The sequence below is a fragment of the Homo sapiens genome, chromosome 21 (genome assembly GCF_000001405.40).
Source record: "Homo sapiens chromosome 21, GRCh38.p14 Primary Assembly".
Classification (NCBI taxonomy): domain Eukaryota; kingdom Metazoa; phylum Chordata; class Mammalia; order Primates; family Hominidae; genus Homo; species Homo sapiens.
This window is the reverse complement of record NC_000021.9, coordinates 33,009,183-33,150,112: the sequence shown is the minus strand read 5'-3', so window position 1 is coordinate 33,150,112 and position 140,930 is coordinate 33,009,183. Positions and strand designations below refer to the sequence as shown.

General features: G+C 47.6%; 2 protein-coding genes and 2 long non-coding RNA genes across 5 annotated transcripts, besides 9 other annotated features; 1 reads left to right on the top strand and 3 right to left on the bottom strand.

The window, feature by feature from the left end:
- Positions 1 to 26,412: 26,412 nt before the first annotated feature.
- On the top strand, positions 26,413 to 38,409 carry LOC101928107 (uncharacterized). Its single transcript, NR_109961.1, has 3 exons — positions 26,413 to 26,501; positions 35,490 to 35,727; positions 37,384 to 38,409. It is a non-coding gene; the product is annotated as an uncharacterized LOC101928107 (long non-coding RNA).
- Positions 34,207 to 34,741: an enhancer, noted in NCBI's record as "H3K4me1 hESC enhancer chr21:34487678-34488212 (GRCh37/hg19 assembly coordinates)". NCBI's record gives its function as "activates a minimal SCP1, AML or CMV promoter by ChIP-STARR-seq in primed H9 embryonic stem cells {active_cell/tissue: H9 hESC(primed)}" and the evidence as "EXISTENCE:reporter gene assay evidence [ECO:0000049][PMID:30033119]".
- Positions 44,642 to 45,168: an enhancer, noted in NCBI's record as "OCT4-NANOG hESC enhancer chr21:34477251-34477777 (GRCh37/hg19 assembly coordinates)". NCBI's record gives its function as "activates a minimal SCP1, AML or CMV promoter by ChIP-STARR-seq in naive and primed H9 embryonic stem cells {active_cell/tissue: H9 hESC(naive and primed)}" and the evidence as "EXISTENCE:reporter gene assay evidence [ECO:0000049][PMID:30033119]".
- Positions 53,353 to 56,460: an enhancer, noted in NCBI's record as "VISTA enhancer hs1346". NCBI's record gives its function as "enhancer in: midbrain (mesencephalon)[7/8] | forebrain[8/8]" and the evidence as "EXISTENCE:transgenic organism evidence [ECO:0001131][PMID:17130149]".
- Positions 77,700 to 79,972, bottom strand: OLIG1 (oligodendrocyte transcription factor 1). The gene has a single exon (NM_138983.3). It carries the CDS (start codon positions 79,864 to 79,866, stop codon positions 79,051 to 79,053), a length of 816 nt encoding a protein of 271 aa, NP_620450.2. The 5' UTR covers positions 79,867 to 79,972; the 3' UTR covers positions 77,700 to 79,050.
- Positions 79,973 to 85,033: 5,061 nt separating this feature from the next.
- LINC00945 (long intergenic non-protein coding RNA 945) lies at positions 85,034 to 92,284 on the bottom strand. Its single transcript, NR_104056.1, has 5 exons — positions 92,215 to 92,284; positions 91,909 to 92,012; positions 87,297 to 87,321; positions 85,665 to 85,837; positions 85,034 to 85,510 (listed from the first exon to the last, which is right to left on the bottom strand). It is a non-coding gene; the product is annotated as a long intergenic non-protein coding RNA 945 (long non-coding RNA).
- Positions 106,916 to 108,115: an enhancer, noted in NCBI's record as "CDK7 strongly-dependent group 2 enhancer chr21:34414306-34415505 (GRCh37/hg19 assembly coordinates)". NCBI's record gives its function as "activates an origin of replication core promoter dependent on BRD2, BRD4, P300/CBP, MED14 and CDK7 cofactors, with strong dependence on CDK7, by STARR-seq in HCT116 cells {active_cell/tissue: HCT116}" and the evidence as "EXISTENCE:reporter gene assay evidence [ECO:0000049][PMID:35650434]".
- Positions 113,042 to 113,594: an enhancer, noted in NCBI's record as "H3K4me1 hESC enhancer chr21:34408827-34409379 (GRCh37/hg19 assembly coordinates)". NCBI's record gives its function as "activates a minimal SCP1, AML or CMV promoter by ChIP-STARR-seq in naive H9 embryonic stem cells {active_cell/tissue: H9 hESC(naive)}" and the evidence as "EXISTENCE:reporter gene assay evidence [ECO:0000049][PMID:30033119]".
- Positions 113,595 to 114,148: an enhancer, noted in NCBI's record as "H3K4me1 hESC enhancer chr21:34408273-34408826 (GRCh37/hg19 assembly coordinates)". NCBI's record gives its function as "activates a minimal SCP1, AML or CMV promoter by ChIP-STARR-seq in naive H9 embryonic stem cells {active_cell/tissue: H9 hESC(naive)}" and the evidence as "EXISTENCE:reporter gene assay evidence [ECO:0000049][PMID:30033119]".
- Positions 115,747 to 116,414: an enhancer, noted in NCBI's record as "H3K27ac-H3K4me1 hESC enhancer chr21:34406007-34406674 (GRCh37/hg19 assembly coordinates)". NCBI's record gives its function as "activates a minimal SCP1, AML or CMV promoter by ChIP-STARR-seq in primed H9 embryonic stem cells {active_cell/tissue: H9 hESC(primed)}" and the evidence as "EXISTENCE:reporter gene assay evidence [ECO:0000049][PMID:30033119]".
- Positions 116,415 to 117,083: an enhancer, noted in NCBI's record as "H3K27ac-H3K4me1 hESC enhancer chr21:34405338-34406006 (GRCh37/hg19 assembly coordinates)". NCBI's record gives its function as "activates a minimal SCP1, AML or CMV promoter by ChIP-STARR-seq in naive H9 embryonic stem cells {active_cell/tissue: H9 hESC(naive)}" and the evidence as "EXISTENCE:reporter gene assay evidence [ECO:0000049][PMID:30033119]".
- Positions 120,928 to 124,178, bottom strand: OLIG2 (oligodendrocyte transcription factor 2). Of its 2 annotated transcripts, none has more exons than NM_005806.4 (2): positions 124,087 to 124,178; positions 120,928 to 123,312 (listed from the first exon to the last, which is right to left on the bottom strand). In NM_005806.4, the coding sequence occupies exon 2, from the start codon at positions 123,248 to 123,250 to the stop codon at positions 122,279 to 122,281; it is 972 nt and encodes a 323-aa protein (NP_005797.1). In that variant the 5' UTR covers positions 123,251 to 123,312; positions 124,087 to 124,178; the 3' UTR covers positions 120,928 to 122,278. The 2 variants fall into 2 exon arrangements, with proteins under 2 accessions (NP_005797.1, XP_005260965.1); XM_005260908.2 differs by lacking the exon at positions 124,087 to 124,178 and adding an exon at positions 123,853 to 124,077.
- Positions 123,447 to 124,349: an enhancer, noted in NCBI's record as "H3K27ac-H3K4me1 hESC enhancer chr21:34398072-34398974 (GRCh37/hg19 assembly coordinates)". NCBI's record gives its function as "activates a minimal SCP1, AML or CMV promoter by ChIP-STARR-seq in naive H9 embryonic stem cells {active_cell/tissue: H9 hESC(naive)}" and the evidence as "EXISTENCE:reporter gene assay evidence [ECO:0000049][PMID:30033119]".

Sequence of the window (140,930 nt, the reverse complement as noted above, 5' to 3'; positions counted from 1 at the left end):
TATTCTGTACCTACGCCAAAGCCCCTTCCGACTCTTCCACTGGATGGTACATTTTCCCTCCGTCTCTTTTCCCTTCAGGTCTCTGAGTGTGTTTGACTTTCTCCTTCTGTGTCATCCTGTGTCTCCTCCCCGACTCCCCTCTCCAACCTCAAGGGGCTGATCAGCTTTTGGCACTCACCTCTGCACCTTTTTCTACTCAAACTCTTTCAAAACAGGGTGTGGGGGTACGCTCTGATATCCTAAACACATTCCGACTTCTCAATAGGAGAAGTTAAGCCAATGCGCCGGCTCCAGTTGTGCGTGGATAAGCCGCACCATTTCTGCGTGATGTGCAGTCTGCGACGCTGAGCCATTTGTTCTCCATTGAGTTGGTTTCTGTACAGATGAAGCCTTTTATTCATCCTAGCTATAAAGTGGCACCGGGGAGTATAATAAATGAGAAACTTTCACACTGATGTTGATGCAAAGTGCCTTTCTTTTCCAAACATCTGGCCCCTTGCTAAATCGTCACAGTGCCCGATGCTCCCTGAGCCTCAGCTCCCTGGACCGTCGTGGAGCCTGCACGGGCTGCTCGGGATCTGTTCTCAAGTTGTTGCGGGGATCCTGCCGTATGATGACAATTAGAAGCAGTTAGTGTGCAGATGAGGCCTGCGAGTGGCAGGTGGCAGGAACGGGCCTCAATTAACTAACAGGCACCAAATCCCTTCCTAATGAGGCTGGGCCACCCAGATGAGCCAGGAAGCATGTGTCACTGACAGCAGCAGAGGATATGAACTGGAGAGGGGGAAAGGGTGGTCAACAGGTACCTGGCTCAGCCACAGAGACAACCCTTTCGGTTTCATGGCTCGGAAAGGCAAATGGGTGTGGCCAGCAAAGGATGGCGTGAGGCAGAGAGCAGGGGCTTTGTCAGACTCAGTTTTGCACAGCATTTTATCTCTTTGGGTGGTTCCCTTTGGTCAGTTCACCTTCTTAACGTGTTTGGGTGAAGAGTTAGAATGCCTCCCAGGATAAGTGGTCAGTGAGAAATGGCCCAGCCAGCAGGCAAGGTATGAATGTCAGAAACTTAATAAAGGACCATTGTCTTGAGTGGAATTTGAATTCCAAATCAGACACGCTGCAAGTGTCGCATTGGGCTCTGTAGTTAAGGGCCGGTGGCCATTTCCATTGCAAATCTTCCGGAGCTTTGTGTGGATTCATCATCTGAATTTATATGGGATTGAAACTTGTCTGGCTCAGTGTGAACTTTTAAGAATTAAAAAAGAAAATAACTTTAAAAAACGCATAAAGTGTTAGCAGGGTGGTGTCGACGGGTGCATTCCCTGCTTCTTGTTCCCTCTAATCCTTCCGTCCTAAACAACTTGCTGGAAAAGTTTTGGACTTATAGAAGAAAGATCCATTGCCCTGGAGTGTGAATCTCTCCAGTTTTTCTTTTTTTTTTTCTTTCTTTCTTTCTTTTTTTTTTTTTTTGAGATGGAGCCTCAATCCCTCACCCAGGCTGGAGTGCAGTGGTGCAATCTCCGCTCACTGCAACCTCCGCCTCCTGGGTTCAAGCGATTCTCCTGCCTCAGCCTCCTGAATAGATGGGACTACAGGTGCACACCACCTTGCCAGGCCAATCTTTGTAATTTTTATTTTTAGTAGAGACAGGGTTTTGCCATGTTGGCCAGCCTGGTCTCAAACTCCTGACCTCGGGTGATCCGCCCGCCTTGGCCTCCCAAAGTGCTGGGATTATAGGCCTGAGCCACCACACCCAGCCTGAATCGCTCCAGTTTTTCTAGAAGTTGAGGCAAGTGGGGTGTCTCACCAGCTGTGCACTCATCGTTCTGCTGCGGTATGAACGGGGGTACCCATAACGTCTGCACTTTCCTGGGGCCACAGCTTTGTGCTGTGCAGTCCTCTCATTAGAAAGCCATATTTTGGCGTGTGAGTTAGGGGCATGTTTGAAACTGGTTATTTTCAATTCTTTTCCCATCCCCCTGCCCCTTCATTCTTCCCTTACAGCGCAAAAATAATGTTGAAAAAGCCCCAAAGCTTTAAAAATAAGGCACAGAGCCGGGACTGGGGATGTGGCTGTCCCTTTGGGCACATGCGTGTGATGCTGTTTGGATAATATTACGCACCGTATGTGTCAGGCTGCAGAGCTCAGAAACAATGAGGTAAACCAGGAACACACTTGGGACTGCCACACGTTTCTCTCCGTGGTTTTCTGATCCAAAGAGTATTTAATTGAACGTTTAGGTCCTTTCCCTAATTTGTTGATATGAGAACAAATGTTGACAAAGAGAATTCTCTTTTTTAAAGGGGGAAGTTTGCTAACATTTATATATCCTGTCAGTTTTATCTGTACATGTTTGTAGCTCTGTGACTTGGAAAATTAAAGACTCTATTTCAATTTTTCAGCATAAGTTATTTTAATTTTCTTGAGGATCATGTCGTTACACATTCTCCAAACCTTTTTTTTTTTTTTTCTGAAAGAGTCTTGCTCTGTCACCTATGCTGGAGTGCAGTGGTGTGATCTTGGCTCACTGCAACCTCTGCCTCCCGGGTTCAAGCCATTCTCCTGCCTCAGCCTCCTGAGTAACTGGGATTACAGGCTCCTGCCACTACACCTGGCTAATTTTTATATTTTTAGTAGAGATGGGGTTTCACCATGTTGGCCAGGCTGATCTTGAACTCCTGGCCTCAGGTGATCTGCCCGTCTCGGCCTTTCATAGTGCTGGGATTAGTGCATGAGCCACTGTGCCCAGCCTTCATTCTCCAAATCTTTTAAGGACAGTCCCCAAATGCCAGTGACTCTGTTGGGTTGTAAAATGAGAAAATCATACAAATTTCATTTTTCTATTTTCTTTCTTTCTTTCCTCCCTCCCTCCGTTCCTTCTTGTCTGCCTTCCTGCCTTTCTCTCATTCTCTCTATTTTGGGGTAAGATCCAGTTCCAAAACCACTTTAGGTCAAATATGTCTTTACCCTCTCAGAAGCTCTCCGGGGAATAAAGTCTGTCTTTCTCTGAGACATCTAACATCTTCCAAACCAGCATAAGATGTCCCCACCGTGGGTGCTGTGGCTTCTCCCAGGCCCTGTCGCACCTCTTGCCTCATGCCACCTTGCCTCCTCTCTGTGAGAGGGGTAAGGGACAGACAGTCTTATGGGAACCCACTTTATGGAAGAGGAAAGCAAGTTTCAGAGAAGTCCAGCAGTTTTCTGAAGCTTCCCAGCCCACTGTTAGACTCCCGCTGTTTTCATTTGGATTCCTCCAGAAGCCCACTCTGAGACAAAGATTCTAATGCAAATTATTTATTTGGGAGCTGATAGCAGGAAACATTGGTAGGGGAGTGGGGAAGGGGAGAGAGCCAGTAAAAAATGGGTTATCAAGCTAGTTACTGCTGTGGGAAATGAGCTCAGCTCTCTGGGGACTCTGGGGGACAGTGAAGAACAACCAGGGCTGGGCTCCTCAGTTCCCATCGTCACTGCCTGAAGCTGCTTCCAGGGGCGTGAACACTGTACCACCTCCATGGTTCACTGTGCACGCAGGCCAAATGTGGCCTCAAGGCCAGAAAAAGACCTCAGCGAAAGAAGCATCTTGAAGGGCTTTTTGCAGAGCAGGGGATATTGATGGGACATTGACAGCATCTGCTACACCTGACTTCCAGATTTCTCATCTGGTTTTGTTCTGCTTTCCCATACCCTCTGGTGTGCAATCCAGATGTTGGAGGTACCGTGCAGGAGAGAGGAGAGGTAGGGATGGTGGGTAGGGAGTGAGCTTTGGCAAATTTTCTTAATATCATACACAATGCTTAGGAAGAGAGATGCTGTATCACAGCAAGTCTCAAAAATAATTCGAATTTGACAAATGAATTGACGAATGAATAAATCCACCTCATTTTATGTTACCCATGCTTGTGGACAGGACCAGTGGTGTGGCTTGTGGGTTTCCTTCCATATTGCTAGTTAAATTTCTATGTACAGATATACATAGTTAAACTTATACGTGTTAGCATTAGAAGGGAACTCAAAAAATTGCCTGGTCCTGCAATAAAACAAGCCCTGTGGGCTAGAAAAGTGACCTGCTTAAGAACTCATTGCACATAAACGGCCTCAGCCTCTTATGTCCATATGTCCTCCCCTCCTGGGTTCTGGAGATAGACCCGACAGGAATTTCCAGCCAAATGCTCACTCTCTGTAGCTTTGCCTTCCTTCCTGCAGCTTCAGTTCTATGTCAGCTCCCTTCCTTTGCTTCTGAACCCTCACTTGATTGGCCTGGAGCTCATCAATTAAGGATTTCCAAGCTAAAAGTTCCTTCCAGCCAGTGGTGTGATATAAAAGTCTAACAACAGGCTCTCCTGAGGTGGAGATAAAAGAGAGCCCTGATTTTTGGCTTTTACTGATTTCCATGGTGTAAATACTCCCACCGTGGCTGATTTTGAGCCCCTGACAGAATGTCACTAAGCAGAGTTGAGATGTGTACATTTGGCACCTGGGCAAACCTGCTCCACTGTACCACCGCCCCCAGTCCTGCAAACCTCCAGAACTCCAAAGCTCATGGAGTTTAGGAGCTGAACTGCCCACCAAACTGAGACACCTCTTAGCAGCAAACACCTACAATTCCAGAACTTTCTATCACCCAGATCTCCTTCCTTGCAACTTCACCGTTCCCAATCCCTCTCCCCTCCAGCCCTTCCAGATGGGGGCTTGGTCCTTTCAACGCATCCACTGATGGCAGCTGCCCCTGGGGAGGGGAGAAGAGGCGAGGAGAGTTCTATCTCCCTCCTACCATGTGGCGATCAGTGGATCTGCCTGTCAGCTTTGTCTCCTCCAGCCCATTTGGTGTCTGCTGAGGCACCTAGACCCCACCCCCCAAAAATCTTCCTGCAAGGTATGTCTTTGTTCACTGGAACAGCACTGAGATGTGGTGGAGGCGATGCTGACCCTGCTCCTACTTTCTATTTAACTCTAGGGGCTCCTTGCGTTTACAGCCAGGCCCGGGCCCAGAACACCTCCTCAAGGAAGCCTTGTATGACTTCCCCAGGGTTTGCTGTTGCTGTCACAGACTCATGTTCTTTTCCACCAGAGCCTCTTCCTCATTCGTTAATGTAATAATTTAATTGACTGTTTCCTGCACTAAGCTCTGGGAGAGAAGAGTCTGTGTCCATTTGGGCTCACCGGGGTGTCACCAAGCCCTAGCACATATAGCCGTAGGCCTTGAATAATCTTTGTGTCATGAATAAAAGAACTGAACTGGGGTGTTATGGCTCTCAAGTAACCATTGTTCTCAAGCCTGCCTGAATGTTAGAATAGTCAGGGATCCTTTTTTTTTTTTTTTTTTTTTTTTTTTTTTTGAGACAGAGTCTCCCTCTGCGGCCCAGGCTGGAGTGCAGTGGTGCGGTCTCAGCTCACTGCAACCTCTGCCTCCTGGGTGCAAGCGATTCTCCTGTCTCAGCTTCCCGAGCAGCTGGGATTACAGGCGTGCACCACCATGCCTGGTTGATTTTTGTATTTTTAGTAGAGACAGAATTTTGCCATGTTGGCCAGGCTGGAGTGATCTGCCTCAAGTGATCTGCCCACCTTGGCCTCCCAAAGTGCTGGGATTACAGGTGTGAGCCACCATACCCAGCCGGAATGCTTAAAAAAAAAATAACATGCTGGTCTGGGGCAGGTCTCCAGCATGTGTAGTTTGTAAAAGCTCCCGAGGTGATTCTGATGCGCAGTTAGGGGTGAGATGACTGCTCTTGAGGAAGGGCTCTGGGAAATCTTTAGAGTGGTTTTCATACTTGACTTCCATGTCAGGACCACACCCTAGCTCAGAATCTTTGAGGTTGGACCCATGCATAGGTATTTAAAAAACATCTCTAGGTAGCTTTAATATGCAAAGTTGAGAACCACTGCAAAACATCTTATTTCTCTTAAGCTTTCCCTCTCTCTCTCTCACGCTGGGAAGATTAGATGACCGTTCAGAAATATTTGCCCCTTTCCCCTCCCCCATAGCTGCCCTGCCATTCGGCTTTGGGTGCGCCTATGGAATTTGGGTGACTTTGTGGCTTTGGCTAACGGGCTATTAGTGGACCCAACTCAGTCAAGGACCTTGGAAAGTACTTGTGGGGTCGGGCTCTCTCCCTTGTGCTTCTGCCAATGCCATGATAGGAACATATCCAGTCAGCCAGTGGGTCCAGGAGGATGAGAGACACCAGGATCAGAGGCGCCAAGTCCAGATCAGCCAAGACCAAGCCAGCCCTGTAAACATGCAAATACGTGGGTGATGATAAATGACTAGTGTTTTATGCCACTGAGGTTTTGGTTCATTACACAGCAATAGCAAATGGAAAAATCAACTTTTCCACAGTGGTTTAAATATTCACCTGGACTAATTAGGTGGTCAGTTCACTTTTGCAGAGCTTTTATAACATTAATTTCTTCACTATTTCTCCAAGAAAATAAAGATTACAAGAGGAGAGAATTTCAACTAGTTTATCTCCAAGTCACACTTTTGTGCATCCCATAAGTCATATTGGATAACGCTCTCCAGTTGAGTTCACTGGTTGGGGGGCTGTGTGACCTTGGGCAAAGAGGATCACAGGATTACAGAACTGGCACTATCTAAGCGAGATGTCATTGTTATCACACTGGTACCTTATTTATTTAATGATTGTTAAAATTATTATTATAACTTATTCATTTTTAATTGTTTTAGAAATAGGGTCTTGCTATGTTGCCCAGGCTGGCCTTGAACTCCTGGCCTGAAGCAATCCTCCTGCGTCAGCCTCCCATGTAGCTGGGATTGCAGGTACAGGTCGCAATGCCTAGCCACGCTGGTACTTTACATAGTCATAGCTCTACAGTGGCATCAATATGGCCCTAATGTGTTTAAACAGTAAGGCCCCTCTTCCTTGTATGAGCACCAATCACTCATATATTTGTATTTTACCCCCGTCCCAAATTAAAGGGCATGGTTAATCAGGACCTTCGTTAATTTTGCTGGAGTACGTTTATCTGGAGATTGTTGACAAAATGATTTAACTTTCACTTTATTGTGTCAGATACTATTGACAATTCCTTCTCCCCAAATATGAGTAGAATGAAATAAAGACTCCAAGTCACATACAGACACTTTTATCTTTTACCTCCCTGATGAACTCGATGTACAAAGTCCTTTCCACCCAGACTGAGGGAGGGTGTCTGATGGGGGCCTGGGTTGGGTCTTTGCAGCTGTCATTTGGCTTGATGTAGCATCTCCTGGACAAACTGGATAGCTGTATCTCAGCTCCCAAATGGGCTAATCACAACTTGGTGCCCAGACAGGGGTGCAAGGGTAGGCTCTGGGGTGGCGTCCTATGAACTCCCTGAGCTTGAAGGCAAAAACATGTGCATGAGTGTGCACTCACACATACATGTATGTGCTATTCTGGGAAGAAGGTTTGTAGTTTTCATTAGCGTCTCAAAGAGATCAGTGACCTCCTAACCACCACTCTTGTGGAAAGTGCAATGCAAAGGGGACGCCTACCCTCTAAGCAATACTACACTTCCCACTCCTGTAAGTCCAGAGGCTCTGAAGATGAGGCATAACATCAGTAGTGACATTTACTGAGCACTGACTGTGCTAGGCATGTGAGGTGATCTATGTGCATCACCTCTGTATGAATGCCATTTTATAGATGGACACTCTGATGTTTGGAAACCGGGACCATCTGACCCTCAGCTCAAGCTCTTAACCATTATGCATAGAGCCTCTTTATTAGTGTGTTTTCATGCTGTGGATAGAGACACACCCAGACTGGGTAATTTATAAAGAAAAAGAGGTTCAGTGGACTCACAGTTCCACATGGTTGGGGAGGCCTCACAGTCATAGCGGAAGGCTAAAGGCACTTCTTACATGGTGGCAGCAAGAGAGAAAATGGGAGCCAAGTGAAAGGGGAAACCCCTTCTAAAAACAACAGATCTTGTGAGACTTATTCACTACCATGAGAACAGTATGGGGGAAACCGCCCCCATGATTCAATTATCTCCCACTGGGTCCCTCCCACAACACACGGGAATTATGAGAGCAACACTTCGAGATGAGATTTGGGTGCGGGCACAGCCAAACCATATTAGCCTCCAACAGAAGAGCCCCAGAACACACAATACTGGCCCCCAAATAGATCATACACCAATTGAAATATGACGGCAGCTTGCAATCTAAATACCAGTCTGCCATATTCAATTGCATTCCCCCAAATTAAAGGGGGAGGAAACGTAACAAAAGGACATGACAGATCCAAAGTTGTCTGTTCTGAGGACACCAGTGCCAGGTCTATTTATGAACCTAGAGTTTGGGAGTAATATTTCCCATTGTGGAACTCATGTGTCAAAACCATGCTTGGGCTCAGCAATTAGGTGCAATATCTCTTTTTTGGTGCCAATAATTTTACAACTCCCTCACAGATGATTTTTAGAAACTGTGGTAAGGGCTGAGCGCCGTGGCTCACGCCTGTAATCCCAGCACTTTGGGAGGCCAAGGCGGGCAGATCACGAGGTCAGGAGATCGAGACCATTCAGGCTAACACGGTGAAACCTTGTCTCTACTAAAAATACAAAAAATTGCTGGGCATGGTGGCGGGCGCCTGTAATCCCAGCTATTCCGGAGGCTGAGGCAGGAGAATGGCGTGAAACCAGGAGGTGGAGCTTGCAGTGAGCCAAGATTGTGCCACTGCACTCCAGCCTGGGCGACAGAGCAAGACTCCATCTCAAATAAATAAATAAATAAATATAAAAATCGTGGTGAGCACGGGCTTCCTATGAATCCACTGCGTATCTAATGATAAGTTTAGGATGGGAGGAAAGAGACTTTGGTGATGCACTCAGACACTCCGCTGCAAAAGATCCTGCTCTGTAGGGAAATATCCACCACCATGCAGTCACCTCTTTTCCTGGAAGAGGCCATCTGAATTGCACCTGTCTGTTCTGGCAGGAAGTGAGTCTCAGGTTACCACCTGCCGGGTCCCACCCCAGGTTCCAGCCTCTTAATTGACTACCTCTTCCTTTCCTTTTTCTGCATCTCCAGTGATTTTTCTCTTTCTTTCTTGATGTACCCTTTCTGATTTCTCTCTTGGCTCGAGCCCAGCTTCCACTTGCTCTGATGAGTTGAGAACTCCATGCAGAACCCAGACCTTTGCCAAGCAAACCTCCTGCCCTGGAACTTCCGGTGGATTCTGTCCCCCTGTCTTATTTTGTACTCCTCTGACTGCGGCAGGCACTCATTTCAAAGTCATTTTTGGAAAGAAGTAAGTATCAATACATTCTGTAAATAAATAAAAGCAGCCCCCACAGGGGTCCAGGACTCCGGGCTCTGGGCTGTCCTTCTGCCTCTGTGGAGGCCTCTGCTCATGCTGTTGGTTTCCTTGGGTCTCGTCAGTCCCCAAGCCCTGCAGAAGGTTTCCCATTTTTCCCACTTCTAGCAACTAGAAAACACCTCTGAGAAAGTCTTTGGGGATCTGGAGTGTGGAGTGGGGTATAGAGCACTTTCTGAGAATGCCTCTTAAGCTATGACCTCAAGAAACCAAATTTGGTTTATTCACAAACTCATTCATTCAAAATTCTTAAATCATTGAATTCATAAATTCAATAATTCAACAAATATTAATTGAGCACCTACTATATGCCAAATCTATAGCAGGCACCAGAGTAAAGAGGTGTCCAAGGGGGCAATCTCTGCCTCAAAGTACTCCCAGTCTGGTTGTTTCGCTGGGGGGGTGCCAGCCTCCCTGAGGCTGACACCCCCTGAACTGGGTGAAAAGTGTGTGTCTTAGTGACACACAGAGCTGGCTCCATTGCTTGGCTCCGAGGCTTATTTGTTGAGTTAATTTGGGTGAGTCACTTCATCTCTCTGAACCCCAGCTTCTCATCTGTGAAGTGAGGGGCTTAGAACCTACCTCGGAGACAAATGGATCCCATGTGTGCAAGGCTTTTGCCCCACAGAGTGCGTGACTGAGGATCACCACGTCCCACGAACCTCTCCTCTCCCCAGGGTCCGTTTTCATAGCTTCCATGCCCACTGCCTTCACAAACCTCCCCTTCCTCCACCTCTCCTTTTCTTGACACAGCCATGGAGGGGCATTCTTTCCACACACCTGGCCTCGGAGGTACATTTGCATAGAACCTCAAGTGCCTTCCTACCCTTTTCTTTCTCTTTCAAACAACTTTGGTGTTCAGTGACTCAGTCCTAGGCTCTTGGGACACAAGGGGTCCCATCCTCCTCGGGGGTGGGCCGGGTGTGGTCTTGTGGCTTGTGCCCTCCCTGGCTGAAACGTTGGCTCCACACAACTCCACGGCAAAGCAGGCCACATACATTTGCTGCAGAGCAATGGGGATTCTCTTTGTTCCTCTCTGACCTGCCAGGAGGGCCTGTTTTTCTGAGCCTCCACAAAGTCAACTCCTCATGAGTCCTCAAAGTGCTCTTTTTCTGTGACAATGACCAATGCTTACTATAGAATGACTCTGCTTAAATCGAAGCCACTAATTTAGGTGCATGTGAACAACTGCTCCCACCCCTAAGATTAAAATACCCCACTAACTACCGTAGCCACTCTGCCTGGGTTTCAAGTATGTATTTTCAGCTTCCGTTACAACCCTAGTTCTTCCTCCCTCCCTCCTCGCCTCTCTCCTTATTCCCAGCCTCTCTCCAAATCCTCTCTGTTCCTTTTAGGCAGTGCCTTCCCACATGCTTTCCAGAGGCCAGGTTGAAGGCCGAGAGAAAGGCAGTTAATTAATTACAAAACCTAAATACCAACGCCTCTGCCGTCATGCGAGGGCACGCGGGGTTAGAACGCCGGCGCTGCCTGATGCTCCGTGGTTCTGGGAGCGTGCTGGGTGCGAAGCTCCGCACAGTGGCTGTGGTTTGCCGCGCTCTCTGCTGTTGCTTTCTTCTGCGGGTGTGCATCTTCCCAGCGCTGGCAACACATCCTGCATTTCTGCCAGTGCTTACATGTATAGTGGTGACTTCTACGCTTGTTCTCATTAGGAAAGGAAGCACTGCTCTCATGTAGACTAACTTAGGGGACAGGACAGTGCATTGATTGAACGAGCCTGAGTAGGGGAGACTGAGGAGTATCTGGGCTCAGCCTCCCCTTCCTCCCAAGAAGTCAGAGTGCACCTCAGATCTCAAAGTGCGAGGTCCCACCGAGGTCAGGGCTATGTCCTGCTTATGCTTAAAAGGTGCTTTGCTGTCTTCTGCAAGACACCCAAACGCACATGCACTCACAATTTCCATGTGGATTTCTGGCTCTGCCAGCCAGCAACTACTAAATAATATGGCAGCTACAGAGCCTCACTGTTAAATGTGGCAGCTCCAGAGCCGAAGCCCTGCCCCTGTTCCGTTTGGTGTGGTGAAGCCTCCGAACTACTCCTCAGAATAACATTTTTAAATGCATAAAATAAAATACTCATGAATAAAAGGAAACCAATTATATGGAAATATAATGCTGAAAATATTTTACAGATACAGATCTGTGATGCAGAATTATGCAGTTATTTGAAAGCACATTAAATAACAAGATTGAGTGGCAAGTCTAGCAGATAAAGTAAGAGTGCAAACAGTATTTCAGGAGGTCTCCAACAATTGTAACACAACTTGAAAATGTCAGCGATTTGGACTGGTGAGGAAGGTGTAGGAACTGCAAATACCATGGTGGTTTGTGCCCTACGTTCGTAATCAAATTCAAATGTTCAGTTAGTGGGTAATGCAAATGAGGATGTAATTTCTCCCCATGTAAGTTCAGGGACCCCATTTTCAGCAATGCTTGCTGAAGAGGGAGGCATTAGCCTACTGGGAGCCATGGTTTCAACGTCAGAGTCACAAAAGCTGGCTTTCTTCTTTTCCTTTTTTTTTTTTTTGAGACAGAGTTTCGCTCCTGTTGCCCAGGCTGGAGTGCAATGGCACAATCTCGGCTCACTGCAACCTCCACCTCCTGGGTTCAAGGGATTCTCCTGCCTCAGCCTCCTGAGTAGCTGGGATTACAGGCATGCACCACCATGCCTGGCTAATTTTTTGTATTTTTAGTAGAGACGGGATTTCACCATATTGGACAGGCTGCTCTCAAACTCCTGACCTCAGATGATCCACCCACCTCGGCCTCCCATAGTGCTGGGATTATAGGCGTGAGCCACCACGCCCAGCCAAGCTGGCTTTCTTTTATTTAATTTTATTTTTTGAGACAGGGTCTCACTGTGTCATCCAGGCTGGAGTGCAGTGGCACAAACACAGCTCACTGCAGCCTCTACCATCTGGGCTCAAGCCATTTCCCGCCTCAGCCTCCCGAGAAGCTGGGATGACAGGTGCACACAACCACACCTGGGTAATTATTATTATTATTATCTTTTGTAGAGACAGGGTTTCACTATGTTGCTTAGGCTGGTCCAGAACTCCTGGGTTTAAGCAATCCTCCCATCTCGGCCTCCCAATGTGTTGGGATTACATGCATGAGCCACTATGCCCAGCCTTAAAATACTAGTCTTAAATTCCATTCCCACCACTGGCTGCTACATGAGTCTGGGAAAGTAATAGCCTCTCTGGGTCTCAGTTTACCTGTTAGTAAAATGGAGACAGTAATAGCAACTACCTAATAGGGTTGCTGGGAGGCATGAATGTGTGGCAAAGCCCTCTGTAAGCAGTAGAACCTCTCTGTGAATGTTCTTTTAATTGCAAAGTAGAGTTTGAGCCTTTCATGTTGAGAAGGGCTAAAAATTGAATCAACACTTTTAAGTGCATTGCTCCCATATTTTCTGCCAAAGAGTTTTGAGCTCCGATGTTTTCTTTCCTTCCACCCCAAACCTATCATTTATGTACACAATGGATTCCTAGGAAGCCGGCCCTCACCACAATTTTTAAAAAACACCCATGAGGGAGTTGTAAAATTCTTGGCACCAAAAAAAAAACACATTGCCCTTAATTGCTGGGCTCAGGCATGGTTTTGACAGTTACAATACCTGGTTCAACATTGCTGCTAGCCAAAAGTCACCCGTTAAACATGTTTTCTTAAACAGTGACTGATAAGTTGTTATCTTCCAGCTTCTCCTGCTAATTAGACATCATGAGTCAAAGTTAATTTGGTGGAAAATGTTTCTTGACTTAATGACATTTATGGGCAATTAGGCACGTTGTGGAAGGGAACACACATTTACATTTCAGCCTATTTCCAGGCCTTAACAAGAATCTCCTCTTTCCCGGTTGGAGATTTCTCATTCTCTGAGGAATATGTTCGATACAGACACCACGGGCCTCCTTGTTATGCTAGAAACCAGCAATTGTTTGCACGAAACAAGCTACCACAGAGTAATGAGGTGCAGACGGAGATAAAATTAGGCTCAGTGAAGGCCTTTGTGTTGTTTAGACCTGTGTCTCCAGGCAAGAAGTCCTGGGCTGTGCGCACAGTAAAAATCACAGCCAGACTCACAGCATCGATAAATGTGCCAATCACATAGTTCTCAGACTGTTGTCAGAAATGGTTTCTATTTTCAAAGTCAAAAAACAGCTAACCGGCCGGGCACGGTGGCTCACGCCTGTAATCCCACCACTTTGGGAGGCCGAGGGGGGTGGATGACAAGGTCAGAAGATCGAGACCATCCTGGCTAACACGGTGAAACCCCGTCTCTACTAAAAATACAAAAAAATTAGCCGGGCGTGGTGGCGGACGTCTGTAGTCCCAGCTACTCGGGAGGCTGAGGCAGGAGAATGGCGTGAACTCGGGAGGCGGAGCTTGCAGTGAGCCGAGATCAGCCACTGCACTCCAGCCTGGGCGACAGAGCAAGACTCCGTCTCAAAACAAACAAACAAACAAAACAGCTAACCCTCTAAAAGACAGCATTCTTAACTTATAAGATAATGCATATCTGCTGTTGGGCATCTTTCGCAGGCCAGCAAAACCTTTTTGATATGTCATTTTGTCATAATGAATCGGCACGGCCCCTCGCCTGCACCACCACATGGAAATCCAGCTGGAGGTTCAGTGGAGCAGCAACGGACACGCTGCGTGCTTCAGCCCAGCTCAGCTTCTTGGAAACGAACCATCCACCTGCTCCTGATTTTAACCAGTCTCCCATTCTTCACAGTCACCTGACTTCTGTTTGCTCACTGTCCTTGAACTAAATGTGCATGATCTTCCCAGATATATTCTTTTGAAAGAGGAGAGTTTGTATTTATGTATTCTGTGTGGTGCCTCACACACAGAGATAATAAATGGTGGTGAATCGACCCTCTGCCTTGCTGCCAGGATGGTTTCTGGGCATAGAGAATTGAGGGTGAAGTAGAATGTTTTATTCCAGAAATTCCAAAGCAATTCAGTGGGCTAAGGTGCTGAATCAGGACTTCTTACAATGAGCCAAATGCCCACCTTGAACTTGGGTGCCAGGAATTCACGGTTTTGTAAAACCAGGGTGATAAGCCATGTCTGGATGTCTCCAGATTTGTGAAATTTTTATATACTGCCTAAATATTTTAAAAATTTATTTTTACACATTTGCATTACATGTAAAAAAATTTATCATTTTCTGTGTGGTTGAATGGTAGAAGAAAACTTCACATAACAAATAATAAGTTTGGAGAATATTCTATAATTTAAGTGTTATGAGCAAGTTTCCTAAGGAAAAACAAACAAAATGAAACTGTCTAAATATTTTAACAACCATTCGTTATATGTAAATATTATAAATAATATACACATATTGAAATAAGAGAAATGTAAACAATAAAATAATTGATGAGATAAAAGCTCCTAAAATCAGCAAAATAAATAATGCTTTTTTTTTTTTTAAGACAGGGTCTCGCTGTGTCGCCCAGGCTGGAGTGCAGTGGCACTATCTCAGCTCACTGCAACCCCCACCTCCCGAGTTCAAGCAAATCTCCTGCCTCAGTCTCCCAAGTAGCTGGGACTACACCTGTAGTCCCACCACCACACCTGGCTAATTTTTTGTATTGTTAGTAGAGACGGGGTTTCACTGTGTTAGCCAGGATGGTCTCAATCTCCTGACCTCGTGATCCTCTCGCCTCGGCCTCCCAAAATGCTGGGATTACAGGCGTGAGCCACCGTGCTTGGACATAATACTCCGTTTTAATAAAACTTCCCAGGAGACAAATATGATTTTTGTGATTGCTTGAATAGCAATGGAGAAGATTACAATGAAATTAGACCCCTGTCCCCCAAAACCAATGCAATGATGGATTGGCCCCATCTCAAAGGAAAAGTCCACCTAGAAGACCCAGAGCAGGCTGGGGACCTGTTCTCAGTGACCCTGGGGGCCGGGTGTTGGTGGGCAGCTGTGCCACTGAGGAGTGAGAAACGGTGGGCTTGGCCTTTAGCTGACCACTGGGGTGACCACTGTGGTAACTGCACGGGGCTGCCAGAAAAATGACGTTTTGAGTGGTGTCTCATCTAGACTGCAGGTGCTCACTTACACCTTGCTGGCTGTGTGGTTTGGGGCAAGTTACTAATCCTTTCTGTGTCCCCTCTGTCTCTGTATCTGTCAAATAAATATAATGATTGTACCTAGGTAGTATGTTATGAAGATCAAGTGAGCTTATATTTGTAAACTTCTTGCAGCAGTACCTGGCATATCTCAGGCAGCAGTCGCTGTGATAACAGTGACGGCTAGCCCTTCCAGCAGCATAGTCTGCAGATACCAGTTGTGCTACATACACCTAACAGGGAAACAAGAAGATCTGGCATTGAGTCCTGGCTCACCACTTGATGTTCAGCAAAAGCCTTTAGCTGCCTTGAGCCTCATCCTCCTGCCAGGAGAATGGAGCTAATGACACCTCCCTTACAAAGTTATTGTTAAGATTCAACCAGACCTGCATCCTGTGAGCTGTGGCGCACTCTCTGTGGGTGGCATTGGAGCAGGTGGGCAAGAGGGAAGCATGGCTTTGACTTGGGCTTTGCCTTTGACTGGGGAGCTGACTGCAGCCTCCATCTGGGTATGGCCTCTGGACCACATGCTGTTCTCTCGCCTTTCCCACCCCTCTCCCCCGCGACAATATGCTAACTGGTGTCCTTCTCTACAGGATCCCGCTTCCTGCCAGGTGACAGCAAGATAATCCAGCCACACACTCCTTGCTAATGGGGATTAGGGTGCTAATGGATTCTCCCTCTAGGTTAACATATGCACTTTTACAGAGGGGCCTTCTGGAGATGATGCTGATGCCAGAGAAATGACTCTAATGGGCCAAGTTTGGACGCAGTGGGAGGGACCCTTGCAATGGGCCGCCACGTGCTGTCAGTCAACCCCATTCGCCTCTACATAAAAAGCCTGCCAAACTCTTCCGATGAAGCCACCCCTTCACTCCATTCTCTGTCATATCAATGAAGAAAGTTTTCCTTGGAGGAGAAACAATATATCTCTTAGTCCATTAATCAGTTAATCTGTTATTTACTGACCACTTTGTAAAACCATAATGATAATCATCATTTATTAAGCACCTACTACACACCAAACTTTGTAGTGTTTTATGTATTTCACTTCATCTGGTTTTCACAACCATCACCTCCCCACCTTACAGATGAGCAGACAAGCTTTTTGATTTTTTAAAAATTATGACAAAATACATGTAACATAACATTTACCATCTTTCTTTATTTTTTATTTTTTTAATTTGAGACCAAGTCTCACTCTGTCACCCAGGCTGGAGTGGAGTGGCACAATCTCAGCTCACTGCAACCTCTGACTCCCTAGTTCAAGTGATTCTCCTGCCTCAGGGTCCCGAGTAGCTGGGATTACAGGTGCACACCACCATGCCCAGCTAATTTTTGTATTTTTAGTAGGGACGGGGTTTCACCATGTTGACCAGGATGGTCTCGATCTCCTGACCTTGTGATCCGCCAGCCTTGGCCTCCCAAAGTGCTGGGATTACAGGCGTAAGCCACCACGCCCAGCCAAAATTTACCATCTTAACCATTTTTTAAGTGTATAGTTCAGTGGCATTAAGAACATTCACAGCCAGGCGCAGTGGCTCATGCCTGTAATCCCAGCACTTTGGGAGGCTGAGGCGGGTGGATCACCTGAGGTCAGGATCTCGAGACCAGCCTGACCCACAGGGCGAAACCCCATCTCTACTGAAACAAAAATTAGCTGGGCGTGGTGGCACTTGCCTGTAATCCCAACTACTCGGGATGCTGAGGCAGGAGAATTGCTTGAACCAGGGAGGTGGAGGTTGCAGTGAGCCGAGATTGTGCCTCTGCACTCCAGCCTGGGCGACAGAGCGAGATTTGGTTTCAAAAAAAAACAAACAAATAAACAAAACGTTCACATTGCTGTGCAACCATCACCACCATCCAGCCATACAAAACTCCTCTGGTCTTGTAAAACTGAAACTGTGTACCCATTAAACAGTAACTCCCCACTGCCTGCTCCCTTCAAACCCTGGCAATCACCATTCTACTTTCTGTCTAGGAATTCGACTCATCTAGATACCTGATGTAAGTGGAATCATATAGTATTTGTCCTTTCGTGTCTGGCTTATTTCACTAAGCATAATGCCCACAAGGTTCATCCATGTTGTTGTATGTGTTGGAATTTTCTTCCTTTAAACGTATATCTATGCTACCTTTTTTTTTTTTTTTTTTTTTTTTGAGATGGAGTCTTACTCTATTGCCTAGGCTGGAGTGCAGTGGTACTGTCTCAGCTCACTGCAACTTCCACCTCCAAGGTTAAAACGATTCTTGTACCTCAGCCTCCCAAGTAGCTGGGGCTACAGGTGTAAGCCACCCCACCTGGCTAATTTTTGTATTTTTAGTAGAGACAGTGTTTCACCATGTTGACCAGGTGGTCTCAAACTCCTGACCTCAGGTGATCAGCACCTGGCCTACATTTTGTTTTGATGGACACTTGGGTTACTGCCACCTTTTGGCTATTGTGAATAGTGCTGCTCTGAACATGGGTGTGCAAATATCTCTTCAAATCCTTGCTTTCTATTCTTTTGGGTATTTACCCAGAAGTGGAATTGTTGAATTATATGGTATTTCCATTTTCAATTATTTGAGAAACGGCCATACTGCTTTCCCTAGCGGCTGTACCATTTTACATTCTCACCTATGGTGCCCAGCGGTTCCAGTTTCTCCCTATCCTCACCAACACTTGTCATTTTCTGGTTGTTTTGTTTTGTTTCTTATTGTAGCCCTTTTAATGAGTATGGAGGAGACGAGCTTCTGATTGGATGCTAAGGGGCTGTAGTCAAGCTTCTGATTGGATGCTAAGGGGCTGTAAAGTAGTCAAGCTTCTGATTGGATGCTAAGGGGCTGTAAAGTAGTCGTGTCCTCGCGCCCTTGTGAAATAGTTACAGAGCCTGCTACACTATTCCTTTGATACAGAGAACAGTAAGTCACAGCATATAAGCAAGGGTTAGATGGAGCATCCAGAGGACGATGGCAGGGAACAAAAGAGAAGTCCTGAGAAGGATCGTGGGACCAGACCAGGCTTTGTGGAAAGCATGGGGCTGAACTGTGCCCCAAGGGTGCAGAGAAGGTGGGGAGTGTGTTCCAGGAGAGGGGGCCACCGGAACAATGGTGTGCAGATGGAAACTGGTCCAGCTACTAAACTGAGAGGGACAAAAAGAACAATAGCGTTGACAGGGATACGTGGCAAGACAAGCCTATTTCACCTGGACTTTCCTGCTGAACTCCAGACCTTATGAAAGCTCTGATAACAGCTGGGACATCTGGTCGTGCAATCCGTGGTGAGGAAGGAGAATCCAGGCATTCTTTTAGCCCAGTAGTGAATTCGAGCGATGCCAGAGGGGAGTCATCTTGGCAGTGTGATACTCCCAGGGAGTAGGAGTAGGAGGATGTGGCGTGGCGGGGGCTGTGAGAGTGCCTGTGCAGGCTGCGAGGGGTGCCAGGGTGGCACTGTATACACACTGAAGGACAGGTCCAATAACCAATACGGGGTGTCTGTAGATTCTGAATGCATAGAAAACAACATTATGATTATTACTTTACAGACTGGAGATGGCTTTAATAATATTATATATATTTAACTGTTTCTGGACCTTATGAACATCATGTATGTTAAGGTCGATGAGGGAACCAGGTTTCTCATCAATGAAGAAGGGAGTTACACATGTGGAAGGGAAAAATCCTAGAATAAGCCCTTTGGTGTTGGACTGGAATTGGAAGTGTCAGTGTCAACTCGTATATAAATGTAGCCTAGTTCCGTTCACTGGGAGGGCCTGGGAACAGTGCCACCCGGGAGCAGACAATACATCAGTGCTCAGATCTTGGTTCCTAAAGTCCCCACTTAAAGGAACCCAAACTCCTTGGAGAAATGGTCAATTCCAAGGCTGGATGAGGAGTCAGGGAAAGTACAAGATGAAGCTAGAACGTCTTGTGCCAGGAAGTAAAGAAGGGCTCAAAGAATTATAGGCACATGTCCGGAGAACCCAGAAGCCAGAGTGAAGGAGCTCCTACCGGCCAGAACTGGGATAATTGAGGCATAAAAATGAATAACGATAGGAGCAGAGTATCACCTGATAAGTAAAATAAGTACGCTTGAGTTCCTACCGATATAAACAAACAGATGAATGTATAAGTGGAAAAAGCAGAATTCTAACTAATATGGCGGGGCACAGTGGCTCACAACTGAATCCCAACACTTTGGGAGGCTGAGGTGGGAGGGTTGCTTGAGCCTAGGAGTTTGAGACCAGGCTGGGCAACATAGTGAGACCCTATCTCTACACAAAAATTACTAATTCCAACTAATAAATATTAGGAAAGTGATGGAATTAGAAAATCATTTATTGGCAACCATCATAATCATCCAACGAAGAAACACTGGTGGATATTAAAAACAGTGAGTGAAGTCTGATGAGGAATGGGATATTTGCAAAGGCTCACGTACCTCCCCACAAGATCCTTGTATGTTACAAAGGGGGAAAAAAGTAACTTTACAGCGGAGGCACATGGACAACATCACCTTCATTATTTCGTTTACATGTAAGTCACCAGGACTGGGGTAAATTAAAATTGTGTGCCACTTGGCCAGATACAAGATGAACCCAGCATCACTTCTATGATGATGTTTCTGCCAAAGACATCCCTGACCCTCATAATAAGGCATCACCTGAAAAACCTACACTAAGGAACATCTACGGAATAATTGGCCTATTATTGTCAAAAGTGTCAAGGTCATGAGAGATAGAAACTGTTCTAGATTGAAGGAGACTAAAGAGATGGGACAACTCTGTGTGATGAGCAATCCTGGATTGGGTCCCTTGCCTATAAAAGTTTAGTGAGATTGAAACAACTAGAGAAGTGTGGATGGCATTTGAGAATGAGATGATAGTATGTACCGATGTTAATTTCTTCATTTTGGTGGTTGTATTTAGATCATGAAAGTGGGTGACTTTCACAATCATAGGAGATACACATTAAAGTATTTTAGGGTGATGGGCATCATGTCAGCAACTTATTACTCAAGTGAATTAGGAAAAACAGGTCTTTGCATTATTCTTGCAACATTTCTAAAATTTTAAAATTATTTAGAAATCAAAAGGGAGGCCGGGCACGGTGGCTTACACTTGTAATCCCAGCACTTTGGGAGGCTGAGGCGGGCGGATCATGAGGTCAAGAGATCGAGATGAGCCTGGCCAACATGGTGAAACCCCGTCTCTACTAAAAATACAAAAATTAGCTGGGCGTGGTGGGATGTGCCTGTAGTCCCAGCTACTCAGGAGGCTAAGGCAGGAGAATCTCTTGAACCCGGGAGGCAGAGGTTGCAGTGAGCCGAGATCACACCACTGCACTCCAGCCCGGGCGACAGAGTGAGACTCCATCTCAAAAATAATAATAATAATAATAATAATAATAATAATAAAATAAATAAGAAAAATAAAAAAGAAAAAGGGAAATTATTTTGTAAAAATCTACAAGTTAACATGTAACATCAGAATCTGGGCCCAATAATGAATGGGTCAAGCAAAGGCATATCCCCTGGGGAATGTGATGACCCTGAGTGCTCCAGGCTGGCACTGAAGGGCAGTCCTCCCTTGCTTTATTTCCAAGTGTCAGGCATGTTTTTATAACAGGGTAGAGTTGTCTCTTCTTTTCACATGGATGACCAGATGGTGCTCCCCGAGAGTCGAGAGCTGAGGTTATGTCCATACCTACTGGGGTAGCGGGAACAAGTTGCCTAGAAAAGCCACTGAGAGATCTCTATCTACCTGCAGACTCTGTGTATAGTGAAGACTCGGTATGTCCCCCAAAGTTGAAGAAAAGGCAATGGGTATATTCTGTGGGGTGCAATGTGTCTTACTGGGCAATAGCAACATGGATTATGAACAATAGCTCCCACCTCACCCAGGACACTCGACTCACTGCCATGGGGATTCTACATTTGTTTGGAGAAGTAGAGGTGCAGCTGGAAGAAGAGGAAGTGGGAGCATTATAAAGAGGGTTATAAAAGGTTTTTTGAGCAAGGCAGAGGAAATGAGACTTGATGGAGCAGGCACGGAAAGTCATTGCTGATTCCTGAATAGGGTTCAATATATTGACAATGGCATTGAAAGGGATTAAGAAGCCTGACCCTGAGCAGTCTGCTAGGCTAACCCTTATTTTCCAAGGGAGAGGGGGTGGGCATTGTCAAATTCTCTTGATTAAACAAGTTGATTCAGAATGAATGAATTAACGCATTTTGGTTGTTGTGAGAATTAAATGAATGAACACATGGAAAATCAGCACAGTGCTGAGAACAATACATGTTAGACACAAAAACACATGGGAAGCCCCCAAACTAGAGCTGGGCATATAAGAAGCCACTTCCCAAACGTGCCGAAAAACTCTACCCAACCCAAAACCCAAGCATCTAAAGATACGGCATTGGCCACTTTCTCCACCATCACTAGTGCTGTGGCCTCTTTATTTGCAATGGTGCTTTCTCTCCAAGGAATTCCAAGGTTCTTACAAACTTTAAATTACCCAGGGGAAATGAATCCTCACAAGCAAGAAAGCAAAATAAAGTGCCTCAACCAAAATAAACTCCCTCCACCTCTCTGTCTCCCTCTGCGCCCACCTCCTCACCTAAAATAACCCAGGTCAACTCTGCTCGCCTGCTCTGTCGTCGCCCGTGCCAGCCTTGGCTTCACTCCTGTCATCAGCTGACCCAAGATGATTGCTAATGAACCCTGTGCCCTCTCATCAGCAGGGTTTCTTTGGAGAAGTCCAGAAAGGTGCTTGAAAAAGGCCAGTGCCTCTTTGTTATTTTAATGACCGCTCTGTGACTTCAACCACTTAGAATCCAAATCCATCCTGTTTGCAGGGAACAGGATTCTCCTGTCGCAATGTCTGATCTTGATGAAGGCTTCTCGAAGCTTTGGATCTGCTAAGATCACACACAGTATTGGTGGTTATTGGTTTCTTGGGAGAAGCAGCTCCCCTGATGATAAAACTCCCACAGAGAGACCTGACTTCGCCAAGACCAAGTTCAAGACAGAGGGATGGCCGTGAGACTTGAGCTGGGATTGCAACAGCTGCTCTCGATAGTGTGTTCAAAATTCTATAACTGGAGATGGATGATACAGATATGTCCATTTCCAGGTTGCCAGCGGTTATCTGAGACACCCCAGTACCCTCTGGGTTTGCAACCCTCTGGCCAGTAAGGGGCGCTGTTGATTGAGGGACTGTGGCTGGAAGCTACGAGGGGGAAAAGAAGTGACCAGCAGATGTGGTCTGTGTTCCTGGTTCCTTAGAGACTTCCCTCTTTGGAGGACGATCTGATTAGAGCTGGAAAACTCAAACAAGCGGCTTCAACCCCAGCAGCCTCACTCTGCTATGTACTCTCGGAACAGAAACCGATCCCCACGGCAGTCTTTTCTCCGGACTGTGCAGAGGGCTCCAGGCCACCACAAGAGGCATCACTGTGATTGGTCCAGGCTGCAAACTGCTGCGTGCTTGTCCCATTTTCCTTCACTATTTCGTGTTTATTTATCTCTGACAACGATCGTGGCTGCATCTGATCCTTTCTTGCGGCCACTGTCACTACTCCCCCATACTGAAATCTACCAGGCACTTGGTTTGATAGACTACTAAAATAGTTAACGAAAGTCCTCAAATTTTGTGTGTTGGGGAGGCAGGAGACAGAAAAAATAGAGAAAGAAAATAATCTGAAGATATTGCATTCCATATTTATCCTGCGTGTCATGGGACCTATATTTGTAATTGCGTAATGTATACATATATATATATATATATAAAACATATATCCAAAAAAAAAAAAAAACCAAAAAACAAAAAAAACCTCTCCCAGGCCCCATTTTGCTGGAGTTTTAAAGACAAAGTGCCTCTGTGCTGAGACAGGAGCTGGGAGGCACTGTGCCCAAAGGCAGGAGGTTCATTCCTGTGTCGAGCTCTTCCCCTGCAAGCGAGGCCTGTGTTCGTGGGAGGGCACTTAGAGACACCCTCAAGAAAGGGCTATAGAAGTGCAAATTATTAATAGACATTATTCCAGTGATGCTCACTTAAAACCTCATTGGCAGCAGATGAAACAGTGGAGGCCTCTTGCCATTTGCTCGGATTTCTCCTGCTGTTCTCCCTCGAACGAGGACTGCAGCAAACATGAGATGTTTGAAAACTCAGCATATCTGCATTTTTTCTGGTTTTATGGGTCAAGGGAGGGAACGCTGGTTTTGAGGGAAAGGTGCATTTTCTTGAGTTGGCGGTGAACAAGTTAAATGAATACTGTCCCCCCTTCTTTTTTTGAGGTTATATTTAAAGATAAAAGTGTCCCTATTAACATGCAGATTTGGATATCCATTTGCAAAGAACAGAGTTATTTCAGATGCTGTATGGGAATCCTTTTTGTGCTTGTATCTTTGGGGGCGGAAAGTCCAGCTGCCTCTTCTAAGATTGCCCATAACTCTTCAGATGTCAACAAATCATTGAAAGGTGTCAGAATGGGGGAAATGAAAGATAATTATTCCAGCCGTGGAGAGCTACTTTGAAAGTGAATAGAATCTGTCAGATCGTCTTTTGAAAACGGCAGTTGGCTGCTTGTCTTGGCCATATTAAATGGATATATCTGGAGCCCAGTGAGGTTGTTTGAGATGGCAGTAATCAGCTTAAGTTGGTTTTGGTGGAGAAAAAAAAAAAGCACTAGAAACGGGGCAATTACTGAGTTGGCGTGGAACAGACGCCCTGATATGGTGATGCCGGGGATTTCTATTCAGTTCTTAAAAAAATGGAATCTTACATTCTTTGTGAATGAATAAAGAGCAAAGTCCATAAGGACTTGGTAATTTCCAGATGGGGTGGGTGTGGGGCAGCAGGGGAGCCTTCAAGGGGATCCTGTGGCCTGGATGAGTGCATGGGCCACACTTGGAAGAGAGGATAATTCAGTTTCTTCCCAGGGACTGAACTGGGAACCGGAGGACAGACAGACCTTGGCTGAATGAGATGGATGTGGGGTGTTGATGCCAAAATGAAGCCTCATCTGACTTGGTTCATGTCCCCAAGTGGCACAGCAACAAGGAAGCAATTTTGGACAAATGTCCAGCTTTATATAAAAGTAGAGTTGTTCCTGCTTCCCCTTATCCAAAGCCAGATTCTGGGGAACCTGAACTTCCCAGTTTGTGGAAGAAACATCAGATCCAACGTAGAGAGGGTCAGGAGAGGGATTGCCTGGGCCTTACTTCCCCCAGACCTCAGACCTAGACTTTAGGTGCTCTCCCGGAGTGCAGCTGCGCATAAGGTCTCTAGAAACATAGTCCATTGCTTGCACTGGGCTCACACGCCAGGTCACGCTGACATGCATGATGAAAGAGGGTTTTTTTTGTAAGCCCTGTAGTTGTTCTGTGGATAATATAGCTGGATTTTCATTGTGTTTCTATGTTAGAAGTAAATCTTTAAAATAGATGACAATTTGCCTATTCCTGTTAAAGCATTTCTTCATTTGCTAACATAATGCAAGCCCCCTGTGGTCTGCGCTGCTGGCTCTGGGGGAACAGGGCAAAACAAGCTCTTCCGGTCACAGGAGCTTGGGCCAGATGGCTGGGTGGCTTCGCAGTCCGTGGCACGAGTCTCCATGGCTCCTGACCACAGACACTTGCCTGCCACCAAAACAAGGAAGAGCTTTCCTGCCCCACCTCTCTTTTCATATTTGGGGCCAGTTGGGTGGGGAGAAACCTTACCACATGCGGCCTGTGTACTGCAGTCTGGTGGGGTAGCAAGGTCCTGCTGTGCACAGGTCAGGCCCCAGGTGTCCTCCTGCCCTCCACCCGGCCACTGACATTTTAATATTTAGAAAACCTGCCCCAAACAGGCAGCTCTTCCAGCGGGGGACCCTGCTTGCTACCAGGAAGGAGGGTGCATTTGGGGTACCTGACCCTCTGCTGCGTTTCTGCAGAAACATGCCACCCCCTTCGGAGTTTTGGCCAGGGATTGTCAACCTCTTGCCGTACCAGTGACCGCTATCACAGGAGAAGCACCTTCTCAGAATTCCAGGGGCTTGGCAAGCGATATAGCCTGTTTTCTCTGCTTTGCCAATAGATTCTTCATTGTCCTGTCCTCCTTTGCTAAAGGGAGGTAGGGCAGTACAAAATTTTTCTGATTCAACATGTGTGGATTCCACATTAATTCTTTTTTTTTTTTTTTTTTGAAACAGAGTCTCACTCTGTTGCCTAGGCTGGAGTGCAGTGGCACAATCTCAGCTTACTGCAGCAACCTCTGCCTCCCAGGTTCAAGCAATTCTCCTGCCTCAGCCTCCCAAGTAGCTGGGATTAATTAATAGGCCTGCACCACCACACCTGGCTAATTTTTGTATTTTTAGTAGAGATGGGGTTTCCCCCATGTAGGGCAGGGGGGTCTTGAACTCCTGGCTTCAAGTGATCTGCCCACTTCGGCCTCCCAAAGTGCTGGGATTACAGGCCTGAGCCACCAAGCCCAGCATGATTCCACATTAATTCTTACCCACACATTTTTGAGCCCATGGCCAGCCCTGACACACTGGCTTTATCCCATCGGATGTAAGATGTGATTGGTCGGCTCACTGACCTGTTTATATTTGTTTATATATTTTTTACTCATCGAGGGTCTCCCTGCAGGGGTCGGTCTTCAAAAGAAGATCCAATGAGGACTCAGAGTGTTGGTACCCAGGCTTGGAAAGGTAAGGCCCCTCTGACAGTTTCTCTACCTCAGCTTTTGTTTTCATTGGTCAATGCCGACATCATTTGGGATGAGTCACTCCTTTGATGGCAGCTTCCTCAGGGTACTGGGCTCTGCACCCAGTGCCCAGGGACCCTGGTTCTGGTTGGCTGGCCTCTGTCAGCAGTTTCCTGATTGCCCTTGGGTGAGTTGTTTGCCTTGAATGGCTTCTGGGTGATTTTGTATAAGAAAAAATCTCTTTCCCCTTTAAGGCATATAAGAACTTTGGTCACAGGGCAAAACAAAGGAAAGCTCTATTTGTCAGTGGCTGGGTGGAGGGCAGGAGGACACCCGGGGCCTGACCTGTGCACAGCAGGACCTTGCTATCCCACCAGACCGGAGTACACAGGCTGCATGTGGTAAGAAGTTTTCTCCCCACCCGACTGGCCCCAAATATGAGAAGAGAGGTGGGGCAGGAAAGCTCTTCCTTGTTTTAGTGTGAACTTTGTTCACAGGGCCAGGGTCACCTGGGAGCTGGCTCTGGGCATGGCGGGGACCCCATGACCCCGTTCTCCTCATTCTCTGGCAAACTGCCACACAGTGATAAGTTTCAGAACCATAAAAATGTGGCCAGAAGCAAGGATGTGGGCCCAGAGTGTCCCCAGAGCCACCACATTCAAGATGCAGGAGGGTTTTTACCTAGTTCTGATACCCCAGAGGAGGACAGAGTCCAAAGCCAGCTTATCCTTTTGGGTCACTCATCTCTTCTCAGAGGCCAGAGAGGACAGACACAGCCGTCTGCATTGCACAGAGGCTGGGGAGGGGTGAGAGGCTCTGTCTATGGGGCACCAACTCTGCGTGCGGTTAGACATTCAGCACGAGGCATAAAGCCTGTGTCTATGACCCCCTCTGCTGTAATGATGGGGCATTCCTTCAACAGTGAGAATTTATGTGGGACACTTTTACTTCTTGCCAGGCCCATCTTATAAGTTATTGTTTCATCAGTGTATTCATATTATCTGTCCTGAATCTTTTCCTATTTATTAAGAAATTTTACTTCTGCACTTGTGGAAAGTTTATTTTTTAAAAAACTTTATCTACTATCTTGACCCTTAAACTGTAAAGATTTCCAAAATGGAAAACATGAGAGAGAGGGGAAAGTGAGATCTCATTTATTCGGGAAATATTTTTCTGAATACTCCATAAAACGTTCAAAAACATGTAAGGAGGGCTGACTTAAGAGTCCAAAAAATTGGGTTCTAATCCCGGTCTCACTTTTCTAGCTGTGTGACCTTGGGCAAATTACTCAACCTCTCTGAGCTTCATTTCTTTCTCTATGGAAAGGAGAGAATAAGATACGCTTCATTTCGTATATTATCCAAATTAGCATGTGTGAAAGAATTTGTCAAAGGTAAGAGACTGTATGTAGGTAAAGCACTGGTATTAGTAATAAAAACAAGATAAACGTACAAAAATGACTTGGGTCATGGTTGCTATGACTTACAGCTGATAATAAAGTAGCTATGGGAAAAAAAGTCATGTACTTTCTAGATCACAGACAAATACAATTATATTTTAGTCGCAGAAAATAGAGCCAAACATTCCACTGGCCCCAGGGTCCCTCTCCACCTGCGAGGTGGGAGGACAGCGTCTGGTCAGCTCAGGGCCTTTAAGAGCAGTGCTGACCAATTGGAAGGCAGAAGAGTCTCTTTCCTCAATCTCATTGGTTGCTAGAGGTGTCAGTCATGGCCTGCCCACCCACCGCCCCATAATAGGCTTAAATGGCTGCTGTCTATACCACCTGCTGATAATTTTTGACTGGTTTTCCTAACTTGAAAAGATGAGTGGGACCCTCTAAATTCTTCTTGTGGGGATTGGAATTGGAAGAGTGAGAGAATCAGTCAAGTGAAGGCAGGTGATACTGCAAAAGGACATGTAGGGTGCAGGGTACGGTGGCCCATGAGGGCCATGTGCGAATTGCAGGAGTGGAGCCAAGAGGATGGAAGAGGAACCCAGAAAGAAATGGAAACACTATCCGGTGAAAGCAGTGGGGGAGGGAGGGGTGTCTCAACACTGAAACCAGCTCCAGCTTTGCCACAAACTGCCCCGGGGAGGGGAGCCCTGTGTCCTTGGCAGGAGACGCCATCCCATGGGCCAGGGTCACCTGGGAGCTGGCTCTGGGCATGGCGGGGATTTTTTTTGTAGATTTAATGCCGTCTTGTTTAAATAACTGCCTGTTCCTGCCTCAGCATTTACAAGCGAACCTGCCTTTGTTCCATGGCCATAGATCCTACCCCAGTCTGCCGTGTTGAAAATGCAGATCGGGGTGTGGGCCGAGAGTGTGGCTGCTGAAGCACAAACCCTCCTGTTGCGGGGGTAACTCAAAACCCGAGCCTACCTGGGTGGGTCCCTGAATCCTCAGAAATACAGACTACACCATGCTGTCCCTTCTGCGTGAAGGGCAGTGGATAAATAAATTAGTTGTATAATAATAATATAAATATTATTATAGCAACAATAACAAAACAATAGCTAGATTCGTTGTGCCTAGTATGCAGTAGACACCAGGCTCTGTGTTGTTTTACATCAGCCCTGTGAGGTAGATAATCCAAGAATTTTACAGAGAAGGAAACTGAAGCCCAGAGATACTAAGTGGCAAAGTTCCCCAGCCAGTAAGTGTAGAGCTGGCCATAGTCGAACCCCAGAGCTCAGCTCTTGAGCACTACATTAGATGGCTTGTATTGTTGCAGAACCAACAAATCATAAACAATTAAAACCCCACAGATCGGGTAAGTCAAATCACTCAGCACTTCCACATTATATTTATTTTAGCCACAGACTTCTTATGCCATGGTAAGTCCCTTAAGGGAAGGAATTAGTTTTTCTCTTTGGCTGTAACTCCCTCAGCCTTTGGCGTCAACACCTTCTCACAGTGGGCATCCAGGAAGTTTTGCTGGCCAGCTCTTCTTTCCTGCTCCCTTGTAAAGTTCATGTCCCCTATGCCAAGGAATATCAGCAGCCTGACAATGAACAGTGACCAGGAAATGTATTTTTTAACTTGTGGTACCCATGGTACTTTAAAGTCCAAAAGGATTATGACTTTTTGGTTTTAAAAAACACAAATGCCACCAAAGGGAATTCTATAAAAACGAAATCCTCCTCTTTTCATCTTCTGGATGGCATGGCATGCATTCTTCTAGATAATTCTATTTTTATTTTTACTTTTTTGACACAGGTTCTCACTCCATTGTCCAGGCTAGACTGCAGTGGCACAATCATGGTTCACTGCAGCCTCGACCTCCTGGGCTCAGGTGATCCTCCCACCTCAGCCTCCCAAGTAGCTGGGACTACAGGCATGCTCCACCGTGCCTGGCTAATTTTTGTATTTTTTGTAGAGATGGGGTTTTACCACGTTGCCCAGGCTGGTCTGGAACTCCTGGGCTCCAATGATCTGACCACTTTGGCCTCCCAAAGTGCTGTGATTATAGGTGTGAGCCACTGTGCCCAGCCTCTTCTAGACAATTTTATATAGAAACATACAGATATAGATGTAGTTATAGGGCATGTTATACATATGGCTCCCATCATTCTTTTTAACCGATGCACTGTAAGTTATTCAAACAGTGCTCTATTGATGGAAACTTAGGTTATCATGTTTCATTTTTGGGAATAATATAATCAACCCCCTTGTACATATGTTCTTGCACACTTTGAAGGAATAGCTCAGTAGCATATGGTCCCAGAAGTAGAATTCCTGGATCAGAGGGTGTAAACATTTTACATGTTGGTAGAGACTATCAAATTACTCTCTACAAAGGTTATTTTAACTTGCTTTGCCACCAACAATATATGAGAGGATTTGACCTTGCCCTCACATCCAAAATGTGTATTTCTAAGTTTAATTGGATTCGCATATGTCCTTAGCTGGACTTCTTATAGGTCCCAGATTCCCAGGGCTGCATTTGTTTGCATGGTTGACTGTCACCCTGGGAGCAGTTTTCCTGCTGAAATTAACCAGGATTGATGGAAATAATACAATATCTGCAACAGCTTCCACATTTAAGCATTAAGGCAAAACCAAAATGAAACAAGCTAACAAAACAGAGGTGGAGATTTGTGAGTAAACAGTGAGTGTTTTGCATTGTTCCAAAAATATAAAGTCTAGAAGGTTTTCCATATGGAAATTTCCACTAGCTTTGATATCCTGGGAATACTTTAAATTTCTACTGAAAATGTCTGGAGGAGTTATATAGATGGTAACTGAAGCCATATCGTCATGTCCTGTTAAATTGATTTACATACCTATCACAAAGTTTGGACTGCCAAGGGCCCATAACTCAGTTTACAGTTGGTTAAATATGGCATTTGTGATTTTTTTTTTTTGAAGACAGAATCTCGTTTTGTCACCCACGCTGGAGTGCAGTGGCAGGATCTTGGCTCACTGCAACCTCCACCTCCTGGGTACAAGCGAGTCTCCTGCCTCAGCCTCCCGAGTAGCTTAGATTATAGGCACACATCACCACGTCCGGCTAATTTTTGTATTTTTAGTAGAGATGGGGTTTCACCATGTTGGCCAGGCTGGTCTCGGACTCCTGACCTCAAGTGATCTGCCTGCCTTGGTCTCCCAAAGTGCTGGGATTACAGGTGTGAGCCACCATGCCCAGCTGGCATTTGTGACAATTTTATAAAGAGTTGTTTCCTAGGCTCTGGGTCCAGTTTGTGTTCTCTCAACTAACTGGAAAAAATCAGCTTTCATAATTTCAACCAAACAGCTTCATTTCTAGAAACCCACCAGTGTAAGTGCAAAGATTACTCCTAAATTATTTGCAAGCAATTAAAATCTTGGGATTAATTGGAACTGAAGCAAAAGGAAAGAAATCATTTTAAGATATCAAGCCATCCCTATGACTTTATACTTAAGATACAGCAACTGTGCATTCTCATTTTTTAAAAACAAATGACTATGACTGCTACAGAAATAACAATAGACAATTTTGGCCATTTTCATGCCTCATGAAGAAAGCTCTACCTCAGAAATAGGAAGAGGATAAGCCCACTAGCAGTGCAGTTTCTGATCCAACTTTGCCAAATAATTTGGCAAGGGTGAATGCTAAATGGTAATAATGATAAAAATGTTACTTTTTTTTTTTTTTTTTGAGACAGAGACTTACTCTGTCACCCAGGCTGGAGTACAGTGGCTCAATGTCTGCTCACTGCAACCTCCGCCTCCTGGGTTCAAGCGATTCTCCTGCCTCAGTCTCCTGAGTAGCTGGGATTATAGGCATCTGCCACCAAACCTGGCTAATTTTTGTATTTTTAGTAGAGACAGGGTTTCACCATGTTGACCAGGCTGGTCTCGAACTCTTGACCTCAAGTGTTCCACCCGCCTCGGCCTCCCTAAGTGCTGGGATTACAGGCATAAGCCACTGTACCCGGCCAATAAATGTTACTATTATCAAGGGTCAATTTTTATTTAAATGAGTGACTGGTATTCTGGAAGCTGTTTTCCCACTGAAATTCCAGGAGTCATAGAAACAATGTTACCATTATCTGTTATCATTATGGTAAAAGCTTCCATTTATTAAACCCTCACTATATATAAGGCATTATGATAAGCATTTCTCATCTATTTTCCAAATTTAGTTTCTGTGAAGAAGGAAATGTTATCCCTTTTTTACACCTGAGGATGGGTGCTGAGCAGTTAAGTAGTTTGTGTGAGATGACAGGGCTGGCAAAGTTCACGTAGGAATTCACCCTCCCCTGTCCATCTCCAACAAGGTGCTGCGTGTGTCATATCTCAGGTGGCTCTGGCCGCAAAATGGTCCAATACCTGCTTGCACGGGGAAATCACTGAGGGATCGTATTTTATAAAGCATCCTGTGTGCAAAATGTTTTATGCATAGGGGTGGGTTAGGGTTTCTCGCTCTGAAAAACAAAACAAACAGGAATTGGAACAGGTGGAAGGCTTAAGCCGAGCCAGCTTTTTGGTCTGTTCTTCATCATGTCTCAATTTCTGTAATGAAATTTTCCCACCAAACAGCCACACAAATGCCTTGGTCGTGGAGACTGAATTGGGTCTTTTCCGGAGAATGACACTTCTTCCATTGAAATGGCCCCTTTCTTGGACAGGGTGCTGGAGTGTGTGTGTGTGTCTGTGTGTGTATGTCTGTGTGTGTGTGTGTATACTTGTTTGCCTCGTGAAGCGGGCATTCAGGTGGCGCAAGGCTGAGAGTGACTTGTTTGGCTATTTGTGAAGAAGCTGGCAAACTTGGGCCTTCTCCCTGGCAGGGAGGAGAAAGGGCCGCTTGTTTCTGAAATATCAGCAAAAAGGCTGGTGCAGGTGGGGCCCCCATCAGTGAAAAGTTGTTGGAAGCAAAGGCTGCAGGTGCTGCCTCGGGAACACGGACGTGTGCTTCCTGGGTAGGGCGCGGGAGAAAGAGGACTGCCAATCGCCAAATAGAACCACACTGTTGTCCCAGGGGTGAATGAAAAAGATGTTTCAGTGCTGTGGACGGATCTGGATGGTTTGCCACGGAGGACAAAAAGTCTCCTATAAAATTCCATTTACATAGTCCTATCTCACTTGGGCTTTTGGTGACCAGATTCAATTGTGCTGGTGTCCCCTGTGCAGTGTGATATCATAGCTTCAGAGGAAGGCTTTATTTAGAGGTCACACTAGTTTGTCCTGGGGATGTAGTCATTTTTTGTGTCACGGACAATGTTTTACTGTGGAGATATGAGCCAGATGGCTCAGCCACTTGCAGTCCGGAGCTAAACAGTGTCTGTATTGTTGGCGAATAAACAGAATCTATTGTTTGCTGCTCATGAAACTCTAGTGCCCACCACTGTTTAGAGATGAAGTATTTAATAAATTGTTAGGTCTCGCTTAAAGAATCTGTAAAACAACATCTCAGAAGGACACAGGCCTCCAAAAATATAAATCTCATGTGTTCTTAAAAACAGCAAGAACAACAACAACCTTTCTCTTTGGCTTTCTTCCTTCCCCGCCCCCTCCATCTCTTGAGGCCATTCACTCTTACAGTAGTGAAGGCTCTGATTTTGTTTCTTTCCCATGGCAATCCATATGCTAATATGAGCTGTAACCCTTGTGCGGGGTGGTGGGGGGACAACGTGACGCTTGTGCTCGGCCCCCTCCAATTTTCTCACCCCCTCCAAGCCATGGCTACCTATTTGCCAACACTGAACAGAACAGTGGAGCCTTATGGGGTAGCACGTGTGTCACGGAAATGCGGTTTGGGGATGAGCTTCCTCCCTGCTTCCTGAGATGATACTCTGAAGATAAAAGGTGTAGTGTCTGGCAAGCTCCTCTCACATGCTGAATTGGCCTCACTCAGTGGGGAAATCTGCTCACTCACCCCAAACAACAACAAAACAACAACAACAAATAACACCACAGCACAGCAACCTGGAAGGACTGAAAAATATTTGTTTCCTTTTGCAGAATGAGTGTAGAGTGTCACTTTCTGAGCATTTACCACTCTTGGCCTTCCCCATCTTTTTTTTTCCAGCATGCATCTTGTCTTTCTAAATAAAGCACACTTTTCCATTTAACTTCGCCCAGCTGTGGCTGGGTATATTGCAATGTCAGAAGTATTCGTTTCCTGCCTTAATTGCAGCCACAGCCAACCTTGACTGGCAAGGAGAAAGCCACTGACAGGTTTGGGCTGTGTCCAGACCTCCTCAGACTTTCTGTCAGCCAACTGTTTGACAGTATATGCAAATGCATGCAAATGCAGGGACACTGGCCGAACACCTGCAGAAAGTGACCATCTCCACTCAGGCTTGGCCTCCCCTGTAACTGGGGGTTTTGAAATGCTGCTTGGTCGCTTTCTGTCAGTTTATTATGCATTTGTCAGCAGAACGTTGGGCTGATAAAAACACTCCTCTTTGTCCTGAAGAGCCGCAGAGCTCCATGTGGAGCTGCAAGTGCCAGGGCTAGTGGGATGGCTCCTGGCCAGCCCTTGTGAATCCTCCCCTCTGTCTGCAGGACCCGAGCGGCAGCATCCGAACTCTTGTGGGCTTGCCCGCATGGAGGAAGGCCTTCTGTTTCCCTGGGTGTAAAGATGTAGGCTCGATGGTGGGGCAACAGAGCGAAAGGCTGGCTCTCTCTAGCAGCTGGAACTTGGCGACTTTGAGGAATAATATGTCCTGGATTTTCAAAAGCCAAAGGAAAATCTGCCCGGGCTGTCAGGGAATTGGAAAGGGGGAGAGGGCCCGCCACCTCAAGCAGGAATGGAACTGCCAGCCACACACACCCCCTCCAGACTGTGGGAAGACAGCCAGGTGGCACGACTCCGGCAGCCACTTGCCGCCCGGCCATCTCGGCTCCCATCTGCTTAGGCCTTCTCTCACTTCCCACAACTTCTCTCTTTAAGAGGTGCTAAGACCAGCCCGTCAGCTGCGATTTAAAAGTGTATGTGAGACTTGTGTGTAGTTTTGAGTTTGGCCTTTTTGAAAGTAAGGCAGGTGACCTAAGTATCGTGGCTCTAAGACCGTGAAGATCGGTGGACCGGACCCAGATTCTGGGGTCTTCCTCGAGCCATCAGTGAGGGAGAAGTAAGATAGGGACACTGCAGACTGGTGTCCTGTGTGGTCCTTAAACATCGACCACCAGAACCGGGGGAAGCATTTTGCATTTCTTTGTGCAGCCAGGCGTTGGTTCTTCAGAGTAATAAGTCATCTGGGAATGGTTGTGCAAAACAGGTCTTCGAAATCTCCCCATCCTCTCTACTTAGAGGTTGGAAGCGCCTTGAAATCTGGGCAACTTCTTGTGTATTTTTGGGAACCTGAATATACACAACCTAAATATAGGAGCTTGGTGTCTTGAGTATAAATCTATAATCAACTCTGGCAAAATCTGAGGAGTAAGCAGGTATTGCTTGTAATGAAAAACCGGGCTGGGCATGGTGGCCTGTAATCCCAGCACTTTGGAAGGCCGAGGTGGGAGGATCGATTGAGCCTAGGAGTCAAGACCAACCTGGGCAACCATTTAGCAAGACCACATCTCTATAAAAAGTAAAAAACTTTAGCCAGGTGTGGTGGTGAATGCCTGTAGTAGTCCCAGCTACTAAGGAGGCTGAGGTGGGAGGATGGCTTGAGTCCAGGAGATCGAGGCTGCAGTGAGCCATGATCATGCCGTTGCACTCCAGCCTGGGTGACATAGTGAGACTTTAAAAAACAAACAAACAGCTGATATCAGTGTAGACTGCTGATCCAAGTCATTTATACTCCAAAATGGATTGTTCTTTGGCCTGAGAATCATTTTGCCATTCATGCAACTAACATCAGTCAAATAATTGCCTACTGTTTCTTGTATATTAAGAGAAGTGAAAAATCATGGTGAAGTCTCTTGAAATGTTTGACCCTGCAGTCTTTTCTCTCTCTAGAAGGAAGAGGCTGATCTTTGGGCTTTCCAAAAGCTGCAGTTCTGGGACCTGGGGGAAAATTGGAGTGCCTGGCTTCCAAACAGGCATAATGGCTCTCTGCAAGACCAAGTATGTACAAACATCCCTTGAGCAGCCCTGCAAGCCTGATGCTTCACCAATGGGCACCCGGGCTTCATAACTGCTGAAAATCATGGTGTTGATTATCAGCACAGTGACGGTGCCAGGTGCTGCGGAATCAGTGAGTTTTCTAATTATTGCTTTATTGCCAAGGGAGAAAGGGGCAGCTTAAACTCAGAAATGTATGTATTAGGTGCCTGTTAAGTACCCACAATGAGCATCTGCTGTTATGGATAAACTGAGGCACAGTGGCATCAATAGAAACAACTCAGGGCATACAGTAGACCAAGGCCATTCATTGTTAGCACTAGGATCCCAAAGCCCAGGTGCCAGTGCCTCCACCTGCCTCCGGTTAAATATATCACACAGTACGTGCAATGAGAAAAACTCTTGCTGGGACCAAATATCCACAGAAAATCGGGGGGATCTGCATATCAATGATAAAGGTGATTTGAATTAGAAATATAGGAGGCTTCAAAAAGGGACAGAGACGTGATGGAGGAGGCCTCCAATCAGGCCCTCAGTTCCTTTGAGAATCCATGAGACTGATACTGTGTGTGGTTGTCATAATATCACCAAGGAACGAAAGCGGGAATTTCATCAATGGAGATTTTAGACATTTTCCTAACCCCAATGTCTGGCATAAGGGTGATTAGATCCCACTCCTCTGTTCAGAAGGCCAGTGCAATTTCTATGGGTATGGTACCAGTTTTGTTTTACTGATTGGAAAGAGAGTTTGATCATACTAGCAGTAATTCATAATGTATGGGCATCTCTTATGCAAATGAGCCCACTCTTTGCCTTAAAAAAAAAAAAAAAGTCCGGAAAGAAATAAAATGCTACATAAATGGGACCGCTTCGTTTCTCTCCTGCTTGTTCTTTCCCTCTTTCTCTCTCTCTCTCTTTTAAAAAGTAAACCGAAGGTAGTTGTATTTAAGCAGCTTTAATGTCCTTTCAGGGCTGCGCACAGGGTTGTGGTCACTCAGGCAGCAGTAACTTTGAAAAAATGACCCGTCTACACCCAAACAATAACAGAATCCCCCTTTTTATGTTGGAAACGCCCACGGCTTTCTGTGCATCTCCAGACTCCCCACGTAGATGCAACTGTTTGACCAGCCTTCTACTGAACAACTTAATTAAGCAAAAGAAAACGTGTCAGTTTCTGCCAACCTCACAAAAACAGAGCTGTGGGGGTAAAAAGGGTCGGCGAATTAACCCACATTCCTGAACGGGTTCACTAAAGCGAGGCCTGGCTTTGCAGCAATGCCAAGGGGAACCGTGCGCTGGGTTGCCATTCAGATTTATCAAGACATATTGTTCTGTAGATCATACTGAACACAATTAAAGCTGCAGTACCTCGGGGGGCTACAGCTCGGGTGTGAGCTTAGCTTAACTTAAAAAAAAAAAATCTTGTCACGACACGGTGCCTACCATTGACATTCTGCACAGTTACAAAGACAAAACAGTTCTATCCGACCATATGAAAACAGCAAGTTGTTTTTAGTTTTTTCCCCTCTTTAGTGTCCCTGCCCTCCCTCTTCCCCCGTTTTCCCTCTCCATGAAAGCACATGCAATATGCAAAGCAACTGTATACTCTGCATGCAATTTGTACTAGCCAGACCCAACCCGAATTTAATCCTTTTTTTTTTTCTTTTTGTCCTGAGGGCGGGGAAGTGTCCCAGCCTAAATCCTTCTCTGGAAGCTGGGAAAGCAGAGGCCCCAGGAATCCTGTTTCCTAGCCAATTAAATTTAGTTTTCTTTTTTTCTTTTTTTTCAGGCTTGGATTTTGATTTTGCTTCCTTTATGTGAAGCCAGGAGAGAGCTTAGCGCCCAGTACTCCGTGCCCCACCCCCACCACATCGCAGCCTCCCACAGTCACCAGGAAAAGTGGGGGCTTTCAGCGGCAGCCAGAAGGAATTCAGAAACATCACATTTCATTTCGGGAAGAATTGGATCAGCACCAGTTTGGTGTTGAGGCCATGAGATTGTGGCATTTTTATCCCAAATTTATCCTCCCTTGGTCTCTCTCAGTGTGTGTGTCTGTAGGAAGTCATCGTGTAGCATTATGCTATGAAGAAAGCATCCCACACTTATTCAATTGCATCGTCCCACATTCTGGATCGGGAGACACAGACTCAAGTCAACCTGCAGCTGCCTAATTTTGCAGGGAAGCAGCCATCCTGATGTTTGCAGGTTGGAGGCCTCCAAGTGACACACATCAGGAAGAAATGGGCTCTCCAATCCCAGATGAGCTGAAACACAAACGTTTTCTGAGGGAACAGTCAGGAGTCCTATCTTTCTGAGCCCTTTTCGATGCAAGCAACCATTGATGAAGAAGCATTTATGCTTGATACCTATGGCAGGTGTTCTTCGGTGTGGAGATGTTGTCAATGAAAGATTCAAAAGTGGTTCAATTATCAGAAGACCCTATTTGTTTGCTTTTGCCCAGCTTTTGTTTGCTCTGTCACTCAGGGAGAATATAAACAACTTTGGCGAGGTAAGATGGAAAAACAGCCGGTACGGAAATGTTCGATGGACAAATGAGAGGACTTGGCAGAAGTTTGGCTTAGAAGATGAATGATAGAGCCCCGGACAGAATGCAATAGTGGCAATAGGCATGCATTCTTTGCAGATGTGCACCGAAGGCTACAGGCTACTGTGTCTTTTTCTTCTGGCTTCTCTCTTGAGCTTCTGACACTGCACAGAAAGTGGGTCGGTCCTCTGACAGGCTTGAAAAATGCAAAAGTTTACCACCAACTGGTGGGAATACATGCAACACATGCATAAAACAGAGCATCAGTGGTGAAATGCAGCCTGCAGTTTCTCTCCGACAGTTATCCAGATAGTTCATCTCAAAATAATGATTTTGCCATAAACATACAGATATTGCAGGCAAAAGCCATCACAATTCAAAAGCCGTAACAAGAATGGCTTATTCTTTTAAGGGTTCCTTGTTAACTACAGAAAATGATCCACATGTCCCATTGAGGTGCTCTAAGATCTGGGACTGGCTTCTACGTTTATCTTTTTTGCCGAACAATTCAGGCTCCAGAGGGGATTTTTCTTTTTGGTCTGAAGGGTGAAGCTTGTCTGGTCGGCAGCTTTTGCAAACTACAGCCGCTCAGTTGAGCTCATTCCTCTGAGGTCTCTGTGCTGCCCCAAAATGGCTCTTCTGGGCCTGATGGAAAACCTGAGCCAAGCGCTTTAAGTAGACACAATGCCCCAGAGAGACATCCGATCCTCAGGCGGGTGCACCAGCCACCTGGGCCCCTTACTCTGCCTGTGGTCCCACTCCTGGCCTTTGCTCTGGGATTCCTGCTCTCTGGGATGCCTGGACTTGTCTCCCTCTGTCCCCGGGATAGGAAGCGTCGTCTTTGCCGAGGGCCCAGGGCTGCTCTTTGTGTTTTCAGGGGTTCGAGTCTCCTCTCTACTGCTTCCCTGTAGTATGATCTTAGGCAAATTATTTAACCCCCCGTACCTCAGTTTACCCACCTGTAAAAATGGGCTAATAGTATCCAACCTCAGGGAGCTGTTGGGAGGCTTAAGTGGGTTAATTTATGCAAAGGACTTAGAACCCTGCCTGGTGCATAGTAACAATTATTATCTCCCCTGTTAGTCTTTAAACTCCTTCAAGCCTCCAGCATTGCTTTATTTATTGCAGCAAAAGTTCCAGGGGTAAATAATCCCCAGACTGTCTCCCCTCTGTTGGGCACGGCAGAGGGCAGGTGTAGACTTGGCTTGCAAACCTTCCTTCTATTGATGTGGGCTCAATACCCTTGGCTTTCCAACCAAGTCAGAGTGCCAGTCCCTGGAAAGATTTCCCATGACAAATGGCAGCAGGACAAAGGCTGAATTCGATAAGACCCTTCTTTCACCTTGTTAGTACTGCAGGGAGAGGGAGGAGGGGCAAAGACCAGAGGCCGTTAGAGCCCAGGGGGACTTAGAGCTGCCTCACGCCCACCGACCCTCCAATTCCCTCACTCCGCGGCGGGAAATGGGGCTCAGAGACATACAGTGACTCACTCAGGGTCACACAGCAAGGGCTGGGTCTAGAACTCTGTCTTTAACCTCTTGCCTGTTTGTTTCTTCTGGGAACCACCATCACATTCAGATGGCAAGGTCATAAGGAACGCGGCATTCAACACAGCCTTAACTTACTCAAATGTTTCCTTTCATGAACTTCAGGCTTAAAATAACCCAGACGGGGTTTAACGTACCGCTGCAATGTAAAGAGACACTGACTACCCCCTTCTCCCAAATGTGCGTGGGTGTGTGTCTTATACACACAAGGACCGTTTGGACACATCTAAGGGTTGTGATACAGCCGGGCAATACCAGAGGGGCAGAGCGACAGCCACGCGCGCAAGGCACTGAACACCTGGACCCCAACAACCCTCTGCACCCGCAGCCCCAGGCCCTCATCCTTGCTCCCTGGCTGCCCCGTAGCCCACCCGCCCTGGAGCTGCCTAACCCTCGATTAGCGACTGGGAGGTTTCCTAACAAGCCCAAGCTTGATGGGAGCCTCTTGTTGGGTGAAATTTATGACCTGGCACTTCCTCCGAGAGACTTCCCACGTTGAATTGTTGAACGCTTCTGACCTTACCGCCCCAAACAAGGGAAGGGTGGTGAGGGGAGGCGGGGCCGGCGGAGGCTGCGGGGAGAGGGAGGCGCGGCTCAGCCAGATGTCCCGGAGCGGGAGGTGCAGAAGCCGGGAGCGAGGACCTGCGGGCGCCGGAGCGCAGGGACCGGGTCGCCGAGGGCGCACGGCTGTCTGCTGCGGAGGGCGCCACCCAAGTCACCACTGGCGGCAGATGGACCCAAGCCTGGAGTTGGGGTGGTGGGGTGAGAATCCGCCCGGGCCCAGCTTGTCCTATCAGAAACGCCCTCCGAGGAAGGAAAGAATTGCTGAACCTGAGAGAGATGGGATGGGTCTGTTGGTTTCTAGGTCCCTCGTGTGTTTTGTAGACGCTCCTTCGTCTGCAGATGGTATTTGGACAGGCTCCTCTTCCACTATCTACTCTCATCTTAAGCTAAAAGAAAGTCCCGAATCCGTTTCATGGATGGTCACTGCTACTCATTCCTTCCTCCTGCCTGGGGGAAGGAGAGACGCGAGGTGAAGAGACTCTTGGTTCACAGCTTCCCAAACTTGGCTGCACACTGGAATTACCTAAGGAGTTTAAGAAATATAGTGATCCTGGCTGGGCGCGGTGGCTCACGCCTGTAATCCCAGCACTTTGGGAGGGTGAGGCAGGTGGATCACGTGAGGTCAGGAGTTCGAGACCAGCCTGACCAACATGGAGAAAACCCGTCTCTACTAAAAATGCAAAATTAGCAGGGCGTGGTGGCACATGCCTGTAATCCCAGCTACTCGGGAGGCTGAGGCAGGAGAATCACTTGAACCCGGGAGGCGGAGTTTGCAGTGAGCCGAGGTTGTGCCACTGCCTCCAGCCCGGGAAGCAAGAGCGAAACTCCGTCTCAAAAAGAAAAGAAAAGAAAAGAAAAGAAATATATTGATGCCGGGTCCCACTCCCCCAGGAGTGTGATTTAATTGATCTAGGTTGAGGTCTGGGCATCCGAGTTTTAGAAGCCCTCCTGGTATCCTAATGAACCAGCTCTCCACAGCCAGCCTGGCATGACATTTAGGGTGTCACTCGACATTAAACATCTGAGAAGCAGGTTTAACTTTAGGCTTACACTTACAGATTAATAAAATGGAATTTTTTGACTAGTGGCTCATCTAAGCAGGGCAGCCATTTACTAAAATAACCTTGTGCTAGCTAGAATGTTCTTTATGGGGGAGGGGAGCAAGTTGCTGTTCCCATGACCAGTGTAGTCGGATGCATCAACTCATTGTGGGCCCCTAGGTATTGGGATAGAGGCACATCCTTAACTAGGTCCTGCACCCTGTGGCCTGGACTCCCTCACCAGCTTCTTCTAGAACTCCATGGGGTTCTAGCCACACCATGGGATGCATACACGCTTCATCTAACTGATAACATGCTCATTGTTTAGCATTTATGTTAGACAATGGTTCCCCCCCATGGCAGCAGCTCCAGACCTCCCAGACCACGTCAAATCTTCCTGTTATGTGCTCATCATTCTAGTCCTACTCCTACACAGCCATGATTGCATAGAAATCCAGTGAAACATGCCTTCTTTACTCATTGCTACAGCTCTTGGGCCATAGTAGGACCAAAATAAATATTGGTCAAACTATGAAGACGCGCCACTCTTATTGCCAAAACCAAAAACCATTTTTGGGATCTAGTGTTGCATTCACCTGGATTTTGTTGGCTCAGGCTTAGGGCTGGTGCATAGATATTCTGGCAAAGGAATTTGGCTCACTGGATTGCTTTGCTGCATGGTGGCTGTTCTGTTGTTAATGGTACTTTATGGGTTATTTTGTGCCTCGGTGAACTCAACTATAAAGCCAGCAGGGATTACAGAAAACCCATGGGACTTCAAGGAAGAGGAGTGTTACTGTTGTGAAATGCCGTGAACATGCAAAAGTTTCATACACATGATAGAAGTTTTCACGATTCTTTCATGATGGGCATTTCCTAGCAAAGTGTCAATAACATACTTAAAATGTTTAAGTACACTGTACCCAGAAAGCTGGGTGCAGTGGTGTATGCCTGCAATCCCTCAGGAGGCTGAGGTGGGAAGATCTCTTGAGCCCAGGAGTTCAAGACCAGCCTAGGCAACAGAATGAAACCCATCTCATTAAAAAAAAAGAGAAAAAAAAGTTTACAAAAAGGGTAATCATTAAAGTTCAAATACTATAATCAAAGTAAAATAAAAGGAAACTAAGGTTTCTTGAATATTGACACTATGTCGAGTACTTTTTGTATATGATGCCCTGTAATCCTAACAATATACCTATAATATAGGTTGATTATTACCATTTTACAGACACAAAACTGAAAATTCAGAGAGATTCAGTAACTTGCCCAACACATGGCTAGTAAGGGGTGAAAATGAAATTTGAAAACAATTATCCCAAACTTCCTACTCCATACCACTTCCCTTTTAAAAAGAAAGAATCTTGAGGTGATGGAACTCTAGATTGCCATTTGGGGTTGATACTTGCATGTTGGCTATTTCTGTGTTGTAGAGAGAAAATAATCCTGAAAAAATTCCAAGAGAGACACCAATGCTTGTAAAACAAAACAAAACAAAACAAAACACAAAACCTTGGCATAACACCCAAATCTTATTTTCTTTGAAATTCTTTTTTTTTTTTTTTTTTTTGAGACGGAGTCTCGCTCTGTCGCCCAGGCTGGAGTGCAGTGGCGCGATCTCAGCTCACTGCAACCTCCGCCTCCCGGGTTCAAGCCATTCTCCTGCCTCAGCCTCTCCAGTAGCTGGGACTATAGGCGCCTGCCACCACGCCCGGCTAATTTTTTGTATTTTTAGTACAGACGAGGTTTTACCGTGTTAGCCAGGATGGTCTCGATCTCCTGACCTCGTGATCCGCCCGCCTCGGCCTCCCAAAGTGCTGGGATTACAGGCCTGAGCCACCACGCCCGGCCTCCTTGAAATTCTTTGATCAACAGACTAAGGAACTCAGCACTTGCATCCAGATAGAACAGAGAGTGATCACAGTCTTTAGGCCAGAGCCACTTGAGATCAATAGACCCAATAAAGAACAACCTAGCACAGAATTGGACTATTACCATTATTTGGAAAAAGTAGACCAATATTTCTTTACTATGTGTAATGCATGAGACACAAAATTAGAAGTGTAAATTTTATTTTATTATCCCATTTAGAATTAAGCCAACATATACATTATTCTGTATCTATCTATAATCAGGCCTGATCATATCTTTTTCTTGCTCTTCTCTCTGGTGACACCTTTTCAGATAGATTTTTTTAAAAACCTATGACAATAACGCCAACATTTTCAGATCTATTTAAATCACAATTTTGAAATTGTATTCTTCCTTAGGAATTCAATTTCATGTATCTCTTTGTCATTTTCTCACCCCCCAAAACTCCTTTTTAAAATTTTGTAACCATTATGTGGTTTTATTTACAGCGGTTGTAAGTCAGTTGGTTATACCGTGAAAGGATGGCAGGCATTCTGAGTCTGACAGTGATTTAAGGGTTTTCCATGAATTATCTTTTCTTGTGAAATCAAGATCCAAGAAATATCATAAATCCTGGAGTTTCCAGCCACCAGGTAAATCAAGATAGATCGTTGGATAATGGCCCTAAAAGAATCCTAATCACAGAAATGGGAAACATTTTATTAAAAATTCAGACTCCATTCTCTACTGGATTTCTTAAGCCTCAAGATACCCATAGCATCATTTCTACTCTTCAAAACAAAGAAAAACAGAATGAGGCTTTCCTGCAATGGCAACATCATTTTGAATCTGATCCAATGGGAGTGAGAGGGAGATTGTGGCGATGACTTTCCTGGCTGGCTAGATGGGTGGTAGTTTGGTCCACAGAAACAGGGGAAGATGGAAAGGGCCCAGGTTTGTGGGATAAATGATCTTGAACTTTGTTTTGGATATTTTGAGTATAAGCTGCCTTTAAAACATCCAGCAGGTGTGGGCTAGGTTGTTGAATACCTGATCTCTGAAGGTGGAGATTAGCATTTGCAAGTGGTGGTCACATACACTGCAGTTTGAGCCCCAGCAGGGAGACTGCCCAGAAAGAACTAGAGTGAAAAAGGAGGGATCCTGAGCTCTAATATTTACATGCCCTGTGGAGAATCAACTTATGAACAAAAGCCTGAGAAGATGTAGCCAAAGAAGTAGGAAGAAAACCAGGAGAACGTGGAGTCACAGAATTCAAGACCATACAATATTACAGTTAGGCAGGGCGGGTTATTAATGGCCAGTTCTGCTGGGGAAGATGAAGGCTGGAAAGACCCTTGGATTTTGCGGCTTGGAAGCACGTGGGCCACTTAGGTGGAGGGGACTGTGTGGACAGGGAGGAAATGGAGGCAGGAAGTGCAGATAATACAAGGAGAAGCTCGCCTGGGAAGGATGGAAGCTGCTTGCTGGAAGTGGAAGTGAGGTGAAGGGAGAGCATTTGCTTTTTTATTTTTTTATTTTTTTTTCCGATTTTAAGGTGGAAGAAAATGCCTGTGTTTCAATGATGGGGGAGGGTTCCACAAAAGCAGGAGATGTTGAAGCCAGAGAAGACAGCTAGGATGATTTGCAGGTGACTCAGGAAATGGGAGGGCTGAGGACTCAACCAGGTGGCATCATTTGACCTGGGCTGGAGGAGAAAATTCCATTCTTATGGAAATGGAGGGACCCAGGAGAGGCTAGGGCAGAGGCAGGAAAGTACTGGGGGCTGGGGATGGGAAAATGAGGCCGTTGAGGCTGTTTTTCTCTGAAGCCTTCTATTTTCTCTACTAAGCAGCAGAAAGGTCATTTGCTGAGAGTGACAGGGAGGTAAGGGGCAGTGGTTTACAGAGAGCAGAGAAGGTCATGAAAGGTACCGCACAGAGTGAGAGTGCTCGCTAAGCAGTGAACCATTTTAGGGTTGCTGGCAGAGTTGAGGGGTGGGCAGATAATTGTAAATCAGAATCCCGATCAGATTCATGCTCAGCAGAGTGTACCTTCTTGGGAATAAACCCAGACAACTTGGTGCCTGGTTTTCGAACACTCCTTGTCCCCAGGCTATAATGGGTGAAATGGTGGCTTCCAGAAAGACATGTCCCTGTCTCAACCTCTGGAACCTGTGAATGCGCCCTCATTTGGAAAAAATAATGCAGAGATAAGCAAGTTAAACATCTCAAGATGAGATCCTCCCGGATCATCCAGTTGGGCTCTAAGTCCAGTGATAATTGTCTTCATAAGATATACACAGAAGAGAGACACAGGGAGAAGAGAAGAAAGCCCTGTGAAGGTGGAGGCAGAGATTGGAGTGATGTGGCCACAAGCCAAGGAATGCCAGGATCCACTTCCAGAAGCTGGAAGAGAAAAGGAAGCATCCTCCCCTAGAGCCTTCGGAGGGAAAGAGGCCCTGCCTTCTGCAATTTGCGCTTCTAGAACTGTGAGAGAATACATTTGTGTTGTGTAAGCTACCAAATTTATGGTACTTTGTTATGGCAGTCAAAGGAAACGGATACACAGCCCTTTCCATGGCACCCTCTCCTATAGCTTGTGGGGCAGCACCCTTCCTGCTCCCCACTTCCCTGCTTTTGGGGTGGTTCTTCAACCCTAAGCCATGCTTCCTTTGAGAGAGGCTGTGGCCTGTGGCCTGAAGTCCCTGCTGTCTCCTGGCTCCCGGTTTCCTAGCTATGTGACCTTGGGCAAATTCAGTTGCAACTGGAACAAAATAGCTACTGCCCGCTCCTGGAGATTTCCTGGAGGGATCAGTCAAAACTGCTCCCACATTGCTTCTCTGTAAAATTTGTTTGCGATTTCTGCTCTAAATTCCCAAGCTGCTCCTACCTCTTCATTGCCATTCTCCTTCATGGGGCGTCATTCATTTCAGAGGTGCTGAAAAGGCATTTCTTTGGACCACCCGGCTCTGGGTGCTCAGTGCAGCTTCCCGGGGACTCCATTATGTGTGCCTTTGGTGACAGCGTCCTTTTAGAAACCACAACACAGAGAATAGTACATTGCCAGGGTTTCCAAGGATGTTGCTTTGTCTTAAGAGCAAGGTTGATCTTCTATAGAAAGGACCAGGAATAGACTTGACTTCATTTCCTTTTTCTTTCCAACTCCAGTTCTCTCTCTCTCTCTCTCTTTTTTTTTTTTTTTTGAGAAGGGGATCTTGCTCTGTCTCCCAAACTGGTGTGCAGTGGCACAATCACAGCTCACTGCAGCCTCAACCTCCTGGGCTCAAGAGATCTTCCCACCTCAGCCTCCCAAGTACCTGGGACTAGAGGTGCACACCATCATGCCCTCCTAATTTTGATGTTTTTTTTTGTATAGAGAAGGTCTCATCATCTTGTCCAGGCTGGTCTCAAACTCCTGACCTCAAGTGATCCTCCTGCCTCAGCCTTCCAAAGTGTTGGTATTATAGGTGTGAGCCACCAGGCTGGCCTCCAACTCCAGTCCTCTTAAAACTCGTCCCTAGAGCACTGAGAGTGCTTCCTGCCTAGCTTTGTGGGTATGGTTTAAATCTTGGGCCGAAAAGCAAAAATTTTAGAGCTCCAGCTGGTGTGTCCCGGAGGGGTCACAGGTGTGCCTGAAAACCTGCTCCCTCAACTCCAGTGATCGACTTGCACTCAAAGTCCCACATCCAAGCCAACTGGGACAGTCAGTCACCCCGTCCTCAGCCTGAAGCCAGGTCTGTATGCTCTGCAAAAGTCATGTTTCTCTGTGTGCTAAGATGGGGGGAGAAAAAACCCCAACCTTCACCTCCACCTTTTTCTAGTTACAAAGAAGGCGAATTTCGGTTGGAGAGTGGCCCTTCCCTTTTGTGACTTCATCTCTCTGCTCTCTCTTCCCCCCGGGGTTGTGGAAGGCAGCATCAGGGCTGTTTTCTTTCTCTAAAAAAGTTCCATCTTTTCTCATTGTAATAATAATACATGATCATTGTAGATGCTTTAGGCAATAAAAAATGTAAAGAACTAAATTAAATTCACCAATAATTTCACCAGCCAGGGTGATGATAATGAGGATGAAGATGATGAAAATGATGATAATTAGCACTTATTGACTGTTTTATGTGGTGCTGTTCTAAGTTTTTATGGGTAGTAAAACACTTAATCTTCAAAAGAACCCCCTGCTTTTTTTTTTCTTTTTTCTTTTCTTTTCTTTTCTTTTTTTTTTTTTTGAGGTGGAGTCTCACTCTGTCGCCCAGGCTAGAGTGCAGTGGCATGATCTCGGCTCACTGCAACCTCCGCCTCCCGGGTTCCAGCATTCTCCTGCCTCAGCCTCCTGAGTAGCTGGGACTACAGGTGCATGTCACCACACCCAGCTAATTTTTCATATTTTTAGTAGAGACGGGACTTCACCGTGTTAGCCAGGATGGTCTTGATCTCCTGACCTCGTGATCTGCCCGCCTCGGCCTCCCAAAGTGCTGGGATTACAGGCTTGAGCTACCATGCCCAGCCAAGAACCCTTTTTTTACTGGTGGGAAACCAAGGCACTGAGAGTTTAAATAAATTGCCCAAGACCTCAAGATCGCTATTTGATTTTCAGACCCATATTTGAAACTGCACAGCATGCCTCAAGATAGCAGAGAACTGCGCTGGGGCTCTGTCTTCCGCAGTTCCTAAATTATGTCCTGCCAGAGCCCTGGCGTCCTTTGGGCCACACTCAAGTGTCCTAATGAAAAATGGATGGCTGTGGTCTTTGCCCCCAGCTCACTGAGACTGTTGAGGGCAAGGAAACAGCCCCCACCCCCCTGGCTTTTTTCTTGCTCAGTTTTACTTCCAAGCTCTGTTTTCTTAAATCTTTGTAGTCGTGGCCACATTTATAAACTCAAATGTGACATTAAACGGCATCTAATTTGACACTAAATAGTATGCTTAGTAGTTTTTGCTATCATTAAACTGTGTTTCTTGGGGTTCCACAAACAGCCTGCTGACCTCCCATCCCCCTAGCAGGAGGCTGGAGGATGGGGCCTCCCCGCAGAGCCTGGAGCGTCCCAGGGGCTTCTTCTGGGACCTGTCCTCCTGCTTCCCCGCTCCTTTCAGGCCGCCCTGCCACCTGCCCGGCCTGGGGGATGAATGGGAGCTGTCAGCCTCTGGGCAGAGTTATGGAGGCCCACGGGCCACTGGTTGCCTAAGGAACCGGCCCAGGCGCCTCTCATCCCTCCGGCGTCCTCGCTCCCAAGTCCCTTCAGCTCCCACTTGAGTCTTTGTCTCTCTCTCTGGACACCCCAGGCCACAGGCCGAGGTGAAGATCCTGCCCCTGGTTCTGTTGTTCTCAGTGGGCGCCGCCTTCTCGGCCCCCTCCCTGGCCCAGATGACAGCACTTAGTGACCTTTCACACGAGCACTTCAGGCCTTTGTGTGGGGCAATTGGGCTTCCTGCTCTTTCTGTGAGCGGACACGGATGACAGCATTACAACTGTCAGCCCGCCGGGGCGCAGCGGGAGCCATGGGCCGGCAGGGCAGCCCGGGTCCACGCGGCGGCAGTCACAGCCGCAGCAGGGGCGGATAGAGGAAGCTGGGACCATGGTTGGCCCCCTCACGCCCAGCTCGGGGTGACTCAGGCCTCAGGGGAGCGTGTGCATGGAGGCTCTGGAGAGCAGCACCCCCACCTCCAAGGAGGAGCTGTGCATATTCAGTGCCACCTGCCTGTTGCAGAGGAAGGCCACATGTCCCAAGGTGACTCCTGCCCACCTCTGTGGACACAGACTCGGGGCTGCTCCTGGTTATGACTTAGGTGTGCGACTCCACAAGGAAGTCATCTCATCTCTTTATGTATTTATTTTTCTCTCTATATATATTTTTGAGACAGTGTCTTGCTCTTTTGCCCAGACTGGAGTGCAGTGGCTGCGATCAGGGCCACTGCAGCCTCAACCTCTTGGGCTCAAGCGATCCTCCCACCTCAGCCTCCCAAGTAGCTGGGATTACTGGTGTGTGCCACTATGCCAGGCTAATTTTTGTTGTTGTTGTTATAGAGACAGGGTTTCACCATGTTGCCCAGGCTGGTCTCAAACTCCTAGGCTCAAGCAATCCTCCCTCCTTAGCCTCCTAGAGTGCTGGGATTATAGGCGTCAGCCACTGTGTCAGGCCCATCTCATCTCTTTTGACAGTTAGTCGCATAGTTTTCCTTGTTCCAGGTCTATTAGGAAGGAAATATAAAATACCTTCAGCTCCCTGGAGAAAAGCCCTATGTGGAATCCAGACTACAATAAATACAAACTAGAGTGCTACTACTGACTGCATTACTCCTACTATGATTATTACTATTCTCAGAATTCCTCAGAGCCTTGCATTTCCTGATGCTCTGATGGAATATTAAAACTAAGGGAAAGGAAATGGAATAATACAGCCCATATAATTCCAGCTACGTGAAAAATCGAGTTGTGTGTTCGATTATATATGTGTAGAATAAACAACGGGAAGGAAGCACTACTCACTGTTCACAGTCATTATCCCTGGGAGGTGGGTTATACATGACATAGAGTTTCTTTTTCTATTTCAGTATGTATTTGAATTTGATATGAACCTGCATGTCTTTTATAATCAGAAAGAAACAGTAAATGTTTTAAAAATATGCTCATTTGGGAGAGTAGGGAAGGGGGAATAGTTAATGGGTACAAATATTAGAATAAATAAGACCTAGTATTTGCTATCACATCAGGATGGCTACAGTAAAGAATAATTTAATTGTATGTTTTTAAATAAAAGAGTATAATTGGATTGTTTATAACACAAAGGATAAATGGATACCCTATTTACCCTGATGTAATTATTATGCATTGCAGGCCTGTATCAAAATATCTTATGTAATCCATATATACACCTATTATGTACCCACAAAAATTAGAAATAAAAGTTTTTAAAATGCTCATTTATATTTTGTGTGATTGTAAAAGACCCTAGGAATGTTCTGTATTTCTCTTCTGTTTGCTTGAAAATGAAGCAATTGCTGCCTTCCTAGAAGCCGAGGGTAGGTTGTTTAAGAGAGGAAGTCTGACCTGACGTACACATCCACCTTCAAGAAATAACTTCAAAAAGGGCTAAGAGGCTGGTGCGGTGGCTCACGCCTGTAATCCCAGCACGTTCAGAGGCCGAGGCGGGTGGATCACCTGAGGTCAGGAGTTCGACCAGCCTGGCCAACATGGTGAAACCCCGTCTCTACTAAAAATAGAAAAATTAGCTGGGCGTGGTGGCGAGCACCTGTAATCCCAGCTACTCAGGGAGGCTGAGAGGGGAAAAATCACTTGAACCTAGGAGGCGGAGGTTGCAGTGATCGGTGATCAGTGTGGGCAACAGAGCGAGACTCCGTCTAAAAAAAGGGCCAAGAAAGGAACTGGAGTTTGCTCTCCTCCTACCTAAGGTGATGAAAGGCAGACATGGCATATTTTCTGTGCCTTATCCTGCCTTGGAATAATCTAGCAAGTTGTTTTGCAGGGGGCAATCTTTTTCTTTCTAATTTGGTGCTAAGGGAATGGGCAGAATAAGTCCCCGTGTGAGTGCAGATGCCTCAACTTTGTGCAGTTGCCATTCGTGCCCCGAGAGTGTGGTCTCATTGCATCATCACCAGGAGGACCCCTCTGCCCAAGGGTGCCCCAAGAAGCACATACTGAAGGCACGTGTGGAACTCTGGTTAGCATCACTTCCATTTCTGGTAAATAAGAAACCTGGGCCCTTCTGCTGTTTCAGGCAACCCTTAGTGAACTCACGGGCATTTTTTCCTTTTTTTTTTGAGACAGAGTGTCACCCTGTCCCCCGGCTGGGGTACAGTGGCACGATCTCAGCTCATTGCAATCTCCACCTCCTGGGTTCAAGCGATTCTTGTGTCTCAGCCTCCCAAGTAGTTGGGATTACAGGCACATGCCACCATGCCTGGCTAATTTTTGTGTTTTTAGTAGAGACGGGTTTTCACCATGTTGGACATGCTGGTCTCGAACGCCTGATCTCAGGTGATCCGCCTGCCTCGGCCTCCCAAAGTGCTAGGATTACAGGCGTGAGCCACTGTGCCCGGCCAGAATTTTTTGCATTTTAGTAGAGATGGGGTTTCACCATGTTGTCCAGGCTGGTCTCGAATTCCTGAGGTCAGGCAATCCACACGCCTCGGCCTCCCAAACCGCTAGGATTACAGGAGTGAGCCATCGCACCCAGCTGCGTTTTTTAAATCTTCGTCTCATACATCCTCCTCAGTCTTCTAAGAACGTAGACGGGCAATTTGCAATCAACTGAAATCAAAAAGTCTCGTTTTAAGTGTCATAATGATACGGTGCAAACCTAGAAGGCTATCGTTGGGGAGTATTTTTCTTGGTCACACTGGATGTTGGGCAAGTTACCAAGGCCCCCAGACACTTCAGCTTGTCCGACCTTAGAGCCTGCATTTACATTGATTAGTGAATCGCTCAAAAGAAAGCCACAGGCCATTGCACATTAGCTTTGTCTGGTGACAGAGGAGTTGATCCATGCTCTACCTCTCCCTCACAAACTCACCTCTCCCAGCCTTTTTCCTCGATTGGATTGGTTTGACATCTGATTGCAACGTCTTTACAGATGATCAATCTATTCTTTTCAAGGGGCAAATCAAACTCAGAAAATCTCTGTCAACGCAAGAAGGCAATGACAAAAAAGGAAGAGAAATGCTTTAAACCCAAAAGTAGGACTTTGAGAAAAGGCAAGTTGCAGAAGCAAGTGGTCCCGGGACCCAGGCTCATCAGGACGGGGTGAGATGCCTGTCTTGCAGAGGCCCAAACACCAAAGATTTATGATACCTTTTCCTTCATTTTGGCCTCAGAAAAATCCCCTCTTCTCCCTTTAAAGTCATTTCCCAAATGCTCACCAAAGCCTCTCAAAAAATTTTTTTAAAAAAATAAAATAGAGATTTTATTGTAAAAGCAATTTGTGTTAATTGTAAAAAAAAAAAAAAAAAAAAAGTCAGTTAGTACCAAGGAAAAAATAAAAATCAACCAAGTCCCACCATTTGGAGAAAAATACTGTTAACATTTGGCTGACATTTTCTCAAACATTTCTCTTTTTACACATTGAATTCTACAAATTGCTATAGGCTTCTTTCTGTATCTGTCTCTCTAATCAACTAAAGCTCCAGATCATTATTTCAAATCATTTCAGATTATTTCAAATTCAGATCATTATAATGATTGCATAGTATTTCATTATAAGTTCATAGCAAAGTTTGTTAAGCTTATCCCATAAGGATAGTCATTTTAGCTAATTCCTATTTGGTTTTAACATTAAAAGAAACTGGCCAGGTACAGTGGCTGAAGCCTGTAATCCTAGCACTTTGGGAGGCCAAGGCAGGAGGATTGCTTGAGCCCAAGAGTTTGAGACCAGCCTGGGAAACAAAGCTAGACATTGTCTCTACAAAAATTTTTAAGAATTATCTGGGTGTGGCTGGGTGCGGTGGCTCATGCCTGTAATCCCAGCACTTTGGGAGGCCGAGGCGAGCGGATCATGAGGTCAGGAGATCGAGACCATCCTGGCTAACACGGTGAAACCCTGTCTCAACTAAAAATACAAAAATCAGCTGGGCATGGTGGTGGGTGCCTGTAGTCCCAGCTACTCGGGAGGCTGAGGCAGGAGAATGGCGTGAACCCAGGAGGTGGAGCTTGCAGTGAGCCGAGACTGCAGCCACTGCACTCTAGCCTGGGTGACAGAGCAAGACTCCATCTCAAAAAAAAAAAAAAAAAAAAAAGAATTATCTGGGTGTGGTGGGGCGCATCTGTAGTCCCAGTTGCTCAGGAGGCTTAGGCAGGAGGATCGCTTGATCCCAGGAGCTCCAGGCTGCAGTGAGCTATGATTGTGCCCTTGCACTTCAGCTGGGCCGCAGAGTGAGACTGTCTTGGGGAAAAAAGGAGAAACTTTGTGATGAATGTCCTGATACAAAGATCTTTAAGCTCTTTTGCTATGCCTACGAAGAATAAATTATTTGAAGAAAGATTGTAGGTTCAAAGGCTGGGCTCATTAATCATTTATATAATATATAATGTATATAATATATAATACATTATCTATTATAAACTAGAAATACATAAAATTTGCAAGGGACTTTTATGGACCCGAAAAGTTTAGATGTATTCAGTCCTTGGGCATTGGACAGAGGCCAGCATGTCTTTTAGTTACTATACTTAATTTTTACATTCAACCTGTGGGTACTGGAAATTCCCTGGGGACCCACTCTCAGTAAGTGCCTCAACCCCTCTAAACCCTGCAACAGGCTTCTATCCCCCAAACCTCTTAGGAGAACTGCCTTTTCGGTGGGGAGCAAAGAAGGAAACAAGCCTTCATTAACAAAGAAGGAAAGAGGAACTGGCTTGTATTGAAAAACAGCTCGGCTGGGCTCCATGATGGTGGCATAAATCTCCACCCGAGGAGGGGGAAAGCTGCCTTTCCCGGGAGCGAAGTTTAGACCTCAAGAGCTGAATTCTTAAGTTGAAGGGAGAGAAAGTTAGAAGACACTGTTCACTCTAGAAAGTTTTGTTTGTTTGTTTTGTTTAATTGCTTTTCTTCTTTTTCTTTTTTGGTGACAATCTGATTATAACTACTCTGTTCTTATTGACCCTATGAGGCTTTTTTTTCACAATTTGGAAGAATTAACAGTTATAGCCTCCATGAATAAATATAACACTTAGCTCCTTCTTACTAACTAAATGCAATTGGGGAATAAATACAGTGAGTGTTCACACACACACACACACACACACCCACAAAAGAAAAAAAAAGAAAAAAAGAAAAAGGTGAAGAATAGAAAATTGTTTAAGTGGCCAAAGAAACTTTATCCTATTGTGTTGCAGGCCAAGCTATGCCAGCTATATGTAAATGTAAGCAGTGGCCTGTGTTCCTGTGTCCACTTTGAAGTTGCCATCTGAATTTAATTCTGCCTTTGTGATTAAATCAGGCCATTACGTTTAATCTCACTTAATAGTAAGAAACGTCCTTTGTTGTTTTCTATAGGCAACATATTCTGCCCCTAACATATACAGCTTGGTATTCACACTTTACTATTAATCCCCGATGGCTGATAATTGCTTCATCTCCAAGCCCTCTGTCCAATTCACAAGGGGCTGATTGCAACTATTCTTCCCCTATACATTAATGCACTGTTTGGGTCTTGCTTCTTTGGCTCAGTGAACCCTATCAAGCTGTCCACATTTTCTGGGCATGTGGGTGTATTGTGAGATGTTAAATTAAATTCCGTGTTGACCTCCCTAAACACCAGAATCTATTAGCCCCTGCAACGTAGCTGATTGACAAGTGGAACTACTTTTCCACTCAAAATCCTGCAATAAGAAACAACAACAACAGGCTGAATATTTTGTTTCTAGGCAGAGTCTGGGGTCTTCTTATTGCTGTCTTGTTATTTACATGTTCATGACTACGGCAGGACCAATTGCATTATTGCCACGATGTTGCTTCATTGATCTTCCATTTGTCTGCCTTATCATTTCTCTGGGAGAAATTCTTAGACCCCCCAGAGAATCACCATGCATTGCTTTAAGGTTTGAAATTATTTTCTCTTCTTTGGTTTTTTTCCAAAACTGTTTTGGATGGTGAGTCTTAGGGCCTTCACTGTTATCTGCGACTTGAAGAGCTCAGGCATAAAGATCTCAGAGGCAAAATACCAACTGGAACAGGGTTTCTTCCGTCTTTGCTTTTTGCACCAAAGGTAACAGATGCAGCTAATTTTAATGTTAAGCTTTACAAAAGAAAAGAAGCTTTTCTTTCTCTTACCCATTCATTAGCTCGGGCAATAGTTACCAGGCTTTTCATTGTGCTAAATTAGGAATGCTATCATTATCAATTTGACTTTGTGGTTCTAAAAGCACTATTAGCTGCTCATGCCTAGTCCATATTAAGCACATATAGTACCTCCAGTGTGAACGATACCCAGAGCCCGTGCATAGCTGCCTCCTCCTGCCAATAGCTTTGCCCGGCTTTACACACTCTCAGCCTCACAGCTGCTGGTGGGACTCTTGGAAAATCCACGTGGCTATTTTAAATTTTTTCTGATTTTAAAAGCAATCTCATAAAAGTAATTTTATTTTTATATATTATATAATATAATGTATATACTACAGAATTATATAGGTAATAATTATAGAAGAGTTTTCTTATAGGAAAATCTTAAAAGTTTGGAAAAACTAAAGAAAAAATAAAAATCATTCTAAATCCCACAGATATAGCTGTTGTTATTATTTTGGTGTATTTTCTTTTCTTTTCTTTTTTTTTAGACGGAGTTTCGCTCTTGTTGCCCAGGCTGGAGTGCAATGGTGCGATCTCGGCTCACTGCAACCTCCGCCTCCCTGGTTCAAGCAATTCTCCTGCCTCAGCCTCCCAAGTAGCTGGGATTAGGCAATGCGCCACCACGCCCGGCTAGTTTTGTATTTTTAGTAGAGACAGGGTTTCTCCATATTGGTCAGGCTGGTCTCAAACTCCCAACCTCAGGTGATCCGCCTGCCTCGGCTTCCCAAAGTGCTGGGATTACTAGTGTGAGCCACCGTGCCCGGCCTGTTTTGGTGTATTTTCTAGAATAGCTTTCTTCTATAACTTACATGTGAATAGACTTGTAATACAGATAAAAATACATACGTAATTTTTTTGGATTTCCAAAGTGTTTTATTAAATTAAATGTTAAATAATTGAGGCCCTGAGAAATGTGTGCCCTACAGTGAATAAGTTCCCTTATTTTAAAATAAACCTTTTATTTTGGAATAATTTTAAGTTTACAGAAATGTTGCAAAAATAGTTCAGAGAGCTCCCCTATACTCCTCACCCAGTTTTCCCTATTGTTAACAGCTTACCTAACTACAATACATTTGTCAGAACTAAGAAACACATTAATTTATCATTATATATATTATATATAATTAGGAGTGTACATTTTCTTAATCTGCTTCCTTCACCATGTAAATAAACATTTTTCTATGTCACTAAATATTCTTATTATCATTTTTTAAAAGAAGAAACTAAGATAATAAGTATGACCGTCCAATCAGTTAGGTTCCAGGTAAAATACAGTGTCTAATCAGGAAGTGTCTGTCTAATCTGGTAGCGTCTCATCAGAAGGCTGCTTCCAGCAAAGCCCTGGTCATGGGGGCACCCTCTGGAGGGGAGCTTTACCCAGGGGCACCCCGTCGCCAGCCAGGAACCTGCCCCGGTATCCATGCCAGGGTCTACTGAACACCTTTGGCGGCATCAGCCGTGAGCCTGGGTCTGGCCTTTGCAAAGGAGATTCTGAATGTGAGCAAAGGGAGTCCAGGCATTATCATTTCCAGCTTCTCTTTTTAAACATTACATTGAAGATAGAATGTTTTCATTAAAGAAATTTTAGAAAATGTATATAGAACAAAAGAAGCAAACATAAAGCATTCTTACACAACCACTCAGAGATAACCACTGTCAACAAGTAGTTAGGTATTTGGAATCACACTGCTTTATAATTTACTTTTTCACTGATATTAGAATCATTTTCCTCTAACATTTAATATTCTTATAAAATTTCACCCCAGGGGGTGGCATAGAATTTTATCCTATGACTTTATCTTAATTATTTGATACTATCTTACATTTTTGGATATTTAGGTTGTTTCCAGCTATTTCCTATTATAAAAGGTACTGTGATTTTTTCTCATTATATTATTTTTTCCTTTGTATATTTTTTCATTTTATATATATTTTCCTATTATAAAGGGTGTAACTAGGTAACATGCCTTATTATTTCCTCAGGAAAGATCCTCAAAGGTAGGATTAGTGGGTAAGATAGAGGTTGCCCAGTTGGTGCGTTTCCTGAGTGCTGTTTTCTAAGAGCTTCAGAAAAAAACAAAAACAAAACCAAAAAAAGACGCTGAATTTCACTGCATTTGGTGGGGGAAACACTGTGAAAGTGAGATTCTCAGAAGAAAACACCAAACCCTCATCACGGCTTTGGAAAACTGATTAGAAAGTTCTGTCTGGTCAACTGTGACGCTACCCAGTGGATCCCACGCAAGCAGACGGGTGTGTACAGGAGTGGGGGAATCAACACAGACACCAGCACCCCAAAAAGCCTCCCAGGACCTGGCAGAAAGACGATCAAAATAAAAAATAAGGGCTGGACGTGGTGGCTCATGCCTATAATCCCAGCACTTTGGAAGGTTGAGGTGGGTGGATCACTTGAGGACAGAGTTCGAGACCAGCTTGGCCAACATGGTGAAACCCCATCTCTACTAAAAATACAAAAATTAGGCACGGTGGCACGTGCCTGTAATCCTACCTACTTCGGAGGCTGAGGCAGGAGGATCACTTGAACCTGGGAAGCGGAGGTTGCAGTGAGTGGAGATCATGCCACTGCACTCCAGCCTGGGTGACAGAGCGAGACTCCATCTCAAAATAAATCAATAGGAGGAAAAAAAAGAAGCAATCACACATTGTCATTTAGTGGCTCAAAATCACATTACTGCTGTGAATTATCACATGTTCAAGATACACACACAAGATCAAAGCTTGTGTAAGTTACATCAGGCTCTTCACTTCTTCATGCAGAGCTGGGACTTGTTACTGCCCATATTACTGCTGTGTTGCTGGGCTCTCAATTCCAGGATACTTTCGAGCTTGAAGCCTGTGTGAATTTATTACAATTGAATGTATCTGAATTATCTATACATGATGATGGTTCTGCTACCTTATTGAATGGGAATTGCTGATTTTAGTTTTAGTTTATGCGAAGTTAAATATGGGATTAAACGTATAATTCTTTTTTTTTTTTTTTTTTTTTTTTTTGAGACAGAGACTCACTCTATCATCCAGGCTGGAGTGTAGTGGCACAGTCTCAGCTCACTGCAACCTTGAGCTCCATGGCTCAAGCGATCCTCCCACCTCACCCTCCCGAGTAGCTGGGACTACAGGCACACGCCACTATGCCTGGTTAGTTTTTGTGTTTTTTGTAGAGATGGGGTTTCACCATGTTGTTCAGGCACATCTTGAACTCCTGATCCTGCCCACCTCAGCCACTCAGACATATAATTTTTAAGAAAAGGTTTCTAAAGCATTTTGCCAAGTATAAAAGAGGAATGTTTTAAAGTTGTGCTGAAAAATAGAAGAAAAATGCTAAAACTATCTCAGCCTCAGATACATTTCTTGTAACACTGTGTTAATTAAAAGTAAGTCACCAGTTCTATAAAAGTCACAATCCTCTGGCTGGGCGTGGTGGCTCACACCTGTAATCCCAGTACTTTGGGAGGCTGAGATAGGCGGATCACCTGAGGTCAGGAGTTCGAGACCAGCCTGGCTAATATGGCGAAACCCCGTCTCTACTAAAAATACAAAAATTAGCCAGGCATGGTGGTGGGTGCCTGTAATTCCAGCTACTTGGGAGGCTGCAGCAGGAGAATCGCTTGAACCTGAGAGGCGGAGGTTGCAGTGAGCTGAGATCGCGCCACTGCACTCCAGCCTGGGCGACAAGAGCAAGTCTCCATCTCAAACAAACAAACAAACAAACAAACAAAGTCACAATCCTCAGCAAACACCATCTATAGTAGGAGTTGATTTTAAATGGATTGAGTGGGGCAAGCTCCACAAAGTGTTTGTTTTAGTTCAGGCATGGCCTATCCTTCACCCCTAATTCCTGGGAGAGAGAAGCCAAAGAGTGAATATCTTAATGAAATAAGAGCAGATGCCAGGAAATAGAAAGATGAATTATATGTTCATAAAATAAGAAGACTAGAGCTTCCTCGGGCACCCATGTGGCCTGTGGAACTGGCCTTTCCTGTGTTTGAAATGCACATTTCTTTTGCATTTTGTAGCCCTGGGTATCCCTAAGCAAAGCCCTCACATCATTTATTTATTTCACAGCATAAGATTGGTAGCCAGAGGAGCTATTGGCATTGTGTTCTCAAAGTTTCAATTCCATTATATAAATTCTTCAGAGATCTGGGAAGGAGTTTACTTTTTGGAATGGTCTTGTTTTCTATTTGAATACACAATTGAAGCAGTTAGATTAAGATCGCATTCTGCTACCTGACTCTAATAACCTGCCTTCCTCTCTGTCTTTCTCACTGCATCCTCTGTCCTGCCTTATCTTCCTTCCCCTGCTATCTCCCTCTCTCCTCCCCATGTTTATCCAGGGTCTGCCCTATTTTCAGGGTCCCTGGAGGGTGCAAGGTGAAGTGAGATCTCACCCCTGCCCTGGAGGACATGCAAGGGAGAGGGAGGTTGCCTCTGCCTAAGTGGTCAGAGAGGCATGGGGCCGGCATTGGAGCCAAGTCTGAAGAGTTTGTAGGACTCTTTTGGAGGGACAAAGGGGGCACAGGGAGGCTGACTGGATGGCGGAAAGAGTGGCAGTGTGAGCAGCTGTGAAGGCAGGAGAGTGGCAAGTGCGGTGTTGGCAAATGCAGTGCCTGAGGGAAGAAGGGGGAAATAGAGCAAGCTTGGGGGCAAGTTGAGGGGGTTGGTCTTGGGTGACTAGCCACCGGTTGGGAATGGGAATTTCTGTGTTTTTGATATCCTATCCTACAGGGATTTTGCTCACCAGACTGATAAATGTTAATCAAAAGCACTCAGCAGGCTGGGTGCAGTGGCTCACGCCTGTAATCCCAGTACTTTGGGAGGCTAAGGTGGGCGGATCACTTGAGATCAGGAGTTCGAGACCAGACTGGCCAATATGGTGAAACCCCATCTCTACTAAAAATACAAAAATTAGCCAGGTGTGGTGGCTCACCCCTGTAATCTCAGCTACTCAGGAGGCTGAGGCAGGAGAATCACTTGAACCCGGGAGGCAGAGGTTGCAGTGAGCCAAGCCAAGATCACATCACTGCACTCCAGACTGGGGCAATAGATGGAGACCCTGTCTTTAAAAAAAAAAAAAAAAAAAAAGCACTCAGCAGAATGCAACACATGTATTGGGTAGTGTGATGGTTAATACTGAATGTCAACTTGACTGGATTGAAGGATGCAAAGTATTGTTCTGGGTGTGTCTGTGAGGCTGTTGCCAAAGGAGATTATCATTTGAGTCCATGGACTGGGAGAGGCAGACCCACCCTTAATCTGGGTGGGCACCATCTATCTAATCAGCTGCCAGGGAGGCTAGCATAAAGCAGGCAGGAGAAGTTAGAAGGACTAGAGTGGCTGAGTCTTCCGGCCTTCATCTTTCTCCCATGCTGGATGCTTCCTGCCCTCAAACACTGGACTCCAAGTCCTTCAGCTTTTGGGCTCTTGGGCTTACACCAGTGGTTTGCCAGGGGCTCTTGGGCTTTCAGCCACAGACTGAAGCCTGCACTGTCAGCTTCCCTATTTTTGAGGTTTTGGGACTTGGACTGGCTTCCTTGTTCCCCAGCTTGCAGATGGCCTGTTGTGGGACTTCACCTTGTGATCTCATGAGTCAATTCCCTTTAATAAACTCCCCTTCATATATACATCTATCCTATTCGTCCTGTCCCTCTAGAGAACCGTGACTAATACAGGTCATATGTCTACTTTTTTGAGAGGTTCCCCAGCTCCCGCTGGAAGATGGAGAAGCCAGCTAGGTATAGGCATTAGTCACATATTTCATTCAGCCAAACAGTCTAACAACGGTTGAAACACACGGTTGAAACCCTTCACTTCTACCAAACTCGAAGATTATTTTCAACAGATAACCTTGTGCTATCATGAATCTGTTTATGCCAATTTGAAATGACATTGCATAATCTAGTCTGCTTTGATGATATAAATAATACCTGCTTCCCTAAAGGAAACTGTCCCTGGGCCCACAGGGAGCCTGGCATGCTCTTATAGGGGTTGTGCGGCTGGAACCCCATGTGACAGCTCAAGATGGAATCAGAAAGTCTCCTGGCAGGCCGCTTCTCACTATGGCCCTGCTATGGACCTGCAGAGAGCCGCTATGGAAGCTCCCGCCACAGGTGGCCTGAGGAGATGATCAGTCTTTAGGACAAACATGCGTGTGTTTATGGGATTACTGTGCAGGCCCACAGGCCAACTGTGAGCACTGTGCTGACTTTAGGAAGCGAGCTAAGAAGTTTGAGGCCCATTGGGTTTTGAAGCGGAGGTATCTTTTCTACCGGAGCTGCCCCTCCAAACTGAAGCGACTGATTTTTCAGGCCTTGTGTCTGTGGTCCCTGTATGTCTCCAGGTCAGACGGGAAGGCAGCATTGGGATCTCATGTTAAAAGGGTGATAGTTGAAAAATAAAAATTAGAAAATGGATACTAATGTCCTCACGGCCTCCAAATTCCCTCCTTTTTCTCCTTCTTTTTAAATCTAGAAAGCCTATGGGAAATGATTAGAAATGATGTAATTTGAGAGGAAAAAATAGCATCGTCAAAGAGAGTCTGAGACTTGGCATCATGGCTCTCCCGCCCCCTGGGAAGTATTCCAGCTATTCCTGGCTGAGCCCGTTGTGAATATTCCCAGGGTAATTCCCTGAATACAGGCTCCCAAATCAGGAAGGAGCTTCGATGATCACCCTTATTGATGGGGTTGAGATCATTGTGCAGTGGCTTGAGGGAGCCCCATATTTTGCTTTTCAAAAAAAAAGGACTCATGATTTTTATATCCACTCTCCCAACAACCCCCGCAAGCCTCCATCACCTTCTGCCAGCCAAGATAAATCTGAGTATTCCAGGTTTCTTTGAAATGGAAACCTCAGTAAATAAGATCCAAGACTGACTTTATGAATTTGTTTCAATGCTGACGCCTGTTAAATCAACAAAGAATAAAAAATAAAGAAGAATTTAAATGTTAGAGTGACAGCCCATGTTTACAGTTTAGCAAAACAGCGTTGCTTCAGAAATCAGTGACAAAATTAAAGCGAGGATTGGGCTTTTGGTATCTGTCTGTATTATTTTGGCATTTGTAACTCATACTATTTATTTATCCATTAATCTGGGCACGATTTTGTAAGCTACTTGAAGACAGAAGCAGAGTTTAAAGGGACTGGAGCTCTTGGCACAGGTCAGCTTGCTTATTTCAAGTGTGAATCACAAACCTAGAATGTCGGAGAGCAGCTGAGGTGGGCTGGGGTAGTGCAGAAGGGAATAGAGGAGACTGAGGCCCGAGGCGGTTATCCTCCCTCAGCTCTAACTTACTGGGCCATGTGGAAGCTGGGCCGGTGCGGCCATGTCTTCTAATTTTTCTAGAGAAATTCAAAATCTGCATTTGTCATGTAAAATCTTCCAATTTGCAAATGTTGATGACTAATTCATTTAGTTGATAGAGTTCAACTTAGTTGAATTAGTTCAACATACACCTGCAGCTGCTTTAACCCACAGGCACTTGAGGCTGCCTTTGGTTTAGAAACTAGTCTAGAAACTGGAGACTCTCAGGCAGCACAGCCATTGACACTGGACCCTCTCGAGTCAAGTCGTTCCATCCCTGGGCAGCCATGCACAATTGGCTGTTCTCGCCCGTGGAGTTTTAGAAACTGCATACCCACCCAGCGTCAATCCCAGCTCAAAGTTCTTCAGGAGTGGAAACTAGATGTGTGCCTGTTTTTATAAAATTATTATTCTTATGATTTTGAGGCAGCATTTTGCTCTCTCACCCAGGCTGGAGTGCAGTGGTGTGATCAAAGCTCACTGCAGCCTCAAACTCCTGGGCTCAAGGGATCCTCCCCATTAGCTGGGGCTACATGTGTGTGCCACCATGCCCAGCTAATTTTTTTTTTTTTTTAGTAGAAATTAGGTATTGCTGTATTGCCCAGGTTGGTCTTGAACTTCTGGGCTCTAGTGATCCTCCTGGGCCTCCCAAAGTGCTGGCATTACAGGTGCGAGCTACTGTGCCCAGGCTGAAATTATATTTTGCTGCGGTAAAATATTCATAAGTAAAGCTTACTGTCTTAACCATTGTTTAAGCGTGCAATTCAATGACGTTAAGAAGATACACATTGCTATGCAGCCATCATCACCATCCATCTGCAGAGCTCCTCTCATCTTGCAAAACTGGAACTCTGTCCCCATTAAACAGCTTCTCATTCCCCCCAGCTCCTGGAAACCACCACTCTATGTTCCCTGTCTATGAATTTGTTCTACTCTAGGAACATCATGTAAGCAGAATCATGCAGTATCTGTCTTTCTGTGACTGGCTTATGTCACTTAGCATAATGTCCTCAAGATTTATCTATGTTGTAGCATGTGTCAGGATTTCCTTTCTTTTTTTTTTTTTTTTTTTTTTTTTTGAGATGGAGTCTCTCTCTGTCGCCCAGGCTGGAGTGCAGTGGCACAATCTCAGCTCACTGCAAACTCCGCCTCCCGGGTTCAAGTGGTTCTCCTGCCTCAGCCTCCTGAGTAGCTGGGACTACAGGTGCACGCCACCACACCCGACTAATTTTTGTATTTTTAGTAGAGATGGGGTTTCACTGTGTTAGCCAGGCTGGTCTTGATCTTCTGACCTCGTGATCCACCAGCCTCTGCCTCCCAAAGTGCTGGGATTACAGGTGTGAGCCCCCTCACCCAGCCCTTCCTTCCTTTTTAAGGCTGAATAATATTCAATTGTATAGATACACCACATTTTGTGCATCCATGTATATGTCAGTGGACACTTGGGTTGCTTCTGCCTTTTGGCTATTGTGAATAATGCTGCCGTGAACTTGGATGTAGAAATATCTGAGTCCCTGTTTTCAATTCTGGACATGCCTGTTTTTAAAGGTGATGATTCTAATGAGCCCTCTGCTTTCAGAACGTCTCTCACCTGGCGGTAGCCGGTCCCTTCTCTGCACTGCATTTCAGCCACATCGCCTGTTACATCACCTGACTGTTACAGGTAAATGCCTAGTGCAAGTTTCTGACTCTAGGTGACCTAGCAGAAAAGGAATCAATGGAGGGAGAGTGGCCAGCTCATCAACTCAAGGTGGAGGCTGAGGAACCTGCTTCAGGGGTAACAAGGACAAGTGAGATCCTGCTGCAGGAGTAGTCTACCTTGGATGCCACCACTGTCCCCATTGCCACGAGACAGTAGCTGCTATCACAGCTGGATTCCACCACTGGACTCTAGCCCCGGTGGTCTCCACTACCCCCCACAGGTGCTCATCTCCATTCCTCTGAAAGCTTGAGTCTGCTGCAGCCACCACAGATGTTCTCAAATAAGCCCCCTGCCTGTCCATCAACCCCTTGAGATCCAACATCCTGGGTAGGAGCATTTGATTGGCCTCCCATAGCCCATGGGCCCAAGCTATAGGTGTCCAGGGTTGGGGGGAGGAAACAGATGCCACCTTTGGCTTCCAGAGGGGCCATGGGAGCCCTGCCTTTTGTGTGGCTGGGAATTCATAAGAAGAGGACTCATAACCCATGGTGTGCTGGAGCTGGCAGGACCCACTCACCAGAACGCTTGTCTCTTCCCAGTTCCAGGTTCAGGGACATCATATTGGCAGCCTGGATTTGGCAGTGATGGGAGTATTTACACCACAGAAATGGGCAAAAATGACAAACTGGGGCTTTGCTGTTCCTTCAGAGAGCCATTTTGCCAGCACACCGTTGGTTCATATACCAGACAGCCAAAGTGACAGGTGTCATCTTTGAAATAGTCATCTCTGCAAATTAGATTGTTGAACTGAGTTGAAGGAATGAAGAGAGAAAGAGAGACAGAGAGAGAGAGAGAGAGAGAGAGCAGAAATAAGCACACACACACAAAGCCTCGATGTATATCTGCAGCTGTACAAACAACTTAGAGCAATGCCACCCAGTAGAAATAGAATACAAGCCACATATGTAATTTTAAATGTTCCAGTAGCTATGTTAAACAATGAAAAGAAACATAAAATTAATTTTAATAGTGTGTTTCATTTAACCAGTATTTCTAAGAGGTTACCATTTCAGCTTGTAATCAATACAAAAATTATTGAGATAGTTTACTTTTTTTTCTTCCTATGAAAAAGTATGTATTTCTAGTATGTATTTCACACCTGTGGCACATCCCAATTTGGATGGACACATTTCCAGTGCTCAGGAGTTCCATGTTCCTAGGAGCTGCCATATTGGACAATGTAGGCCTGATGTATTTCAATAATGCTGTATGATGGTCTTTAAACCATCTCCCAGTGGTGGGTTATGAAGGACCAACTGTGTTCCTCTCTTACAGAAGTGGAAAATTAGAAATTCTCAAATTGTATGAAAGTGAGTTATGCATCTGCCTGTCTGCAATTGGTTGATCTGGGTAGAGGGTGGGTCATTTAATGCTGATCCTATCTTATGAACAAATCATAAATATTGCTGATGGTGTCAAGCATAACCTTGCAAATGTATATGTGTGTGAGATGAGGTGGAAGACGGAGAGAGGACAGGGCACCGTAACCTCAGGTGAGTGAAGATGTCTAAGGGATCCTCGCAGAACTACTAGGTTGGTTCTCCCCACTTTCCAGAAAATATATCTACAGGGTGAACACATGAAGGTGCCAGAGGAAGGGGCACCTGGAGACAACGTAGGAGCTCTGGGGCCCTCCTTCATGCCATGCCACTGTCCTCCTTCACCTGGATCCTTTGCAATATCCTTTATCATAAACTGGTAAACATCAACAGAAAACATGTCTACCACATATGCCTGCTAAGTGAACAGCTAATCCCTGTTTAAAGACCCTGATGGAAACAGGTGCTTTCATTATTGTTGGCAGGAATGTTCATTTTGGAGGGCAATTTGACAACAGCTATGGGCATTTCAAACACGCAAACTCTTCAGCACTAGTGTTTTTCTAGGAATGATCATAGATAGGAAGTCCCATGCACATGCCAAACTATGTGAGCAAGTATATTATTGCAAATACTGAAAATAATGAAAATGGCCCTCCACGAGGGACAGGTTATGTCCATTCTGTGGAACATGTAGCAGCCGCTACAAAATGGGGCCTATGTATAAATGATGTGGAAAGAAAACCACAGCCTATGTGGAAGTACACAAAGAAAAAGGCAAGTTGCCAATCTTAATAATATACTATTTTTGTGGCAAAACGAAATTCTTTTTAGTGTGGGCATTGAAAGGAAAATTTGGAAGAAATACAATCAGGTTATATGCAGGTGTGGAACTAGGATAGGAGAACTCAGGGAGGGAATTTTACTTTATATACATTGATAATGTTTGAAATTCTACAATGATCTTGCATAGGTGCTATAATCATAGAAAGATATAAAATAATAAATAAACACAAAAACATAATTTAAAAGAAAAACACCCGCTGGGCACAGTGGCTCATGCCTGTAATCCCAAAACTTTGGGAGGCTGAGGCAGGCAGGTCACCTGAGGTCAGGAGTTCAAGACCAGCCTTGCTAACATTGCGAAACCCCATCACTACGAAAAATACAAAAATTAGCTGGGCATGATGGCAGGTGCCTGTAATCCCAGCTACTTGGGAGGCTGAGACAGGAGAATCACTTGAACCGAGGAAGTGGAGAGTTACAGTGAGCCGAGATCGTGCCATTGCACTCCAGCCTGGGCAACAGAGCAAGACTCCACCAAAAAAAAAAAAAAAGAAAAACACCCAGTGCTGCCAAGGCCACTGGGTCACACGTTCTCGGGTTCTCCAGGTGGGAGTGTAGATTGATTCTGCCTTGCTGGAGGGACCTACTTGACGACATACATTTGCTGATTCTACCCTAGAAGTTAATCCAAGGAGAAACTGATTTAGAACATATCTATGTATGTGGAAGGATGTTCATTACTGTCTGATTTATATAAAAATGTTGAGGGGGGATGAAATGTTCATTTATAGGGAGATATTTCAATAAGTCACAGGGTAGGCCAGGTGTGGTGGCTCAGGCCTGTAGTCCCAGCTACTCAGGAGGCTGAAGTGGGAGGATCGCTTGAACCCAGGTGGTCGAGGCTGCAATGAACTATGATTGTGCCACTGCACTCCAGCCTGGGTGACAGAGTAAAAACTTCTCATAAATAAATAAAATCACAGGATAGCATACATTGAGATCCTCAGTTGAAAGGGTTATATAAGGGTACATTTATTGGCACTGAAAGGTATCACAATATATTACTAAATGAATAAAGCCGACTATAAGCCTGCCTGTGTAGTTTAATTCCAATCTGTATCATATATTTGATTATATGTGTGCATATGCAAATAAGAAAACCTGTAACTACCTATATCAGGGTATCATGAGCAGTGGCTTTCTCAGAGTAGTGAGATTATAGAAAATTTTTGTCTTCTGCATTGTTTTTAAAATGGTCTAACTCATTTACAATGAGTACATGTAATCCCTTTACTATTCAAAAAAATAATGGGGCCAGGCGCCGTGGCTCACGCCTGTAATCCCAGCACTTTGGGAGGCCAAGATGGGCAGATCATGAGGTTAGGAGATGGAGACCATCCTGGCCAACATGGTGAAACTCTGGCTCTACTAAAATAGCTGGGCATGGTGGTGCTCATCTGTAGTCCCAGCTACTTGGAAGGCAGAGGCAGGGGAATCGTTTGAACCCATAAGATGGAGGTTGCAGTGAGCTGAGATCGCAACACTGCACTCCAGCCTGGCGACAGAGCAAGACTCCGTCTCAAAATAATAATAATAATAATAATAATAATAATAATAATAATAATAAGGAAGATCTCTATTTCAAAAATTGCTATTGAGAGTAGCTGCAAACTCTCCCTTTCTTTCTCTCCACAACGGTTTCAAGGTAGAAATGGTAAAACCGTCATCCTGGTATCGCTGACTATGAATGCCATGTGTAATGTGTGGACTGTGACCCAGTGTCTGTGAATCTTGTTTTAAAGGCTTTAACACTGTTTCAGTTGTGAATCATGGAATGTCATTTGATCTACAATAGCCAAGCATGATTAACAAATTCTCACATGGGGGCTCTTTTTAAAATTCTGTGTGGTGTGTATGTGTTTAATTTAATTCAAAAAAAAATTTTTTTTTTCAGGCAGAGTTTGGCTCTGTCACCCAGGCTGGAGTACAACGGTGCAATCTCCGCTCACTGCAACCTCCGCCTCCTGGGTTCAAGCGATTCTCCTGCCTCAGCCTCCCAAGTAGCTGGGATCACAGGTGCACACCACCACACCCGGCTAATTTTTGTATTTTTAGTAGAGACAAGGTTTCACCATGTTGGTCAGGCTGTTCTTGAACTCCTGACCTCAAGTGATTCACCCGCCTTGGCCTCCCAAAGTGCTGGGATTACAGGCATGAGCCACTGTGCCTGGCCTAATTTTAAAAGCAAACAAAATCCAAGTTTTTCGGGGAAGGGGATGGAGTTATTCCAGCTGAAGAGGCTGTTTAGGGTTATCAAGGGTCCCCGCGTTCACTCATGCCCATTGTGCCTTTTTACAAGGCCCATGGCAAGCATTTTTCAAATGAATGGATTGATTTTAAAATCTGAGTGTAACACTGAACACACTCCGGAGTCTTTCAGACAACAGCAGCATTAAAGATAAGCTGTCTGTTCCTTGTCTTGGTGAACCATCTCCCAAGACAAGATTTAAGATTTTGGTGTGAGGGGCAGCAGTTTGTTGTGAGCATCAGCCATTGCTTGGAAAACAAAACCCCTTTATTTTTCCAATTCAGGTGACATGGGGCCATGTTCCATGGCTCACTATGTTTGATTTTCAAGGGTGCTGTGATTCAGTGGCCCCAGGAGTCAACAGGCTTCCCAGCCCGGGGTGATATGCTGCCACCTGGTGAGGGGGGAATGGGGGGGTTGGGAAGCACAGAGCCAGGGCTGAAGACCTAGGCCTGGTCGAGGGGGGTGCTTGCCCCCACCCCACACACACCTGCCCACCCTCGCCCAGATGGGGGAAAAGCTGATGTTAGCTCACACCCCAGGCTTCAGACATTGAGGCCAGAAGTTTGCTGGATGGGATGGGCCCCAGGACAACAGCTCACTCCAGCCTCACCACCTGCTGTCTCTCTTGTTGGGCTCAACACAGGCCTTAGCACAGGCCTGGCACTAACTAGCATCCTGAGAAAATGCTCAGCAAAAGTGCTAAGCGCTATTATTGCTACTGCTACTACTAGGACTATTTCTAGAGGTTTGCTTAAAGCAAAACAAAACAAACTCACATATGTGGTATCACAAATCCTGCATTCCTCACGAGGAGCTGCCCCACAGGTCTCCCCAGTAACAGCTGAATGGAATAGGAGTCATTCCCTCAACAGAGGAAATGCAGCTCCCACCCAGAGTGGAGGGGATGAGATTTGCCCGTGGACATGTCTACAATGATAATGGTTCCAGGAGCTCTGCTGAGCCCTTGTGTGCCTCATTGAATCCCATGAGATCAACACATTATCACCCCCATTTTACAGATGAAGATGTCAAGGCTTAAAGAGCTAAAGCACAAGGTAAGGAAGCTAGGAAGGGTGGGACAGGGATTTGAAGGCAGAGACCTCCTGATGCCAGGGCTCTCCACCAGGACACAGCGCCACCCCTGTGACACCCTGTCACACTGTCCTGGAATCAGCCAGCAGAGGCAATGTCTGTGGAGATTTGAATTCGCCCAGTGCCTGGCTGTCATTTCTGTGAGCTAATATCAGCTTTTCCCCCATCTGGCCAAGGGTGTGCAGGGACAGTGGGGCAGCTGTGGGAAACTAGGGGGAGGAGAGCAGGGCGTTTGCTGTTGGAATCTGAGAAAAATTGGTAGCACTGCTCCTGTCTGTATTTAAACATTTTATATTTTGTTCATCATGAATTTCTGCATCAATTTTGATTTTATATATATACACACATATGCGTGTGTATATACGTGTGTGTATATATGTTTATGTGTGTATGTATATATATATTTTTTATTAAAATATATATATATTTTATTAAAATATATATATATTTTAATAAAAAATATATATATTTTAAATTGAGACTGAGTCTCACTCCAGACTGGAGTGCAGTGGCACCATCTCAGCTCACTGCATACCTCCGCCTCCCAGGTTCAAGAGATTCTCGTGCCTCAGCCTCCTGAGTATCTGGGACTACAGGTGCCTGCCACCATGCCCGGCTAATTTTTGTATTTTTAATAGAGATGGGATTTCACCATGTTGGCCAGGCTGGTCTTGAACTCCTGACCTCAGGTGATCCACCCGCCTTGGCCTCCCAAAATGCTGGGATTACAGGCGTGAGCCACTGTGCTCAGCCTTTACAAAAAAATTGTATTAAAATACTCTTTATCATGATAGCTGAGTTTTTTGGTGCCCCCTTCAATTTTGTGCCCAAAGGAAGTGCCTCACTTACCTCATCCTGGCCCTATTTGCTTCTCAAGGCCCACTTTCTCCTTAAGACCCAGGTAGCAAAAAGCAGTTCTAATCTAACTATTGTATTTTACTTTGGGAGACAAACTTAATTAACTTAATCAGAATATTTTTCTGACTCTGTCCTGTCAACCAGTTTGAAATGGCAAATTAATTAATGAGTCTGAACCAAAATATAGTTACTATTTAAAACCTTAACATTAATAAAATCTTGGTTCTCCCTTCCCTTCCCTTCCTTTCCCTTCCCTTCCCTTCCCTTTTCTTTTCTTTCCTTTTTTATTTTAACAAGTGTTTCTGTGTAGGAAACACAGGCTGAAACCTGCTTTGGGTAACATGCTCTGAATTTAGATGACCACAAAATCTATTTTGAGAAATAATCGCTCACTTATTAACCACTCACTCGTGCCAACACCTAGTAGGTGGGCGCTCAATAAGTGTTTGTTGGCCAAAGGAATGACTATTGGGGACGGACCCCAGCCTCACTGGCAGGGAGAGCCTGGCCCCCAGCACCTTGCCGGGGAGGCTCCTCTGGGCCTGACTGAGCCCCATTCAGCCCCCATGTGCAGAGGATGACTCAGCCTGTGACTTCATTCACCCAGCCTGGTGTTTATCCACTCACCACAAACCGGTTGATACTGTTTGGAGCTACCCCGAGGTGACGCTCTGCTGGTGGAGAATGACATGCAGTCAGCTTGTGGCCTCTGGGGCCAAAACAGCTGAAATGCTGTGGCTTCTGAAGAACCCATTGTCTGCTAGTCAAGCGTGAGGACAAGGAAGGTTCTGGTGCTGCCCCCCAGCTCCCTCTGAGAGGCATTTTGGCTTCCATGTGGGTGCGGGACAGACCACAGCAGGGGGCCCTAGCAGGGCTCTGACCCCAAGCGTGGAAGAATGGACCCTGGCATGGGGATCCCTCATAGAAGCCCCTCAAAAAATACTGTGGGGGTCCAGATAGAGCTGGAAGGAGCTGAGGAGTTTAGAAGGCAGCTTTGCTCATTCCAAATGCATTCTTACTTGGTACCATCTGATGCTGTCATGGACCCTCTTAATAGATTGCAAGAGAAGATGGGAATGACGGAGCATACACTGGTGCTTTTTTTTTTTTCTTTTGAGACAGAGTCTTACTCTGTTGCCCAGGCCAGAGTACAGTGGTGTGATCACAGTTCACTGCAGCCTCAGCTTCCTGGACTCAGGTGATTCTCCCAACTCAGCCTCCCCAGTGGCTGGAACTACAAGCACACCACAACACACCATGCCACTAAGTTTTTGTATTTTTTGTAGAAACGGGGTTTTGCCATGTTGCCCAAGCTGGTCTTGAACTCCTGGGCTGAAGCCATCCTCCCATCTCAGACTCCCAAAGTGCTGGGATTACAGGCATGAGCCACCGCGCCTGGCCTCACACTAGTGCCTTTGAAAGCAGCTGTCACAGTACACATCACCATGGAAATAATTTCCAGACAATGGAAAAAATTCTATCAGTGGCAACAAGAAAAGCATTGGCAGGTACAATAGGCACTATGCTTAACGGTTTATCCCACTGCCTCATTTAACCCCCAAGGAGGTGGGTCCTGTTATTACCCTGACCTTACAGAGGAGGAGACTGAGGCACCAGAGCTCAAGTAGCCTACTGAGGTCACACATGAGCCTACATGAGCCATGGAGTGGAGTGACCAACTGGAGGCACGACCAAATCGGGCAACACACAGCCAGGATCTTAAAGGGAAGAGATGACCAGGAGGAGGGAAGACAGGAGGATGGGAGAGGAGATTGGTGCCTGATTGTGTTTGGACACAGTAGGGTTCTTATGAGCGGAGGATGGGAGGGGGAAGGTTGAGCATCCATCTCTCCCATCTCCTGTGGCCAGGTCTGTTACAGCAGCCAGCCCTGCACGCCTTCCCCAACAGCCTCGCTGGGGCAGTTCATGGTTCAAAGCCTACAGCCCTCCATCTGAGTTACTGTGAGTCTGTGTGAATATAAAATACAAAAGGCATCTCTGATGCCCTCACAGCCCCTAGAACCATGGAGACCATGGTCATAAGTGAATTCAAAAGTTGTCTATTAAACGGGGTGCTGTAATGTTCCATTTTATTTTTTCCTACACTGGACACCTGTGCACTGATAGAGACTCATATATAGGCTGTACCTTCTGCCCATGGCTGTGGGGAACCAGGACTGCAGAGGAAGCATGTGAGTGAAGCCACCGGAAGCAAGCAAATGGAACAAAACCAGCACCACGACCACCACCACCACCACCACCACCATCACCACCATCACCACAATACAAATACTCTCTTTGATTGGTCCTCTGGGTAGATAAAATGTTATCAAATCACCTCCAAGCTTTCTTTACTGATTCTTCATCTGCTCAAACTATTTTTTAAGATTTGAACAGAATGACACCTAATGATCACTGTCTGAGGAGTTTAGGGTTTTTATTTTCTTGCCTGTAACACTCAGTGGTGACCAGGACGAGGAGCATGTATGTGTTGAAGGGTGCGGGCTGCGTGAAGCCTCCCTTCTGCCCCATCCGCAATCCCTGACATCTCACTACTCACATTCTTAGATCAGTCTCCGCCAGGTCTGAACATTTTGGAAATAAAAATCAGATAAAAATGAAAAAGTGAAACTGAAAAAAAAAGAAAGCTAAAAGTGAAATGACCTAAAAGAATGACCCCATGGTCTCAGGCTCAAGAAAGAGGAGACAGGGAGTGGCGAGACGTTGACGCCTGGATCATGCATTGGTTAGACATGCAATTAATAGAAGCAGCCACAGCCAGGCATGGGGCGGGCACTGGGGTACAGGTGGGGTTTCCCAGCCTTGCCCCAAGAGCTAAGGGGAGGAAGGAAAATGACCCCTCTCCACATTACAGCAATGACAGAGAGGACAACCCTTGGGGGCTCTCTTTCTTCTAGACAGAGCCTCATTTCTTTCTGTGTCTGGCTGCTACAACTTCCCTGAACTGGCTTCAGCTTCTTCTGTCTCTGTATCTTCATGTTTCTGTTTTCTCATCTGTAAAATGGGGATAACGCTGGTGCCTACAAAATGAAAGCATGCATGTAAAATGCTTACAACCCTGCTTGGTGCCCGATAACACAATGAGCTCTTATCAGCACCATTGTTATTTTTATTTCTGGTAGTAATGCTCTGCCATTTCTGCAGAGTAGCTTCTCCTTCCCACCTGCCTGCCCCCAGGTGAGTTGGCTTTTCTTTTTTCTTTCTTTTTAACCTCACAGACAAGTCTTCTCATCTGCTCTTGTGATTTTGAAGTCTCCAGGTCCTATGACTTTGGCATTCTCTAAGGAGCTACCCACATCACTTAGAAGCTTCTGGGACACAACAGCCCTTATTGAATCCCAGTGCTGGGAGCCTGTTTCCTGGGCCCCATGGCTTGCCTTGGACTGGTGCTCCAGGTACAGGGCCTGTCAGGGGCGTCTGTCCTCTATTTCAGGCCACCACTGCAGAGGGGCCTGTTGGGGAATCACTCGTGTCCATGAAAAACACTCAACAAAAAGATGCCGACGACGTTGACACAGGTTCCAGCAGGGTCAGAATGTCTAGTTTCCACATGAAAACACTGTGAGGCAGCCAGGAGGAGAAAGTCTCTGAAGCTGTGCCTTCAGAAGCCGTTTTCTCCTTGCACCCTGCTGCCCTTGTCTGTCAGCCGTCTGCTTGCTCACTTTCAGAAACTCGAATGACAAACCTGCAACCGTCAGAGGATCTCTCACAGAGGTGGCCTTGCCTCTGCCACTCCCTGTCACCAGTCTGGGCCTCTCTTGGGGCTAGGGGGCGAGGCTGCCGAGAAAGTTCAGGTGACTCAACTGCAGTCAGGTCAGCCAGCAAGGGATTTGTCCTGAGCCTATCTCTCCTGGATGCCACCAGCAGGGCCAGCCTACAGGCTGAGCAGAGAGGCTGGAAGAGACCAGAGGACCGAGATTTTCCAGGGGAGGGCAGAAGAACATGCTCAGCTCTGGGTGGGGACCTCCTGTTGGGATTCCCATTCCTTGTCTCACCAGGACAGACCAAGGAAGCAGCCCGTGCTTCCCCAAAGCAGGCGCTAGTCCCTGGCATTACTGCCTCTGACCACCTGTGTGGCTTTGACTGTGGTTCCCGACCATCCTGGGCCTCGGTTGCCTTATTCAGTAGGGAGAAGAGAGAATGGATGATTTGCAACTGCCTTTGCCTGCCAGCATTCATGAGACTCAGATATGATTTGGTACCTGCGGCCTTTGTCCCAGGTAGTGGCCTACTTGCGTGCTCTGTCCTCGGTGGTCACCGCAGAAGGCTTAGCATGGACGTAGAATGCATTCTTTTTGCTTTCAATCAAGGCATTCCCCCCCCACCCCCACCCCCCCACACACACAAAAGCGTCATGCAGCCTGTAGTGTTTAAGGACTTGGAATATTCAGCTCCTTGTCCTGAGCTCAGAGCCTGGCCTGTCAACAGCAGCAGGAGGGAAGGGGGAGAGTTTGCGGAGAGCTCCTAATCCCGTGTGAGCAGAAAGAATGTGGTTTGGTTTCTTTTCAGGCATGTCAGCTTTTACGCTGGGCTTAGTTAAAAATGACAGAATGGGAACTGCCTTAAGAATGATTTTCCGATGTCTCCATAAATAACGAGACTAGTTTGTGTGCAGGTTTTGAGGAATATCTTGCTACTCCAGTTTTGCACGTTAACTGGATCTTACTTGGAAACAGTATTTCTAACGTCTTTCCCCACACCTAAAAATCTGCTGGAGAAAAGTGAATTCATGTTTTTGAAAAACATGGCATTTTTCACCCCATTGCTTTGTGAGCCTACTTCAGTGAATGTGGTAATCTTCTTATTGAATATTTATTGTGTGTGCAGAAGAGAAAAGAGGCAGTGAAGAAGCAGGAAAATACCTTCTGAGGGAAATATACTTTCCTAGTCAATGCACTGCATACCCAGGGAGCAAAAGTGTCAATTGAATGACTCTTCCCAACCATCACCTTGCTCTTGGCAAGTTCATCAGGTATCCTTCTATGGCAGAAAAGAAAAGCCCCTTTTTTTCCTGGCTGGCTTCCTAAACACAACAGGAGGCTCCAGGGGGTCTAGTTAGCAGGCTGAGGCTCTCTTGTACCCAGCCTCACCTGCGTACCTAAGCATTCAGGAAAGACCAAACACCTTAAAGTGGAGTGCAAGATGGAAGCATTGTCGTTCATCTTCTAAACTTCAGTAAGTGGAAACATTTTCCATGATTGGAGAGGAGCCTCTTCCTCGAAGCAGCCACTTACCCTCTAAGCTGTATATTTCACAAAGTTAAATTTTTATGTCTAGTGTCATCAGTTTCCCTTAGAGGAGAACATCTGTAAGTAGACCATCACTGCGGGCTAGGCAAATCCCATCGTGTATTGATTCTGCCCTCTGTCTACTGATTGCTCACCTGGACTCCAATATATATAACAATATAATTTCTCAGGGCCTTGTGTATTTTCCCATTAGGTTCAGTTTACTCTAATTGCCAGGACCTCACTTTGGTGGTTGGCTGGATGCAGGGAACTTTTTTGGCAGTGAGCCGTGGGTTCCTTCTCATCTTGCTTCTGAGCTCTTAGAGTGCCTTTCTTGAGGAACCTTACTAAGACCCTCCCAGCTGTCCCAAACCCTTCAAAGGCTAGCTTACACTTGTTCCTTCTGAACAAAGCCCACTCCAGCTAAAATCAAGTATGGTGGACAATTCAGCTAGCTCCTTTGCTGGCGTGACATAGCACTGAACATTTCTAAAAGCAGCTCCATGCTCTAGAACACACATGTCTAAGCTTAAACTCTGCATGCAGAATACACTGCCCTGCCATAGACAGATGTTGAGCAGTCTGACTTTGCATTGTGGACACTGTATATAATTACCTTTTATCTGTTTCATCCTACAGGACTCTTCAATGCTTGCTGGTACTATTTTTTAGGATGTAAACTCCTTCTATAGAGCAAGTCTGCTAATCTTGCTTGGCACAACGGCCAAAAGCACGCTACGTGCAGGCAGATAAGTATTTTGATGGCACCCAAAACAGCCCCGTGTGTCCTTGTTAAATTTATTTATAGCCTTTGGCCCTTCTGAAAAGCATGATAGGCTGTGATTTTCTTAGTTAAATAAAAAAAAAATCATACACATATAGTGTTACTTTTCCTATAAGGCATGGGCGGCTTGTTCCCATTTACAGGTAGAGAAGGGCAGACCCATTTTCTGCCCTGTAGCTTTGGGCTCCTTTTAGAGATGATGTCTGGAATGACAGTGGCATCTAGGTGCTGGTGTTGGACAGTGGGAGAAATTGTTTGTTTCTAATCCCTTAGAAGTATTTTTGTTTCAAGGAGAACCTAATTTGCTTTTGATTTCATTGATTTTCACTTTTTTCCCCTACCCCTTGCCAAGATATAAGGTAAGCAAGGAAAGGCATTGAATAAACAGAAGGCCAGAGTTCAAATCTACTTTTTATAAAAGTGGTGACTTTGCTGGTGGCAGAGTCTAGGAAGCATGAGAAATCCTCTTTTGGAATGAGTTGGTGCACAGAGCACCTTCTCCCATGCCCTGTCCTGACTTCTCCTTAAGGAAATAGACACAGCATGGTAGCCGGGCAATGCCATCTCTCCAGCCACCTCCCACCTCCTTCCCCCACCTCCAAAGTGGTGCTCATTTTCTCTAAATGTGTATATGCCTCAGATAAACCAACATGGATAAAATTGAGTAAGTCATCTCTGGGTTTTCTTTAATTTTCCTCAGGTTAAAGGGGACACTACTTCTCTACTACTCCCCTACATTAAACAGTGGTTGGGTTTCATTAATAATTATGCAGTGTTTCATTATTGCAATGTGAGCAGGTCAGCCTTCCAAATTCTTTTTAAGAGCACCAAACAGACAGAAGAGCTTTCTTCACCTCTTAGGTGAAGACAATTCCAACCTGATTTAAATGATAAGGGGTAGGTGGGTGCAGCAGCGGGAAGCTCATGCTTGTGTGGTATTAAGCTTCTGTCCAAGGATATAGAAAAGGTGGATATCCTGGAAGGATGTTGAGCTACAATTTTATGATAAAGGTATTGCTTAACCCATTTTCCAGGGGATGAAGTTGTAGTTAAAAAAGACCTATGCCTGAAGCTTGGCAAAGAATGAATTCCTGGAATTGCCTCTCTCCCTTCTCTATCCCATTCTCTATCCCACCCACCCACTTACCTATAATCCTCATATTTCCCACGAATGCCTGAACTTGAACTACAGTTGCCTGTTCATTGGATTATTTTACAAATCAGGAAGTCACATTTTAAAACCTGGGACCCCGGTCATTTACCTACCTTCACCCCAAGGTTCTAAATCCACTAGGATACAAGGACTTTTTTATTACCAAACAAATCAGACAAAAAATGTAAAAAATCAGACTTTAAATGTTTTATTTTGTTGATTCTGTACACCGTCAGGAAACAAGGTTAGAAGTAAAATAAAGTGCCAGTTAAATTCGGCTACTACCAACAACCAAAACCTTAAACATAGAAAATCAAAGTAAACTGCGGAAAGGTCATAGCATAACCTTGGGTAAAGGAATTTGTTAACGTCTGTAACAAATCGAAACTGACTACGTATGTAGCTCTTCAACTGCAAGACGGCGAGAAGGAAGACCTGCGGGCCGCGCTGGTCAAGGGCCCGGCCCGCTGAGGAACAGCGGAAAGCGCCTTCCCGCCGTCGCCACCGCAGCTGGGATCCGCCGAGCAGCGGGCGGTTCAGGGCTCCCGGTACTCCTGCGTGTTAATGAGAACGTTCATTAGCGCTCTTGACAGGACGGCGACTGTGAGACGCCTGGTTACCTATTTTAGTAAATCGGGAACACTGGATGCAAGGCGGTTGGTTTTCGTTTTTAAGCAAGCTTAAATGTTGGTTACGCTACTTTTGGGGAAAGGGAAACGAAAGGTGAATCTCGAGTTCTAAGTTGCTTTCTAAGAAACCCCCAGGATTTAAGAGCGAAAACTCTCTGCGACAAAACACTGGATACGCGAGTCTTAAATACAGCTCTCCAAACAGCTGGTCTACAAAAGTGGACCCACGTCCCAACCCAGCGCACCCTGCGTTGTCCTCGCCCCTACCCACCGCACCCCGACGCCGACCACCTGTCCGCCGAGGGTCCGTCCGTCTGCCACGTCCCAGACCGTCTGCACCGCCTAACTGGTCTTTTTCTGCCTCTTGAGTTCCGGCAGCCTCCTTTGATAGGACCTGGCCGGCGGGAACAAGGGCGCCCGTGGCCTCTGGCGGAGGAGAAGGAAAAGAACCACCCCTCCGCCCCCGCCACTGCTCGAGCGCAGCCCCTAGTACTGGGAGCCGGCGTGCTCCGCTCCGGGGAGGTAGCGCTCGGGGATGGCCTCTCGCTGCACCCGGGGCGCGCCAACCACGGCAAGGCGCCCTAAGTTCTACATCGGCCCCGCGAAGCGCGCAACTCCAGGGACAAGGAGAGAGATGTGCTGGGTGAGAGCGAGCACTTTCTGCCTAAAGCCGCTGGAACCGACCCAGAACCCCAAACTGCCCCGAGGCGCCATCGAACATCCGCTCTGGTCACTTTAACGTCCCAGGGGTGGGGGCGGGGAAGGGGGTGCCCGACAGTCCCTTCCTCTGGACTGGAAGGTTCGAAATGCTTTCCTTGCTCGGCCTCGCTCTCCCAGACGCAGGGAGCAGGGGCGCGGAGAAGCTGAGCGAAGGGAGGCCGGGCCGAGGTCGCGCCCCAGGCCCAGGCCCGCCCTCACTTGGAGAATTGCGCCTGCACGGCGGCCAGGCCCAGGCTGGCCGGGACCAGGTGCGGGAACTTGCACACGGCGCAGGTGCAGAGGCCGGGGCCGCCTGCGCCGCCGCCGGGGAGAGCGAACTGGCCGCACGGCGGCTCGTCCAGCGCCAGCGACAGGTACTTGGCGGGGCGCAGCGCGTCGGGGGGTCCTACGGCGCCGGGCGCCAGCAGCACGGAGCCGGGCGCGGCGGCGAGCAGGGGCAGCCCGGCCAGCAGCAGGCGCGGCGCGGCGGGCCCGGCGCCCTCGCCCAGCGCGCGGCGCAGCTCCTGCAGCGAGCTGCCCAGCAGTAGGATGTAGTTGCGGGCGAGCAGCAGCGTGGCTATCTTGGAGAGCTTGCGGCCGGGCGCGCCCTGGCAGTGCGCCGCTGAGTAGGGCAGGATGACCTCGCGCAGGGCGTCCATGGCCAGGTTCAGGTCCTGCATGCGCTTCCGCTCGCGGCTGTTGATCTTGCGCCGCAGCTGCTGCTGCTGCTCCTCCTTGGCGTCCGGCCGGGCGCTGCCGCCCGGGTGCGCGCCTGACCCGGGCCCGGGGCCTGGAGGCTCGGCCGGCGCCTCCGGCTTCTCGCGCGCAGCCTTGGGGAGGAGGGGGGCCGTCGTGGAGGAGGAGGAAGTGGAGGAGGTGGAGGAGGTGGAGGAGGAGGAGGAGGAGGGCGGCTGCCTGTAGCCCACCAGCTCGTAGAGGGAGGCCCCGAGCTGCAAGTCTCCGGGCCGCTGTGGCCGCAGCATGGTCCCGGGGACCGCGTTCACGCGCGCCTGGGAAACCGCATAGTACATCTGGGAGGCGGTGGGGGCGGCCGAGGACGCCCTTCAGGAACGCCCTGGGGTGGGCCGGTCGGCAGGCCGCCCCTCCCCGCGGACCTGCGCGCGGGGAAACGATGGTGGGGCCCTGGCCCGCGCCCTACCCCTTTAAACCCGGCTTGGGAACCTGCGGGGCAGCGGGTGGCGGGGCGCAGCCAATGGAGGCGCGAGGCCGGGCGCAGCCGCGTGTTCATTGGCTGCTTGTGCCGGGGCCGCGCGGAGGTGCGGCTGGCACCGCTTTAGGAGGTTATTGTGAGCGCCTGTGCCAGCCGCGCGGGACAGGCCCCCTGAGCGGAGTAAGGGCGCCTTTTCAAGGCAAGCGGGGCTGTTGAAGGAGGACTGGTCGCACTGGTCAGGCTGCAACTCACGTGCCTTCCTCCAGCAACTGTCTACTCAAAAACAACCTCCCTCATATTTTTTTTTAACTGTGATCACATATTCATAACATAAAATTTACCGTCTTATGTTTAGAGTACTGTTCAGTAATGTTATATGCATTAGTGTGCACATTAAATTGATTTAAATTAAATTCACATTGTTGTGCAACCCATCTCCAGAACTCTTTTCAACTTGCAACCCTGAAGCTCCACCCATTAAACAACTCCCCACTCCCCCCGACCCAAGTTCCTGGAATTCACTCTTCTGTTCTGTCTCTATGAATTTGTTCTACTCTAGGTCCCTCATATAAGTAGAATCATACAGCACTTGTCTTTTAGTGACTGGCTTCTTTCACTTAGCATATTGTCGTCAAGGTTTATCCATGTTGTAGCATGTATCAAAGTTTCTTCCTTTTCAAGGCTGAATAATATTCCAGTATATGGATATACCACATTTGGTTTATCCATTCATTCGTTGATGGACATTTGGGGTGCTTTTGGTTGTTGCGAATTATGCTGCTATGAACATGAGTGTATCATGTTTTTTTTTTCTTAAAATACATAATTTCCTGCCAGGTTCAGGTCGCTAAATTTCTGGACTAAATGACAAGTAGCATTAGGATATTTCCTCCCTGCTGCTCCCAACCTCCTTCCCCATCCCTCTGATTGAAAGGTCTTTAGGGACAAAGGAGCCTTTGGGTCGGGTTTCTATCCTCCCCGAAAGGGATGGTCTATCAGCAACTTGACATTTGCTTAAGCAAAAGTCACTCAGAAATTGGCCTCTTATTAGAAACAAAACAAAACACCCACATAGTCCTATCGGTTGAGGGTGGGAATGAATCATTTTATTTGCCAAATAGAATAGCATTACTTGGTGTCTATGGACATTTTCTGCCCCCAGCACCAGTGCATGCTACTATAACTTGTCAATGTCCTGGGGAAGAGGGCATCTTGGTGGCTGTGCTTGCTGGTTTCAGGGCTGCTTTGTTCTGGTTTTCTTCCACCAATATTTGCCACATGGGTTCACTCTGATCTTTGCTTCTGACCCCCAGCTCTGCCTGTAGCATCCTGCCTATGCCTCAGGTTCAGCTCCAACCTTGCTTTCTTCTGGAAGCCTTGGTGATTTCTCCTCTTCCTCCTTTCATGACTCTTGGCAAACCATTGATAGGATTTCTTCATAGCCTATTGTGTTATGTAGATACCATCTCTGCATTTGGCTATGATTGTTTTACGGTAGGGACCACCTGCTCATTTCTCCATCTTCCTGAAGCCTAGCACAGTGCTTGGCACTTACTGTGTGTCCTGGAGGTCTCTAAAGATGGTCTGAAATCTCCCTTAGCTCAGAGGCTCATCCCTTAAATGCACAAACTCCTGGCAATGCTCTAACCCAAGCATTTTCCTAAAGGTTTTATAGAGAGGGAAGGAACCTGGTAAGATCTCCTGCCTCTCAGAGGGGCCTGGCCTGACATGGACGTGGTGCTGGGGGCCCCACTTTGGGAGAGAGAGGGAAGCCTTGGTAGGAAGGAGCTGAGTGCTTAAGCAGAACCATACTAAGCAGGAAGGAGAGAGAGAGACCAAGGGAAGGGTCTTGAATGTTTCAAGCAATTAAGTTTAACACCTCACTAATCATTTCGCCTTCTGTTGAAGCAGCTTGCTTTCAAGTCATTTTTACAGACACTTTCACGTTTGGTTCTCATGGGGCCCCTGTGAGCTGGGCATTTTTGATCCCTTGATGTCCATGATATAACTGAGGCTCCCAGAAGGCAGTAGATTGCTCTGTGCCTTCAGACAGGACAGGCAGAGCGGCCCCACCAAGGACTGGCTTCCTGAATTCCCTCCAGCAGAACCAGGCTTCCAGGAAGCCCAGGAGGGGGCCATGATGGGGCGGGTTGGGGATTGGGTGTAAGGATGGAGGGGCCAGCCTAGACTGTGCCAATATTGATGAGTTGGTGGGTTCCAGCCATGTTCCCCAAGAGAGTGTCCCCAGAATCCTGCCACCATAAACCCTGCTCCAGCCTCTTCGGCAATGCCCACCCTCACTGTCAGGACCCTCTGTCCTGTAGCTGAGGTGCCAGATTGGGGCAGGCCCTGGTGACATCCCCCTCCGGCTTCCTCCCCTGCACACAGCCTAGGTGGGGCCCGTAGGGTCTTACCCTGCCAGCAGAAAGAGGAAGTGAATGGGGAAGATAAAATCTAAAGCCTTGGCCTGTTGCCTAACTTGTACGCTCCCCATTTCCCACCCACAGGAAGGGGCACCCAGGAGTCAAACAGATGGAAACACACACATGCTGCCTTTCCCCTCTAGAAGCACCCCTCTTTCCTGTGGGTGTCCCTGAGGGTTTTCTTTAGACCTAAGTCTCACCTTATCTCCTCCTTGTAAGACTTATCTCTCCCCCAGCCAAGGATACTGTCAACTGGATATGCTGCATATTTCAGTGCCTTGGTAGAGGGCCTCAGAAGAGGGTTCTGGGTGGCCATCCAGCTCCAGCCTGGGCACGGGATTTGGGACTGGTTGGAGCTGGTGACTTGGATGGTCCCTTGTGCTGGGCTGAAGCAGCGGCATGCAAAGTGTGACAGCTGGCAAGGGCCAGCCAGTTACTGTGGCCGCTGGCACGGGCCCCGGGGTCTGTCTCAAGGGGAGGCAGCTGCTGCGGCCTCCCACATTGAGGACATGCTTGGGGAGCAACTTGTGTCCACCATAACAACCGCTCTTTTCTTTGCCTAAAGGGGCTTGTGTGTGTGTGTTGGTGATTCCTTTCACTCTGCAGAGGTGTGTGCCTCAGATTTCCTTTTCCTTGTGTAGAAACCTAGTGTCTCCTGCGCATTCCCCTGTCCCTGCCATCTACTCTTGCTTTGGGTCAAGAAGCTTGGACCTTGGAAATGGCAGACACTGGGGACTCAAAGCCTCAGTGATGTGTGAGTGTGTTTCAGATGTAGCACCATCCTTCTCCTCTGTAAGAACAAAGATGGGGTGTACTGCTGTGAAGCCCCCTGTTGTCCTGCATGAAACCGTCCTCTTGCAGAAGGCCAGCAGAGTGTAAACAGCTGCTAAAATGTGCTGCTTAACTGGCTAGAGCTTAGACCTCTAATGGAATAATGAAGTTCACTTTTTAAAGTGCTACTTACTTCTAAGAAGGTCAATATTCTTTGGAAAGTTTAAATTACCCAGTAGGTGTTGATATTTACACTGTCTCTAGGAGAAGCGGAAGCCTTGTCCGTTGTTTGCCCTATATCAGGTGCCCCCATCCCATCCAAATATAACTCTTCCTGGAACACAAAGGTCAGGGAAGGAGCTGCAAAGCGAGTAGCCCTTAGCTTTGTTCTACATTTCTCCTTTCTGGGTAGAGGAGAGTAGTAGTAGAGAGAGAAAATTGGGGAAGAGTAAATGGATTACCCTTCGGTAGTTGTTCTTGGACAGGGAGGACTCCTTGGGGATGCTTGATCCCATCTCATCTGGGACCAGCTCACCAGAGTCTCAGTCACACTTAGAAGCAGTTCAGGTTAAATAAAGATTCCTGCTGGGAAAATGTGAAAGAAAATGAGTTTTGTTCACTTTGACAGAGAATACAAGTTAAACAAGTTGTTGTAAACTGACACAATGTTTATTGTTGCTTACAATGTTGTGTAGTTGTTGTGTACAATGCAATATAGTTGTCATAGTTGTCTTTATTTCCAATGTGGAAGGACATAGGCAGTTATACAGTGTTCTTGGTTCTGATGACAACACTCAAGATTATCGAATGTCATGGGTTGTGTTTTGCAAATATTATAAGAAGGTTTATTTTATTTTTAATAAATGGCATTGTGGCTTAATACAGCTTATTACTTAAGGTTATTTCTGAGCCTAAATTTGTCTTGTGATGCGTGTGTGTGTGTGTGTGTGTGTGTGTGTGTGTGAAGAAAAAAATAGGAAAATAAATTATCAACTGTGTATTTTGGGGGTTTCCTTTTAATTAAAAGTGTTTTTTTCTCTTTTTTTTTTTTCCTGAAACAGAATCTCACTCTGAAACCCAGGCTGGAGTGCAGTGGTGTGATCTCACTCACTGCAACCTCCGCCCCCCAGGTTCAAATGATTCTTGTGCCTCAGCCTTCCGAGTAGCTGGGATTACAGGTATGTGCCACCACACCCAGCTAATTTTTTGTATTTTTAGTAGAGACAGGGTTTCACCATGTTGGCCAGGCTGGTCTCGAACTCCTGACCTGAAGTGATCTGCCCACCTTGGCCTCCAAAGTGCTGCGATTACAGGCGTGAACCACCACTCTCAGCCTAATTAAAAATCTTGATATAGATTTTGGTGACATAGCTCAAACAGATGGGCATGCCCTCTCTCCCCACACAACACATACACTCTCAGAGTGACCTAACAGATGTGGAAATTTACATTGCTTCTGTGAGCACCAAACAATAAAATTCTACACATTGCTAATAAACATGCATTTTAATATCTCTGACTGTATATGTGAAAAGAACTATTCTTTACAAGAAGTTTCACGTAATCATTGTGAAATGCATTCTAAAAGAGAAATGCATCGTTTGTTTTATAGATGTTCAGAGAGTTTCTGCCACATCAAAACTTGAAAGCAGGTTGGTGGATGGGAGGCAGAGAAATAGAACATAACTGACAGAGGTTCTCAGAGGGAGTGTGATAAGAATAACTGTGAATGAAGATATGGGTATTAGCACATGCAACTCGGTGTCTGAAGAGTTGGTTTGGGGCAGAACAAAAATATCCTCTGAGCCTCCCTGAAGGTAGTAGCTGAAGCCAAATGTTTCCGAGGCTTACACTGATACAATAAAAAGAGACAATTTGCTTGGAAGGCTGTGGCTAATTTATAACACAATGTCCAATGTCATGGTTAGTTTTGTTGCAAAAATTTGGCAGTTTAACCCAGAGTCTCAGGCAGCCTGAAAAGATGCGAGCGGTTCTGGCCGCAGCATCTCTGGCTTGCTGGATGTTCCGAATGGTTCAAACAAGCCCTTTCATAGAGACGCAGGGCCAAGTGCGCTCAAAGGAATGAGGGAAACAAAGGTGGCTCTGAAGTCATTTCCCCGCACTGGGTCCAGCCATCCGGTTTCACTCCTTCCCCATTGAACCGGCAGAATGCAACAGGAAGAGCGGGGATGAAAGAGAACAAACAGGCCGATGTGTTTGGGGAGAGAATGGAGAGAGGCCGCGGCGCTGAGCTGCTAAACTTTTTCATTCTAGGTTTTCAGAAAGGAGTGAATGATGAATTATAGAAACCTGAAAGGTAATAAAATATGGGTCACTGAAGCGCTGAGGCCAAGTTCCTAAAACACCTGCAGAGGCAGAAGGTTCTGGAAGTCAGTGCAGCCCCACAGTTGCCCGGGCAGACACCCTGCCCGAGACACAGAAGGGGACTTGTTCACAAGCTCACCTGTTGTTTTCCCGTTGGCTCCCGGTCCTTCCCCGTCTGTAAGAGCTGACGGCTGGATCTGACTCCAGATTAGACCACCAGGGGAAGAAAGGCCGTGTGAAGACTTCCCAGGGTGCAGTTAAGGAGACCAGAGCTCCAAGGCCACCGCCTTTTTCTCTCGGAGGCGCTCTGACCTGGAAATATTAACTCAGTGGTGAGGACTATCCGAGTTGAACATGCAAATCTTCTTCCCTGCAATATTCTAAGGCTTTTCTGCTCAAAGACATGGACTGTTTATGTCTTACAAAGAAGAGTCCTGATCCCCAGATTGGGGATAACAGCAGCTATACTCATCTGAGCCTCAGTTTCCTCATCTCTAAAATGGGAGTAATAGTATTTATCTCCTAGGGTTGTTGTACAGTTGAGAAGGAAATGTAAGAGAGGGCCAGGAGCAGTGGCTCACCCCTGTAATCCTAGCACTTTGGGAGGCCAAGGTGGGTGGATTGCTTGAGGTCAGGGGTTCGAGATCAGCCTGGGCAAATGGCGAAAACCCATCTCTAGGAAAAATACAAAAATCAGCCAGGTGTGGTGGTGTGCAACTGCTTGGGAGGCTGGGGTGGGAGGATTGCTGGAGCCCGGGAAGCGGAGGATGCAGTGAGTCATGATCACACCATTACACTCCAGCCTGGGCAAGAGAGCAAGACCCTGTCTGAAAAAGAGAGAGAGAGAAAGGAAAAGAAAGAAATGTAAGTGAGATGTCCCACCCAGAGCCTGGCACATAGCAGTATCTCAGTAAAATGATTAACAGTAGCTAATGTTTATCGAGTGCTTGCAATATGCCAGGCACTACAGCTAATACAACCTCTGAGCCTGACTCCTCCCACATATTAGAGTGCAGAGTCTGTGGTTAGACCCTTGGGGCTCCAACTGAGCCCTGTCACTTACTTCATTTATGGTTTCCATTCAGACTAACACAGTGTCCCAGCTCTATTTGTGTAAGTGTGTGCCTTCTCTGCATCCAGCATATGCGGTTTCCAGCCCCTTCTGTCCCTGGGCTCGCTGAATACCCAGGATGTTCCACTCATATGACCCTGTTTCAGGGATGCTGTCCTGGACACACTAAGCCAAAATCCAGCAACAACTTGCTAAAGAAATTGTAGCTGGGCGCAGTGGCTCACGCCTGTAATCCCAGCACTTTGGGAGGCCAAGGCAGGCGGATCACCTGAGGTCAGGAGTTCAAGACCAGCCTGGCCAACATGGTGAAACCCTGTCTCTACTAAAAATACAAAATTAGCTGGGCGTGGTGGCGGGTGCCTGTAATCCTAGCTACTCAGGAGGCTGAGGCAAGAGAATCGCTTGAACCTGGGAGGTGGAGGTTGCAGTGAGCCGAGATCACACCATTGCACTCCAGCTTGGGCAACAAGAGTGAAACTCCTTCAAAAAAAAAAAAAGTAAGAAAGAGAGAGAAAGAAAGGAAGGAAGGAAGGAAGGAAGGAAAGAAAAGAAAAGAAAAGTTGCAGAGATGGGAGCTCAGTGTGATGCTAGACACCCTTGGAGAGAGAAAGCTGTCATGCCAGCTTTGATGTTGGGCTACGCGGGTTGGAATCCTGGCTGCCTCATTTATTAACCATGTGACTTGGGAAAGATGCTTACCTGTCAGTACCTCAGTTTCCTCTATCTGCAAAACAAGAATAAAAATCGAATTAATCTCCTAGGAGGGTGGTGATTGAGTGAGGTGATATCTGTAAAGCACTGAGAACAAAGTGAGAACAGCGTTAGCTGTCATTATCATTTTACCAAGCCTTGTTATGAGTTGATTGTGTCCCCAAAATTCATGTTGAAGTCTTAACCCCCAGTCCCTCAGACTGTGACCTTACTTGGAGATAGGGTCATTGCGGAGGTGATTAGTTAAGATGAGCTCACTAGGGTAGGTTTCTTTTATATATATATATAATTTTTTTTTAAATTATTATTATACTTTAAGTTCTAGGGTACGTGTGCACAACGTGCAGGTTTGTTACATATGTATACATGTGCCATGTTGGTGTGCTGCACCCATTAACTCGTCATTTACATTAGGTATTTCTCCTAATGCTATCCCTCCCCCCTCCCCCCACCCCACAACAGGCCCCGGTGTGTGATGTTCCCTCTCCTCTGTCCAAGTGTTCTCATTGTTCAATTCCCACCTATGAGTGAGAACATGTGGTGTTTGGTTTTTTGTCCTTGCGATAGTTTCCTGAGAATGATGGTTTCCAGCTTCATCCATGTTTCTAATGCAACATGACTGGTGTGCTTATAAAAGGGAGAATTTGAACACAGACACTCACACAGGGAGAAGTCCATGTGAAGATGAAGGCAGAGATTGAGGTGACACTGAGATCAGGGTGACCCTGCAAGACAAGGAAGCTCAAAGATTGCCAGCAACCCCCAGACGCTGAGGAGGGCCTGGAGCAGATCGTCCCTCACAGCCTCCGAGGAACCCGCCCTGCCGACGCCTTGATCTTGGACTCCTGGCCTCCAGAAGTGGGAGACAGGACATCTCTGTTGTTTAAGCCACCCAGTCTGTGGTACTTTGTTGATGTCAGCCCTGGCAAATAGATACAGCCTCTGAGCCTCACTCCTCCTATGTGTTAGAGCACAGGTCTGCGGTGAGCCCTCCAGGGCTCAAACTTAGCCCTGCCACTTCCAAGTTTATCAACTCAGGCGAGTGACTCAACCTCCGTGTGCCTGAGTTAATTCACCTGTAAACGAAGCTCATAATGACACCCAACTCACAAGAGATTTTTAAAGCAAGGATCCGATGCATATCTGGCTAACCATCATGTTCACTGTTCTGTGTAGCTTGTTTTGGTGATTTCTGGGGACCTTGAGTCTGAAGGCAGAACTCTGTTCTAGGTCAGATTACCTGGGGGTCTTGTTCAAGTGCAGATTCTCATTCAGTGGGTTTGAGTGGGGGCTGAGATTCTGTTTTTCTTTTTTCTCTGTTAGAGATGGGGTCTTGCTGTGTTGCCCAGGTGGGAGTGCTGTGACTATTCATAGATGTGTTCATAGCTCACTGCAGCCTCAAACTCCTAGGCCCAGGTGATCCTCCTGCCTCAGCCTCCTGAATAGCTGGGACCATAGGTGCACAACAGGACACCTGGGGTATTTTCAATAAGCTCCCAGATGAAGCTGATGCCGGTCAGAGGACCACACTTTAAGTAGTGAGTAGCGAGGGTCAAGACGACCTCGGCAGGTTCCGTCAGGGATCATGAGACTGAATTTGAATTTTACAAGAAACCTTCCTTCCATATCCATGTCACTTAGGCACATGAATATTTGATGGAGTGCCCAACCATGCTTAAAGAAAAAGCAAAGTCGGCTTTGGAGAAAACAATGAGGAAACAACCACGGGCAGACATCCTACCTCTCGGGAGGGCTGCTCATTGGCGACAGGGACAGATTCGGAGAAGCCTGAGACCTCGGATTGGTCCTGCCCCTGGGAGAGGGGGTGGATGGATGACACATGGTGGGTGCGTGATTACCTGGAATGGGGCAGGGTGAAGAAGCCATGTGCCTGGAACATAGGCCAAGCCCATTCTTCTGTCTGACCTTGGCTCCAACTGTTCCTTCTGCCTGAAGCCTCCATCCAGGTCTTCTCAATGTTGAGGTCTTAGTGAAAATGTGAGCCCCCAGAGACCTTCTCAGACCACCCAACCCAATGGCCACCCTCCAGTCAGTTACTCTGTGGCCACTCCTCCCTGCTTGATTTTCCTCTTGGCACTCAGCAGCAGCTAAAGCCACCTCGGCACCTACTTGCCTACTTGTTTGTATGTGACTGTTCCTCCTGCTCTAGAGGCTTCCATGAAAGCCCTGCTCTCAGCTGGATCCCCAGTGCTTGGACAGGGCTGGTCCCTGAGTAGCTGCTTAATAAAGACTTGGATGAATGAGTGAAGAGGATGAATCTAGACTGACTGATCAAAGTCCTCTGACCCATTCAGGGGTCTTTGGTCAGTCATCTACTATGGTGCAGAGCCCTGTTCTAGGCCCTTGGAGAAAGTGTGGATTCCCTGCCTTCTAATCATTTGTAATCTGTTTGGGGATATGAAGGATGCCTACGTGAACGTCTGCCTAGCAATATCAGGTTACCAAGAAAGGCCAACAGTGGTATGGACGAGGGGTGAAGCCTGTGTGTTAGAGCTAGGGGAGGTCATCGGAGCTGCTGTAGACCTGAGCACACATATGCACTAGTAGATCTTATTAAAATGCAAAGTCTGGAGTCTGGTTCAGTGGGTCGGGGTGGAGCCCAAGGTTCTTCATTTTGATAAGGTGCCCAGGTGGTACTGATGCTTTGGTCTGAGGACCACAGTTTGGAGGACAGCAAGGCTTTACTTTTGAGGGTTGGGTGACGGAGAGTTTGCTGGCAGCTGAAGTGTCTTAGAGGGGGTTTGATAAGCACAAGGAATGGGTGGGTTGGGGGGTCAAGAAAGGGACAGGCAGAGAGGCGGAGTAATGAGACCATTATGTATGGAATAGAGAACGGGAACAGGATGGAAGGACAAGTGAGGAGGATGGGGGAAAGGAAGGGGTAAAATAGGGAAAATTCCCCAGCCACAGCCACTGTGATCTGCACCCTCCCTGCAGTCTTCTGTTTTTAATAGCAGTTTCTAGAAGGATTGAGACACTGGTGCATTGCCTTCCTCTGGTCTGTCAATCAGTCAGAATGTGTTTTCAGAAATGTTGCAACCTGAGATTGCCCAACAGGAGTTGGGCAGGGGCAGAGCTAGCTCAGCAAAAGAGGCTGCTTTGAAGTCCAGGTTTGTGGGTGCATGCTCTGCAGCAGAGGTCTGTGGTCACCTCTAACCAGCTGTGATAGAGATGTTCCCTGCAGAGGAATAGCCCCACACTTATTTTTTGTAAACCACCTTCACATCTGTTATCTCATTTTAGCCTTACAGAACTCCTATGGGGCTGGGCAGACAACTGTTCGTTTTGCAGATGAGGAAGCTGAGGCCAGCCCAGTAACACTTGATGCAGAGCCCTGGCTAAACAGACAGGAAAGAATTGTTCTCTGAGTCTCTCATACTGTGCCTCTTGCCTCAGTGCTCGTACATGTTAACATGTGTGCAGGATTGGACACCCGCAGTTCTTTGATCAGAAAAGCCTTCCCAGGAAGTTTGCAGAATGATGATCTCTTGATCACCAGAATTTTCTTGCCAGGTTGGGATGCGGTCCAGCCTCATGGTGCTAGAATATTCTAGAATCTCCCCAGGGTGGGCTTGGCCTTCCGTCAACTCCCCGCTGATGGGAGGGAAAGCGGTGCAGCTGTGGCAACTGGCACTGCTTCCCACATTGCATGGAGACTAAGGTCAGAGTCAATTTCATGCTCCTTCCTCCCCTATTATGACCTTCATTATCCTGGCGCATGGCAGCTGCTTGTCTCCAAATGAGGAGACAGGAAGTATTATATCACTATTAATAACATTTAAGAAGAGCAATAACACCATTATTAACTCCTGTGATTCTTCCCAATTTGAGTGGTGGATGCTTTTAAGTTCTGTAGAGTGTTTAGGGCAAGTTTTCTTTGCTTTACCAGATCAGGGACTCGCCTGCATTGTTGGACTCTTGCCAACAGAGCAGAATTCATGTGCCCTTTATCAAAGGGAAGAACTGAGGTGGCTGTCACTCTTCAGGTCTAAAATTCTGCGCTGCTGAGAGTATCAGAAGTCAGTATTAGCCTGGATCAAAACCGCGTCTCTGCCAAGGACAGGAGATTCCTGGTGCCTCCTGCCCTGGGCTGGGTTCCAGCTGGCTGGGTCACCCATCACTGGCTGCTTCTTGGTTTCATCTGTTTCAGGCCCTGCCTGCTCTGAGCTGGTGGAACCCAATGGGGCACAGGGGGATTGCTGCTGCTGGAGAGGCTCGCTGGGATGCTCTCGGGATACAACTTTTTTCTGTCACTCCCCAGCCCCGCCTTTATGCCGCCTCTCAGCCCATCTGCAGTAGTGTAGGTTCAGGATCCCTTCATGGGCCTCTGGAGGTTTGCACTGTAAACAATACACTCAACAGACAACTCCAACTCCCCATTCACGTCTTTCTCCAGCATCCACTACCCATGTTAAGTTTTGCTCTCTTTCCACCCTTTTACCTTTCCAATCTCTCTGGCTCCTCCCTGCATTATTACACATATTAATTCAGCACAATCCTGGCCCCAGCCCCCAGCTCCATCCCCCTGCCCACCCGCTAACAGAACTCACCCTCTTCCGAAGATGCATTTTTAACTTACCATACTTTTGCAACTCATCATTCTTTTCCAGTCAAAAGCACTGCTTTTTCTAAGAGGACTTCTGGTGAATGACTTCTCTATGTCTTATTAATCGTAGATGCCGACTGCAGCCCAGAGAAAGGGAGGCATCGTGAGCTGGCGACAGCCCATATTGTGCCCACTCTGCAGGCTCTTTGGATGTTCACACCCAGCCTCCTTCCCTGGCCTCCCCCAGCACTGTACTGCAGATGGGTTCTCCACCCTGGCCAAGAACTCCTGGGCAGGCCTCTGAGCCCACCCATTTCCCACACTGCTCCCTGTTCTTACCCTCCCTGCTCTCTTGTTCTGGAAGCCATATGGATGTTGCAAATATCCCTGATGCTGAGGCCACACCGTGGCTGCATGTCTGTGGGAGACTGTGTGCTGAGTGGGGAATGCACTGATCATCCTGATTACAGACTGACAGTGGATGCCTGGTGCCTCCTGTTCTCTGTGGTCATGGTTGGAATTAGAGCTGCCCCTGGATGCTCCGACTCAGCCACCTGCCCTGGGCCTGGACTGCAGAGGCTCCACTCGGGCCCCGACTGGCTGTGCCCCTTTCCATGGGTGAGGAGTACTCAGGGCCATGGGGACCAGTCCACCCAGAGCTTGCCCCCATCCTGTGCACGTGCACGAGGCCCGCAGCACAAGACGGAGCTGGGGATGCGGAGAGGAGAGGGACGGGATACAGGCCATGGGGCCTTATTTCTCTTCTTTCTCCTAGGTCTCACAATATTCGGAGTAGCCTCATTTGACCCTTCAGTTTTTACTTTCTTCTGGATAAATGACCAGTGTCCAAGCTTCCGCTAATATGCATAGGAGGAGACCACCCTGGCTTCAACTCCAAACAAAATGTAAACCAGGCAGGTTGTCTGTTCTCTCTTGAAAGCCTTTGTAGCTTTCTAACATACTGAGGATTAAATCCAAGGGCCCAAAAGATTCTACCCAACCTGACCCCTGAGCTTTTGGGTTTTTGGAAGCAGTGGCCATATTAGAAGTTGGACGGTCTTGCTTGGGGCTACACTGAGAGAGAGAGAGAGAGAGAGGCCCTGAGACTGCACAGGGGTGGAGTGGGGGGAGGGTCTGTCTGCCTCTCAGACTCCCTGTCCTGCCCCTTCTCCATCCCCGCTCCCAGCCCCAGCCCTGCAGTTACCTTGCTCCAACTGCACAGGCCCCATGGACCTTTCTGCAATACCCCAGCCTCGTTCCTGCCTCTGTACCATTGCTCTTGCAGTTTTCTGTCCTTGGAGCACCTGTCCTGTGGAGCCTCAGGGTATACACACTTCTCCAGGTTTCTCCTCCAAAGTCATCTTATCTGAGCTGCCTTCCCTGCCCCAATATCCATGTAGTAACCATCCTTTTCCCTATAAGCTTTGCTTTTTTTCCAGCCTAAAATTATATTGTAAATATTTTTGTCCCCAGGGCCTAGGACTCTGCCTGGGACATATAAAGTCCAGGATAAGTACTTGTTGAATGAATGAAAATCCAGCCATGGATTTTGTTTGGCTGCATAAAGAGAAAATCTCTGCCACACATCTTTATTTTTTATTTTCCATAGAGATGAGGGTCTCACTATGTTGCCCAGGCTAGTCTCAAACTCCTGGCCTCAAGCAATCCTCCGGCCCCGGCCTCGGCCTCCCAAAGTGCTAGGATTATAGGCATGAGCCTCCATGCTTGGCCAACCACACATCTTTTATAGAGGCATCTTGACCTTGGGGAAACAAAACGTCCACAGCGGACATAACAGACTCCAATACCCCACCCCACACTTCCTGTTTATCTTTTCCCATTTGAGGGGAATCCTGTCCACCACTGTCCTTTTGGGGTTACTGCACAGCCTCAGACAGACAGTGTTCATGTGCAGCCAGCCTCCATTTATCACCAGATGCAAATCCCGAGGGAGCTCAACTCCAGCCTGCTGCACAAAGGCTGTCAGATCCTCCGTTCTCCTCTGCTAGATGTGCACAAATGCCCACTAAGAGTCCGTGGAGACCAGGCACCCTCTGCTTTCTCATGTTGGACTTCCCCCTGAGGCTGTTATCAGCCTTGAGCAATTGCTTACATACTGCAAACTGCTTTTGTTCACATTTGCGCAGGGAGAATTTTCCATCCTTGGCTAGATGGTGCCATCCATGTTCATCCATTGCCAGTACTCTCATGTGGCTGAGAATTAAGTCCCCGGGGGGAATGGCAGACCCAGCCTCTCCTGTGCTGTCCTGAGGGGAGCACCACTCAAAGATGGAGACTGATCTGTTCAGCCCTTGCAGGGGCAGAAGGTGGAAAGGGTGAGCTCCTAAGGTAGCTGGCTTCCAAAGATAGCCCCCACTGCAACACACCTCCAGTACCCAAGTCTATGTGTAATTCCCTTCCAAATTAAATCTGGGCTGGCCGCGTGACACACTTTAGTCAACAGGATGCAATAGAAGTGAAGTTATACCTGTTCTGGGCCTAAACCTTAAGGAAGTCTGGCAGCCTTCACTTTTGTGTTTTTGGAAGCCAGCTGCCATTTTAGAAGCTCAGCCAGAGGGGCCACATGGAGAGAGGGAGAGATGTCCTGAGTCTACATGGAAAGAGAGGAAAGGGACCCAAGACCTCAGACCTTAACCCAAGGCCTTGTGAGCCCCCCACCGAGCAGATCCAGCCAACCCCCTCCATTTAAGCCATCCGTGCCAATTATTTAGTGGTGACCCTGACTGATCCTAGCTGAGGCACCAGACACGGGAGGGAAGAAGCCGTCATGGACATCCCAGCCCCGCTCATGGAGCAGAGGGGAGCCATCCCCATGATACCCTCTCCAGACTTCCCACCCTCAGGGTCTTGAGAAATCATGAACTGGTGGTTGTAAGTCACTAAGTTTGGAGATAGTTTGCTCTGCTACAATATAGAATTGAAACAGCCCCCAGCCCTTGTGTGTGCATAACTCTTGCCTGCATTTCCTAACTGTAAAAATGTTTCCATGGGTCTGACTCCCCCTGCCAACCACATACAACAAGAAGAGCTGTCTGCCCCTTTGGGCATGGGAAGTGCGTCTGACTAGGTGTTTCTGTATTGGACATAGGCATATCACATGGAGGTAAACTGCTGAGGAAGCCCCTTGTATTTTTTTATTTTTTACAGACATTTGCATTTAAGCTCTATGGATATTTGAGACATCCAAGGAAATAAAAAGTTCAAAACATTGTAACTGGGGAGGTGGGAGATGGAAGACCTTCAGGTGACTCTGAAATAACCTCACGCGGGGGCATGCCCAGCTTCCATTCTTGTGTCTAAGAGATTTGTAGAGTTATTTTGCATTCACATTAGTGAGATTGATGGTGGCCAGTTGTCACCTTCATTAATAGTAAAGACAAAATGGCTCTATAAATCTCTTAGACATTTGGAATATGCCTGAAAACAATATGTGGCAGTTTTTCAAGCATCCCTATTTTGGGCCCCAAGGCACACATGAGAATGTGGAACAGTGTGGAACAGTCTGGAATAATCTAGAACAGTCTGGAACAGTGAAAGGGATGAGCCTAGTCCAGTGGCAGAAGCCCTGATCCTGGTCTTGGCTCTGCCATGTGACTCTGGGAATCTCTTGACCACATGACCCATGGAACAATATTAGAGTGATAATAACCTGACCTGCTGACCTCATAGACACCAAAGATTATGGAAAACTTTGGTAGAAGCATTCAAAGGGAGCTGCCTCCTTAGAAGGGATTCATGTTCACCTCACAAATGGACCACTGAGTCCTCATCAGACATTGGGGTTTGTCTTCCAGGCTAATTATTTAATTTGGGAGAACCTTTCCAGTTGATACTTATATTGACATTCCATCTATTTTCCTCTGTCCTACCACAGTGGCTATCCACAACTGATGGGGATAAAAAGCTCATTGGAGTGCCCCTAGGCAGCATTCTTAAATTGTTCCTGTTGATCAGTTCTGCCAGCTTATGGTCTGTAGGAGTGGAATGAAGTGATATCTGGGAAAACTAACCATTCATCTACCTCACTTGACAGCTGCTTCCTGATTATTTATTCTCTGAAATAGCTTTGGATAAGAGGAAAATAAAGCTTTGCTTTGTTTTAATTTGTGTAAAACAACTTCCCATTTCTGGGTCCACCATGTGACCAATGCATTTCTGCCTAAGGAGGATAACTAATAAAAATGACCTATTTTAAGGTCAGTTATGTTATTGCTATCAAGAAATGTATATGCATTATTGATGTCCATTCTCATGACAACTGGGAGAGGTAGGAATTTTACAAAAAAGCTGAGGTTAAATGGTGGATGCCAGTCACACTGCTGGTAGATGGTGGTGCTGGTGTTCAAACCCAGATCTGCCAGACTTCAAGAGCCCATTAACTTGCAATTATAAAGAGTATCAATTATCAACTGACCAGGTGGACCTCTTTCTTTGGTGCCTTAATTCTAGATCTGTCCAGTTAGTGGAAGCATTGCGCTGATGCAGGTTGACAGTGTGCCTTTCTATAGTGGTCCAGATGGGGGATTCTTGGATTCCCTATAAAGAGGAGAGAAAAGCCAGTCAAGGGTGCCTGGGAGCTCTCCAGTCTCAGAGGAGTTAAACTGAGGGGTTCCCTCACTAGCTGGCATCAAGACTTCCTACTGCTCTGTGGACCCATCAGAGGAGCTGAATGCTGCCTGGATTCTAGACCCCGTTCTATCACCAACTAGCGTGGTGACCTCAGGCCATTTCCCCTTTGGGCCCATTGCACAGAGGGGTTCAACTCTTCTCTTAGGTCTTTTCAAGTTCTGGCTTTCTTTGAAATAGAATTGGACCATTTTTAAAGACTCAAATTCCACCAGAGTAGCCCCTATGTAACAGTAGAAGACAAAGACAGAGAGGGCCTCTCTGTATTTGAAAGTGGTTTATTTTGCAATGATCTTAGAGGATGGGGTTGATATTTGGCCAGGGGACCTAATATATCTCCAGTCTGGGTGGGGAGTTAGAGCAAGTGGTGCTTTTGTATTAGGTCCCTTAAGAAATGGAAGAAAGATTCCTTTCCCAACATACCTTGGGAATAAGATATGTTGGAATTCTACCACCCAGTACCTCAGAAAGTGACTGTATTTGGAAGTAGAGGTAATCAATTAAAGAGGTAATCAAGTTAAAATGATTTCTTTAGTGTGGGCCCTAATCCATTGTGACTCATGTCTTTCGGCAAAGGGGAAATTTGGACACAGAGACAGATACGTATGGAAGGGAGATAACATGAAGACCCATGGAGAAGACAGCCCTCTAGAAGCCAAGGAGAGGGGCCTGGAACAGATCCTTCCCTCACGGAAGGAACCAACACAATTGACAGCTGGATTTTATACTTCTGGCTTCCAGAACTGTGAGCCAATAAATGGCTGTTGCTTAAACGACCCAGTTTGCTATACTTTGTTATGGCAGCATGAGCTAACGAATACACATTTCCCCAGAGGAGAAAAAAGTCAGGGAGAATTCCTGATCAAAACGGGTTTTCAGCCGAAAAAAGTTGGACTCGGTTCTGAGAAGAGGGTGGAGACAGACTTCTAAGGTGGGGTGTGCAAGAGAATATTGGGGACCCAGGGACATTCTGGTATTCATCCCCTGTTTTCATAGTTTGCCTTTTCCAAAGAGAAGGTGAGGACATGGGCCAAGACTTTTCCCCATTTGGACGCTCCCCTCCACTCCTATTCATTTGAAGGTATATTTAAAAATTGGAACTATAAGAATTTAAGTAGCTTTTAAAATTAGCCAAGCCTATTTTAGCTTCTAGTTGCCTTCCCTTTGACTGTGGGGTGGCCTTCCCTTCTGGACCCACCTAAAACGTGATCTGCTTTTCCACTCTTGCAATTTACAACTCCTCAAATCCATTGTTCTTTGTGTTGGAAAATACAAAGTGCGCCTGGCCCAGCAGACCCAGATCCGCTCGGATCCCGAGGAGTGGAAAAGCCTTTTCTGGCCTGGCAGTTGCAGGTGACAGTCCTAACCAGTCCGGGAGCAGATGAGAAGTTCATAGGCTATTAATAAACTGGAACCAATCGGTGAATGCGGGCTGATTGTGCCGGGGCCGGCTGGGGCCACAGGTCCTTGGGAGAGCTCGCACTTGCGTTGCCTTTATCTGCATAGAGCAGGATCATGAAAGCGCCGGCCGCTGTCAGTGTTTGTCAGAGTGAATGGACATATGTCCCTCACACTAGCACGGGGAATATCTAATTAAGCTACACAATGATTGCTTATGCCCGGGGCTGTTACAAACAAGGCTCTGTCACTCTCCTTGGAGAACCACAAAATGGGAATTCTCTTTTAGTGCATGATAATGAATATATTTGAAATATATTAGAATTGATTTAGATCTCACATTCTTAGCCCTTAAAAAAAAAAGCACACAAATGCTGTTTTCACAAAAATATTTTGTCCTTTTAAGTCCCACAGTGGGAGTGGGGTTGGGGGTGGGGGTGAGGGAAGGCTATCGGTAAATATCAGTGGGTTGATTATGGTGTTTGGTAGAACTTGCTTTCCTGTTGTTCTTAATGAATGAGTTAGGATTTTTGTGCCAGAAATTTATTTCATACATTAGCAGAGATGTTAATGTATACGACGTGGGGAGCCTACATGTTTAAGAGTTTTAAGGAGTGAAGATGTTTTTCTTGTGTTGGACTTCCCTTTCCTTCCTTAGGCCTAGGTAGGACTCATAGGGAAATTTATTTAGGTTGGTGCAAAAGTAATTGCGGTTTAGGCTGGGCATGGTGGCTCATGCCTGTAATCCCAGCACTTTGGGAGGCTGAGGCGGGCGGATCACTTGAGGTCAGGAGTTTGAGACCAGCCTGGCCAACATGGTGAAACCCCGTCTCTACTAAAAGTACAAAAACTAGCCAAGCGTGGTGATGGGCACCTGTAATCCCAGCTACTTGGGAGGCTGAGGCAGGAGAATCATTTGAGCCCGGGAGGCAGAGGTTGCAGTGAGCCAAGATCGCGCCACTGCACTCCAGCCCAGGCGACAGAGTGAGACTCTGTCTCAAAACAAAACAAAACAAAACACAACAAAACAAAACAAAAGTAATTGTGGTTTAATGGCAAAAACCACAATTACTTTTGCACCAACAAAAATAGTTTTCTTTAAAACTGAATCATTTTAGCACATTGGACTGAAGTACTGAATCCCGTTTAAGACTCATGTTGCTACTTTAAGATGAACAGCAATTTTTAACAGGAAAAAATATGATCTTGGGTTAGGACTTAAGAAGTGAGTTTTTTCTGCCTTCCACAGTTATGACCAGGAAAAAACTACGGCTCCAGCCATGGAAGTGGGGACAGTGTGAAGAGAGCCCTGGCTGGGATATGGAAAACTGTGGGAACCACCTCAAGGAGTCTTTCATTACCAAGAGCAAAACCAGCTACATGATTTTTGAGCCTTAGTATGAAATGTAAATATGGGGCCCCCTTATTTAAAAGTCAGGAAGGGCTGACAGCAGAGCATTGACCACGTTCAAGGCTCTTCCAAGCACGGGGTTCTACGCCACTGTCCCAATGGGTCATGCACACCTGAAGCTGGCCCTGCCCAGAGCCATTGTTCTGTACTCCATAAGGAGAAGGAAGGAGGTGGCAAAGGACAATTTCAAGTCCTAATTTCTATACAGTCCATGGTCCCAGAGTAGGTACTCAGATGAGATAGAATGAATTGAAAAATGAACTTCATATTGAACCTGTTCATCGTCATCAGGTGAATTTCAAGAATGAAGGAACCCCACTGACATTGGCAGCTGTGTTTTAGAGACCGTTTTTTTTTGTACTTTTCTCACTTAAAGTGTAGGACTGCCTCCTCTTCACCACCACCTCCCATCCCAAACTCTGCCAGAGTCCATCAGTGCAGAGAACGAGGTCCTTTTAAGAGCTAGGCATCTGGTAGGCCAGGCGGAATTCTGAGAAGAAAATAAAACTTCTGCCATCTTCACAAGTTAAGAAATAAAAAGCCTCAATTAGCATTCACGCAAATGTTGGGATCCCTGGCTGTGATTGGCTTTTGCCTACGGAGCAGGTAGGGTCTAGGGCACATCTGTCTCTTATTGGCTCCATCCCTAGGACGTATGCACAGATGAGGCAGCCTCAAATGTCCTGGCCCCTCTGCGTGGGACCCCTGGCCCACCCCTCACCCCGTCGGCTCTTTCGTGCTGGGCCTGCTACTGGGAAATGGGTCTTTCCTGGCACTGCCCATAAGCCAGTGTGCATGAGAAAATGAGCTTGTTTTCTTTAGGGGAGGGCTGTTGGAAAGACTTGTCAGGTTTTTGAAAAATTGTGGTAAAACACAAATACCTGAAATCTATGATCATAACCTTTTTTTTTTTTTTTTTTTTTTGAGGCGGAGTCTCACTCTGTCGCCCAGGCTGGAGTGCAGTGGTGCAATCTCTGCTCACTGCAACCTCCGCCTCTTGGGTTCAAGCAATTCTCCTGCCTCAGCCTCCCAAGTAGCTGGGATTACAGGCGCCCGCCACCACACCCAGCTAATTTTTTGTACTTTTAGTACAGACAGAGTTTCACCGTGTTAGTCAGGATGGTCTCGAGCTCCTGACCTTGTGATCTGCCTGCCTCGGCCTCCCAAAGTGCTGGGATTACAGGCGTGAGCCACCGCGCCTGGCTGATCACAACCATTTTTAATTACAGCGACTGTTCAGGAGTGTCAACTATATTCATGTCATTGTACAGCATGTCTCTAGAACATTTTCATACCTGTTGGGTTTTTCAGACCCATCACCATGACCCCATAGGCCTTGGATTGCAGATATCCTATGGAAAGGAAGGACCCTTCAACATGGGAGGCACTTAATACTTGTGCATTACGTGAATAGAATGAAATGAAGCTCTGTGCCTAAAGCCTCACATATGACCAGCCCAATTCCCTGGAACCAGACAGAGTTGTGAGATGTTTTTTCTTGTCTCTTCATAACTGTTTATTTACAAAAGGAAGAAAAAGACTTTGCAGTCACTTGGATTCTTCGATCCACTTCTTGAGGCAGCTCTGATTTTGATTCCTAAATCGTTTCCTCAGTCTGTCGTGTTGGATCTGAATACATAAGGAGCCATAGCAACCTCCCAGCCATCTCAGGGCTTCATACAGTGCTTGGTATCCAATAGGTGCTTCATATTTGATGAATGAATGAGTAACTGACAGGTTTTCAGTGTTAGAGGGAAGCAAGGATACATGAAATAAATGTGTGATCTCTAAACCCCACTTAAGCCAGTGGCCTCAGCCCCTTGCCAGAGACCCTTGTCCTAGCAAAGCTGAAGGGATGTCAGGGCAAAGGGCATCAGTGCAGGGGACAGAGGGTGTGCACAGGACCAGGTGGTCAGAGAGCCCTGTCCTGGGAGGAATCATCTTTGAAACAAAAGGTATAAAAATATCTTTGGAAACAGAAAAGATGGGGATGCTCTGGGGGGGACCGAGATGGTGGGTGGGGCAGCTTGTTAAAAAGCAACTGGGAGTTGGTCTTAATGATGCCTGCTTGGGTGCAGTCAGATAACAGAGGCACTGCAAAGTCTTGCAGGAGGACATACAAGTGGGATTTCAGGAAATGATGAGAGGAGCAGGGAGAGGAATTCAAGGATTTAGGAACACAATCCTGTTTTTCTGTTTTGGCTGAAACAGAGCAGAATTTCCATGTTCCCACACATCCTTTCAAAAATGGGAAAATAACCTTGATGCGTCTGCAAGGAATGCCTGTGACGACAGACCGGCCCCTGGCAAGCCTTGAGGGAATGAAATTTGGGTTAAGGGGTTAAGACGGCAGCCCTTTAGAGACAGCGCTTCTGCAGCTGGGGCAGGTTCTCAGGCTGAGTCCAAAGGACCTGCAGGAAAAGGCAAAACTGTATCAGCAGAGTTTTCTTTTTTTTTCCATCCCCTGCTTCACTAAGGACAAATGTTGCAATTCCGGGGTGGTGGAAGAAGCTGCTGCTTTTTCTTCCAGATGAGTGGATTATTAACAATGGAGCAGAGAAGCTGCCATGCACCATTACAACCTTCCGAACCCAGTCGAGGAGACAGAGTCCAGCCAAAGAGAGGTGTAGGGTGACCCTGCTTGCCTCTGCAGGTGGGGTTTCAGAGCACACCCTTCATGGAGAAGTATTGGAGAAATGGTTGGAAAGTCACATCCTAAATGAATTCACAATATATGCCCCATGAGCCAATCACATCCTTTCCCTGGACCTCGATTTCTTCATCTTTGAGATAGGGGTCATTAGATCAGAATCACCTGGTAATTACGAACATACAAATTCGTGGCACTAACCCTTGAAGATGCTGACTCTAGGTTTGGGGTCAGGCCCTGCCATGGATGTGCCAGGGTTTGTGGGCTATGACGATGGAGCACAGGTCTCACCCCATACCATGAGTTGACTTTGCTCTTTCCATCATCAGGATTCTAGAACTCTCTGAGCAGAATCAACCCAAGGGTGGTCTAACTGTTAGCATCCCTCAATTCCCTGCTTCAATCTGATTCATCTATCAGGACCAGTTGAAATCTCCCTCCTTCCTGAAGCCTTCCCTGGCTTCTGGGCCCCTCGTGTGTTCTTTCTCTTCCCCTCTTCTAAATCATCCAGGACACATCTGTTGTCTCCTATGTGTAGAACAACATTATTTGGTGTTATCAGCTACCCTGTTGACTCTTTAGCTGGTCTTTCCAGAGAGAAGGGCACGAACCTCATTGGGAGATCCCTGTCTCCCTCCCGCCCTGACGCTATGGTGACTGACTTAAATTGGACTGCTCTCAGATGGTGCTTGCCAGGTCAGTGAGTCACTGCAGCATGGCTAATCACTACTCCACTTATTGTCAGGTCAGCTAAGTTAGCATCTGCTCTTCGATCCTTTCCAATGGAGCACGATATAGTTTATTAATTTCAGTCACCTTCATGCAAATCTCCCATGCATTTATTTCTTGTGATTTCATTAGCATGAAGGTTATGGTTTGGGTTTGTTCCATGACATGTTAGATTGCTCAAATTCTATGTACTTCTAAAAACTTCGTGCCTCGATTTGAAGAAGATTGGATGCCATCCACTCTCCTGGTAAGAGTCATGCTTTTCTTACCTGCTGTTTATATTATACTCTCTTGTCACAAAAATAAAAGAAGAAATTAACACTTTATTTATTTATTTATTTATTTTGAGACGGAGTCTTGCTCTGTCCCCCAGGCTGGAGTGCAGTGGCGCGATCTCGGCTCACTGCAAGCTCCGCCTCCCGGGTTCACGCCATTCTCCTGCCTCAGCCTCTTGAGTAGCTGGAACTACAGGTGCCCGCCACCACGCCCGGCTAATTTTTTTGTATTTTTAGTAGAGACGGGGTTTCACCGTGTTAGCCAGGATGGTCTTGATCTCCTGACCTCGTGATCCGCCCGCCTCAGCCTCCCAAAGTGCAGAGATTACAGGCTTGAGCCACCACACCCGGCCAAAATTAACACTTTAAAAGAGGAACGTGCATATGGAGAACGGTGGAGATAGAGTTGGGGGGCAGGGAAGGAGGCGAGGGGTAGGGGGATGATGTCACATGCCAGATGGAGAGAGCCTGCTTCCTACCATATCACCTTTCCTTGTTTTCCAGTCTCCTGATCCTGCCCCTCTTCTCTGGCATTGTTTTATAGTCCTTGTAAAAAAAAAATCGTAGCAAATCCCAGTTACCTCTTGGACATGGTGTGGGCAGGAGAATGCATGAGAAGTTTTGGAGAGAGAACTGTGTTGTATGTTATCTTACATGTGTCCCAATCTGGGGCCTAACCCTTGTTTTCTAACAATGGCACTGGATTTCTAAGCGATTCCCCAAGGCACATTGGCAGTGCCTTTAAGTACAGGTTTCTTGCCTGTTGACACTGATGAGGTGGATTCTGAATGCTTACACTGCAGATTTAGAATCAAGTGAGCTCTTTGTAATTACAGAAATGAGGCTTGTTCAGGTTGTGGGCAGGTCTGAAACAGACATGTCTCTTCTATATGCACATACGTGTCTGGCATACACTCCTGTCTCTTCTCTCTCTCTCATTTTTCCCTTGTAAAGTCTTAACCACTCAGCAGCCTAAGTCATACCTGCAGTTAGTCTCCTACTAAGAGGACTTACTAGGCAGATTCTCTTTTCTCTTGCCACTTTGTAAAATGGACCCTTTGCTTCCCTAAGCAGTTCTCTGTGACACTTGTCTTTCTCGTTCCATCCCTTTTCAGGGGAATCGTTATCTGTTGTGTTTTAATTGTACATCCCTTAGGGGGTTCCAGCCCTGTTCCACTCTCAGCAATTTTAATACTTCCTCCCAGTGTGCCATGCTCACCTGATTTCCCCCTTAATCCCATAAATCTCCTTCTACCAAACCTTAATACAGTGGTGATTAGCTTTCTCTGTGTCCATTTTGCACAACAGTGGAATTTTTGTATAACATCTTCCATAGGAGCAGCATCTGTAATTGCTTTGATCTAGAAGGGGTTGTGAGGAACAAGTCTAGTCAACACTATTAAAAATAAACCCCAACTAAATGCAATGTGCTGTCCTGTATTGGATACCCTGTATTCTTCTGCGGAACAAAGGACACTCATGGAAAAACTGGTGAACTCTGAACCAAATCTGTGGTTTAGTTAATGTCATTGTAACCATGTTAATTTCTTTCTTTCTTTCTTTCTTTCTTTCTTTCTTTCTTTCTTTCTTTCTTCCTTCCTTCCGTCCTTCCTTTCTCTCTCTCTCTTTCTTTCTTTTTCTTTTTACAGGGTCTTATTCTGTTGCCCAGGCTGGTGTGCAGTGGCGTGATCACAGCTCACTGCAGGCTCAGCCTCCTGGGTTCAACTGATCCTCCCCACCTCAGCCTCCCGAACAGCTAGGATGACAGGTGTGCACCACCACACCTGGCTAATAGATGGGGTTTTGCCATATTGCCAGGCTGGTCTTAAAGTCCTAGACTCAAGAAATTCACCCCCTTGGCCTCCCAAAGTGCTGTGATTGCAAGCTTGAGGTACCGCACCTAGCCATCCATTTTAATTTCTTAGTTGTGACAAATGTACCAAGGTTATGAAAGACGTGAACGTTAGAGAAAGCTGGGTGAGGTATATACAGGAAATTTCTGTACTATCATTGCAACTTTTCTGTGAATCTAGAATTATTCCACAGTGAAAAGTTAATTTAAAAATCAATGTTTTTAAAAAGAAAATTTAGAGGGGCCATGTATACTTTTTTGGTCTGCCCATACAGCGCAATCCTTATATGCCTGGGATGTTGAATCCCATCTCTGCAACTCACTAACTGCATGATGTCTGTGCTTCCGATTCCTCATGGGTAAAGTAGGAATAAAAATAGTCATTGAATCAGTACACCTGCAACAATGCTTAGCATATGGTAAGAGTGCAATCCATGTGAACTTTTCTTATTAACATTTTATTGAATTCAGTGTACAATTGGCGAGTCATATCAGAGTGCATTGTCTCTTAATTTTAAACAGTTCCCATGTAGGAAACCAAATGAATCAAGCTCCTGGCATTTTCAGATCTACCTTTCTTGGTTCCAAAATATGTTCCAGAGGTATGTAGGCAAAATCACCATGTCCTCCTCTCCTCTCACTTCTCAAAGTTTAGGGCAAAAGTCCATTACTAATAAGAATTCTAAACAAGAAAGAGGATCATGACAGTTAAGGATTCAAATAGAAATGGATGGCTTTGTGTGGCTTTTTCCTCTTCTGCTCTCTTGTCTCAGCTCAGTGTGGATGTTAAATGGAAGTAGAGCAGGGATTTTCAACTGGGGGAGATTTTGTCCCCCAGGGGATGCTTGGCAATGTCTGGTGACATTTTCAGTTTTCCCAACTGGGGACAGGGTATCACTGGCAACTGGCAAGTAGAGGCCAGGGATACTGCTGAACATCCTACACTGCGCAGGACAGCCCCCACCACAGAGAAGTATCTGGCCCCAAATGTAACAGGACCATTATTGAGAATCCCTGAAGAAGAGTCAACAACTACCGTATTAACCCAATAATACTTTTGCAGTTGAGCTTGTGCCAAGTCTATCCTCCCTACCCAAAGAATTTCTTTATCTACAACAGATCTTGGGAAAATTAAATAACTTTCCAGAGGGTCATCAAAGACCTGGGGAAAGTTTTTCTGGACAGTAGGCATACCTTTTAAAACAAAACCTTTGAAACTCCTATCTTCAACTATTTCAGTAGGGGGAGAAATGGGGGCAACTTAATGAGAAAGTCAGTAAAGGAAACATGATGTGCTTTTCTTGGCTGCTGATAAGGTGCTAGTGCTCATGATTTAGGCTAGAGGGAAAAATGGAAAATGAGTTTTATGAAGAAGAAGGATAGAAATAAGAGTTGTGGGTGTTGGGAGTGGGTTAGAGAGGGGCAAGGGTAGTGACGTAAGCTTATCGTCACAGATGTCTACAAGCAATCGGCCAACAGTTCTAACTCTGTGATTCTTCAGAAATCGGATGATCTCAGCTGGTCCAGAATGATGGTTTTTCTTGCAAATGGAATCAATACAAATAATGTTTTGTGGTAAAAGCCATACTTCTCACTTTGAGAAAACCCTCTGCATTTTGAGCCTGGCCAGATTGTATGGGTTTTAGCAGGGGAAATCCAAGATTGATGATGCACCCGGTGAGGTCCAGAGATCCTGTGGCCTCTGCTTGTAGAGCTGCACTGTCCAATATAGTGAACAACAGCCACCTGTGGCTATTGAAGTTAAAGTTAATTAAAATTAAATAAAACTGAAAGTTCAGTTCCACAGTCATACTGGCCACATTTTGAGTGCTTGATGGCCATATGTGGCCACCATATTAGCCAGCGTAGATACAGACCATTTCCATCATCATGGAATGTTCTACCAGACAGTGCTGCCCAAGTCCACAGCCTTTCTCTTGCATGTCTGGGTCACTGCACCAGGACAGGTACTTGCCTAACAGGGCACAATGGAGCTGAGGACCATCAGCTGAGCCCCCTTTAATACTCCAGAGAATCCCTGACCTGGAAGTTTAAGAAGCAGAGGAAAATGGCTGATGGGAAAGATAGTTCTCAGGCTGAACAAGACTTTTCAAAATAAACCTTTAAAAAGCAATGAAAGGGGTGAAGGCAGAGCATGAATCAGGAAAGAAGGAAAGAGCCACAGCCTGGCTTTGTGGATAGAGTCCAAATTGTGATTTGGCAGAAATCCAAAGGTTCCAAGTCATAGTGATTCAGGCACACTGGAATTTCATAGTGATTGGTAAGAGCCCCTTCAAACGCAGCTTGATCCTGGCCATGGTCTTAGATCTTAGACTCCGGGGATGAACTGACATGTCTGTCGTCATAATTCAGCCTCTGCATCTAGCTTCCTTCATCTTGAACTTGGAGGAATTGGATTCCACTTGATTCTGTGTGCCTTATTGGATTATAGGCGTTTTTTCCTTTTCCTTCCTAACACACCAAGAATGAAGATGTGCCTTGCAAAATAAGGCTCACTTCAGTGATAGGCCATGGGGGGAGGTGGAATGAAAAAGATGCATCCCGTAATGAGCAGCTGATTCTGTGTCATGAAGCTACACAAAATATGACTGCCTGTACCCCCTTCAGGGAAGGCACAGAGGTTAGGAGGGCAGCCCCCAAAGGCTGGGCATGAACAAGGGCATCACGTCGTGTTATGATGGTCTTATTCCATGTTAGCCTACGGATGCCTGCGTCAGTGGGACTGAGAGCTTGTCTGGGCTGCCCAGTGGGCTGGGAGTCATTCAGAGACCCCTAGGCTCTGCTCGTTTCCACTGTGGGAGCCTGGGCAAGCCCCCGCCGCCACCTCCTCACCTGTGAAAGGGAAGTTGCGCACATTGCACCTGCTTCTCATTTTAAAGGAGGTAACACATGTAAAATGTAAAAGGCCCTACAGACTAGCAAGTGCTAGAAAAATGGACTATTCTTATTTAAAATTTCCCGTTTCCCCACAGCTCCTATAGAAATTCATTCCCTCTCCCTGAGAATGCAGGTTTCAGTCTGGGTTTGTGTTGTGGGTGGACTGTGAGTCAGAAGCTGTGGATGCAGAGCTCTTTGAGGGGGACCTCCCTTCCTCAGCCTGGTGTGACACAGACTACTTCTTGTCCCCAGTGTCTGCCCTCCCTTTTTAGTAAAGGTTTTAGCTAGCATGTGGCCACCCAGATGAAGCCCACATTTTCTGACCTGTGTTGCAGTTTGATGTGACCCTGTAGCTAGGTTCTGTCCCAGGGAATACAAGCAGAAGTGACGTATGCCATTCTTGGTTTGTACCTTAAAAGGAAGGAGAACTCTCCCTGCTCCATACTCCTTCCCAGAATATGGGCATGATGGCAGGCTTGGAGTAGCAAGATGGAGACTGTGTTGAGGATAGCAGAAAAATAAGAGGGAGGGAATTGGGTTGTTCATACCATGAAGCTTTCAAACCAACCCTGGGCCACCTCCCTGGACTGTAACTTTATCTAAGCTGCTGTCTTGGAACTTTCTTTGTTATGGTACCTAACCTGCATCCTCACCACTACGGCTTTGAAATGTCCTTCCCCATAGCCTACTTGCGATCCTCATGGCACCAGCCCTGTTGATCTCAAGTTCTCCCTCTTTCCTGCCTTCCCTCCTTCCCTTACAGGTAAAATTTACCTTTCCACGCTGTCAGTGCCCTACTTCATGTTATCACTAGTACTTTACAGACTAACCAGTGCCAGTGACTTGCTGTGTATTCCTTCCCAGGCAATGGGCGTTTATAGACTAACCAGTGCCAGTGACTTGCTGTGTATTCCTTCCCAGGCAATGGGCGTTTTGACAGGGCTCCCTGGAGACACTATGCTTATCCACACAGTGGCATCAACAGAAGGCATGCTGAGTGTGACAGACAGGCAGGTGGGGAGCTTCCAGCTTACTATAGACTGGACACCATTCTACATCAGTAATCCACATGCCAGCTTCCCAGTGCTCCTATATGAACACCAGGAAACTTAGACCAACTTTGAAGACCACAAGCCAGCCATACATCTGCTTATCTGTTTCAGAGAGTTGAGCATAGGGGTTGATAGTCCATACTGCTCTGTGTGCCTGGGTGCTTCTCTGTCTCTGCATGTATCTGGGGTGACTCTGGGGTGATGTCTCTGAGGTGCCACTCTCATCTCAGGGGACCTGGCTCCGAGTGAGTGAGTTCCAGTGCCCAGCTCTGGGGTCATGAGCTGGAGAAGCAGGCAGGGCTGCTTGGACAGGTTGGCCTGGCTCTGTAGGTAGAGTCCACAACTAAAGAGAGCCAGTGACCCCCACATTCCCTCCCAGGACATTGGGCCTTGAGCTGCTGGACCAGCCACACCTGCCTGAGCCTTTGCTTCAGGGTGGGATGGGAAGAGCAAACGTGATGGCTAATGTTGGTTTTCTTCTCATTTGTAGGGATACAGGGACAAACATCCCTTTGCAAACATGTTTCCAAAGGAATTTCTCTGTAGCTTCACTTTGTAGTTGTAAGAAAGCCTGGCGGATTTTTTGTTTGTTTTGGTTTGGTTTTGGTGTGGGGGGACAGGAGGGGTTGTTTTGCTTTCTCACTGATTCACTGGGATGCAGGGAAAGATTGAAGAGAAACTTGTCAGAGGGAAGGAAAGAAAAATTAGAACTATACTCAAAACACCACATCCTGGTCATAGGAGAAGACTAAATCTCCCTACCATAAAGACACATGTGTGCATATGTTCATTGCGGCACTATTCACAGTAGCGAAGACATGGAATCAACCTAAATGCCCATCAACAATGGACTGGATAGAGAAAATGTGGTACATATTCACGATGGAATATTATGCAGCCATAAAAAAGAATGAGATCATATCTTTTGCAGGAATATGGATGGAGCTGGAGGTCATTATCCTAAGCAAACTAACACAGGAACAGAAAGCCAAATACCACATGTTCTCACTTATAAGTGGGAGCTAAAAATTGAGTAAATATGAACACAAAGAAGGGAAAAACAGATACCAGGACCTACTTGAGGGTGGAGGGTGGGAGGAAAGAGAGGATAAAAAAAACTACCTATCCGGTACTATGCTTATTATCAGGGTGACAAAATAATCTGTACCTCAAACCCCCATGACATGCAATTTACCCATATGACAAACCTGCACCTGTATCCGAGTCTAAAATAAAAGTTAAAAAAATAAAAACATGAGGTGTGGCTTCTTTCTCTTAACAAAAAAAGATTAAATGTATGAATGAGGCCTGTGAGCTAACATGATAGAACAATATAGCAAGTGTCTCCCATTTTCTGACTTTCAATTGTATGAAAATACTTTTCAATTCTGTAACATGGCTCAAATAAACCCCTGATCATTATTCCCTTGCACCTTTGCCCTTGAATTGGGTAGAACAGACATGGCTGGCCTCCCCCAGGCCAGCCATCGCCTCTCCCTAGAGAAGCAGTGTTTTCATAGCGGGACAGCACTGGAAACAGGCGTTGGGCTCTGCATCCTGACCCAGGCGGGGCAGGCCGGGTGTTCTCACAGCCATCTGTTGCGGCCTGTAATGCATGAGCACATTAGCACATGGCCCGCCAGCAGCCTCAACATTGTTCTCCAGGCTGAGTTAGTTCAGCCAATCTCAACAAAGGGGACAGTTTTGCATTCAGGATAAATACAACCACTGAGGGTTTTTTTTTTTTTTTTAAGGATACTTAATGTTAAGGTTTTCACTGGCTGTCTGAATTGCAAGTTGCAACCACCTCCCACTCCCTCCAATATCATTCCCATTCTGTTAATGACATTGACATGGATGCTTTGTAGGAACTACTAAAGGAGATATTTATATGCTCCTCATTGGAAAGATTCATCCGATAGCATGTTTTAAAAATCCAAGGAGTTTGCTTCACAAAGGATTAGAACAAAGTGTCCAACCATGAATTCATTTAATGTTAAGGTCAGTCTTATGCCTCAAGCTCTGGATTTTTAGTGTGCGCAAAGACTACCCAAGGGACTTTGGGAGGCAGCTTTTGTTCACAGTGGCGAATGTTATATGTCAAGCTTTAGCAAATTTGTTGATAGTAACTGATAAATTATTTCAGAAAATCCCTTGTTTGCCCCACACCCCAGAACCAATAAAAGGCCAGCCTCCAAGATTTGGCAGGTTTTTAAAAAGCATTTTCTGGAAGGAAAATGAAGTTTGATGCTACACTTTTCACAGGATCAGATTTTTGCTTGTATTTTCTCATGTGAGAATCCTAATGAAGCTTTATGTCACTTGCATTCTAGTTACAAAACAGTTCAGTGGCAAAAATCACCTGCATGCATTCATTTCATTAGTTTAACAGATATTTATGGAGCACTTATTATGGGCTGGATACCATTGTACATCAGTGATCAATATAGACAAATATTTCTGCCCAGTGGAGCTTATATTCTAGTGTGGAAGACAGACAATAAACAACAAAATTAATCAGTAATAAATAGCATACGGGGAAAGGGAAATTGAGCAGGGCAAGGGAATTGAAAATGCCAGAGGAAAGTTGGAGTCTTAAAAGGGAAGGAGGGGCTGGGCGTGATGGCTCCCAGCACTTTGGGAGGCCGAGGCGGGTGGATCACCTCAAGTCAGGAGTTCAAGACCAGCCTGGCCAACATGGTGAAACTCCATCTCTACTAAAAATACAAAAATTAGCCAGGTGTGGTGGTGCACGCCTGTAATCCCAGCTACTTGGGAGGCTGAGGTAGGAGAATCACTTGAACCTGGGAGGCAGAGGTTGCAGTGAGCTGAGATTGTGTCATTGCACTCCAGCCTGGGTGACAAGAGCGAAACTGTCTCAAAAAAAAAAAAAAAGGAGGTGAAATTATGATCTCAGTTTACAGAGCCTCCATATTCCAAAATTCTTTTTGGAATAAAAGTTAAAAAAAAAAAACATGAGGTATGACTTCTTTCTCTTAACAAAAAAAGATTAAATATATGAGTGAGGCCCACGAGCTAACACGTTAGAACAATATAGCAAGTGCCTCCCATTTTCTGACTTTCAATTGTATGAAAATACTTTTCAATTCTGTAACATGGTTCAGACAAACCCCTCAAATTCTTTTTGGACTATGGAAGCTCGGTAAATTGTGAGCTTGGTACCTTCCCTACATAAAGTTTTTTCCCCTTTAAGTTCAAGTTCAAATGGAAAAGACAACTTGATCACCCCACTCCAATCAGGGTCCATTTCAAAGCTCTTAAATGTTGAGGACAAGCATGTTTTTAAAGCAGTTTCTCTGTATGTTTCTAACCTGCCTAAAGCAGGGGATGGGGTAATGTGGTGGCCATCAAGTTCAGATGTACCTGATGCAGCTGCTGTCACTGAGTGTTCTCCACATCCACCTGGCACATTAAACGTGTACTGGATAAAAGGCTGAGAAGATGAACTACAGGAGTAAGGATAGCAGTTTTTCCACTACACCTAGCCCCAGATTTATGTGGGATCTTCACTATGTAGTTTAGTGCCCACTTCTTAAAATGCGTCTCTTAACTATATCATAATGAGGATCTGAACAAGTTACAAGTTAGTTGGTCATTTCCTTTCCAAGTCACAACTGATGAAAGTCTGGCTGGATATTGAATAAGGGAATCACTCACAATACACTACCTACTTCAGCCAGGCATCTCGCAGAGATTCTGGCTCCCTAAGACCCAAAGGCAGAGATTTGTTCAGGCATCCTGATCTGCTGGGGGCACTGTGCAAGTTCTGGGACATTTGTTATGGGGTTCTTGACACACACCTGTGGCAGGGAGGACATGAAATACATTCTACAAGTGGCAGGGTGGACTTCAGGGTTGTAAAAAGTCACAGAGAATCGTAACTTGAAATGTCCTTTGCCAAGCTTTTCACTTTGTAGATGAGTAGATAGAGGCCCAGAAAGGTCAAGCAACTCGCTGGAGGATGCTCAACCTGGTCAGAGACGTAGATTTTTAAACTCCTGGAACAGGCCTCTTTTCACTGTGGCAGGTTGTATACCAGGACCTGAGGAGTTACTTAGAAGTGAACGAAATCACCAACAGATGAATGGATAAACCAAATGTGGCAGACACCCACAACAGAATATGATTCCACTGGAAGAAGGAATGAAGTAAGGATACATGCAACAACGTGGCTGAACCTCAAAAACATTATGCTAAGTGAAAGAAGCCAGTCACAAAAGGCCACATATTTTATGACTCCGTTTATATGAAGTATCTAGAATCAGTGAATCCATAGACACAGAAAGTAGATTGGTAGGGGTAGGGATGGGGGAGTGAGGAGGAACTGCTCAGTGGGTCCAGGTTTTACTTTGCAGCGATGAAAATGTTTTGGAATGAGACAGAGGTGGTGGCTGCACGACATTGTCAATGCCCCTGAAACTGTTCACCTTAAAATGGTTAACTTTGTGTGACATGCATTCGACCTTAATTAAAACAAACAAAAAAAAATAGTGAATGAGGTAGGAAGAGCTGACGGGTTAAACACAAAAAGGTGGGTGATGACAAGCAAATTGGCTGTGGAGGGTGGTGAAGGGAGAGGGGCAAAGAAGGCAAGCCCAGGGTGGGGCGGGGGAGTGTGGCCTCCTGGCTGTGCTGGTCTTATGGGCTGCCTGCCCCTGCTGTGGTCGCCTGCCAGCACCCGGCTGCACTAAGTCATTTCCTTCCTGTGCTGACTAAGCCACGCTGTCCTCCAGTGTCTTCATTAGCAACTGCTGCCTTTGCCTGAACAGCCCAGAGAGGTCAGAGCTGGAACTGATGGGGAGCCCCATGCCCAGCTCCCAGGAGGCCCCACCACTCTTCTTCCCGAGGCTCCCAGCTGCAATTCCAGAACAAGCAGATCCTTAGCTCTCCAGCTCACCCCTTACACTGGGCATCTGAGGGGCACAGATGGAGGGAACAGCAGGCCTGGCCCTGAGAGGGGGGACTCTCCTCAATGGGGGGATGGGGGGATGGGACCGTGAGGCTGGGGCTTGGGCTTCACAGGCAACTTTTCCTTCAATCAGTTCCTTTCTGATCCTGGCTCCCTCCTTTAAAAGGATTCAGGTCTGGGCCAGGCGCGGTGCCTCACGCCCGTAATCCCAGCACTTTGGGAGGCCAAGGTGAATGGGTCACCTGAGGTCAGGAGTTCAAAACCAACCCGGCCAACATGGTGAAACCCTGTCTCTACTAAAACTACAAAAATTAGCTGGGCGTGGTGGCGTGCACCTGTAATCCCAGTTACTTGGGAAGCTGAGGCATGAAGATGGCTTGAACCCAGGGCAGGGTTGCAGTGAACTGAGATCGTGCCACTGCACACTCCAGCCTGGGTGACAGAGTGAGACTCCATCTAAAAAAAAAAAAAAAAAAAAAAAAAAAAGACCCAGGTCTGTTTTCCATGTAGAGCATGGGCCCTCCTCGTCCACAATGCAATGCAAAGGATATTCCCAGAGAACTAACCGTGCATCATGCTCAGTACCAGGCACCCCAGGGCATGCAAAGGTGAGAACAGAGGCCTTGCCTTGCGTTGGGGGGGTTTGGGAAGTGGAACCTGTACAGAGCTCAGGGACAGTGCTGAGTTGTTCCTTGGCGCCCCGAGGCATACAGACCCCTTGTGATGCTGCAGGACAGATCATGTCACCCAGAGTAACAGAGACCATACCTTGTAGGACCTCCCAGAAGATTCAATGGGATGACACTCATGCAGTCAGGCACCTTCTTCTGCTTAATTGGATATGCGTGGTGTGCCAGGTTCTCCCTCTCAGGCCAGATGGCCTGTGAAGATGGTACTAGCATCACCCCTACTTTACAGATAAGGAAGCCAAGGCTAAGAAAGCTCATGTCTCTTGTCCAAGGTCACTCAGCTGGCAGAGCTTGGCCAAGGCAGCATACCACCCCACACCCAACTGCCTCTTCATGGTCTCCATGGTGACTGCCCCACTATGACCTACAGATTCCTGGCTGCTTGGGTTGGGGGAGCCTCAGCTGTGGGAGTCCACACCCAGCAGCAGCTGCACTCTGGGCAGGTCCTTGGGCCCAGGGCATCCATTCACTGCTGGCACCATGCAGAGGGCGACTCCTGGGATGTTTCATTTAATCCTCACAGCAGCACAGTTGTCAGGTGCTACTATTAATTACTCTATTTACATAAGAAGAGAGGATCAGGAAGGTCTCGTAACCTGGATCACTGTAGTATAGGGCTTTGGTCTGAATCCAGCTGCCTTGGATAGAATCAAAGTGCTCACCATCCTTTAGGCCTCAGTATCCCCCATCAATGAAGGATTCAGGACTTTTACACTTCCACCTTGTTCCCCACACTCTCCAAACCTCCTGACTTGCACTGTGCCACTCGTTCATTCGTTCATTCATTTTTTTGTGAGTCCTTATATCTAGCAGGTACCCTGAAGGTACAAGGATGTCCAAACCACAGTTTCCACCCTAGGGAAGCCCCACAACCAAGGACAACTCCTTTCTAGAACTGTCTAAACTCCGCTTCAGCAGAGGCCAGTGAATTCTCTTAGTGCACGGAGGACACACGGAGGAGGGCTGTTCTCACCCATCACAGCCTCCCTGCCAGCAGGGGCTCCCAGGACCTCTGCTCTGAGGTGGACCAGGACACCCAGAGGGCTCGGGTATTGGGGCAGAGCCTGATTGGCCCACGGAGCTTCCAAGATCACCCATTATGGCTCTATTCTACAGTTGAAACATGTTCAGAGTTTCAAAGAGGCCACTCCAGCCCTGTTCTGAAAAACAAGCTTCTACTGCCAAATCTGAGGATGAAGGAGAGAGAATTGCTCGTGGTCCTGTTTGGACTGCACTGCACCTGTGGCCCTTGCTCTGGGCTCCAGAACTTTTGCCTAGAAAGCAGAGGTGTCTGAGAGCCGGGCTGGTCTGGGAGGGAGGCAGAGGAAAAGGTGAGGCCAGGCATACAAAGCTTAAAAGATCCCCAGCTCTCAGGTCAGCCAGGGTAGGGATGGTAAACCAGGATGCTTGCGGTCCAAGGACACCGGGTCACAGGGCCTCCAGGACTCAGCAGGGCTCAGTAGGGCTCAGGAGGGCCGGAGGGAGGCGGTCCAGAGAGGCCGCTGCTTTGCAGTTCTAGGCCCTTGCGTGTGCAAGCACCGGTGTGCGTGGATCTGTGAGCGCGAACTCAGGTGCGTGAGTCCCCTGTGCGAGAGCCTGTGCACGTGGACTCAGGTGTTTGGAGCTGATGTGCAAAAGCCCGTAGCGGGTCTGTGATTTTGGGCTCGGGTGCATGGACCTGGGTGCTCCTTGGGAGGCTGTTTGGGCCCCATGCGCATGTAGGCGGTTCTGGAGAGCTCTGCGTGTCTCCTTCTTGGGGGACCTCCAACCGTTCCCACAACCAGTGGACGGATTGTGGCCGCACCGACGCTGCAATGTCGCCAAAGGAAAACTGCGCGCGTCCAAGCCAGCTGCTTCAATCCTGGCGGATGCGGGCCGTGCCGGGGTCTCCAGCCGGTGGGGTGGGCCTGCGCGTCTCCCGTTAGCCTGTGCGGGGTCGGGGAAGCGAGGGCCGGAGAGGACACCAGCGCGCAGTTCAGAGCGGGTTCCTTAAGCAGTCTTCCCCCAGAGCTGCAACGTGGCTGCCCGAGGACCCCAAATAAAGACGCGGCCTCCTCACCCAGAGCCCTGCCAGATCGTCCTGGTGGACCGCGCCCGCTTTCAGGGTTTGCAAACTGAAGGCCCGCTCGCGTGTCTGCAGGGCCCTCGGTGTGCTGTAAAGGAGGGTCTGAGGTCCCCCTGGCAGGAGAGCGCGCACTCGCAGCAGCCGCGGGACTGGCGCAGGTATCATCCTGGTTCCTGCAGGCCTTTCAGTTGGCGACCCTTTTCCTAGTGACTGCCCGAGGTGTGGAAGGCACAACGGGGCAGGGGATGTGGCCCGGGATTCCGGCTGCGGCCCTAGGCCGGCAGGAGCGGCAGCTGTCTTGGCACTAACGACGGTCCCTCGCGGGGCGTGCGGGCCGCCCTAATGAGGCTCCGCCGCGGCTCACCTGCTCCGGCCCTTCCTCCGCCCGCGCCGCGCGCCCACCCGCGCCCGCTAATTGCTAAAGCCTGTGAGCCCCGCCCGCCGCCCAGATGGGGGAGTCGGGGACAGATGGGGTCCAGGCATGGGGGGAAGCACTAGGAGCGCCACCTAAGGGGGCCGGGGTGGGGGACAGGGGGTGGCAGCAGAGGATTCCCGGGGCGGCAGCTGAGCCAGAGTCTGGGGACTGCTGGAGTGCGGGCCAGGTGGCCTCTTGGGGTGGGCCCTGGATTACAACAACCTTGCCACCTTCATTTACTGGCTGTGTCCCCTGAGCAAGTCACTTAGCCTTTCTGTGACTCAGTTTCCTTACTTGTAAGACGGGACAATAATAGCACCCTCCTCAAATGGTTGTAGTGAGAATGGAATGAACTGAGGCTCTTAAAGCTCTCTGTGCCCCGCCTTACCCCGGCTAAACCTCAGTCAACGCTATCCGCCTCCTCTCCTAGCCTCCACCTATTAATATCCTGAGTTCCCTGGAGATTCAGCCCGGCCCTGACTCCCTCCTCCCAGCTTTGCCTCTTCAGTTCCTCGCTGCAGTCCTCCACCTCCAACCTCTTCCACAGACAAACAGCCAGTAGCAATCACTGGGGCCCTAGAGGAGAGATACGGAGTAAGGATGTAGCTGTGGGTGATCCCCATCTCTGCCCTGCCTAGAATGGCCTCCTCACTTACAGGGAGTTGGGGCTTAGCCCTGGGATATAGCCCATGAGCTGCTGGCTGCCTCCAAACCAGGGAGTGGCCATGCTCACCCATGCTGTCCCACGTCCCTCTCCCTAGTCAGGATGGGACTGAATACAGCAACCACTGCTGTGAATAACCTGGCTTTATCCTGGCTTCCCTTACAGTTTTGCGGAGACTAAATAAATGGTCACTCTTGGTGTGGGGCCCTTGTCAAAGACCCTATAACCCCTGCTGGTACTATGGGGGCACTTGTGTGGGGAAGGGGGATACTAGGCACAAAATCTGTAATGCAAGAGTGACTTAAAATGACATGGCAGGTGAAGGGGGACTCCTTTGCCACCTCCTGATGAACTTTTAGGAAGCATCAAGGTGAATACTCAATAGAAGTCCAGACAGATTGCTAGGTAGATTCGGCCCCAATAGGAGACAGACATTTTCCACCACTGGGGTAGTTTTATCCATAAGAGCATCTAGGGGGCTTTAAAATTCAATGCCCTGGCCCAGGGGCTCCTCACTGATCCCAGTCTGGGAATGAGAAGGGCAGGTCCCTGGTGGATGGCTGTCAGAACCCCAAATCACCACGGGTGTCTTTAGTACCCATGTCTTCCTGCGGTCACATTAAAACTCCTGGCCTCACTGGGAGTGTGACACCTCTGTGGGTTCACTTCACTCGTCTGCTCACTGCCTGTCCCCAAGGTGCAGAATTCCAACTCCATGGGCATTAGGGGTTAGTCCTTCAACACTGAGTCCAGGGGAGTGTCATTTCTCTGTGGCTCCTGCCCATATGAGAGAGTGAGGAGCCCAGGGACAATGCCCTGGGGTGCTGAGGCCAGAGGAGGAGGCTCGGGTTCTGCCCACTGGCCCCTCAACCTCTGGTCAGCTGAGCTCCCAAGTTCTTTTTTTATTTTTTCTCTTTTTTTTTAGTCAGAGTCTCACTCTTGTTGCTCAGGCTGGAGTGCAAAGTACAATGGCACTATCTCAGCTTATTGCAACCTCCGCCTCCTGGGTACAAGCACTTCTCCTGCCTCAGCCTGCCAAGTAGCTGGGATCACAGGCATGTGCCACCACATCTGGCTAATTTTGTATGTTTAATAGAGACGGAGTTTCTGCATTTTGATCAGGCTGGTCTCTAACTCCCAACCTCAGGTGGTCTGCCCACCTCGGCCTCCCACAGTGCTGGGATTACAGGCTTGAGCCACTGCGCCCCGGCCAGCTCCCAGGTTCTTAAGGAGGGTTGGGGAGTCTCAAAGACCTGGGGCATGGTGAGTTTCTAAACTCGGAGGCTGACAGCTGGGGTGCTGCAGAGCCACGCAGTGGGGCTGGGGAGGAGGCTGAGCTGCAGTCCAGCCTGTTGAGAATCTCCCAACGAATGCTCCCCAGAGGGGACTGCAGTGTGGCAGGGAAGACTGCAGCAGATCCCGGAAACAGTTACCTCTTTCCCTTCCCTACTTGGTGAGGAGCCCACTGCCAATGAAGAGCCCACCAAAGTCAAAGTGGTTGCACACAGTCTTCTCCTGCCCTACATCAAAGCCCAGCCACTGGCTGAGTCCTCTACCTTGGCCCCCACCAGTCCAGGGCCACCCTCGGCGAGTAGCCACCTGTTCTAGGGGATGTGCACTGTGTGCCAGTGTCTTCCTCCTCCACGTCCAGAGCTGCTCCAGTCTCACCCACCGTGGTCAAGGCCTCCAGCTGGGTGCACAGTTTAGGCGGCTGGCATGGAGGAGGGCCCAAAGCCTGGCTGGACACAGCCCCTCCTTCTTCAGAGGCCCTGGTCTTGCCTGGCCTGGCTGGTGGCTGGTTGCTACTGAAAGCTTGGGTGCAGGGGTGGAGGGAAAGACTTGATTTATTGCCTTTCAACAACCGTCCTTCTATGCAGACACCAAGCACACTCAGAGCCTGCACCAGTACACCTGCCTGGCAGTGGGTGTGGAAGAGCCAAAACTGCAATCAAGACCCCTACCCCCACCGGCCAGGTTCTCAGCGCCCACTGGTCTACGTTCCAGCCTCCTGGAGTCCCTCTGAGTGTGTCTGTGGCTGCAGCTGGACCCAGTTTTGAATTCTTTTCAAGTTTCATTTCAAATGGGATTTCAGAATAAAAACGACTACACCCTGCCCTTCCTTCTTCTTGGATTCACATGGCGCTGTTGGGGTGGTGGGGGCAGGAGGCTTTCCACCCGTCTTCAGCCCCCAGCTGCTCAGCCTCTCCAAATCCCTCCCAGCCTTTGCAAAAAGCCAGGCCCATCGGTGAAAAACTAGGCCTCCAGCACCCAATCCCTGGGCCACTGCTGTTCTGGCCAGCAGTCCGACATTCCCTGCTGGAGGAGCAGGAAGTGCCTGTCCCTTGCTAGGGGACGGAGCAGTCTTTAAGTCTAAGCAAAGGGTGCCTGCCTGTGTGAGCCAGGCTCAGCTATGCGACTCAAGAAATGGGGTTCTGACTGGGGAAATCTTCTGCACCCCCAGTTCCAGGGTGGCCAGTGGCCACCAAAAATATTGTCAGAGAGAGGACCCTGGACCAGGGGATGTTCTTACGGTGCCCGTACCCGCTGTCTTTTCAGGGGCTCATTCTCAGGCCAGCCCTGGGGCACGGAGACTACAACAGGATCTGCCCTGGTCCTTGACCAGGAAGGCCAAAGTATTTTTATTTCCACCCAGAATCTCTCTTCACAGCCACATCCTAAATTTGCATCGCGGGTTTGGATTGTGAGAACCCAATGGCCAAGAGGAGACAGAGGTGACCCCAGGAAAGAGCACAGAGGCCAAAGCGCTGCCAGTGCTCCTCCAGAGGTGCGGAGCACCTGATCCTTTGCAGCTCAAGGCGGGGGTGGCCGCTGGGGGAGGGTAGTGGAGATGGCTGAAAAGGAATGGAAGGGTTAGTAGATTCTGCACCAAGCACTCCCCAAGCGCTTTGCTGGGAACGCTACGGCTCCGCAGAATCCAGGTCCGCAGCTGAAGCCAAGGAAACCCGCAGGGGGAAGGTGGTGACGGGAGACCGCCTCTGAGCAGAAAGGAAATAAAAATCTAAAAATCGAGCAGTAGAGGACTCCTGAGAGCCCAGACCCCCAGCCAAAGGCGCAGCCCTCACCCTGCAAGTCCCAAAGTCCGATGCTCCGGGAAGGAAATGTCTGCTTATAAAGGAGCTCAATACTCAACTGAAGAGAAAGGCAGTTCCGGGTTAGGCGTCAGAAAATAAAAATAAGGACAAGCAAGTTGTGAAAAAGACCCGGAGGATTTGCCCGGAACATGTTTGAAAGATAATGCATGTGTGTCTCTAGTGCCAAACTGGGGGAACGATCCCCAAATCCGGTCCCAAGGTATCGCGTCCTGAACCCCTTTTCGGGGTGGCACACGGATGGAAATCCCCCGACTTTACTTTAAATTTTATTTAAAATCTCAACACTCAGTCATTTATTCCGTTTTTGCAACCAAACAAGTAATAAATATTATTTAGCACTTTGTTTTTACAAAAATAAAACAGATGATACACTCTCTGCGAGGGGCGGTGCGATCAGAGGAAGGGTGTTACACGGCAGACGCTACAAAGCCCAGTTTGCAACGCAGGCAGCGCCGAGGCGGCTTGCACGGAACGCAGGAAGCACGTGGAGGAGTTTACCATTTGTGTTAAACGTGGCAAAAATAAACCAAAATAGAGGAAAGCCGGCTTAGACTCCGATGGGGCTGGCAGTCACGTGAGCAAACAGCTTAGCATTGCGCACTTACCTCATCATTGATAAATTTACACATCCAAAAAAGAAAATTTTAAAAAGCCAACAGAACCCCCAAATAACCCAAACTGTTTCCACAGCAACTGCCTTTTAATTCTGTTACGTTCTCAGGTACCAAAATAACCAAATCACTTTGTGCTTAGAGAAGGAAAGATGAGTCGGTGGGGTAGTTTCTATTTTAAAATAATAACTACAATGCACCCGCCCCTGAAATCGGCAGTTTTGGGTTATTCCAATCCACAAGTGGTTCTACTCTGAATGTCTATAAACTTGCTCATACTGTTGAAGAAGGAACATCCACAGATTTATTAGAAAACCATATTCTCCCAAATCAACGAGAGACAGGGAGGAACGGCCACAGTTCTAAGAGGGTGTGGATTGACCCAGATATTGAGATTGGATATGACCATCAGCGCTTCTGATACCGAACGCCGGCTTCCAACTAACTTGTGGCCCCTGGCCTTGGGCCAGGGACGACCCTGGAGGGCGCGGTCGGGCTGTTGCTTCTGCAGTGCGGCTACCCGGAGTCTCCCACCCGCCAAGAAAGGAGGAAGAGGAGCAAGGCCCCAATGTGTCCCCCTCCCATAACACCCCCTCCCCCCCCGAAGTGCTGCCCAAGCCGAGTCTGCAAGTCAGGCCACGCTCTCAGGGAAAGAAGTTTTTAGAATCTTTTCCCGGAGGTGGGGGTCGGGGGTCGGATGAGTTCTAGTGAGGAATGCACACAGCGGTACCTTTTCATAAAACGATGTCTACTGGACCAGCTCAGGTTAAAGCCAGACAGCGCTCGATCAGGTCCCGGAGAGAACATCCCCTCACTCCCCACTGCTCTGTGGGCGCCCCCATTGCTTGGGTTCGCAGATGCTGGAATCCCCACCATGCCCCACCCCCAGTCCATGGTCCTGCGCCCCTCCTCGCGACAGAGCTCCCGAGCCCAGCGCAGGCCAGTCCTCGCTTCCCCGCGGCCCCTGGCTCCCCTGTCGCCAGAACGCGCCGGCGCCAGTCGGCTCACTTGGCGTCGGAGGTGAGGCGCGGCAGGCTGCCGGCGCCCATAGCCGACACGTGGTGGTGCGGCGGCGGCACCTGGCACATGCTGCAGGGGCAGGGCATGCCGCCCCAGTGCTGGAAGCCCCCGCTCGCCCCACTGCCGCCGCCCCCGCCCCCCAGCGGGGCGGCCGCGGCAGCAGACGGAGACTTGAGTAGGCCGTGCGGTGGACGGATGGAGCCGACCGACGGCAGCCCGGATCCGGGCAGAGAGGCGCTGGACACAGCCGCGGCTGCAGCGGCGGCAGCAGCCGCTGCGGCGGCGGGCGGCAGGATGGGGTGGTGCACCGCGGGGTGATGTGCGGCGTGCGCTGCTGCTGCCGGGTGCGCGGTGGCGGCGGGCAGGGGCGCGGAGTGCGCCAGGCCGCCGCAGGCCGACGGGTGGAAGCCAGCGTGGTGGCCCCCGTAGATCTCGCTCACCAGTCGCTTCATCTCCTCCAGCGAGTTGGTGAGCATGAGGATGTAGTTGCGCGCCAGCAGCAGCGTGGCGATCTTGGAAAGCTTGCGCACCGAAGGGCCGTGTGCGTACGGCATGACCTCGCGGAGGCCATCCATGGCGATGTTGAGGTCGTGCATGCGCTTGCGCTCGCGGCTGTTGATCTTGAGACGCAGCTGCTGCAGCTCCGGCTCTGTCATTTGCTTCTTGTCCTTCTTGGTGGACGACGCAGCCGCCGACGACGTAGACGACGAGGTGCTGGACGAGGATGACTTGAAGCCACTGCCTCCTAGCTTGTCCCCAGGATGCGCGCCCGCAGAGCCCATAGCGCCGCGCAGCTCGGCGCTCAGCTCCGGCGGGCAGTCACTCGGGGTGGACGAGGACACGGTGCCCCCAGTGAAGGCGCTGCCGCTGCTGCCCTTACTCCGGGCCGGCAGAAAAAGGTCATCGGGCTCTGGCGACGACGGGCGGCTGGACACCAGGCTGGCGTCCGAGTCCATGGCCCCAGGGGAAGATAGTCGTCGCAGCTTTCGCAGGGTCCTCCTTCCCTCGGACCCGAAAACTTCCAGGAGAGGAGGAGAAAAGAGAGAGAATGAGAGAGAGAGAGAGGGAGAGAGAGAGAGAGTGAGTCAGTGAGAGACAGAAAAGCTGCTCCCGCCTGCACCGCAGTACCACAGCGCGGGGTCCCGGCACAGGTGGCCCGTGGCTCCTCGTCCCCCTCGCTACTATCTCTGGCCCTCCTTTTAGCTGCACGCGGGTACCTATAATTAAGCTCTCTCTATCTCCCCTCTGCTCTCATGCAACAGGTTATTTCAGGGAGCGTTGGTGACCCTCGGGGTGCGGGTGGCATTCTAGAGGCTTCGGGCTTTCAGTTAGGTGTGGGAAAACTGAGCCCCCGGGCTGGAATAAACGAGTGGGAAGTGAGGGCCTTTCTTTGGGGAGAATGGAGATCTAGATAGAGAACTAATGATTTGGTTCCTCAAACGGATCCACCTTATCTCCATCGACACCACGCAGCAAACACACGCACACGCACATGCACCCAGAGCCGGCGCGGGGCCCAGAGTCCATGTGCTGCATCTGGAGACCACGGGGAGCTCACCAGCTGACTGGGGCTTGGGCAGAAAGAGCTGTTGTCGCTCCGACTTCTCGCTTTTGGTGAGGGAGATGCAGCGGTGAGTGTGGGGAGGACAGAAGAGCAAAGTCGCTCTGGAGAAATGGCCCGCAGAGTAGGGATCCAGACCCCCTGTATCGGAGCATTCTGGGTCACAGCCGAGTTGAGGAGAGTCTGTCCCTGGGATCTAGGCTGCGGCTGCTGTGGGGCGGGGACACTTACTCTGGATGCGATTTGAGGAGCTCGCTCCGAAAAGCCTCAGGGGAGAACCTGGCACCGGGCGCTGGTGTCGCGTCGATCTATAATAAGCATCCGCACCTTTAGGGGCTCGGCCGGTTTTTATAGCCCGGTGGCAGCGGCGACGGCGGCAGCGGTGGCGGGGGCGGGGGCGGGGAACAATGTGCGTGTCCTGGAGGGGCTGCCTCGCCAATGAGCTGGGCCCGCCGGGGGGCTGGGAAGCTGATGTCATCCGGGCTAATTCCGCTCAATGAAACTCGCCAGGCCGGGCACACGCCTCCTCCCTGCGCACAACCAATGGGCGCCCGTGGCCGGGAGATTCTTGGGGAGGGACTGGAGGAGGGACCCGAGGAGGCGAGGGGGAGGAGAAGGGCGGCTCAAGGGGGATGGAGGGAGGGCTGAGCGCGCTTGGGACCAAGGGAGAAAGGGAACGTGGTCAAATTTCTGTAAAAAATACGGCCACCACAGAGTCAGGTTGGGGGATGGGATGGTTTGGAGACTCTGCAGAGTCTAACAAACTAACCTGATGCCCCACGCAGCCGCACCTTTTGGGATGCGCGCGGAAAACCCTGGCGACCCAGGATCCGGGGCTGGGGTCTCCTCCCTAGCTCTTCCTCTGTCTGGTTTCCCGCCGCCTGTTCCCATCTCACTGGTTTCATCAACACGTGGGCATTTGGCGCCCCAAATGTAAACGATGCCCAGGCACAAAGTCCCCACTATCTTGGTGCTCTACTCGCGCGTCTAGGAGATGGCCGTGGCTGCAGCTCCGACGGCAGCCGGTAGCGCCCCCAGCTGGGGGCAGGGACTTGAGGGGTAGAGGGCGGGCAAGGAGGGAGGGGACGGACTCCAGAAGAGTGTTTTGAAAGAATTCACAACTCTCCTTTAGGTTGAGGATGGTGTGGGTACAGGGACGAGTTATTTCCGCACGGTAACCGCGCTAGCACAAGGGCAGGGTCGTGCCTGTAGTTAAACACCCCTCCATTTATTAGCAGGGGAGCCGGATGATAGTAAGTATTTTCAGTGTCGTCTTTGTGATCACCACACGCCTTGGGGCAGGGGCAACGCTGGCATCTGTAGTCCAAGCAGGGCTCCGCTGTAAAAGGTTAGCAAAGAGCCTTCCGTCCCAGTCGCCTGCTTTCTGGAACTGCAAAGAGAAGTTTCAGGCCTGGGCAAGGCTTCTCCACGCTGTGGGCCAGACAGCGAGATGGAACCACTCGCGACCGCGTTGGGACATGTTTTACCGATTGCAGGCTGGCTCTGAAACCTGAAAACTCTTGACGATGAGGAATTAAGCCCGAACTGGAGAAGCACCTCACGGAGGTAGCTGAGGTACGGATGCATTCACCCATTTTACAGATGGGAAAAGCCAGAGACCGTGTGCAGCAAGCCTACAGAAAAAATTGCTAAGCCTTTACAGAGCAGCCCTGCTTGGACTACAGATGCTGGCGTTGGCGGTTCCTTATAGTACAGGCAGCCACCTGTCTCCCCCAGTCCCTAATCTCTTCCCCGAGCTGAATTTCTCACACCCATACATTTCGAATTCAGACATTTGTTTCTGCAGATCTCGGATGCTAGCACTTGACACTGTGAGCGCACGCGCGGGCACACACGCACACAGTCTCCTAGGGAGTGTGAGGAACGTCGGGTTACTTCCGTTGTTGGGGAACTTTTACTGTGCAAGTACGGTTTTAAAAACAAGCAAACAAATTAGCATAGTAAATAATTGGTCTTCAAGTAGCAAAGTTACAAAATAAACAAATACAAAGAGAAACCCACGTTATTGCCCCTAGTTCTGAGATATGTCTCCCTCTGCGGTCTCCGCTAGAAGCCCAGCCCGCTCTCGCCTTCGCCCCAGTCTCGTGCCTTCTGGAGCATTATTTTTCAATCCGCGTGTTTCCCAGCTGGCTCTGCAGCCATCCGTTAAATATGTATTTAAAACATGAAGAACTGAAGCGTGGTGTTATGTCGTCCAACGGTTACAAGGATGACCCATAACCGTTCAATTAGTAGAATCTGTCACTCGGACGACGCAGGGAGCGGGGGGGTGGGGATCAGAAAGGGCTCGGGCATTTGTAGATGCCTCCTTCGGGCCTACCCCGCCAACAGCAGCGAGGCCATGTGTGGTGCGCGCTGTGGGGCCACCAGTCGGGGCGCGGAGTTGTGCGCCTGCCAGTGTAGCTAATAAACACCAGCAGGCGCAACGTGCGCGCTCCTTGGTTGCAGCCGCTGAGGTTAGTCCAGCCGCCGGCACGTGTCCCGGAACCCGGTTTCTTTTTTTGTTGCTGCCCACTGGTGTCTGTCCTGCGACCGACTTGCGGCGGTGAGAGCAAGCGGTCTCAGGTTCTTTGCGCGCTCGGTCCAGTGGCTGGAGTTGGGAGTCAGGGGTGAAAGTCGAGGGGCCCGTCTTGGCATGGCGCGAGTCTAGAGCCTGGAAGGCAAAGTCGGAAGCTCTGTGCTGCTGCTGGCCCCTTCTTCACCTGGCAGGCTTCCCTCAACATCCTCCCGTCGCCGGAGTAGCTTGGGAGGTCGGGGAGGTCTGTGTCGCCCCTGGGCTCCCTTGGCCCTGGTGCCAATCGGATGCTGAGTACCTCTCGGTGTGTCTCCTATGCCTCCCCACCCCGTCCCAGGAATAACTAGAAATTAGATCCCGGTGCCCAAGCTTGCCCTGGTGCGTCCTGGAGGCGTCCCCAGGACTTGTCCGGGTCCTGCGCCCGGCGCCCGGGGTGGGCGACCTGGGCGGGTCCCAGGCACTGCGGTTCCCACCAGCGCGCGCAGCTGGGGCCCCTTCCTGGGGAATGGAGTGCTCATTTGCAGAGGCTAATGGGCCCCGGCTCCGGGAGTTCCTGGTTGGCCCCCGCGTCCTGGTGCTGTTGGCCTCCTCCGTGTTTTTCCCTCTTCTTTGTGTTTCTCTCCCACAAAAGACCGGGTGCGTGTCGGGGCCGGCCTTTGTTGGACCGCCGGGCGGCCCGGGAGGAGCCCGTGCCAAACCGGCGGGCTCTCGCGGGGCTCCAGGGCGCAGACCTCCCACTGCTTCCCGGGTCCCTCCCGGGCCTTCTTTCTGATTCTCTCCCTTCCCTTCTCCGAGTTCCTGCTCACATTCAGGCTGCGTCTCGGCCTGGCTGCCAAACAGAACGACGTTCTTGCGCAGAGCTGACCAGGGGTGGCGGCGGGAGGCAAGGCTCCCGGCACCGGAAAGCAAAGCAAAGAAAAAGGCATTGCAGCCATCGCTCCTGGTCGTGAATGACAGCGTTTGGCTACCAAACATGTGCTACATGACCCCTCAGAAGTCAGAACTCTGCAAACAAATGGCGTGTCTTTCTCACAAAACAGCTCATGGAGTCGTCCAGGGTCAGCACGGCTGGTCAGAACCGCGGCTCCCGGGACTGGTCCAGGACAGTTCACGCCGGGTGCGGAGGACAGGCCCTGGCACTTGGCAGGTGCTTGGTAAATACTGCCGAATGCACACACGTGCAGATGTGCATGCGGACTGATGTGAAACATGGTCCGTAAAATACATGTAAATGTGGGCAAAGGTGTGTTATGTGTTTTTTCGCTGTATATAATAAACTGTGAGAGCTGTAATCTGGATCTTGGGGTATATGGGCACCTTTACAATGATTGGGGTGTTGACTTCCACCTAATGACAACTGTGACCACTTGAAGGCAACCTAAATTGTGCCAGGAGTTTCAGGTGTCTTGACAGACATAGTTTAATTTAGTCTCTCACCGGCCATAGGAGGAAGGTATGACTCCCATTTTACAGACAGGAAAACTGACTCTCAGAGAGCTGTGGGCATTTGCCCAAGATCCTGCCAGCAGAGTGCCTGGAGGTGCAGGGAGGTAGGGAGTGTGGGCTCAGAGACTCAGAGATCTCCAGTTGTCCTTTCTCCATCTCAGGTTCTCATCCGTAAAATGGGTTTCTTGAAGCTACCTGTGGCTTCCAAGGTGTCTGCTGGATTTGGAGGGTGTGTAAGAATCACATGACGCCCTCCCCTTGTAATTTTTGTCTTCTGCTAACAATCTGAGTGACTGTGAGGCCGTGTGAATCCAGGATCCCCTTAGCTGGCCTGGCTTAAGCTCAGGCACCAGCAGAGGTTGGGCTCTAGGAGCATTCCAGAGGAAGGCCTGGAGCTTGCAGGAAGGGGTGCTGCCCCAGGGAAATGAAAGGACAACAAACAAAAATGCAACCTAACGAAGCCCAAACCAGCAACTGCCCCTCCCAGTCAACCCTTCTGTCAAGATCCTGCTCCCATCCTGGAAAGCTGGGCTGACAGCCACCTGGCTATCCTTGAAGTGCCCTTGAAGTTAAGCTGCCCCCCACCTTTGCAGTGAGACGATATTGGGATAGGACTGAGGGGGACACAATGAACTTTCATTGAGCTCAGCTTGCAAACAGCTATCTCAGCCAATCTTGACAGCAGCCCCTTTAGGGCTAGGAGGAAGGCAGGTTGTTCCCATTTTACAGATGAAGATACTGAAAATTGAGGTCAAGGCAGGGGTGGGCTTCAGTATCCAGCCCACCGGATCACAATTGCCTGAGGCTTCTAGGGCTTCATCCTACACCTCCCTTCCCCACACCCCCACCCCAGGAGATGCTAGACACACGCTGGCATTGACAGAGCGGTCCACCCCACTGGAAGCCACCCCCTTCGACAAGTTGTGATTAATCCTGAGAGCAGAGGATCAGGGTAAACAGGTCAGGGGTGTCTGTCTGTCTAGCTGGCAAGACCGTTTGGTTATAATGTGAACTGGGAAACCCGACTGGGCCGGGGGTTACCGGATGGGGCCCAGTGTTTCCCTGGGCCCGGAGTAGTTGCACACGTGGAGGGCATGGAACCCCTCACCGCAGGGTATGGAGTGGGATTTCCCATCACCTCCCTGGGAGCACTGGGCGGACCACCTGGTTTACTATATGGGGGGTGGGGGTGGGGGATGGTGTTTTCTTTAGAGATCTGGCCACTGTGCACATAATAAGTAGCAATATGTCTCCCTGTCGCCTGTCAGGATCAAGTCCAAGCCCTCTAACCCGGCCTACGGGGTCCCAACCTGGCCCCTGCGGGCTTTTCCTCTACCCCTCCCACACTGGGTGGGCCAGCGCTTTCCCCATCCTCCCCCCCCCACCCACCCGCCTCCAGCTCCCCCATCCCACACGCCGTTCCTCCCGTCCATCTGAGCATCTTGTCCAAGCCGTTCAGGGGTTGGCCTGGGAAGGCCCCTCCACCCCTCCTTGAGCCCCTGTAGCATCCAGAGCTCCCCCACGCAGGTCTGGTTCTCGTCTTGTGTTGTAAGGGTCTGGCTTCCTCCACAGCCGGGAAGCCTCTTCCTCCACCGCCAGGGTCTTCACAGTGCCTGGACCTGCTTTGCATTCCTGGGGCCCAGAACAGGGACAGGACCAGAAGGGCTGCACACGTTGAAGAGCTGGTGATAAGACTGTTGCCCAAAGAGTTTTACCGGAGTTTCCACACAGCGCAAAAGACAGTCACGGTGGCTTCAGTGCTACAATTTCCCCCCTAGTTAATCCAGTTTCAAAAATGCCTGAAGAGGCCCTGGACTACTCACTCACGGCCTTATGAGGCCGAGGTGACAACCCGTTCCCTCCTCCCTGCTAGCCATCAGTAATGACGCCAGGTCCCCCCAACAGACGCCCCCTCTCCAATATCTACCGCGCTTCAGGTTGCCCCGGGACTGAATGACGCCAGAGAGAGGCTCCCGGGCTCCCTGGGGGCCTGCAGGGACCCGCCTGCCCTCCCGCCTGAGCCGGGGGTCCGCGGAGCCGGAGATGGGCCGGCCACTGTCCCCGGGCTTCGGGCCTCCCCAGGCCATGGCGGGACTGCGGGACCGGGCGCGGTGATCCATGGTGCGGCGGCGCACCTGGATAGGGCGCTCCACCGCCTAGCGTCCTAGCCAGGGCTGCGGTAAAGTGCAGCTGATAAAGATTCTGCAGCCGAGCGGAGGACTCCCGAGCGGTGTCTCCCCGGCCCCGCGGGGCTGCGCAGCGCGCGCCCGGGAAAGCTTCCGCCACGTGGGCCCCGGGCTGCAGGCCAGCGCCGCAAACTCCCAGGTGTGAGGGGCCAGTGGCCCGCAGTTTGTGCCGGATGGGTTCAGCCCGCAACGCCGCTGCAGAGCTCGGGCGCCCTGCAAGGCGCGCCCGGACTCGGTTTTGAGTTTAGACAAGGGGGCGGGAAAGACAGGAGAGGAGGCTGGGCGTGCTCCCCTGCTCCCCCTTCCTCCAATATTCCCCTCCAATACATACATCTAAATTCAATCTTTGATTTTCCTTCCTTACACCCGGCTCTTGAGAACCAGGAACCTCAGGAAGGCTCCCCGCGCCCGCCCGCCTCTTTCCAGTGAGGTCCTGGGACGTGGGTGTTGGTTGGAAATAAAAGATCTCGATCCCACCCAGATCTACTGAAACAGAATCCACATAAGCCAAAGTCCCCAGGTGGTGCACCGGCACAGTGGCGTCTTCTGGGGCTCATGCTCTAGGCTTTGCTCCTCTCTCCAATGTCCTGGGGTCTTCCAGTCCCAGACACAGACCCCAGTCTGAAGCTCACAAGGGTATCTCCTGGAGATTCAGCAACCTCTCCCAAATCATATGAATAGTCGTGCCTTCAAACCCCTTGACCACCTGTGAAATAACATTCAGTAAGCATGCTGTTAAAAACATGCATGTGCATTATAAACAAAAACAAACCAAAACTTTGAAATGATACAGAAAGCAAACGTCACCATTACCATTTCAACACCTCTGCCCCTCCCAGCAAACCACTGTCAAGATTTTGATGAATGCCCTTCCAGCCTGGTTGTATACAAACTTTGTAACCTGCTTTATTTCATTTCTCAGCACCTCTTAGATGTCTTCCCATATAAAAACAAGATCCACCCAATCCCCTTTAACAGTGTAGGGCTGCACCATTCAATCCCTTTTAGACCTTCCTCTCCTTTGCCCAGGGCTCGTTCAGCCCTGAAAAACTGGCCAGAGCTGGACCCCCTGAAATCTGTTTCCACTGTGTGGATGGTTGTGCTGGGAAGACCCTGGGGTCAGGGCCCCCTCCTGACAAGAACGGAAGGCGTGCTCTCCTCCTGGGCCCTTTGGCGCTCTGCGCCCAGAGCTCGCTCTCCTTTGCAGAGTCTTTCCCTGCAGATACAGAGGGAAGAATTGGTTCCCACTTTGCCCAAAGAAGAGGCAGGTGTGTGTGGAAAGCTGAGCCCACTGGTCTTTAAGTGACTTCGTTGGCTCCAGGAAGAATGACTTTAAGGTGGGAGCAAGACATTCCTTGACTGCAGTTGTGACCAGGCAGAACTTGGGTTCTGTGACTTTGCAAAGTGTGGGAGTTTTAGACATTGATTCCTTTTTTCTTTCCCCACTTCCAACAACAACAACAACAAAAGGTCATCTGCTTCTAGGTTGAATCGAAGGCATTTGTCTAAGCAAAGAGGCCATTCTGTTTAGGCGGTGTTTACAGTTTGCACTAAGAAAGAAATAAAAAAGAAAGGGGGGTTGAGGGACGGAGGGAGAGTGGAAGGAAGGAAGGAAGGCAGGAAGGAAGGAAGGAAAGGAAGGGAGGAAGGAAAGAAGGAGGGGATGGAAGGACATCATATAAACTGAAATTCCCTTCTCTTTAAAACATGTCTTGAATAGCTGCTGTGCAGCACGTACCTGAAGTAAAACTCCAATAGTAGACAGGTTATTTGATTAAAAGTAAGTCTCCCTGGTACAACTGATCTCCTTCCCCCAGACCCCCAGAGGCAACTACTGTTACAGTTTCTTGTGTATTCTATAAATATTCTTCACAAGTACAAAGTATATTTAAAGATCTCTCTTTCTCTTCTTTTTTCACACAAATGGTGGCATGCTCTGTCCACTGTTGTTTCTGTACCTTGCTCTCTCCACTGAATAGAGAATGCTCTCTTTCTAAACCTACAAACACACACACACATACCTGCAGCCCATATTTAGAATACATAGAATACATTTTTTCCTCAGGGCAGGGTGCGGTGGCTCACGCCTGTAATCCCAGCACTTTGGGAGGCCGAGGCAGGCGAATCACCTGAGGTCAGGAGTTCAAGACCAGCCTGGCCAACATGGTGAAACCCTGTCTCTACTAAAAATACAAAAATTAGCCGGGCGTGGTGGTGGGAGCCTATAATCTCAGCTACCCAGGAGGCTGGAGCAGGAGAATCGCTTGAACCCAAGAGGCAGAGGTTGCAATGAGCCGAGGTCATGTCACTTCACTCTAGCCTGGGTGACAGAGTGAGACTGTCTCCAAAAAAAAGAATTGTTTCTCAAACATCCTCACCAGATTGGTCACAGGTGCAGGAAAAATTATTTGCCCAATCAAAACTAGGACCTTCCCACTGCCCCACCCCCCCAACCTCAAAAAAAGCTACCTGGCTCTTTATGGTGCTTTTTTTTTTTTCTTGCCTCAGTCACAGAGAAGCTAGGACAGTCTGTGCCCCAGATGATGGGAGATCAGGGTGCTTCCTGCACTGAATAAACTTCTCTAAGCTGGCCCCAGTACTTTTAGGCACTGCCTGAAATGTACAGATGGGTCCACTTTTTCCTACTGTAATTGCAAAAACAGTAGTATTTCTTCTCTCCTATTTGTAGGGCAATCAATCAGAGGGATCTAGACAGACATATTTTAAAGAATATATATAAGACCACTAGATGAAGCTAATGAGCTATTATTTTTTGTTTGATTATTTTTGAATATGTGATATATTTACATAGTTCAAAATTCAAAAACATATAATGCAAAGTTTGTTTACTACACTTGTTCCCCCAGCCACCCAGTTCTCTTGCTCAGTTACTCTTTTGTCTGTCCTTCCAGAGGTATTCTATGCAAATAGAAGCAAATGTAAACATATACACTCTGTTCCCCTTTTTATACAAATGGTAACATACTATGCACACTGTTCTCCATCTTGCTTTTATCCAGTTAGTGTCTTGGAGATGGCTTTGTAGCTGTCTGTTAAAAGTTTCTTCCTTAAAAATATTTCCATCCTTTTGTAATATGGGCATGCCATAATGTCTTTCGATGGGCCACTTGCTGTCAATAATAAACATAGGTTTAACAAAGCAGAAGGGTTTGTTCTCTCATCTAAGAGACCAGAGCATTTGTTCCCAGCAGGTCTGGCACCCATAGTGTCAGGGACCCAGGGTCCTTCTCTCTTCATTCTTGGCATCCTTCAAGAGAGAGAGCATGTCCCTCTCATTCCATTCTCATCTCCCAGCTAGCTGGAATCCCAACACATTATAGGTTTAATTGACAGCTAGTGGCCTGTCCAGCTTTTTAGTATTACAAACAATGCTCCCATGAAATACCTGGCAAATTTTCATTTGCACAGGTGTAAATATGTAGTATATCATAAGGATAAATCCCTGGAATTAGCATTACTGGGCCACATAATCTGTGCATTGTAATTTTGGTAGATGTTACCAAATTGTCACTTAACCGTTGTTGTCCCCATTTATGTTGCAGTGTATAAGAGAGACTGCCTGATGGCTAATTTAAATGCTCAACTTTTATTTTCCTGAGTCCAGGGAAAAGATGATTTCTAATTTGGATGTCAGAATAGGTGACGAGACTGACCACGGTGGCGCTACAGGGGAGAATAATAAAGTGTCACTTCCCTCCTCAAAACATCAATGCTACAAATTACAAATGATTTCAACATCTGGAACCATTTCCAATCCTTCCAAAGATTTACCAGCGACTTTTCCAAGGAGTTGAGCAAAGCAGCCCAGGTGCGTCAATGCATTATATCTGCTGAGGAATATTTATGTTTTAAGTAAATAATTCAATCGATGTTTATTGAGCTCCTTTCCTGTGCCATGAACTGTCATAGGTGCTGAGGTCCTGCAGCATCTCTGCTCTCAAACTTTATGCTCGAAGTAATTGTGATCACAATTATTACAATTTCTTTGATTCCCTCCACAGCCCTGAGAGGTGGTTAGAGTGCATGTGATTAACACAAGGGTTTCCTGGTCATATGGCGGCATGGCAAACATCGCTGATTGTTCCTCCAAATCTGTTCCACTTTCTATGTAGAAATAGGCTTTTTGGTTTGGCATGTGGCCACCTGGAATTAAAACTACATATCCCAGACTCCTTACATTTCCCAGCCTCTTTTGTGACCAAGTTCTGGCCAGTAGGAAGTAAACAGAAGTGGCATGGGCAACTTCCAGAGCTATCCTTCCAGAGACAGCATGTTCTTCTCATTCCATTCTCATCTCCCAGCTAGGCAGAACCCCAACCTCCGTGATGGTGGAGGCTGGAGGAGTCATTGAGGATCATAAGTTGGCTGTGGGGCCACATATAAAAGAGCATGAAAAGAGAAGGAACCTGGGTCGCTGATACTATGGGTGCCAGACCTGCTGGGGACCAATGCTTTGGTCTCTTAGATGAGAGAACAAACCCTTCTGCTTTGTTAAAGCCATCATGTTGGTTTTTATAATGCACTGAAACCAAATACTAACCAAAGGTAACAGACTTTTGAACTCTGAGTGGGGACTTTTGGATGTCTGGAGGGGTAACTGTCTGCTGCAGATGTCTTTGTTATATCAACTGAGTTTGAATCCTGAATGCTACTCTGGGCAGAATCATAACAAAACTCCAGGTTCACACAATATTGCAATATTAGGAGGCTATCCCTCACTTTAGAGGATGCTGTAAGGGAAGGGTGAGTGGGCATGTTCTGGTCACTCGTGAAGCCAGGCAGGAAGTGGGTGTGGTGATCAGGATTCACCCTAGGCCAACTTACGTAGCAGATGTTGTAGGTCCTGGTTGCCTCTTCACTCTTTCTTTTCGTTTTATGCTTTTGAGCGTAACAAAGACATCTGTCCAGACACATCTGCTTCAGTCCCTTTTAACCCTTTCCATGCATGCCTTTAGGCTTTGGTGTGCTTTCTCTCTCAATGGCCAACATTTTCAACTCATCTTCACAGGGCTGTGCGTGGACTCCTGGGGATACTTTGCTGACTATGGAGAGAGCTGAATGCAATGATGGTGCAAGGTTTTGTAGCTCTGGGCCAAGGCATAATTTTTACTCTAGAGATCCCTTGTGGGTTCAGTCAGAAGCCCAGTCTCTTTAGCAGGACTTTTGCCTGAGATTTCAGTCTTTCTTGGCTTCCTCTCTGGCTTAGTTTCCCCCCACACCCGCCAACTCCCTTAGCAGCCTCCACTGGAAGTATTTTTATTGATAGATCACTTAGCCACGAACCCTCATGTCAGCTTAACAGCTGTGCCAACATTTCTCTGTCATGTAACAGCCTGTATGGAGCATCCCTCAGCCCAGACAGTGGCTCCACAGTGTCTTTTTATCTTGTTGCATTGGCATCCATCCTGTGTTGCCTTTCCTCTCTTGTGCTGATGGCTGCTGTGACTCCCACCATCATGTATGCATTCCAGTCAACAGTGGGAAGAGGGGGAAGTAGAGGGCACACCACCTTCTCTTAAGGTAGGGCCCAGAGGCTGCGTGTATCACTTCTACTCACATCCCATTGGCCAGTGCTTAGTCACATGGCGACACCTAAAGCCAAGTAAGGCTGGGAAGTGTAGTCTTTAGATGCATGGCCAGGTGCCACCAATTGGAGCCCATTAGGAAATAGAATGGTAAAAATAGAGGAGAATGAATATTGGGGTAAAAACCCAGCAATCTCTGTCACACTGAGGAACCACTATCTTAAATGCTAGGAACTACGTTTTCCTACTGCTATTGATTCACTTTGGAAGTATACCTTTAGCTGCTCTGACCAAGTATACCTTTAGCTGTGAATGCCCTGAAGCAGTGGGGGATGTTTCTGGAAAAGATCTGGGAGGTCATCGTCACCTCCAGCATAGTTATTGGGTCTTGGGCCTAGGGCTGGCAGCTGAGGTTAACATGTCTCAGCGAGGGACAGCGTAGGCAGAGCTCCTAGCAGACAGCTGATGTGAAGTGGGTGGCATGGGTTGGCAGGTAGCATAACGTAAAGGGGTCAGTTCAGCAAGAGGATATAACAATTGTAAATATATATGCACCCAACACTGGAGCAACCAGGGATATAAAGTAAATATTATTAGAGATAGAGAGAGATTTCTCTCTATATATAGAGAGAGATAGACCCCAGTCAGATGTACTGGGGTCTATACCCCAGTACAACAATTGCTGGAGACTTTAACACCCTACTTTCAGCACTGGACAGATCTTCTCCTAGGAGCTGACATGGCCCATAAACTGCCCTAGGCCCCTTATACTGACAATGATTCAGGCAGGACCTGCCACCTGAGTCTCCTTTTGCGGGGATTGGGGGGGCGTTGGGGGCGGTGCAGAGCCCTTGGAGGTCCAGGGCATGGATTTGAGCAGGAGTCAGCAGGTCTTCTGATAGTGTGGGGCTTCCTTCCAGGACTGTTTTCCAAGGATTAAGAGACTTGCCCCTTGTCCTGGGTTGAATGGTGCACCCCCCTAAAAAAAATATGTGCAGATCCCCAGAACTTGTGAATGTGCCCTTGTTTGGACAACGGGTCTTTGCAGATGTCATTAAGTTAAGGATCTTGAGATGAGATCATCCTGGATTACCAGGCAGGCCCTAAATCCAATGACAAGTGTCTTTATAAGAGAAAGGCAGAGGGAGATTTGAGACAGACAGAAGATGAGAAGATGCAGCCAGGAGGAGAAGGCCAGATGGGGGCAGAGATGGAGGTGATGCAGCAGCAGGCCGAGGAATGCCTGAGGCCACCAGAGTCTGGAAGAAGCGAGGAAGGATTCTCCATTAAAGCCTTCAGAGGAAATGCGCTCCGGCCAACACCTTGCTTTTGAACTTCTGGCCTCCAGAGCTATGAGACAATAAATATCCATGTATTAAACTATGAAGTTGGTAGCAGTTTGTTATGGCAATGCTAGGAAGCGCCTCCAGAGTAAAGACTCAGCCACCAGTTGGAGGCGAGACAGCGCAGCAGACTCAGTGATGATGGAGAGGCGAGTGCCTTCAGCCTCACCTCTCTGGTGGGTTCACTCTCCTCTGCCTCCACCCCACGCTCTGCTCCTGGATTCCTCCAGTTGGGCTCAGTCAACCTGGTGCGGGGAGGAGACTGAGGCATTTGTCTCCTTGGCTTCCTCCCTGTCATGTCTACTGCAGCTTAGCTATGTCCCCAGTACTAGGTCATGGTTACTTCCAAGGCAGCCTTTTCTGCACAACTCTTTCCTCTGGGTTCTGGAAAATTCTCCCTCCCATTGTTCTTTGGGGACAGCTCTGGCTCTGCTAGCTTCTGACCCCTGTACTATCTCTTGTGGCTTCTCTACATGCTGGCTCCATTGTGGTAATGAGTCCCTTTGTCAATTAGCCCCTTTCCAAGTATCCTAACTTGGGTATGCTATTTCCTGCTGGGACCCTGACTGAGACAGTGCAGCTGGGGCTCCATCTCCCTGGTTTTATGGAGTGTGGGAGTCAGGGTAGAAGTGTAGAACTTTAGATGGTAGGTGTAAGTTTCCTGAGGGCCAGAACTCTCCAAGGGGGTGATCCACATATTCTGAACGGTGAGATGAGAGAGTGCTTTAGGGTCTCTATGTCAGGGACCAGGATCCAGCCTTCATTCTCTGAAGGGCCATGCATGCTGCCTCTGTTGAAATCTAGTATGGTGCTTTGGCACCATTGATGTCTCTTGATGTCCAGAGGCTCATCCAGAGTGAGGTATAACTTGCCTGGCAAAGCCTCCTGGAGGGCTGAAATATGGATGGACACAGAAAGGGTTCCATGGCCCCATTACCTCCCCAGAACGGGGTGTGGACAAAAGTGTTCCAAGTTGCAGAATTAGAATAAAATTCCATGAAACCCACAATGTGCATTGAAGAACATACATCCATGTTTCAATTTCAAAATAGTTCTCACTCTTCCCTGATGTCTTAGTTTGTGTTGCTATAAAGAAACACCTGAGGCTGGGTCATTTATGAAGGAAAGAGGTTTATTTGGCTCATGGTTCTGCAGGCTGTACAAGAAGTGTGGTGCCAGCATCTGCTTCTGGTGAGGGCCTCAGGAAGCTTCCAATCACGGCAAAAGGTGAAGGAGAGCAGGCATCACACAGCCAGAGAGGAAGGAAGAAGAGAGAGGAGGAGAGAGGTCCAAGCTCTTTTTTAACAATTGGTTATCATAGGAACCAATAGAGTGAGAACTCATTCATTACCGAGAAGATGGTACCAAGACATTCAATGAGGGATCTGCCCCCATGACCCATGATCTGAACACCTCCCACCAGGCTCCACCTCCAACACTGAGGATCAAATTGCAACATGAGGTTTGGTGGGAGCAAATATACAAACCATATCACCTGACAAACTACAAACAATGACTCACGGCCCCATTCAGATGCCCTGTGCTCATCAGTGTTTCTGTTGTCTGGAATGTGATGCCAAAGAAGTTGGCCCCAACTCCAGACTCAGATGACTGTCCAGCTGACTCACCAGCCTGAGAAAAGGAAACAGAAGAGGAGAACCCAGATTTGAGGCCAGGGGATGGAACATGGAGAAACACGACAAAGGAGAAGCTTAAAGCAGAACAGACAGTGGCCAAGGAGAAGTCTCTGAATTGGAAGGAGAACACCACCATTTTCTTCAAAATATTTCATTGATGAGTATTTTTCTGGTAATAGAAGTCATACATGGTCCTTGGTAGGAAATATGGAAAATACAGGATCTGATCATTGTAGAAAGCTTAGTAAATACAAGGTTTCATGGTAGTCAAGGTGAGAGATGATAAGGACCCTGTTATGGATTGAGCTGTGTTTCCCTGACCCAAATTGGTATGTTTAAGTCCTAACTCCTAGTACCTAAGAATGTGACTGTATTTGGACATAGGTCTTTAAAGATGTAATTAAATTAAAATGAGGTCATTGGGGTGGGCCCTTAATATGACTAGTGTCCTTATAAGAGGAAGAGATTAGGACACAGACACACACAGAGGGGAGACCATGTGAAGACACATGGAGAAGACGGCCATCCACAAGCCAAGGAGAGAGGCCTCAGAAGAAACCAACCCTGCTGACACCTTCATCTCAGGCTTCCAGCCTCCAGAATTGTGAGACAATACATTTCTGCTGTTTAAGCCACCCGGTCTGTGCTACTTTGTCATGGCAGCCCTAGCAGACAAATGCAGACTCCAACCTTGGGCAGTGGCAGACTCCCCTCATGGAGAAGAGGGGAGGGATGGAAGACATTTTTAGGAGGTGAAATTGGCAAACTTTGATGAATGGCTCCGTATAGACAAGTGAGGGTGCAGAGTAGTGGAGGACTTTGTTAGTTTTCTAAGCCTGAGCAGCTGGACGGATGAGGGTGCCCCATCTCATCAACTGTGATGGAGAATCCAAGAGGAAGAGTTTCTGTTTGGATGAGTTGAAGGGGAGACACAGGAGGAGCACCCAGTGGGGATGCCCGTTCTCTGGTTGATCTAGTCCAGGGCTTCAAGCCAAGGGCTGAAGGGAGGCACAAGGGCACATCAGTGCAAGCGGAAAGCATACTGCGAGTAGAGGAGGGTGGCAGAGGACAGACCCCCGGGGAGGCGCACATTTATTTTCTTGGAGAAAGGAACCATCATGTATTGTGCTGATGATCGCATTGCAGCTGTTCACATTTATTAGGTTGATTCCGAAATATTGTCTGCCTCCCCTAATTTCTCTTTCAACCCATTGTTTAAAAATTCCCAAGATAGGCACAGACAGACTACTCCCCAAATGCTAAATTGGTCAAATTAGGGGGAAGGCTGTCTCTTTAACCTACCCCTGTGATTATTTGGTACACATGGTGCTTAGCATGCTGGCTTCCAGGAGCCACCATATGGGCAGGTAAGTGCGGAGCTGGATGGTCAAACAATGGGCTGTTTTGCTTTTAGCAATACGCGTTCTTACTTTTGTGTACCCCCCCTGGCCTCCTTTCTTTAAGATTATTTTAATTGGAAAAATGCACATCAATGTGTGTTAGAAATGTGTGGGACTGGAAACAATAGTCTCTCCTAATGATGTGAATAATGTGATTTTTGTTATCATATTAATGCCAGCATATCTTGCCGGATTACTATGTATCAGGCACTATGCTGTATCATTTCTCTTAGGATATATAGTTTTCCACGAAGACATACGATCCTTAAACTCTGGAGAATACAAAATTGAAAATTAGCTTTCTGTTTAAGAGTGCAGGCTCTGGATTGAGGTTGCCTGAGTTAGAATTCTGATTTCCTCACTTATTAAACTAATGCCATTCTGAGTGAGCTACTTAACGTCTATGTCTCGGTTTCCTCATCTGTAACAGTGTCTTCCTTACAATTTATTATGAGTGTCAAATTTGATAATATGGGGAAAGCATGTAGAACAGTGCCTGGGACATAGTAAAAGCTCAACGAATTTCACTCTAAGGGCTCCCTATATATGGATATTTCAGGATTTTTTTTTTTTACATGCCTCAAGATTGTTTTTGGAAAACAAAAAAAATTAATAAGCAAGAGCTAACATGGCTATCTTTAGGCCTCAGTTGTATTAAACTACTAGGCTTAGTATTTCTCTAATACTCTATAAACTCTCCCATGCTTGTTTCACGTACATTTCCTCAGTCCATCTCTCCGCATTGAGGCTAGATCAGCTACCTGCCTGCTTCTGTTTAAAGAAATTATTTCCTTCTTTGAAAAAAGAACATGCCTATGCTGTCTCCTTACTACAAAATGTTTGGGATTCCAGCAATTTCTTTAAGTTACTTCCCAAATGAAATTGTCACCATTATCCTACTTTAAAATTCCAGTATTCAGTTCCACATTTTAAAAAGTTCTTTAAAATCTCATACCAAGTGGAAGATGCGAGTCAGTCTCC

Excerpts from the sequence above, each read along its gene's own strand:
- OLIG2 (NM_005806.4), bottom strand. The coding sequence starts at position 123,250 with ATGGACTCGGACGCCAGCCTGGTGTCCAGCCGCCCGTCGTCGCCAGAG.
- OLIG1 (NM_138983.3), bottom strand. The coding sequence starts at position 79,866 with ATGTACTATGCGGTTTCCCAGGCGCGCGTGAACGCGGTCCCCGGGACC.